General features: G+C 39.7%; 3 protein-coding genes and 2 long non-coding RNA genes across 9 annotated transcripts in view; 3 read left to right on the top strand and 2 right to left on the bottom strand.

Annotated features, from left to right (window-relative positions):
• gatad2b (GATA zinc finger domain containing 2B) overlaps positions 1-46,173 on the bottom strand; it is a 74,583-nt gene extending 28,410 nt beyond the window's left edge. Inside the window, exons 1-5 of one of the 2 annotated variants that reach the window (XM_008421573.3) lie at positions 45,964-46,173; positions 17,659-18,039; positions 13,773-13,902; positions 9,782-9,913; positions 3,209-3,337 (exon numbers count right to left, since the gene is read on the bottom strand). In XM_008421573.3, coding sequence (XP_008419795.1) covers positions 3,209-3,337; positions 9,782-9,913; positions 13,773-13,902; positions 17,659-18,038 — 771 coding nt within the window. In that variant the 5' untranslated portion in view covers position 18,039; positions 45,964-46,173. The remainder of the gene's footprint in view (positions 1-3,208; positions 3,338-9,781; positions 9,914-13,772; positions 13,903-17,658; positions 18,040-45,963) is intronic. The other variant, XM_008421572.3, reaches the window with a different exon arrangement.
• A 7,477-nt stretch (positions 46,174-53,650) lies between these two features.
• LOC103472149 (immunoglobulin superfamily DCC subclass member 3) lies at positions 53,651-141,104 on the bottom strand. 2 transcript variants are annotated; one of them, XM_081612409.1, is made up of 14 exons: positions 140,904-141,104; positions 126,023-126,328; positions 123,191-123,335; positions 122,369-122,499; positions 121,714-121,851; positions 121,442-121,600; positions 110,671-110,836; positions 107,934-108,184; positions 107,686-107,850; positions 101,792-101,980; positions 75,712-75,825; positions 75,479-75,605; positions 59,271-59,382; positions 53,651-54,935 (listed from the first exon to the last, which is right to left on the bottom strand). In XM_081612409.1, exons 2-14 carry the CDS (start codon positions 126,252-126,254, stop codon positions 54,861-54,863), a joined length of 2,004 nt encoding a protein of 667 aa, XP_081468535.1. In that variant the 5' UTR covers positions 126,255-126,328; positions 140,904-141,104; the 3' UTR covers positions 53,651-54,860. The 2 variants fall into 2 exon arrangements, with proteins under 2 accessions (XP_081468535.1, XP_017162922.1); XM_017307433.2 differs by lacking the exon at positions 140,904-141,104 and adding an exon at positions 131,888-132,133.
• On the top strand, positions 97,148-100,547 carry LOC145553650 (uncharacterized). Its single transcript, XR_014089707.1, has 3 exons — positions 97,148-99,714; positions 99,823-99,874; positions 100,213-100,547. It is a non-coding gene; the product is annotated as an uncharacterized LOC145553650 (long non-coding RNA).
• On the top strand, positions 119,017-120,176 carry LOC145553651 (uncharacterized). Its single transcript, XR_014089708.1, has 3 exons — positions 119,017-119,610; positions 119,688-120,024; positions 120,097-120,176. It is a non-coding gene; the product is annotated as an uncharacterized LOC145553651 (long non-coding RNA).
• Positions 141,105-143,700: 2,596 nt separating the features above from the next.
• Positions 143,701-144,179, top strand: part of stx12 (syntaxin 12) — a 62,101-nt gene continuing 61,622 nt past the window's right edge. For 2 of the 3 annotated variants that reach the window (XM_081612351.1, XM_081612349.1), the window contains exon 1: positions 143,792-143,937. The gene's annotated coding sequence lies outside the window, so the exon portion shown is untranslated. The other variant, XM_081612350.1, reaches the window with a different exon arrangement.

Genomic DNA, 144,179 nt, shown 5'->3' with positions numbered 1-144,179 from the left:
TGAAGCAAAGAAACACCTAAAATATGCAGGGCAGTGTGCCTTGAGGACCAGGGTTGGGAAACACTGCACTATCTCTTTGCCCACTACAATACATTGCAAGAAGCAGGGCCTAACATACTGTCATATCTTACTATATGACAGATGTATGGTGGGCATAAAATTAGATATAATCAATATAATTAATTTACATGGCAAATTGGTGATGTCACCAATTTACCAGGTACATATGATGATACTTGGTCTACACAAAGAAAGTTTGATGCAACTGAGTGTGTGGAAGTTATTCCACCTTGATGCTTTACGGCTAATGGTCAGATTTTGAAGTTGGCCACATCCAAATGCTTTGATGTAGGAAAAAGATATTGATAACTATTAACCTCCAAAGCCTCAAAAGACTATGCTGAGTGATTATGAACTCTGTATGTCAAAAGCTGTAGGAGGAGTTCGCTCACATACAACTGTGCATTAAAGGTGTCATGATTTACCGAATGACACTTTATGACAACAGTCAAATATTCATGAAGATTTATTCATATTCATGACAGGTGTCAGCCACCGGTCATGATCCAAAGCCAAAATAGTGGTTTTGATCCACTATTTTGGATCAAACCCACAAAATAGCGGCTTTGATCCAAAATGGCCAACTTCATGGCTCCAACAGACTTTTTTTTTAAGGTTCTGTCAAAATACACATGCTGAATTTCATGATAGTCAATCAAAGTTTGGTTGGGGGTGATTATTTAAAGTATTCTAGGGGGTGCTGTGGGGGAATTAGGCCACGGCTACCAAATCTTGGACTGCATTCCTGTTGTGGGTGGATTAAGACCGATCACTGAGTTTTGTACAACTCGGCTGAAATATGTGGAATTTAGAGCCAACGTATGGCAACGGGCGTGACCTGTGACTTCGCCATGCCCACGGCCTCCAGCAAAAACTCTTTGTACTGTACTTTAAAGCAAGTAAGACCAACTTGTTATCTGCAGAGGTGGGACTCAAGTCACATGACTTGGGCTTGAGTCATTAATATTAAGACTTGAAAAAATTTTCAGTCTTGAAATTAACTTCTGAACAGGTTCAACACTTGGACTTGAACCTGTTTACTTGAAAAGACTTGATATTCTACCAAAAATCTATAGCTTAAAACACATATTTAAAAAGTGAGCCCCATTAATTTGTTTCACTCATCCCGTGTAAACAGACCGTCCCTCTATTTTTCCACACTCCACCAGAATGTGTGTGTAAGATGCAGCACAACCAATAAAAAAATTTAAAAAAAAATTTAAACGGGAGGGAAAAAAAAACAAGAGATGAAAAAACACTAAAAGCAGATGTGCTCCCGGAAATAATTTCTTTTAGGTACATTAATTCTGAAGTATGCATCAAAAACAGCGTGCAACATGCAAAACCTGCAAGAAGATCTCAGATGGAGTTGCAACAACTTCCAACTTTGTTCGACATTTGAAGTTGCACAAAGAACGGTAGGTGGTACTTTTCTTTTGCTATGAGATAGTTGACTTCAGCTAACTTCCTGTTATTAGCAAGTGTACTCCAGACTACGTTGCTGATGCAGCTTAGCTTTCATTGTATGCAATGTTTTGTCATGCTATATAAATCCGGTCTTTCAAACACATCGACTTTTGCCTGTCATGACTTGAGACTTGACTTGACCGTCTTTACTTGAGACTTGACTCGGGACATAAGGATAAAGATTTGAGACTTACTTGAGACTCGCAAAACACTGACTTGGTCCGACCTTTGGTTATTCGTCTTCCGACAAGATTATCTTGTGTCAGAAGATGACACAAGCTCCATTTCTTGGAAAGCTCCATCTCTGGAACTTTCCAAGTAAAAAAAAAGTCATTTCATGTTTTGAAGGGGTGGGGCTTAGATGACATCAGAATATGCCAACATCCAACATGCATCACTCATACCAAGTTTGGTGCCAATTGAACATTTTATGTGAAAGCTATAGCGCTTTCTTTGCTTTGGTGAGTTTGCCACTTGTCACCTAAACATGCTCTAAAACTCACGATTTTGATAACTTTTAACGCCCCATCCCTTAAACTGCATCCCTTAACCAAAAATAAAGTTGATAGCTCAAAATTCCTAGGAAGAGTTTGTTAAAGTTCAAGGTGTGTAAATGTCCAAATGGCCAAAATTTGTCCTTTGACACAAAATGGCTGCCTCCCTGTCCATTTTACGGCAAACCTCCAGGAGACTTTTTCTTCACTTGAGGTGAGCGACCTACGTACCGAATTTCAGATCTTCACAATGTACAGTTTGCCCTATCTCCCGTTAGGGGGCGATGTTGAGCAGTTTGGCCGCACCCACTTTTGATTGAACTGGAATCCAAAAATTTCACAATGGGGACAATATTGGGCAAAGTTTGGTGAGTTTTTGAATACGTTAAGGCCTACAAAAAGACATGTAAAAAGATGGAAAAATAATAATGTCTACAACAAAAAAAAAAATCTTGGGATTATAATAGGCTTTTGCAGCGTTTCACTGCTCGGGTCTAATTGTATCAAACCAAAATATCATACCAGCATTCTATTCTCTAAAAAATTATTTCTGCAGTCTGGTTGACTGTTTCACATCGTAGAGCTGCACAATTTGGCCTACTAGTACTGTCAATCTTATGTTAATTGACTGCTAGCAATATCAAACTATTCATTTTACAATTTCTAAAATTTTTACAATAAATTTGTGTTTTCTACATTTTATAACAGAAATGTAGAAAACATTATGTCAAATGTATGTTTGAGTTATAGTAATTCAATGCATTTTCAAAATGATGTTTAGGATGTTATAGTTTAGTATTTTACAAAGTTTACAAAATGCTATAACCAGCCCAGAGAAGGCTGTCATCTGGTTTGGTTATGTTGCATATTATTGATACACAAACCATATGGTTTAAAATATTCTTAAAATCTCAATGCATATTTTATACCTTTTAAAAATTCTAAAAGCTTCCAGTAGTGCGTCTCATCCGTGGGGGTCAGGGGGTTCATTGAGCTTACATTGAGATTTGTAAGAGATTGGAGGAAATAGGAACAGGGGATTGACATTTTCAGGGCTGTAAATGTATGTGACAATAAGTCTAAATGAAGAGATAGAGATATTCTGTAAAATGTACTTCAACCCAAATCCTCAACACTGGACACAATTTTCTTAACTTTGTCCATTATATAAAAACACATTGAAATACCTGTGCAGTTCGGAGATTTTGAGGCTCAGTGTTGTGCAAGCCTGGCCTCACAGGCAACTTTCCGATACCTGAAGAGCTGTGAATGGGAGGAGGCTGAATAGAGGACGCAGAGCTCTGGACCGCTGGGACCTGCACACAAATAGCAATCTACATTCAGGTTGTAATAAGTGAGCTGTAAGTCTTTTTATACACATGAAATTTATACAATATGTTTTTCTTCCTACATGGCTTCATAGAATGCATGCATTTACTACAAGCTGAAAAGAATGTCGTAGGTTTTTTGCACTGTGGGGCCCGGCCTGGCCCTATTGTATTCTGGCCCTGGCCGTGTGTGCATTGAGCAGAGTGACGCCTATAAACAGTTAGAGGACCATTGCATCAAGAAAATTCCTGTTAAAGCTGCCTATGCCTACCCCCTGGAGACTGCGGAACACTTTCATTCCTTGATGTCACATCCAGGTTTTTCCATATGCCCTCATCAGCGAGGAAGCTGAGAAAAAACTACCTCAGCTTTACCTTTATAACTACTTCACTAAAAAAAATTCTCAGCCGAGTATTATCTCTAAATTGGACTCATGTTTGGTGCAGCTGAACTACTGCTGAGCCTCTAAAGAAAGTTATTGAATCCAATGAATTGTGTATAAATAATGTGTTTGATGGGAACAATTGACTTTTGTTTAGGAGGAGGTGAGTGAGGGATGGAGTCAACTTAGGGGGGAGGATAGAGTATATGTTTTAAGCTATGTGGCTCAGTTTACCCCACACCTTACTCCTACTCCATACATGGGGTAAGTTGTGCCATGAGAACTTTTTTTGGACATGATACATTATCATGTCAGTTATGTTTACACTGTTACAAGTAGTATTAAAATACTATTGGTATCTGCAGGAAGAGAAGACCGGAAATCTTTTGGCATGGTACATAAAATTGCTATTGAATGTGAGGACAATAAATAAACTGCAGATGAAAGCTATTAAAGCTGCAGTATGTAACTTTTATAAAATATCTTTTCATATTTGTTGAAACTATGATTATGTCGGGACAGCACAACACCAATGGAAAAAAATATATATATATATATATATATATCGAGCTCCTCTGTCTTTTCCAGTGATATTCAGAACCAAGAGTCTGAGCGGTCCTAGAACACAATCCGTCTTGGACCATGGACCAGAGGACCAAAGCGGCCTTTGTTTGGATGTCCACATTAGACACCTACTCACCTCTGGGTCTGAACGAGCAGTGACCGCTCTGGTTTTGGATTCTGTGGGGCGGTATGGCCTGAGCAGATGGTCTTTGGACCGCTTTTCACATTTCTACCAATCATTCCCCCTCGCAATACTCCTCCTTGCTTTATGCTAAGCTGTAACTAGCACAGCCCTTCATAAAGCACCCTTCTTAAAGGGGCACAGCCCACCTGATGGTGGCTGTCATCGCTATCATGGCCACCGATGACGGCAGACAAATGGTTTTCCTGTATCGGTGAGTTGTTTATGTGCCGTTTGCTCAGCAAGTACATGAGCTTGATTGACAGTGCTAAGACACTCCTTCTGGCTCTCACTGGCTGTGCATTTCTTGAAACCTAAATAGCAGCACAGGGATGAGGTAGAGAATATTGATCTTTTCACAGATTATCTGTCTCATAAGATTGCTGTCACAACATGGTGAGATTGCCTTTTGCCAGCCCCATAGAAATTACATCAATGCCATGACTGAATGTATGACTGACTACATAAACTTTTGTGTGGACAGCACAATCCCCACCAAAACAGCGAGATGCTTCCAGAATAACAAACACTGGGTCACCAGTGAACTAACGGAACTGTTAAGCAAGAAAAAAAGAGCCTTTAGGGAATGAGACAGGGAGTTATTGAGGAGTATACAGAAGCAGCTCAAAGTCAAAATTACAGACAGAAAGGAGAAGTACAAGTACAAGAAGAAGCTGGAGAATAAACTGTAGAGGAACAATATCCGTCTTCAACCAAATCGGGAGATGCTGTTCATCCCTCAGCCTCTGCCTCCCACTTTTCTGTATCTAGAAGTCAGGTGAAAAGGCACCGGAACAAGGCTGCAGGTCCAGATGGTGTCAGTCCCAGAGTCCTCAAGGCCTCAAGCTCCAAAGCAGCTCTGTGAGATTCTGCAACATCTCTTCAACCTTAGCTTGACTGCAGAGAGGGTTCCATAGTTGTTGAAGACACCCTGCTTGGTTTCCATACCGAAGAAAACTCACCCATCAGTCATCAATGACTATACCTGTTGCCCTGACATCTCACCTCATAAAGGTTGTGGACATTGTTAGCTCACCTGATTAAGCAGATAAACACATATGACCGGTGGGAAGCTGGAGTTGAAGACGCCATCATACACCTGCTTCAACAAACCTACATCTGGACAAAGTAGGAAGCAATGTGAGGATCATGTTCTTTTGATTTCTCCAGTGCAGTTAGCACAATTCAGCTTGATTTGCTTTGTCAGAAACTCCAGAAGACACAGGTGAAGGCCTCAATCACCTGGATCTATTGCCCCTTTTCCACTAGCTCAGATCTACTGCAGCAGCCCTGCTCTACTTGGCCCAGCTCGGCTCTACTACGAAGAGTCACGTTTCCACAGACCTGGCTTGGTTTGTAGAGAGGCAACGCCTCCTGGCGGTGGGTGTTATAGAGCCCCACCTCCAGGCACCATGTGCTGTGCTACATTAATGTGCGACCAAACGCAAGTTATTTTTCCTAGACAGAGAGAGCTGAGGTATTTTTTATAGGCTGATTGTGATTTTTTTGGAGATTTATAAAAAAAAAGGCACAGTGTGAGGAATGCTGCGAATGTGAAGGACAGCTGAAATCCGCCTTGCAGCTGGAAGAAATCAGGTGGCCCAGACGTTGCAGAAAAGGCTAACGTCAATTTTTGTATTACAACTGCTATAAAACTTGTAGTGCTGAATATACATGCACTATTTTTAGACAGGGTTTTGCAAATAACTTAAGTATCAAAATTGTCATATGTTGGCACCACACATTCATAATATATTCCAATGGGCTTTCAGATGTTTGTAAACTGTCACCGCAGACCATCAGTGTAATTATCCTTGCAGTCCTCTGAGTTGTAAGATGTCTCATCTCATCATGTCCATCTTCCTGACTGCCAGTCGGTTTTTACCTTCAGGACATCCAGAGACCTCCACCTTTCTGAAGCAGGGATCACGTGTCCAATGCGCTAAAACATTTACTACTAAAAAAAATTTAGCTGATGTTCTTAGAGTTGAACTGATCTATTGATTTCAACGACTCATCTGATGTTCAAGTTATATTGAAAATGAATAAAGTATTCTTTCTAATCCAAGTAGCTCTAGTTTCGATCAAACCTTCAATGTTTTCACATATCTGGTCTCTAAGAATTTATTAATTTTAAACTTTTAAACCTCCAACATTCAAAGAACAACAAAACAGAATCCAGTAATGGATACACATTTTGGACACATTTTCTCACTTTCTTACATTGAAGATCTTCCAAGAAGACGGCTAAATAGTGAGTGGATAGAATTATGTTGTACAAAGTATTAATCAACAAACATGACTTGTATTTTGGGTTCTTGCTAATGGCAACCCTAATAGTAATGTAGTAATGTCAAAATGTTGGGTTTGCTGAATAATGTATGTGTTAACTTCTGGATGCCTAATCTACAATGGCAAGTGTCAATGAAATACACATACAATATATTATTATTTTCACTGTGTCTAAAGCTCCTCCTTTCCTCACATTTTTGGGAGGATTGTAGTAGAACCTCAAAGCCATTCAAACTACAGTATGTACAATGCATTGTATATTTTATCAGGATTTCCCCAATGTGTTATAAGAATGGCGGGCCGCCAGGCTAAGCATTTGTTTTTGGTTTTTTGAAAAACAACATTAATAAAAATTTATATATTTTCTAAATAAGCCGGACTGCAAGCATCTGTTTCACAGAGCGCTTCACTGATGGAGCAGAATTATTCCTAAAAGATAGGTTTATATACCGTGTTCCAAATTATTATGCAAGTGATGTTTTCTCTGATGGTCACAGCCTTTTTGACAAATAATAGTTAGCATAATTTTCAAGTTATGAACTATTGGGGTATACTCCAATATAACATTAATATAATATAATATAGCATCTGATCCAATTTGATCAGATCAAATTTTACTTAAACCTCTCAATGAGAACAGTATTTAAAATTTTTTAACTCAAAATGGGCTGTTCCAAATTATTATTAACAGCAGATTTTCAAAACATTTTATGGGTTATAAAGAACTACAAATGGTAATTCTTCAAATGGGCAGCATTAAGTAGTGACCTTTTCTAAAATCAAAAAATATTTCAATCAAAAACATGTTAACAGACCAAGTTACATGTTAATATACAAAAACGTTCACAATTCTTGCATCTATTGAACTTGTGCGTTGGTGGGTAGTTTCTACTAGAATTTCTTTGCGAGATGTCAGAATAGCTTCCCACCCTCATAGATCTTTTGCTTGAGGATACTCCAATGATTCTCAGAAGGGTTGAGGTCAGGGGAGGCAGGTGGTCACACCATGACTTTCTCTCTTTTATGCCCATAGCAGCCAATGACACAGAGGTATTCCTTGCATCATGAGATGGTGCATTGTCATGCATGGAATTGATTTTGCTATGGAAGGTACGGTTCTTCTTTTTGTACCATGAAAGAAAGTGATCAGTCAGAAAGTCTGTAGACTTTGATGAGGTCATTTTCACACCTTCTCTTCCCATGATTCTGGCCCAAAGCATGACTCCACCACCTCCTTGCTGACATCACAGCCTTTTTGGGTCGTTATGGCTATCCACCATAACGACCCATCCACTACTCCATCCATCTGGACCATCCAGGGTTGCACAGCATTCATCAGTGAATAAGACTGTTTGAAAATTAGTCTTCATTTATGTCTGGGCCCACTGGAATGGTTTCTGCTTGTGAGCACTGGTTAGGGGTGGCCAAATAGTGGGTTCATGCACCGTTCATGCACTCTGTCGCTGCTTGGTGTCTGAAGTTTACCTCAGCACAGATGGCTTCCTTTCACTCAAACTGGACACAGGCTGACCTGTATGGATATTTACATCAACCCCTGTGAGGACTTCTGTTTCTTTAATCAAGGTAAGAGTCAAGTTTAAAACCCACAGCGGCAGCTCTGCTTGTGCAGCTGTATGATATAACCTGTAGTTGAACAAAGAATTACATGCAGCGTGTGCATTTACATCTCAACACGCTGCCCAGCATGTGGCTCTGTGTCTGCCCCAGTGCTGATAAAATGTATGTATGTTGTCCTGGTCGGCCGGTGCATCAGTGGTTCAGCCTGTGTAGGAGCTTTTGCGCTCGCCTCGTAGTCATGCATCACACTGGAAATATTGAATAAAATTATATATGTATATATTTTTTTCCTTTTTTACAATTTTTCCGGTTACACTAAGCATCAAACCCTATCAAATGATCAAATGCTTTGTCTGCGTAGTCAGCCAGAATTAATGTGAGCGGCCACGCGGAGATCTTAAAAACTCTTTCCACAAAGCTCATGCAACCAAAACAGTTTCTGTGGTGCTTTTTAAAAATTCAGACACAAAATGAAAGCTCTACTAAAGGCACATAAATTAAATCTCCCATTTATCCCTCTGTATCCAGCACAGATGCTCAGTGCAGCGGATGTAGCTCTTCATACAGGCCCAGTCCACGGTCGTATGAGGCCTTGAGCAGAAATCGACTTAGAGGCCTGCTAAGAACATCAACACCACTAACAGCATTTCACCTTGGATTTAGTAAATGTTCTCCCTGTCCTAGTAAATGGGAGAAGGGGGTAGTTTTAGAGTTACGGCCCTGGGCCTTATGGGCTGGGCTGCAGGTGTCTTGTTGTCCGTCTTTGTGCTCCTCCCCTTTACAGGTGCTGCTGACTCATTAATTTGCAGCACAGAGCATTTAAACCTGGCCGTCTCCACCTTCTGGGTCGCCTTTGGCATCCACTCTGCTCTTGACGCTTGTGGTGCTCTGCGTTCAGCCTCAGCTTCCCTCCTTTTGCACATTTGAGTTTGTTTTTGCATCCCAACACTTCCAGATGCACTCATACAACACATCCAAGCATTTGCATTGCACTACTGATACTGACATCCACAATCCATTGTTGTTTTTGTTAATAAATATTCCCTTTTATGCACTTTTAACCACTGCATAGTCTCCCGTTTTGTTATGACTTTGAGCCAGTCGTAACAGCCAACTTAAAAAGCAATCAGTTATAATTGCAGGTTACTAATTTGTATTTGTGAACAAACAGAGCTCAAACTCAAAGATTAAACTCAGAGCATCAGATTGTCGGTGTGGTAACAAAACAATTTAACTATGTAAAAGTTCAAAGAACAATCTTCAAAGTAAACTTGCCAGCTCCTTAAAATCTTAAATTTAAATGTTAAACAATTTCAAATGTTTGATTTATGTATGCCGACACCGTTAAATCAAATTTAGCAGCATTGATATTTTCAATAAACAAATTGTTTTAACACAAATATGGTCTGTAAAAAATTAGTAAAAAATACTAACCTTTTGCACAACGTTCTCCTTCTGCATCTGGCTTTGTCTAAGCTTCTTGAGCAAGACGAGACGGGCTTCTTCCAGGCGCAGCTCTTCCCTCAGAGCTTTGATCATCTGCTGTCGCTCCTCTCCCGTTTTTCCCTGGAGAAAACGCACACATACACAGTAACTACTTTTATACAGTGACTTTTACGGTCATGGATTTTTAACTAAAACCATTAACTTTTGTAATGATACTTGTTGAATTGGCTCACCAAGGTCCAACCATGTTTCAGAGCAACATGTAAGTGGTGAAAGAAGAATGTTTATATGCAGTTTATGGAAAAACAGATTCAGAACAAAAAGAAGCAATTTCACTGAATATTTTATACACTCAAAAGTTTTAAAGCTACAGTGTCCAAAGTGCAATTCTGGGACCATTTGCGGTCTTCAGAATGATTTTGTGCTGCATATGGGCCCCATTTCAAGAGTGGCCCAATTGTGATTCATCAGCCAATCTAGTTGATGCAGACATATGGTTTTAATGATTTTATTTATCAAGACTAAGATATTAGAAAACAATCAGCACCCAAACTTATTGACTATTATTGACTTATTGATTATTAAATTCTTTTGGTAATTTTTCAAACTGGGAAAACATGCAGGTTCATTTTGTGCTTCAAATATACCATGAGTTACAGATCCCTACCAGAACATTTTGTTTCATTAAAATATAATGTACTTAGTTCATTTCTGGCTTGATGAAAACCAACTACTCTACTACATATAGTTTTTGCTTTTTTCATAATAATTGTAACAACAGTTATGATAATAAATCTAGTTTTTGTGTTGTTCACTTGCTTGTCTGTCTGTCGCCTCAGCGCACAAACTCCATAGAAATGAATGGAGATGGAGCAGCAGTGTCTCCTGTCACCATGTTACCATTATCTCAGTTACCTGCTGGGCTCCTGGTCTGCTACCACAGAGTCCAGTGAGGAGGAGTGAGCTGGAGAAACGCAGGTTTAAAAGTCAAACGCAACAGCTGCAGTCTTGGAGGCTTTGGATCCAAACTGAATGACTGTGATGAACCACTGAACCTGTGGAGCCACTGTGTTGTAAAACAGTAGCAACTAAATCTGCACCTAAAATGTACAGATGCCGTTTGCTTGCTTGGGGACCATCCTATTGTCACGGAGGTGCAGTGGTGGTTTCTGGAATGAGCAACATCGGCAACCGCCCAGGGCGGCATCTTGTGGGTGGCGACCGCTTTTCCCCTCTCCCATGAACTGGAGGATCTGAATGTGAACAATGACTAATGCAAACCTCCCAAATTCCCTCCGAATTTTTTTTATAATTAAAAGGTCCAGTGCTAAATGTTCTTTTGAAATTTGTTTATTGACCCATGAGAAGGTGTATTTGCATTGTTAGACAATTTTTATGCTATTAGTTAACAATGGTCTCAAATTGACAATATTACCGTTTATCACAATCATTTCTGGGACAATCAATAGCCTGGCAAAATAAGTTATTGTGACAGTCCTTTGTATATATTCTACCACTAAAATGTGCATTGAGTTCATTCTTTTTTGTTCAGTAATCACATGACAGAATGCATCAATTAGAGATTGCTACTGAATCTGAAGTGTTTCAGTTAAATGTTGAAATTTCAATTGATACTCACTAAATAAAATTGTATTCCCAGCTGTCACTATTCTAACAATCTTATTTTTGGAGTTATACTTGGGAACAAAAGCTGTAAAAAGATTAATTTTGGGGGATTATATGACCAGTGGTTTGCAGATGAAGAAACTAAAAATATGTTTTATTATTTTAGAAAAATAACCAAATTTCAAGGAAATTAGTGAAGACCAACTACTGCAGCCATCAATATGTAACTGCAGAAAAGCACAATAAGCTCAGTCAAACATAATACATAAACACAAATAAATACATAATAAAAAAACATCTCGTCAGGAAACTGGATTATGGAATTACAGAAGCAAACAGTCATTACATTTTAGACTTCAACTAAAACATTTTTTTAAATGAATTTTTTTTTTACCATGGCTCTTTTAAATTCGACTTTACCATCAATAATAAAGTGATTAACTAAATAAATACTGATTGGCATACTAAAACTTCTAGAAGTAAAAAAAAAATTCTATTCTAGGGGTTGTTTATGTTTCTCTAAATAAACATTAGTGATGATGATATAATGAATAAGGCAATGTTTTGTGATGTACATCAAATGAACTTTGTGTTGACATCCCCACTAGGCATGTGTGATGTGGCATAAAATTCAAATCACATTATATATTGTGATGGATGGCAGTAACAATATGCATCACAATATAATTTATATATAACTCAATAGAAACAAAAAAATTTATTTACTAATCGAGTGGAATGTATGCATAAAAACTTGTTTAACACTGGTTTTTGTGGATGCTGTTCGCATGCAACATACGGTTTTATGTAACAGCAACATAAAACCGTTTTGTTTTATGTTGTTGCCTATCATTGCCAGGTCTCCCTTAAAAAATCATTTTAAGGGAGACCTGGCAATAATAGGCAGGAGCATAATCTCAATGGTGACTACCTGGTTAAATCAAAGTTAAAAAAATAAATGAAAAATATATTTCTAGCTAAAAACACAATAACTTTAATGTAATGATGTCTGCGTCAAATCCTTCTTTGTCTTCTCAGTGTAGTTACTGGAGCTTGTAGTCAGCTGTATTTCTGGTATTCAAGCACAAGGTGGTAAAACAAATTGCTTGAATGTCCTCTCTTCCACACACTTTGCATACAATTTTCTGCTCCTGATCTGAGTGTTTTACTCTGTGCATGGTCCGGTGGGGTCATCACATTTGCACTCCCCCCCCCCCGCTTCCCCCACCACTACAAGGTTTTTCTGCGTGGTTTTAGAAAAACTGTCAGACCGTCACACCGCCCCATGGCTCTTCCACAATGTCCAACCCTGAAGCCTGCCATGCTCCTCCTGAGCATTGCGCCAAGACAGTGGGAGGATTCGAATGGGGGTCCATTGGACTCAGCGAACTTTATCCCGTGCGCGTCATGGAGGGATTCGCACCGATCCCTCATGCGCTTTTACCCCTTGCTTTTCCGCTGTGCAACTGTTCCAACTGCTGTGTTCCCCCTGAGCATCGCGTCAAGACCACAGGAAAATAAACCTGAACTAAGTCCAGATAAGTTGCGTTTTTGCACCTGCCTTCTTAGCAAGCTCTTCCCTTGTGCTCTCAGCCACTCTGCTTTCCGCTTGCTCTGTTTTGATACCGGATGATTGTGTCATAAACAAGCATTACTGCAGTTATCTGGTAGACTCTATTGTAGGCCGAATTTCTATTATAGCAATTTGGTCTACGTGTACGTAGAAACATATACGGTATACGTTTCTACTATATGCCATATATATTGCACATTTCTACTCTCCACTTTGACATTTAGCACTATTTTAACAACACAATGTTTCCCCTAAGTATGTGAAAGTGGTGGAAATCTCCTGGGCCCAATGTTACACAACGAGAGCACAAACTCTACATTATGTTTGGTACCCCACTATCAGGAATCATACTTTCCTGGTTGAATATTTACAATCAGGAAAGTATTCCTTTTCCTGATTATCTTCATTCACAGAGAATCTACTGCAAACCAGGTGTGCTCATATCGGCTTGACTTTCCTTTTTTTTTTGCATGATTGTTGGCTATAAAAGAATCAATACTTCCAAGTGGTACCTAAATTAAAAAACTCATCAAAAAAATTGCGTCAAAAATAGTAAAATACAAATGGTAAATTCAAAGCCACCAACCATATGAAATATGAAACTAAATTTTAAAAACTGAATTTCTAAAACTAATTTAAATTCTGTCAGAGATAGCTTTTTAGTCCTCTGTTAAAATGAATCTCCAAAGGTATACTAAATACTTGTCATAACCACATTAAGACAGAGATAATACTGAATCATGGTGTACAAAGAAGAAGTGGGAGCTGTTCCAAATGAACCTTAAAAATCTCCAAGTTAGCCTGGTGCATGCGCTCTTCGGGTCGAGGTGTTGTCCTGGGACTGGACGCCTCATTGTCTGAAAGTATGATGACATCTGGAGAAGGAGTTTGTCTGTCACGATCAACCTCACTAAAAATAAGAACAAAAACAAAAAGTTAGAACATCTAAAGACTGAGGTCAATCCAAGACAAATCAATTAGATGTATTTTTTTTCACTGCACTAAAAACAACTAAAGATGCTTTTCCACTGGCAAGTCTAACCGGTTTATGTGCAGTTCAGTTCTACCCCAGGTAGTGAGCTTTTCCACTGTTCCTCACTATTGTGGGTGGGGCGTGTGCATGCAGCAGCTGTGGTCAACTCTCCACTGATGTTTGCAGCAACACTCAGCAATGGAGAACTTCAAGGTTATGGTTGTGATTTTGATCAACTCAAATAAACTCATTTAATTTTGTCTTCTATCAATTCACTACTGGTCCAAACCTAATGATAAAAACTGAGATCTGCTGATTATGTCACTATGCATATGAATATTCTGGGATTTTTTTTAATGTGCAATCTTTAGGATTTAAGTAATGTAAAAAGATGTAAACCAATAGACACGCTTGAACGTTATTTTTTTTAAAAAGAAAAATTATTTAATTCACATCACACCAAGTTAATACTATGCAGTTCCACAGTTTGAAAAACTGTAAAAACTGTAGTCCAGTCAGAAAACTGACCACAGCTGCACCGTTTCTCTCTTTATTGCTGCCAGTTCTTCAAAGCAAAATTCTGCTGGCAGCATTGCTATATCACAGTCATTCCACTGCAAAACTTACACGCATACGTTCCTAGCACTGCTCCTGATTAAACTCAAAATAGCTTCTTTGTACTGAGCAGCTCTCGGTCCACAGGTAAACCAGAGTATTGCTTTTGCTGTCAGGTAATAATTAGCCAGTCAATCAATGCCGTCAGCTGTCAATCAAATCACTTTGGTGGCATACCTGGCTCGGTATAGCTAGTACTATCCTTGAATAGGTATGGAAATCTGAGAACGGCCGGGCAGAGTGATGCTGAATTTGCTAATGGAAAATTAATCTGGTCAGGGCGGAGCGGACCGGACCGGACTGGACCGGAACAGAACGAACTGGTTAGAGGCAGCTAGTGGAAAAACGTTTTAAAGGAACTGGTTTGAGACAAGCACTATGATTGTTACTAGAAAATCTGAATATTCAGACAATTAGGAAGATAAAACATGGTAAGATAAAATTTAGATTTTTCTTCTCTGCAACTTTGACATCAATGGAAAAAAAAAAGTACTTGATGCATTTTGCTAAACCAAAACAGGTAAATCATAGAGATTAAAGATATTAAAACGGGATTGAATAGCTGTGATTTAATTTCTTATAAAGATCATGCCGCATTTATCTCAATACATAATTAAAACACATATGGGCTTTCATACAGTATTTGCTGACCCATCCAAATGATGAGAATCAGGTGTTCCAATCATTTTCCATGGCCACAGGTGAGGAAAATTAAGCACCTGGGTATGAAGATTGTTTTTACAAACATTATTGAAAGAATGTGTTCCTCTAAGGAGCTTGGTAAAACTGTGATAGGATGCCACCTGTGCAACAAATCCACTTGTGAAATTTTCTCACTCCTAAATATTCCACAGTCAACTGTACTATAAAAAGATGGAAGTCTTTGGGAAAGTCAGCCACTCAGCCATGAAGTGATAGGCCACGTAAACAGATGGAGCGGGGTCAGTGGCGCTGCAGCGCGTAATGCAAACAGGTCACAACTTTCTGCAGAGTCAATCACTACAGACCTCCAAACTTCATGTGGCCTTCAGATTAGTTCAAAAATAGTGATTAGAGAGCTTCATGGAATGGGTTTCCATGGTGACCAGCTGCATCCAAGCCATACATCACCAAGTATAATGCAAAGTGTGAGATGAGATGGTGTAAACCACGCCATCACTGGACTCTAGAGCAGTGGAAGCGCATTCGATGAGTGACGAATCACGCTTCTCCATCTGGAAACCTGATAGATAAGTCTGGGTTTGGCGGTTGCTAGGAGAACGATACTTGACTGACTGCATTGTGCCAAGTGTGAAGTCTGGTGGAGGGGGGGTCTGGTGTGGGGTTGCTTTTCAGGAGCTGGACTTGGCCCCTTAGTTCCAGTTAAAGGAACTCTGAATACTTCAACATACGAAGACATTTTGGATAATTCCATGTTCTCAACTTTAACAGTTTGGAGCTGACCCCTTTTTCTTTCTACATGACTGAGCACCAGAGCACAAAGCAAGGTCCATAAAGACATGGATGGCAGAGTCTGGTGTAGATGAACTTGACTGGCCTGCACAGAGTCCTGACCTCATCCTGATAGAACACCTTTGGGATGAATTACAGCGGAGACTGAGAGCCAGGCCTTCTCTTCCAACATCACTATGTGACCTCACAAACGCACTTCTAGAATGGACAAAAATCCCCATAAATACTCCTATACCTTGTGGATAGCCTTCCCAGAAGAGTTGAAGCTGTTCTAGCTGCAAATGGTGGACCAACGTCATATTGATTAGGGATTAAGCTCATATGCGAGTCAAGGCAGATGAGCAAATTACTTTTGGTAATATAGTGTATTATAAAAGCTGAAAAGTAAATTACAAAACTATATTTGTGTTTGTCAAACAAGGCCAAGAGAAAGGCCTTGTTTGACTTGGGCAATTAGTTCATTCTGTTCTTGAAATTAATTTAATAAAATCAAAGAACCACGTTCAGAGTAGGACACTAGGCAGTGATATAAAGGGAGCCATATTGTTTGGGTTACACAGCATCCAAGCAGTTGCTGGATTTTTAGGAAATCCAATTAGGAAACAACAGGATCACAGTTGAGGTTTATTTGTGAATGCGGGTTCTGAACGCTGTTCAATTCTCTTGCTCCCATCTTTTAAGATAGTTGCTTGAACTCATTTAGATGTAAACTGACATTGTCAAAGTCAAGTCTACCTCAGATTGGATGCACCAACATATTGTTCAATGTTCTTTTTGTGTGTGGCAATTTTAAACTTTCAGTGCATTAGTAAACTATCACACAAATCAAAGCAATCATCTTAATTTTGTAGTCTGTAATTTTACAGGATACATGAATACTTTTGAGGAACGAATGTAACACAATGGGAAATTATATTCATTTGTACAATTCTTCACTAAATACCATAATAAGACTGTCAAATGGTTAACTCCTCAAGGGAAATTGAAAAGTTATGAAAGGAGAAGGCTGTCTCCGTGTGGCTAGCTCCGTGTCAGTTTCCTAAAAGCAAAGCAAAAGATGCAGGGAGGAAGGGGGAACCCCCACTGGGAGGAGCATGACAAACACTGAAGCAGGAGATGTGTCCCACAGCTGGTCTGTGCTATTGTATGAAAGTTGCGTGCAAATACCAATCGTCTGAAGCCACGTGACTGCATCGATTATTTGGCTTCAGACGAAGTATGTTGGAAAGAACAAAACTTTGTATTGTGCATTCTTGTTTGCCTTTCTCTCCGCTGTATGCTGTTTAATAAGTCTGTATTGCAGACTTATTAAACACGACACAGAAGTTTAAACCTGATTCTCCCCCAACTATAAAATCAATATTTGGGTTTGGGTTCAGGTCATAAATATAAACTAGTAAACCATATCCACTACTTTACTCACCACTACCTCAGGAATGCAGGTAGTGGTGTATAGCTGAGGTAATGCATAATATTTTGTGGATTACACCCTGAAAATTTTATACTATGAAGAAGTGCGAGAAAAAAAAACCTAAACATGCTAGTTAAATAAAAGGTGTGACCCTATTTAGAATACCAGATTACTTTATTCACCATAATCTTTTAGGAAGTAAATATTTGACTCACCATCTTCTTCCAGCACTCATATCCACTGGCTCATCCATAATGTTTTCCTTTCCATTCTTACTTTGACCGACATGAACACTGTGGCTGCCAAGCCTTAAACTTCCATTCAGCTTCTCTTCATATGCCGCACCCATTAGACTCTGGTGGTGGATGGAGCTGGCACTGGGGCCTTTTCCATCTCCAAGCGTCCCTGGAACCTCTAGGGCAGCCAGATCAGCTAAGTCCTTGCGTTTGAGAAGAGCAAGCATCTTCAGGCGCTCCATGGCCTCGTGACCCTCCATTTTTAGGCGCTTTGACAGAGCCTCCTCCCTCTCACTGGATGACTCCAGACCTCGCTTTAACAGGTTGAGCCTCAGTGTATCATCAGACATCCGCTCCATCCTAAGATTAACACAAGAAAAAAAGAGAGAAAAATAAAAGCATTAAAGTCAGATTAGACAAACTAGCCATGCCTCCAGTCACAAATTTAAGACAAAAGGGTCCGAAACTAATATTTGTTGGTCTTACAGTCATCATACTTCAGTTTTTAACAGGAGATGGACAATATGACCAAAATATTTAATTGCACAGTGTCTGTCCCCTTCACACACACAGTGAGCTTTGGCATCTCACCACTAAAATGAAACATCACGTTTTGACATTAAGGGTAGTTAGTGTTCAACTAACTGACCAAACAAAATATCAACATTCACAGATCAATGAATCGTTATAGTCTGCCAAATAATCTAAGCAGTCTTTTGCAATTATGATATTGCATTCAGGTCTAGTTGTGCAGGTGTATTTCGACAAAAACGTTGTTGTTCATCCTCGAAAGTGACATCCTCTTAAGGTCAGTTCAAGTGAAAAGAGACAAAGCAAATTGATACATGATACAAACAAAATATTTGAAACAGCAGCTGCTCAAAACTACAAAATCAGAGTCCTCTCCTCTCTGGTGGTCCTCTCACAGACCAGCTGTAGGACACCTCTCCAAAATCACTCAAACATTGAATTTTAAATGTCCAGTCACTGAATATCGAAGTCAAACAATGAACCACTTTGATAAGCAGTATTTTTTTCTCCCACATAATATGGTAGTAATGTGTTCCTTAAAACACAACCACAAGGTGGCGACACCCCGCCTCTCGCCCGGAACATTAGCTTGAGATCGGCACCAGCAACCCTCCCGACCCCACTAAGGGACAAGGGTGTAAAGAAAGCCTGACCAAAAGGTCAGGCAGAATATGTATGTTCTCCCTGTGATTCATTTATATATTTATTTTTAAATCATGTCACACCCTGGGTTCCATGGCTTCTTTTCACCAGGTTGTCAATTGTCCCACCAGGAGAAACAAGATAATTGATTTACTGTATACTAATGTAAAGGGTGCATACAGGGCTGTTTCCTTTCCCCCACTGCGCAAGTCAGTCCCAGTACATCCACATGGTCCAAAGGCAGGGTGTCTCCACTCACTCTATCAGAAGATGGACTCCTGAAGCAAAGGAGGCCTTTTTAAAATAATCTGATATCCAAGGGTATTGAGGGAATGACTTGGTGTCTAACAAATTATTTAAATTTCTGTGTAATCAAAATTCACAGACATATCTTAATATTATTCTCTTCCACCAAAATTCAATGCTACTTAAACAACAAACTATTGGTAACACAGGGAGTCCTGACTGTACTCAACCAGAAGAAGAAGGCCTTTAGGACTAAAGACAATGTGGAGACAAAGGCACCACAGAGGGAAGTGAAATGTTGCCTGAGGGAGGAACAAGATTGCTACACGAGGAAGGTGGAGCAAAAGCTTTGAGAAAACTGCTAGAGGGATGTCTGGGATGGTTTCAGAACAAAACCTCAACCAGTACATAGGGGGTAGGTAAAGAGAGAGATACAGTGCCTTGCAAAAGTATTCGGTCCCCTTGATCTTTTCAACCTTTTGCCGCTTTTCAGACTTCAAACATAAAGATCTAAAATTGTTATTATTTTGTGAAGAATCAACAACAACTGGGACACAATAGTGAAGTGGAACGAAATTTATTGGATATTTTAAACTACTACTTACTTGATATTGTAAGTAGTGCGTATGTGGCATCGTGTTTGCAGCCTGTTGCGGTTACTCCTCTCCTCGTTTTACTTTTTCAAATGTTTTTGATTAAAATTCAAACTTTTTTGATTGATTATTTGACAAGATTAATTATCTTTGCACCTTACTAGAAGCTTATCTTCAACAATGCTGACAGAGAGGAATAATCTTTTTCTTTGGTGCTGAGATACTTTTTTTTTTTTTTACTCTGCTGAGCATAACAACTTGGCCGCATTGTTTTCACCAGGGATCAGCTGATTGTGCTGAAACCAGCCGGCCTTCACCCAGTATGTGAGTGGTACCACCAGAGAGGAGAGGACTCTGGACTTGCTGGACCATTTCAGCCTGATGTTCACCCCTCGTCTATTTTGTTACCCTACGGGACAGAGATTAAGCAATAATTTTATGCCTTGGGTAGTTCATTCTTCACATCATACACAACTATCTATGTTGCATTTAGGGAACCTAATATTTCAGCCATCTGAAATAGCTAAGCCATCAATGCTGTGCACACTGTGGGATTCCCACCTTAATGACTGCAGCGTGTGCTTCTGTCATGGGAAAAAAAGTTTGCTCCAGATGTTAAAAAACAAACAAAATCAAATGAGGTCTAGGGAAATTTCACAAATGTTTGATTTTTGATGTGATGATTAAATTGAAAATACAAAAAACATCTATATTGTATTCTTTGAATCTCATGTGAAAATGATTACGGTGTTTAATTTTTACATTTCTGATTATCATTTAAAATAAGTGAACAAAAGTTAAACGGACCTACACTACCAGTGGTTGTATTCACCAAAAAATTTCAGTCTGAAGTTCAAACAGTGATGGAAAAATCTGATGGCCATCTGCCATTTTAACAAATTTCACAGACCTGATCACTTGGTGCTGCCGTGCAGACATTTTTAACTTCATGCACAGAGAATAAGTTACATTGTGGAGCTAACTTGAATGGATCAATAAAAGAAAAATTTCCTCCAAATATCATCTCTGATCTGGACACAAAACAACTCTGTGGGAGTTGACAGTGTCATGTTGAAGAGTGATGAACTTTGAAGAGTGTGTGATCCTGCTGTCCCACTCCAGCTGGATTTTTCTGCTGAGAAGAGTTGCTTTGGACTCAGGTGACAGAGACTCTTGCCAACTTCTGATCACTTCAACTGGAGAAATATTTCTTGATTTCAAAACTTTGTCAATGCAGAGAAAAAGTTACATCTATTCATCTGCTTGATGTGTGATCACACAATGTAGATAATCTGTTCAGCTTGTTGAGTATTACACCGAATGACAATTAAATGCTAATTACATACTAATAAGTATGTAATTATCAATTTAAAAAATTGATGGGTAAAAATGGGTTATGACTGGATTTTTTACCCCGTCAGTCAAAATGACAGACAACGAAGAAGTGTAGCATGACCTCTACACTGACCACTTATAAATTAAATAATTTGGTTTTGACATTTGGGGGCAGGTGTTTCCGCATTATTCCCAGTGCTCCTTTTTCCAAATAAACATGCAGAGGAAATCTGGCCTCCAACTGCTAGAAGGAAAACGCACACCACCTTTACGTTGAATGAGCCAGAAAGTATTTTTTCTGTCTCCTTTTTTGCCCTCTCTCTCCCTCTCATGAAAAATAAACCAAAGTCAAACTTGACGTAGCATTTGGAGGAATGTGTGGTGAAAGCGTCTACAAACGTTGCAGTCTTCTGAACTAAACTAACTGACAGCTTCCCAGCAGCATTTTTTTTTCAAAACTTTCTTTCTGCTGTACGCTACCCCAAATAAACCCTTCTCTACCCTCCCCCAATTTTTCAAACTTTCATCTTTTCTCCTCCTTTTCAATGCAAGAACAAACATGACTATTCTCAGGGGCCATTTAAATGTAGTAAAAGCTACGTAGTTTCATTTGTTCATATTATACTGTCCAATCAGGTGAAGAGATGCCCATGTCGGTAGTAGGATGGTTAAGATAAAAAAAGGGACACTTGATTGTTTATCACCTATAGCCATCTTTCCAAATGTCTGTTCTTCCACTGAGTGGGAATATGTGTGTGTGAGACAGAGAAATGCTGTTTATCATACCTTACCTGCACACTAATGAGAAACTGCTCTTAGGAGTGTTGGACTGAGAAGTAGTTTGGGTGATGAGCATAGCAGACTCGCAATTTCACAAGGTGTTTGCTAATTGCTGCTGCTAGACTGGAAGCGCTGTGTGGGGAATGCGTGGATAGCTATGTGGGGCAATAGCTGTGCTGTGGACTGCAGCTCCAAGGAGGAGCTTTGTGGAAATCGGTGACGCTTTGTATGAGCAAGCATTTAGGCACCCTGAAAGGCTGCCACCAGAGGAGGTGGCCTAGCTCTTTTCGTCTCCATATTCCTCAAACAAAGTTGACATCAATGGGAGACAGGTTGCTCCTTGTGGAATGAGCTTCCAAACCACCTGATGGCACTGCGGACCATGGAGTCTTTCAAAAAAAATAAAAAATAGCCGAGGACTTCTGGGGTGGCGCTATGCTATAAAAGGCAGGAGAAAAGGCTGCTCTGAAGAACAAGAAAACTAGCATTAAAATAAGGTAAAAACAACAGAACATAAGGAAAATTCATTCTTGAAGTGATTAAAAAACCCATGGAAAATATGGTTAAAAAAGGAAAGAGTAAGGAAGAGAAAGGCACAAGAGAAAAGAGTACCAGAATGGCGGCAGTACAAAGCCATGAAGCGGAACACTTGGAGCCACCGAACAAAGACCAGGACTCGGCTATACTTCAAGAGCTACGGGTCTACAAAAAGAACACGTGGTAGCGGTAGGAGACAACAAGAGAGCACTGGCTAGGATCAAAATGAGCATAAAGGAGCTCCTGGACAGGACAACATCCCTGGAAAAGAAAGTAGCTCACATGGAGGAAAGATTGGAAAGTCGAGATGACACAGATGGAGTGGGCTGCGACATTTCTACTCTGGGAAACAAAACTTTCAGAGTAATGCAGCGACTTAGAGTTGAGAATGAGGCACAACAATAATTTTAATAAATTGCTTCATAGCGCAATTTATTAAATTCCAGATTCAAATCACAGATGAGATGGACTTGTGCATTGAATGAGCACACCACTCACTGGTGAATAAACCAAAGGTTGAACCAAAATGTAACAGAAAATATTTTGTTAACTTTAAAACATAGTTAATGAACCTTGTTTCAGATATTGGAGAATGAATGTATCAATCATATCTAATGAAAATATTGTCAAAGAAATCAACGAGTCATTTAAGGAATATTTTGAAATGATAATGAGGAAGTTTCACCAGCAACATACAAAGGACGATAAGAGGGAAAATAATAGAAATATCATCCAGACTCAAAAAGGCTAGAATGAAAGAACAAAAGGAGTTGGAAAATGAGATCAAAGAATTGGAAAGGGAACACAATATAGGGGATAAAAACATAATGGGCGAGTTTAAAAAGGCAAGAGATAAATTAGAGGAAATACTGTCAAAGCAGAAGATCTTCTACGCTTTACAAGTCAAAGATATTATGAAATAGGCAATAGGGTGAGCTGTCTGTTGGCATTTCAACTTAGGAAAGCCCAAGCAAAAAGGCACGTCTCCAAAATAAAACATCCCTCAAATATGGCGACTAAAACATCACCTAAAGAAATAGCTGAAGCGTTTGCAGACCATTATAAAAAAAACTATATGATTATTTGGACAGAAATACTCAAGACAAAACATCCTCTTTTCGCAAAAGAATTAATATCCCAACTTTGTCAGAAGAAGAGTTGCTGGAAATGACCCGACCTATAACTTCACAGGAAATTCTGAATGTTATTAAAAACCTCAAAAACAACAAATCCTTGGGGACAGACGGAATGCCACAGGAGTTTTACAAAACATTTAAAGAACTAACGCCAGTGTTATGTAAGGTATTTAACTGCGCACTAACAGTGGGGGACCCCCCTAAAACATGGTCTCAAGTCATTATATCTGTAACACATAAAGATGGTAAAGACTCAACTATGTGTGAAGGCTATAGACCCGTGAGCTTGCTATGCAATGACTTAAACATACCAACATATTGGCAAAAAAAAATGCAAAAATATATAGCTAAATTTATTAAACCAGACCAAACAGGCTTTATTCCTGGCAGGCAGAGAGCAAACAACATTAGAAGAACACTGAATGTAATGTCACATACCAAACTTAAATCACAACCTTCCCTCTCGATTAGATTAGTAGATGCCCAAAAGGCTTTTAACAGGGCTTATAAAATGTTTTTTTTATATCAAACATTACTAGCCCTTGGGTTTTCACAGCAATTTGTTGAATGGGTGAAAATAATTTATAAAAATCCCAAATCCTGATTTGAATTAATGGGGATTGCTCATTAATTCGAGCAATACCCAACTAACTAAACTAACTAACTAACTAACTCCTCTCTTGATCTCATGAGAGGAGTTAGACAGGGGGATTGTCTGAGTCCATTACTATTATATTAAACCGGTGGCAGAACCAATAAGACAAAATAAACAAATTCAGGGAATAGGAGATGAGGGAGAGGTGGAACATAAAATATAATTGTTTGCAGATGATTTATTAGTAGTATTAACAGAACCACTCTGGTCAGTACCAGCTCTACTAGAAAGTCTTAAAGAGTACAGGAATATGTCTGGATATACGACTAATGAAAGTAAATCGGTAGCAATGTTATCTGGTGAATGCCTAAAAGAAAAAGTAAAATTCAAATGGACCAATAAAGGGTTCAGATACCTGGGCATCACACCTCAAATTTCAGTTATTCAAAGCAAACTATGAAAAGCTGATTAAGGAAATGATAAAAGACCTAGAAAGATAGGAGATTCTACCACTGACCCTAGGTGGAAGGGTAGAATTAATTAGAATGAATGTCTTGCCAAGATTATTTGTATTCCAATCACTCCCAGTTTCCATTCCCAACTCCTTTTTAACAGAGCTGGATAACAGAATATCAAGGTTTGTATGGTAAAATAAAAAGACAAGAATTAAACTCAAAAACTCAAAGAATAATGGAGGGCTAGGTTTACCTGAATTAAGGAACTATTACTGGGCTGTTCAACTGAGAGCCCTAATCCTAAGGTTAGCAAAGAATCAGGAGACAATATGGGTAGATATGGAGCAAAGGGCCTACCCAACTCTGTCTCTGGATCAGTGGTTCTTAACCTTTTTTGAGGTACTGAACCCCCCAGTTACATATGCGCATTCACCGGACCCTTCTTATTCCAACAACACACAAAATACTTTGCAGTATTCTGATTTAGCAATGTAATTATATTAGCTGTGTAACCACCCCCACACCACTAGAGGCAGTACCAACCCCGAAAAGATGCGACTAAGGAGCAGATTTAGACTATAGAATTTGGTAAAAACGGTGAGTTTTGCTGAAGTAATTAAAGACAAAAGTTCAAATCCATGCTGAGAGTGAAACTCCTTCAATCAGTGCTCCTCCGCAGCTTTGATTGGCTAAGCAATGTAACGTGATCCTCTGCAGCAAGTGATGGCAAAGCGGGGCGTCATCACGACTTTACACAAGTGTGTCTTTACCTCCGCGGCAGAGGCTCCGCCGAACCCCTAAGACCGACTCATCGAACCCCTGGGGTTCGATCGAACCCAGGTTAAGAACCACTGCTCTAGATACATTACAGTTTACAACAAAGATGGTAAAAAAAAAATCTCAGGATTCCAAATAACAGGATTTAGGAACAATATTTGGTCAAGATTAAAAAAGAAATTAAATTTACCTGACTCTATATCAAAAATTGCTAAAAATTCAGATTTTAGCCCAGCTACTATGGATGCAGAGTTTGAGAGATGAACAATCAGAGGGCTGGTATTTATAGTACAGCTTTTTAAAGGGTCAACAATTAAATCTTTTAACAAATTCAACGGGAATTTAATCTACAAAAACTGATTTTTATAGATATCTGCAACTTAGACATTATCTCCAGAATCATAGTGAATGGCAGAAAATTTCAACAGATATGACAAAGACTGAAAAAATTCTATTATCAGTAGCAAAGGTGAACCAAAAAAAGGCCTGATCTCAAAACAAAAGCCTACAAAATGAATCAAATGTTAACAATAGGGAGATTAAGGAGAAGTGGGAACTGGAAGCTAATATAATAATAGCAGATAAGGATCGGAAGAAACATTTAGCTCTGGACACAAATTAACAGCCCGTCATGGAGGGAGTTCGACTGGAAAGTTAAGATGCGTTATTTTAATTCTCCAATTACCACATCTAAAAATATCTCGGCTTTGTTGGAAAAATTGTGGAAAGGCAGGAGACTTTACTCATATTTTGAGATTGTCCAAGTTGGCCGAGTTTTGGAAAAATGTGCAGATATAAAAAGTATTTTAGGCATTTATTTAGATTTGGACCCATCTGTATATTTCAGGAATAATTTCCTTGGATATGATCGACAAAGACAATAAATACTTGATTAGAGTCTTGCTTCTGATTCTGAAGAAGTGTATTACATGTGCTTGGTTAAGACCACAACATTCCAGTATTAAACAGTGGAGAGACAGAATTAAAAAGGTCTACATTATGGAGAACAAAACATCAAAACTACAACTTAAAATGGAGACGTTTGAATCCAAGTGGAAACTTGCAACTAGATTCATATTGTAACCTTGACACCTTTATTTACTTACGTCCATACATTTTCAGTTTATTTTGTATTATTATTATTATGTACTTTTATTACTTTAGTCTTTATTTTGATTACGCTTACTTTTCTCCCTTTCACTGTAATTATTGTGGATTTATATATTTATGGATGTTAATGAATATTTGCTTCGCTTAATGAGGCTAATGTTTATCTGAGGCAAATGTATTTGTTTGCTTTTTTCCTCCATCAATAAATAAATAAGATGCGAAATGTGAGATGTAACAAACGTGTACATGTGTATACATTTGTATAAGTTACTGAAAATAAAGTTAAAAAAAACCTGAAAATATTCTTGTTCCTAAGAAAAATGATTTGCCTAAAGATTTATGAGTAATATTTAATAAGTTTTACTGTAATTCTGTAGAACTTTGAGCTTTACATAGGGTTATAAACAACATTTTATTACATTATTTCTCAAACATGCGTGAAAGAATCAAAGTCACATGAATGTTTTTGATGAGAGAATAACATAACATGACCGAAGATTAAAACAGTTTAACAAAATTTTCTCTCCTCATACCTCTTTAAGAATGAGAATTTTATTTGCACAAACTTGTGCAAAGAAAGAAGACTGGAAAATGTTTTGATTTTTGTAAGACATTTCAAAGTCCCTCTTTTGAATGAGCATAATTTGAGTTAACAGGTTTTGTTGTCAGCCAAGATAAAACATGAGTTAAGTATAGACTAACATACATTTACTTGTCTTTAAACTGCCACTTTATAAGGCAATACACACTTTCCACAAAACGGGCAAAGTGAGAGTCGCAGCTTTATTATTACATTAGACAACAGATCATTGTGAATGTCGTTATGACAACCAGTCGTCTATTTTAAGCCATACCACTAATCAATTCCTGTTCTGTTGTTGCCTGAGATATGGGGAGTTTAAGTTAAGGTAAATGGTACTGATAAGAGAGTAGGACGATATTTATAATAAGACACCTATTTTTGGGTAGATGAGTGAATGTGCAGTTTGAGACAAAGAGCAGAATAATTGCACTAAGGACTTCATGTCAACATACATCAAAGGTCTCTCCACACAAACTCCTAAAAACTAATTTGTCTGTTGTGGTGTTAATGTCAAGTATGGTTAAAAACTACAAATGGCCACCTGTGATGACATCATAAAGGAGCATTGGGCTCAGGTAGTACAGGTGACGCTGATTGTTATGATGATGCCCATGCTGGAAGTTTGTTGATACTGAATAAACTAATCACAAACAGTTCGACTCAGCGCACTCTTTTCAATAATACGTCATGGTGTCAGGAGTGCTGTAACATATCATGAGGCTGCAACTCTATTTGGCTACCGGAGACATGGCTGATGACAACGCAGAGAGAGTCGTTTCTGCTGGTCCATGTGTAACGTTCAGCATCCAGCCGCGGCTTGCAGGAGTGGGCCAAGTGAATACGACGATTCGAACGGTTTTGTGTGGCAAGTAACCTGAACTCTAGTTCTGAGGAAAACTCCAGGTCAACACGCTCATTTATTGTATGGAAGATGAGGCAGATGACGTTCTGCGGGGTCTGGCATTACCAGATGGGCAAAGAAACACATACCAAGGTGATGGTTTCCAAGTTTTCTTCGTTGTCAAGAAAAATGTCATTTATGAGCGAGCCAGGTTTAACATGCGCTAACAAGAGGAGTATGAAACCGTAGATGCCTTTGTTACTTCACTGTATCCGTTAGCAGAACATTACAGTTATGGAGCGCTACATGATAAATTGATTCAGATTGGTGGTGGGAATGCAGGATAAAAGGTTATCTGAACGCATGCAGCAAACCACAGACTGAATTTGTAGCTAAAGGAAATAAAATAACTTGTGTTAATATTATGCTAAAAGTTTAAGAAGGATTAAATATAAATAGATTAAATAGAGTTCTACTTATCCATCCATCCATTATCCCTAGTGGGGTCGGGAGAGATGCCGGTGCCTTTCTCCAGCGAACGTTTTGGGCGAGACGCGGGGTACACCCTGGACAGGTCGCCAGTCTGTCGCAATTTCACTGCATTGTTTTTAGATCCGCTAACTGATCATTTGGATTTAGGAGAAGTGCAAATAATTGTTTATTTTAATTGTATTTTTTTATTTGTTGCTTTTAAGATTCTATAGTTGTGGGTTTAAGTATTGTCTGCAATGTCTTCCAGTGACATGTAGTTACCCAGTAATATTTTACATTTCTCGTCAACTTAACATCTTTTAATACAAAAGCACATTGGACGGCAGTTAACCACTGGTGCAGCGCTGTTGCATGCCTCAGGGCGCATGCAACAGCGCTGTTGCGCCTCAGCAAGTCTGGAGGACTTGCTAAATTCTCTGGAGGAAACCCTGATTGCCTAAACGTGCTCCTCTGCAAGTTTTTTACTCAGTGATCACCAAAGCTACATTCTGCTTGGACTCTGTTGAACTTGTTCTGCCACATTCTTATCTGTCCACCTATCTGCTGTTCCCACATATTTTAATCAAGCTGTTTAATAAGTGCATAATGACACTGCTGAAACAAGCATTGCTTCCCCTATCATGTCATTGAGGCAACACACCCCATACCACCAGCACATAGAGAGCACACAGAAAATCATCCAACAATAACGCTGCATGGATATCTGCTTTTTTTTTTTTAAATGGATCTTTTTTTGATGGCAGCCCTTACTGTTCTGCCAGCAGCAGCTGTAGTCCTGGTGCATATATGGCAACGGTAAAAATATACAAAAAAGCCTAAGTGCTTCATGCCCTGCCACTGACGCACAACAAAAATCAAGTCATCACATCTTATGAAAATTGACAAATCTGTAGGTTTGCCTACAAAAAAAAGCACATTTTTGCAGCAACCATTGATTCACAGCGTTACAGTTTGGTTATTTCTAGAAACACTTGAAAATGTTCTTACGGCTTATGAAGTGATCAAAGCAAATCTGCGGGATATTAGACAGCATAAATGGTCCCATGTATACAGTGGTGGGAACTGTACTTAAGTACAATTTCCGTGTATCTGTACTTAAGTAGATTTAATAATGGATACTTTATACTTTTACTCCACTACATTTTACAGTAAGTATCTGTACTTTCTACTTCACTACATTTCTACAAAAGTGTCGCGTTACTCGTTACATCCAAGTCGCGTTGCTCTTTTTTTCCGTTAAAATGTGAAGTTCAGGGACTGAAGGTGGCGCCGTAAAATCCAAGCAATAACGTGACGTAGTGTCTGTTGTCACCCATCAGCTCCACCTTTACTCGCACGCGGAGCTCCAAGACATGCGCAGTGGTTTCCTCTGAGCGTCAGTAATATAATAGCTGCATAAATCATAAGATATGGCAACATGTAAAATCAGCAGCGCTTCGCTTTCACAGACGGTGGGGACTTTGTCCAATTTTTAACGTCACCTGGAAGGAAAGCTTAAAGAAAGGTAAGCTCCCTGGACGTGATGCTAGCAAAGCTAGCTGTATTTACTGAAACACATATTGCATCTGATGAAAAAAAGTTGTCACTCATGCGCTGAATTACTGTGTGGAGATGTTGACTGAGGTGTTGCATATATGGGACAACGCTGTGACCAAAGTGCAATATAGTGATATGACATTCATGGACGATCCGATTCTTCTGGACGGATCTTGACTAAGTCCTATAGGACTGAAGCCTCACTGAGAGCCGTTCTTTGTTCTTGTAATGCTCTGCGTACTGCAGTAGCCATTTCATTAAAATATCTTTAATCTTTATATTTAATTGGCGAATAAATAAAACAAGAACGTAGGAACGCAGAGCATGCTCATTGCTCTTTGTTTTCGTCACCTGTCATGGTGGCAGACGTTGCAGCAGGAGGGAGGATGAGAACAGTCATGGTACTCCTTCTGCTTGGTTATTTCTTGCTTATTGGGCCTTGGACAGTGTTCATAGTTGAGCGTTGTTAATTGCTATGTTTAATGGTGCAGACAATTATTATTTCTGACATGGGCAGTATGGGCAACCGCCCAGGGTGTTATTTCTTTTAGGGATGGCAGGAGACCTCTGTGTATTGTGGCACATAGATGAAAGCAAAACAGAATGAAGAAGAGTTTGAATCGTCACTGGTTAAATTTATTTCAGCTATAAGTATTTAATATCTAGGTGTTTTTATGGGAAAGTGAATCTTTCAGATCAATTTGAGAAGCAGTTTTGATAGGTGCACTAAATTTTATTGTCATGTAGCATGGGGTGCTGGTTTTGATTTGGTCTTGGGTTCGGTGGTCTAGACTACAACTCTGCTACGAGGCTCCTTGGTTCCATGTCCTCCTCTGCCAGTTGGATTTCTTTCAAAATAAATGTGTGGCAAAAAAAGTGAAGTTCATGTTATGTTAGGACAGGAGACAAGATGTTTCCATCCCTGAAATTATGATGCATAGAATCACATATCTAAGTCTAAATTATGTTACAGAGTAAACTCAATAAAACATGCTTTATCTGTGGCATTGTTCATTAAAATGGCACATTTCTGATGTATTAAAATTAAATACGATTGGTTCACTTAATGATATTGCTGAATGCATTGCCTAATCACTAAGTACTTTTACTTTTAATACTCAAGTATTTTTAAAAGCCAGTACCTTTTTACTTTTACTTAAGTAAAATGTTAATGTGGTACTTTGACTTTTACTTAAGTACATTTTTGTCTGTGTATTTGTACTTTTACTTAAGTAATTTTTTTGAGTACTTTCTCCACCACTGCATGTATACTATATTTTAAAAAAAAAAAGAAAAAAGAATAAATGAGTGTTGCTGAGATCCGGCACAGATGACGTCTGGAATTGTCTGCGTAAAAAAGGAGATAAACAAAACAAATTGTGTGGGGTACCTGTGAACAATAATATACAAATGGTAACAGCATGTTCATATGTGACTAATAAATTTGATGTCTCTCACATCAGCTCCCCAAAATACCAACGTTCAACATTAACCCAGTGAAGTGGTTATCTTGTTCTAGACACCCAATTTCAAGGTTTGTGTCTTTGTTATTGGTTCCCCCTTCTTAAGTTTTCATGAAAGCAAATTTTGGCAAGACAGGCAGAACTTCAATTATAGCTGCAAGTAACCTCATACGGCCCTCACAGCTCAGCGCTGCTCCCGCCTTGTGGCGACCAGGGCACCAGCGGCATCACCACCCAGTCACCATCATTATCGCTCTCATGCCATTCTTTTGCCTGTCCCCTGAGCGCATTTGGCAAATATTCCAAATAGCCTTCAATCCAGTGCAGTAAGAGTCCAGTAGCATGTCTTAAAAGTTTGGCTGAAACTCAACCTTTCAGAAGGGAGTTATTGTCACTTCCTCTTTTGTGGCAAAGGATTGGCGAGGACTTCCTGTAGGGTTTGATACATCTCAGCTGTGTCTGAATTCAGGGTATGCATCCCCCGAAGGCAAGGGTGTAACTTTGTGTTGCAAGTTGGTGGGAACGAGGAGGAGGTGGGGGATATACGTCCTGATCAGGGTTGTCTTATTAATAGTACCTTTAGTAAATAACCTTTTAGCAGGTATTAAACATACTACAAAATATAAATGTTAAAACGGATCTAATTAATCTATACGTCTTTCACTTGGTGATGGAATTACTGACAAAGGAACTTTTCAGTCATATTCTAATTTATGCTTGTATTTGCTCAATGCTTGCCTACAGATGAAAACAGTTTCACAATTCAGTAATACTTTTTGTCTGATTTTATCAAGTGCTAAAAACATCAACAACATGACATTCTGTAACAATCAAAATGTTATTAAACATTTCAAAAGCAGAATAAGCAACTTCTGTGTAAATCAAATAAATCCTTGTCAGTGCAAACTTTGTATTTTTCAATTATGTGATTCTGACTCCACAGCTGACCCTCAGTTGGTTGGCAAAACCTTTGTCCTGCTGAATTACACATAGCAGATGAGATATCATGTGTCTTTAATACATTAAAGACACAAAACCTTTTTAAGGTCTGGTTGGAGAAGTTGGTGAGTAGAGTGACCATCGGTGTCACTGGATTCTATAAAGCTGAGATGCTGATGTTTTTTATATGTAAAAATATATTTTCTCTCTGCAAATAAATCTGTTGTTTGGTTTCTCTGTAAAGATACAAGAAATGACTAAGCAAATTTCTGTTTTATATTGGCCAATTAAATTTTACTTAATTGTCACTGTAGGAGCCACAGTTTAAAATTTAACTAGCTTTGGCTCCCATGTTTTCTGAAATGGGTGATTCTTCTTTTGCGCCAACATTCCATGTCCCCATGTTTTGCTTACAATTATTTTTGTAAAATGTGCCAAATATTTACAACAAAGTATTTTAATTATACATTTAGATGTTTGCCATTATTCAAATTTAAATTAAATGCCTTTTAAATATTATTTGGTTCTTCACACACCTTTTTGATGACCGACATGCTCAATTTCATTGTGTCCGCAGTGCAATGGAATAGACTTCCTCATGAAGTTTAAACTATAATATATATATGTTTTTTATGTTTTTCTTCAATAAGTTGAATGACTGGACTAAACCTTATTTTAATATGCAATTGAATCTGTTTAAACCATTTTTCTTATTTGATATTTTCTTCATATTATACATGTAAAATGTTTATTCAGTAGAATTTAAAAGAACATTACATTAGATTTAGTCATTAAAGGTTTGTTATTCAGTTGAAGGTAGGCTAGCTAAATGTTGACCACATAAAGAGCTACAGGTAGATTAGTTCGAAAACAAGGTGGAAATTAGGGTGAAAAGTAATCATTTTAAGTAAAATAAAAAAATTTCAGATGATGGAATAGAGCTGCAGAGTAATCTGAGGTATTAACAGATGTCTTTGCCATTTGTCTGTTTCCATTTCACTAATTGCCCCCATTGACTCCTGTGAAGGGAACACCGAGTTCCTATCATGGGAAAATCCACTACAGGGATATCACCTGTTTTTCCCAAATAGAGCCAGGACAAACACTCTGCCTATACTTTGACTTGTAAGAGGCAATCCTGCAACCAATGATGAAAATCGTCAGATTTTGGAATCGAAGACATTGATTTTCCACCCTGTTATGGGACAATCCACCATGTGATTTTACATTCCACACATGTTTTTATTAAATTTGTTGCAGAAACATTAAGTACTGTGAATCTTTCTGTGGCATGTTGGGAATTGAAGACCAATAAATGCACATATTGGTATAAGTTTTTAAAATTACCAATATTTTCTATGCTGTCAGTAATGAGTAAAAAAAGTTTTTTTTTTGTTTTTTTTTTTACAATAAAGACATAAATGATTCGCAACTACATCATGCGTTACAATTTCAAAAATAAAACATTATATAGTAAAAGGGACACACTCTTTTTAAGAAAAAGACATTTTTTTCAAAATTTACATGTTTAACCATTTGTGGTTTATATGTCACTAACAGGGTGGAACACATTCAGAGATAATGGTGAAAAAAAAACACCTGTAATTATTAATTTATCCAATCCTGAGCTTGCCCATTATTAATTTCTTATTGTTAAACATATCAGTGTTGTAACACAATATTTAAAAATTAAATAATTTTTTTTTTTTTCCAAAAGCAAAATGTTGCCGCAAAAAAGGAATCACCCAAATATTTCATTCTACTTGATGATTGCTCGAAATATTGCCACGCTCTATAAACAAATGATGCAATTTGTCCAGGGGAAAATGTATAAAAACGGGTGGTTATGTTGTGGAAGTCAGCAGAAAAAGACGAAAAAGATTTGAGTCTTGTTTAATTCTCAATGTCTTCCAACATAAAACCAAAAATGGAATGAACCACAACCGTTGGTCACTTCACACCTCACCTTCTCTCCTTCAAAATAAAAGCATACATTCTGGTGTGAAATATATACATTGTATCCGCCACACAGGCCCCCCCTGAACACACAGAATGTCACAAACACAAAAACCCATAACATGCAAAACAACATTACAAGTATATAAAGAAAACAGACACACAACGGAAAAACCAAACAGCAGTGACAAACAAAACAATTGAACTACCTAACGGTAACGGCTAGGGAGCTTAATAAGTCGGTCACCACGGCTTCTCTTCACCGGAACAGGGGTTGAAAGTGAAAAAGACTCTCCAGATCGTCTGTTACTGAACTGTCCACCTGAGGGGAACAAATCAGCTGTTAGGGAAGGACCTGGAAGAGTGGGTAAAGACACTGGGGGACGACCACGGCGCGGTGGTTGAGCCAACTCAATTGGGTCACCTGGTAACATGTGAGCTGGCTTCAGACGGTCCACAGAAATACTCTCCTGATTACCCCCCCAACTCCACCAAAAAATCTTTAGGTCCCCTCTCCAAAACATGGAATGGACCATCGTAAGGAGGCTGAAGTGGTGAGCGGTGTGAGTCATGGCGGATAAATACATACTCAGCAGACATTAGGTCCTTTGGCACAAACACCTGTGGAAGGCAGTGATGGGCTGCTAATGGGGCAAAAGATCTAGATTCCCCATTTAGAACCGTTTTATTTCCCTGGGAATCAACCGAACCCGACGGACCCGGAAGAAATTCCCCTGGTACCCGCAAGGGCTGGCCCAGGACCAACTCAGCTGAAGAAAACCGCAGGTCCTCTTTTGGGACCGAACGCAGGCCCAACAAAACCCAAGGCATGCGATCTATCCAACTATTATCTACCAATGAGGCCCGCAATGCAGCCTTCATTGTGCGATGGAACCTCTCACAAAGACCATTGGCCTGCGGATGGTAGGCAGCAGTACGGTGGAGTTTAACCCCAAGGCTCTCTGCAACTGTAGTCCACAACTCTGAAGTGAACTGGGGACCTCTGTCAGAGGTCAAATCCAATGGCACACCAAACCGGGACACCCAGGAGGAGATAAATGCTCGAGCCACATCAGCTGAAGTGGTTGATGACAGCGGAACTGCTTCCGGCTATCGAGTAGTTCTGTCCACCATCGTCAGGAGATACGTAAAACCTCTGGAAGGTGGAAGCGGCCCCACTAAGTCCACATGCACATGTTCAAACTTCCGTTGCGGAACAGGAAAGTGCTCCAGTGGAGCCTTAGTATGCCGTTGGACCTTGGCACGCTGGCAAGCCAAACAGGAAACCGCCCATGTCCGTACATCTTTACGGAGTCCCGGCACACAAACTTTGCCCTACCAGTTTAACAGAAGCTTTGACGCCTGGGTGTGAAAGGGAATGAACTGCCTCAAAAACCCGCCGACGCCAACTAGAAGGGACCAAAGGCCGAGGTTTGCCAGTCGAGACATCGCAAAGAAGGGTTGTGCCACACTCATGAAAGGAGACCTCCTCTAAATGCAAACTGGATTCAGCTGCTTTAAAGGCCAGAATATCTGGGTCGGTCAGTTGGTCTGTGGCCATGGCGAGGTAGTCCACACCTAAATGCACAGAAGCAACCCTTGGTCTGGACAGACAGTCAGCCACCAGATTATTCTTGCCAGCTACATGCTGAATGTCAGTAGTGAACTCTGAAATGGCAGATAAATGCCGCTGTTGCCGAGCCGACCACGGTTCAGAAACTTTTGCCATAGCAAAAGTGAGAGGCTTGTGGTCAACAAAAGCAGTAAAGTCCCTGCCCTCCAACATGAAGCGGAAATGGCGTGTTGCCAGAAAAAGGGCAAGCAGTTCCCTGTCAAAGGTGCTATATTTTTTTCAGCATCCCGGAGTTTCCTGCTAAAAAAAGCGAGGGTTGCCAGGCACCATCTACCCATTGCTCACAAACTGCCCAACTGCATAATCAGAGGCGTCAGTTGTTAGAGCCACAGGAGCAACTGGAGATGGATGGGCCAAAGCGCAGCATTAGCCAAGGCCTTCTTGGCATCATCGAATGCCTGCACTCTCTCGGGGTCCACTCAATCTGCTGGTCCCTTTTTTGCCTCTAAGTGCCTCATACAAGGGGTGCATGAGGTGAGCTGCCCGTGGGATGAAACGGTTATAAAAGTTAATCATACCCAAAAACTCCTGCAGGGGCTTCACTGAGGGAGGGCGGGGAAAATCGGAAACTGCTTCAACCTTTGCAGGCAGGGGAACAGCCCCTTGAGAAGACACTTTGTGTCCCAGAAACTCAACAGCAGGCAGTCCAAATTGGCATTTAGCTGGGTTCACGATCAGGCCATGTTCACTGAGCCCAACAAACAGCTGCCGAAGGTGCACCATGTGTTCTTCCGCAGAGGGACTAGCCACCAATATGTCGTCCAAATAGACGAACAAAAACGGCATACCCTGCAGGACCGAATCCATAAGCCGCTGGAAAGTCTGCGCTGCGCCTTTAAGACCGAAGGGCATCTGTAAAAACTCAAAAAGACCAAAAGGCGTGATAACTGCAGTTTTGGGTACATCTAAAGGATGGACTGGAACCTGATGGTAGCCTCGCACCAAGTCCACCTGAGAGAACACGGTTGCTCCAGCCAGGCGGGCAAAAAAGTCCTGAATGTGAGGAATTGGGTACCTGTCATTACTGGTTGCGTTGTTAAGGCGCCGAAAATCCCCACAGGGTCGCCAACCCCCGTCTGCTTTGGGAACCATGTGCAATGGAGATGCCCATGGACTTTTGGAGCGCCGTACAATGCCAAGACGCTCCATGTTTGCAAACTCCTCCTTTGCTATCGCTAACTTAGCGGTGTCTAGGCGGCGCGCTGCGCAAAAACCGGTGGACCGACTGTAGTTATACAATGCTCCACTCCATGCTTAGCCACGGTAGCAGAAAATGTGGGAACCGTTAAAGATGCGAACTCTGCTAACAGACGCTGATACTCATCACCTGTGGCAAGCATGTTGGCGAGAGGTCGTTGGCTGGGACCGCCAAGTTTACAGGGGTATGTATCAAAAGACACAGCATCTATTAAGCAGCTATTAGCAAAATGCACCAATAACCTAAAAGCACACAAAAAATCTGCACCCAAAATAGGTAAAGACACAGAAGCTATCACAAAGTCCCACTGAAACTGACGTCCGTTGAAACACACAGTCACCAACCTCGAGCCAAAAGTGCGAATCGGGGTGCCGTTAGCCGCGTCCAGTGGCGGTCCGTTACTTTTGCACAAAACGTCCGCTGACGAAACTGGCATGATGCTCCGCTGTGCACCCGAGTCCACCAGGAAACGCCGTCCCGAGACGGCGTCTCGGGACGCCGAGCTGAAAAGCTTGTCCGAGCTGCCGGCACACACAGCTGCTAGCGAGCGCCGACTCTGTCGTTTCCCTGACGCACGAACGAACACGGAGGAATGCAGCACTTCGCCTTCACTCCGAACCGGCGATGGTAGAAACAGAGAACGTCGTCCTTCCGTCGCTCTGTCACCGCAGCCACGGCATCAAAAGGCTCCGACTCTCCATGTGTCACAACTGGTAGAAGTGCATTCACACTGTAGTGCCTGGAAGCCAACAAAATCCGGTCCGCTTCTTCAGCCAGGGAGCGATAATCCTTGGTCCGGATCAGCGGGGAGCTGGCCAGCGCAGTGCGAACAAGTGGGGGAAGCTGGCGCAGAAACAGATGTGTAAAAAGGAAAGAAACATCTCCCAAGCCAAGTAATGCCAGCATGTTCTCCATCAGCTCGGAGGGTTTGCGATCCCCCAAGCCATTCAGAGAGAGCAAGCGATCGGCCCGCTCCGCGTCTGACAGTTGGTAGAGCCGAAGCAGATTCTCCTTGAGAGCGCCGCATTTGTTAGCGGTTGGTGGGTTCCTCAGCAGACCCATCAGACGACGTGTTGAAACGGAATCCAACGCAGCAACTACATGGAAGTACTTGGTCTCATCTGTAGTTATCCCACGGAGATGGAACTGGGCTTCCACATGTTGGAAACATGGTTCTGGATCGTGTTGCCAGAACTCTGGGAGCTTGATAACGGCAGCAAAAACAGAAGCGGCGGTTGGAGCAATGTCCGCCTGGCAAGAAACTGGGTCCGAAACCACAGCTGGCGGAGAAGCGGCGGCAGCATCTGGTGAGATTCCGTTAAAAAACATGTCAGATGTTCGGGGTCACCAATGTGGAAGTCAGCAGAAAAAGACTAAAAAGATTTGAGTCTTGTTTAATTCTCAATGTCTTCCAACATAAAACCAAAAATCGAATGAACCACAACCGTTGGTCACTTCACACCTCACCTTCTCTCCTTCAAAATAAAAGCATACATTCTGGTGTGAAATATATACATTGTATCCGCCGTCTTGTTTAATTCTCAATGTCTTCCAACATAAAACCAAAAATCGAATGAACCACAACCGTTGGTCACTTCACACCTCACCTTCTCTCCTTCAAAATAAAAGCATACATTCTGGTGTGAAATATATACATTGTATCCGCCACAATGTTATTTTTTTCTCCAGTCTGGCAGCTTAAAGTCGCGCAGACTCGTTGCCATGACAACCAATAAGCAGCCCCGGAACGCAGAGCAAAGATTACTTCAAGTGCATCAGGAATTAACACTACAAAACCTCAAAAACATTTACCACAAAAAAGTACGTAAAAACACTAGGGCTTTATAATTATATCGATTCTACAATATGCATCGATACTTCCCACCCTCGGAAGGTATAGATTTTTCATCAGCGAGTATCAATATGGGGTCCATAGGCTTATAGCCTCTTTTTAACATGTCTGGTTTGTGACGGCGTAGCAGCAAGACTCCGACTCTCCCAGTCTCACTTTCAACGTGTGCTTAAAGTGCACATTATAAACTACCCACCAGTTTTTAAATTGTGTTAATAGGCCAAGTAAAACCGGAGTTATGCTAAAATTAGTAAACCATATTTTTCTGGCTTTTCTGGCATATTATGTGGAAGGGAATGAGCTTCCAAACGTAAAGAACGAAACACAATATTAGATTCTTTTGTTTTTAGAAATCTCAAATCTTCACTCAATAACGATGGGCTGTATTTTGTTGCTGAGAAACGAAGTTGCGCAAGTAACCGTGAAAGAAGCGGAACGGAGCAGCGGCAAAAGCAGTGAGATCGCGAAATTAATGCAAAGTTCGACTGCTGCCATCCACTTCATAATTTGTTGTTAACTTAGTGGTTTCTGTTCTATTTAAAAAGGATTAGGCCTACCTTTAGAATGAATAAGCAGCACATGGGTTAATAACATCCGAAGCGGGTGCGCAGCATGCAGCGGTGCTGTGTTTTGAGCTGGAAAACGAAGAGGGGAAACCCGCAGCCGGAATCCGCGGCGCAGTGAGGATTTCTATGATGACGATGGCGGATCGATCATTCTTTTTATCAACTGACAAAGAGTATCAGAGACTGAGAGTACGATGAGATCTTTGCAGTCAGAGGCAGATACTCATCCAAGGAGGGGAATGGCGGCGCTGCGCAGCTGCACGAAGTCGATCACTACTGGGGTGAGGCAGAGCCACTACCCCAGCAGCTAGTAGTAAACAGCTTACAGCCACGGCCAACTCCGGGAGCCAAGGTAGAAAATCCTTTTCCCTATAGTCCAAAAGACTTTTTACTCCAAAATGCAGACACAGTGTCCAAAAGAAAAACATGAGTGCAATCATTTGCATATTGAGAGTCTACAAAGGCTGATAATCTCCTCACTCAGCTCCTGGATCACTGTTTAAACTCTGAGTTTCATGTCAAATCCACATGAAGTAATTGACAGAAACTAATTTTCTCACTGCACCTTTGATTTATTTTGTCCAGCTGTAGACTGTTAGACTCTGTCCAATCAGTTAGGTATTGTATAGTTGGTGCTTTCAATCAGTTTTTAGTTAATTAAATCCAAGTCTATAGAACACAAAATGTCACTAAAATCACTCTGTCCTTCTAAAATTTTTCAGAAAATCGTAAAAGTGCATTGAATCGTAGAAAATTGTATTGTTTGCCAAATATTGTGATACATATTATATCGTGGTCAGAATATTGTATTGTATCGGAAGATTATTGTATCGCTACACCCCTAAAAAACACCAAACAGAACATTTTGTCAGTTGCAGATTTACGTTTTTGAATTTTTATTTTGGATCATTAGGAAGTGATCCCCTGAACATTTTTGGTGGTTCAAACATGTATTGCACATCCCTACAATGATTGAATAGAAACAAATTTTTACGTTTGAAGGCTTAACTTTAATCAGTCAAACCGATTTGCTCAGGAATAAATTAGATACTTTAGTAAACCAAACACTTTACAACTAGATACTACCTGATGAATAATATCGGTGTTTAACTTCCACTCATTGGGGAAAGCTAGCAGGAGTTTTTAAAAACTGTATGCCTCGAGTCAGGCGTTCTCTCCTGATAAACTGAACCTGGAACGTCTGGCCAGCTAATAGCTGGCGAGGAGAGCTTGGCTGTTAATGCAGCGGGAGATCTCTGAAAATGTCGGCACAATATTGCAATTAGGTGATGCATGATGCATGCTTGATGAATGGAGCAGATAAGTGTAATATAGCAAAATAATTTGTCACTCATCACCGCCGCTTTGCCTGAACACTCAATTTAAACCCGCAATGAATTGCGGGATATAGTGGGCTGTGAAGAATACACCAGACCCATTCTTCAAATCTGGATAAAAGAAGGACACATTTGGAGGCCACAATTGAAGGAGTCTTTGAATTAGGACAAGCCTTGTCGCCGCACTGTAACGCAAGCCGTCTATAAATCCAGCCTTCGAAGGATGCAGCCCTCGAACTTGGACACGACTCTCATGTGTCGTTATCAATCGTTAGTGGATACAGCTTCAATTTTATGTCACATTCAGGATGAAGGATGAGTAGTCCATTAATGTTTAGGATTTTCTCTGAGAGGGTGGGCTTTGGTCATGTCATTAATGTACCACAACATGAAGCTGTGCTCCATGATGATGCATAAAAAATTTGGAGCAGACCGGATGACACATCAGGGAGAAATAGCTGTTAGAATAACCTAGGGGGCGTCATGGAGTCAAATTTCAATATAAAACACTTGAGCTCTACATAGGTTAACAAAGGTTATTCATAAACAGTTTGGTGCAAATTGGATGATGCATATATGCTTTAGAGTGCTTTAACATTCAACATTAACCCAGTGAAGTGGTCATCTTGTTCTAGACACCCAGTTTCAAGGATCTTTCATCATTTGCAATCTCTGCAAATGGCGAAAGACTGAAATTCCCATTCTGCCACACCCACACGTTTCAGCCAACAGCCAGTGTTGAGTGTTCATCATCATGTATTTTTATGTCACTTGGCACAGGTTTACACTTATATGAATCAAAGAGTAAAAGTAAGACATCCAGTAGAAAAAGGCTGAGGTGATATCACCAATTGACCATGTCAATGTACTGAGGGCTGATCTGTAATGAGACATAGAAAATCACGTTTGATAACTACTATTCAGCCATGCCTTATGAACAAATTGACTAAGTTTGAAACTGATTGATTGAAATCTCTAGGAGGAGTTCTATCAAATGCAGAGGCTGTAAACGGCGAAAATCCAAAATTCAATCCAAAATGGCCGATTTCCTGTTGGATGTAGAGCATGGGTACAAGAGACTTTTCTTTAGTGTGTCAAATTCCATGCCTCTATGATAAAGTGAGGTCAATGCACTGGGTGTTTTGAAAGTTGCCTGGTGGAGCTGTTGAGCCATTTTGTTGTGATTTTTGCAATGACATTAAAATACATCATTTTCATGCAGGCCTGATTGTGTCCACAAAGTTTCGTGAGCTTTCAGATATGTTAACGCTAGGTGTTGTGGCAATTTATGTAATTTCTACTAATTTAGTTTTCTATTTTGGGAAGTTAGAATTTAAGTTAAGTTTAGATCCAAAATCTGTAGTTAATTTGTATATTTGAATTGATTAGATTATGTTGGAAATTGGTTAGAACCTCCCATTAATTTGAGTAATTAAAAACACACCGGGTGCTTGGTGGAGCCATTGTTTGGTGTGTGGACAGGAGGTCTTTGGTAAATTATTTTTTTGACCACTTACACTTTCCATTTTTTGTACTTGAAACATATTAAGTTTACTATCGTTTTTGACTAAGTTATAGGACATTTTTGGTAATTATTTTGTCGCTACTTTTTACAAGAAATAAAGAATATATTTTTTCAAACAAGTTTAGTCGGAAGTGCGTTCAAATCAGAAACCACCTGTTAACACCCACGGCCTTTGTTGGAACCTTGTTTTTGAAAACTAGAAGGCCGCGACACTAGGGATGCACGATATTGGATCTTTGGTCGACATCCAATATGCCAATATACTAAAACTACTTTGGCTGATAACTGATAACAATACCGATATTTTTTACTATACATACTTACTGAAACTATATGGCTTTCTCTGATGTGGAATTAAAATATTGCATCATCTTTGTCAATTTAGCCTGCTGCCAAATGCAAAAGCTAAAAAAGAGGTTGAAAATGATGCAACACTTTCAAATTGCATTATGTTTAATGCCAAATTTAATCATGACGTATGCTCTATGTATCCTCAGTACATTGACATGGTCGAGACAATGACTCTCAAACAGTGCAACTTGTCAGTGGCTTGTCATATAAAAACTACACCTTTTAAAAATAAATAAATCACTGACATCAATGATTTATTTTGATGGAATGGTACATTAAATTTTAACGCTAATATCTGCCGATACCATGTCAATAATATTATGCATCCCTAGTTAAGGCCTTCAAAAAGCCAATTCATTTGACGGAAGAATTGTCATCAAAGCAGCAAGCAGCCTTATGTGGCCCTCGCAGCTCACTGCCGCTGCAGCAGCAGCCTAGCGGCGACTGTGTGAGTTCCAGTACCGCCATCCCATTGCTGTGGCCAACACTCTTGACCACTGTTGAAACCAGCATCAACATGTCTTCAGTTACTGGACACTCTTTCATGTTGTTTAGGTCAAAGGGGTCAGACAGAGACCGATCAGTGTAAAACATTACACTTCCTGTTCTCAGTGGGCATGGCTGAAGTGATGTCATCATTTGCCCATTGGGTATTGTAGGGAACCTTATGGCGATCAATCACCAAAGGTTTGGTGTCACTATAAGTTTTTGTGTAGTAGATAATTTCGTGTTTCATGGCAAAATGTGAAACTTTGAGGCCTGGCCTTCAACATGCAAGAAAACTCACCGATTTGATGACTTTGGATGATGTCAGTTGGTCAGTTTGTTCATAAGGGATGGCTGAATAGTCATCCCTAATGAACAAACTGACCCAAGTTTGAACCCAATCAATCAAAATCCCAAGGAGGAGTTTGATCAAATCTTAAGTACAACAGGTTTGATCGTATCTTGTGTGGTGTCCAGCCACATGGCAGGAGCAACACACCACACATGAACTCATTTCCCTCACAAACATTGATTCCAGACACAAAATTCTGTAAAACCCCACCACACATGAATTTACAGTAAACAAACATGGCCGACGATGTAGAAACAATAGCAATAGTTTGTGAACTTATTTTTAGCAATAAAAGACGTAACAAAAATAAAAGGCATTGAATAAAAGAGTGGAGACAGCACGAGCAGAAGCTGCAAATATATGGAGGCGAGTTGTTTTTTACATCATTAACATTTGTTACACTGTGATAGTTTTTGTTCTGTCGTTTCATTTAGCAAACGATTACGTTTTCACTGTTTTGATGTCCACAAAACAATGGATAAGTCTACTAATTTTAAAATCTTACCGTGTGAACCAGTCATTAGTAAATGTTTTACTACTCAAAACTACAATCTACCTGCAATGCATGTAGATTGTAGTTGCAAGCCGTGGCTCAATTAATAAACTTATCCTTATAACCAACTTATGTCAACAGATCATAATTAATAGTAATCTGTCTTTTGGACATGGTTGAAAAGCAACAAGTAAATGGCAGATGAGGGCAGTCAGCATCAAAATCGGATCATTGTCCAATTTTGATGAGGTGAAACATATTGACATGCGTTTTTTACAATTGCATTTTTTAAAAACTGTTTTAAACACAAAACTGTTTTATCTCAGAAACTTCACAAATCATTATATTTGGATGTCCTCCAAAGCAGAGCTTGATGTATTAAAATATTTAGTCTGAGTGTTTACATCCATCTGAAATAAGTTTGATTAGGGTCAATTTATGTGTGTAAATACTTTTTAATCACCTGTATCAAATAGTCAAAACTTATGAGTGAATATGCCATTTAAAAGAGCTGTTTTCATGAAGGAGAATAAAGATACAGGGAAAAGTCCACAAGGCAAAAATTTGAACACAAAGAACTGGAGAATGCTCAATAAGATTTTAAGGATGCTTCATTCATGCTCTTCCACCAGTTCATTCATACAGACCCACCAATTACTCCGGGAAGTGGGGTGGGGGGTGGGGGGGTGTACAGGGACCTGACTGTACGTACCATGGTCAGCACAGAATTAGGATTTGTGATTATTTCTGATGACAAGCGCCTAGTGGCATATAGTCCTAAAGAGGTGACAAGAAATCTTAAAAGAAAAACAACAAAAAAACAGCAAGATCAGAAAAGATAAAAATGTACATGTTTAAAATGATGAGATTTAGTATTTTACATTCAGCAGCTTTGAGCAAGATCAGATTTCTCATGAAAATATGGCAAGCATGAAAAATATATCTACATAATAAGAGCAAGTCTGGAGATTGGTCAAACGGATAACCTTTTTAGAAATATAACTTTTATAAGCTGCATATCAACAATGGCTCATACCAGAAAAATCAGAGTGACATTCAAATTGCTATAGACACATGCATGCAAATCCAGTGGAGCAGAGCAGCAGGACAACACAATATCTACACTAAATGAGCCACTATGAATAGCAGAATAATAACAGAAAGCATCAAAAATGGGTTTCACTTCGGAAATCACCTACTGCTCTTAATCCGCCGATTAGGATGCAAACGTTCGCTCGGTCTCAGTAATGCTTTGTCCCTACTGTAAAATGCTGGTTATGCCGTCAGGCGCCAGGCAGCCATTTAGGTGCATATGGAGCTAGTTGAGTCTCCACGTAAATGGCTGATGCATTTAGAATTTTTTCTTCCTAATTGCCGAGGGCCATCAGGACTCGGGGCCTCCTGACGCGTTTAAAACCGCCTCTCCCTGCAGTACAGCTGGATGAACCATGTAAAACATCTCGATTCATTACTGTGCGCTTTTAAACGGCAGTGTTAAGTAGGCTTTTTAGATGAGTACAGCTCTTTCTCCAGTCTTCGGTCAACCCCTTGAGACTCTGGATCAAACAATGAAAAGAACTGGAAGCTTTCCAAAAAAAAATGATTCCATCACAACGTCATAAAATCTCTGGCAATGCTATTATAAAAGAAAACAAACGCACAACACCGAAGCCGTCAAAGCAACAATACCCATTTTCCTATGACTCGATACCTTTAAAGGTAAATGAACAGTTCGAGGCGGCGGAGCTGGTCGCAAAAATGTCAGCCTGCATCAATAAATAGCAAAGCCAATGCTCTCTATTGTCTGATAGCATATCAGCAAATCCACCGGCAGAAAACCGACACAGCAACTAACTAGCCGTTCTACTGCAATTCGAACTCCACAGTCGAGATTTTAAAACATCTCTGCCCAAAGCCAGGCCTTGCGCAAGTCCTCGGACTCACCTGTGTGTCGTTTCGCTCGGTGTGTACCGTCTCCGGGTTCACGGTCCGGTCCCCCTGACGCGCTGCAGCGGATTTTCACCACCAGTCCCCGGCACCGGCAGGCGGCACTGACCCGCTGATTGGGCCTCGACAGACTCTCATCCCTTCGTTGCAAACAGTAGGAACGCTCATTGGTGAGACAGTTACTCATGAAAACCAGACAAACAAACGAGTGGCTGCTCGTTTCTAAAGCAGACTCAGGCGGATATTTGATTGGTCAGTAATTTCCGCGGTGAAGAGGAGAGAAATTTGATTGGTCAGGGGGACTCCTGTTGTTTGTGTGTGGACAGAGAGCGGCGTTACTTCGACAGGAGCTAAAATCAATGTGTTTTTGATTTTAGGAGGGATTTCAGGAACTTTCACGACTCTCTATAATATGTTACTATACAACTATTTGAAGAATTTCCTGGATTAGGCGAAGCTGAATTTATTTGCTCTCAGTTTAAAGCCGGAAAATAATATTTTATTAAACCACCTTATTTCTTTTTTTGTATTAGTCAATGCAAGAATCATTTCCAGAGATGTTGCTTTTGCACCACCCATGCCTTGGAGAAATTCAAGGCTTTATTGCACATTGAATGCTTCAAGAAAGAACGTGGAAAGTAAGGAGGGGATGAAATAACCCAAAATTGAAGAATGAAGGAGCCATACAACTCTCCTTTGATTCCAGGCCTTGGGGTCCGGTATCCTGTAACTTTCAGGTGTGTTCCTGGTCCAACACACCTGAATTAAATGGGACACTGGCCCTCAATCCCTGGAGTTGGAGATCCCTGGACTAAGATTATTGAGTCTTACTGTATGACAGTGAGGCAAATGTTCATAATTTTCAGAAATATAAATGAAAGCCTCTACTGTAGATGTTTTCTTTATGATCTATGTTATTGTGAGGCACTATAACTGACTAAAGTTCAATATAATTATACACTCAAGCACTCAAATTTACCTTGGCTTAGAGTATACAGATAGTCAAATTTGTACTTTACAGAGCAAATGTTGCACTAAAGTAATGCTGTGGCAAGATATATTCCAATAAAGAAACAATGTTCACATATTATGATCATGTCTATTTTGGAAAAAGCACTTTTAGCTCATCTTAGTATAAGAATACCATATTATCCCACCGGTCACAATTGTGACCGAACATAAAACACACTTTCTCACATATTTTTCCACAATTTTTAAAATTATTTTCCCTTGATTAGTTCAAAGGGCTATCAATGACATCTGATTTTAATATTTTCATGTCTGGGAAAAATTTGGGATGAAATGGGTTAAAGTACAAAAGATTGAAGGCAGATCAAACATTACTGTCAACTCAGAAGACGTGGTTTTAGTAATGTCATTACTTAGGAAAATCCAATCATTAAAAAGCCATGAGCACTGCAGAAAGCTCCCGAGGGATCTTTATCATGCATTTTAACATAAAACAAGGTTCTTTTTTAACCAGGAAATCTATATAATTTTCTGTAAACATGCTAATCATTTCTTAGTGACAATCAGTGTAAGCACATATATATATATATATATATATATATATATATATATATATATATATATATATATATATATATATATATATATATATATATAGTACAGACAGGGGCGCAACTACACATTTTTCAGGTGGATGCGAAACATAAATATCCCCTCGCCCCCCAAGGAAGGTGCATCAGTCAGGTCAGCCCCCCAAGAGGTCGTCACCTGAAATGGTTTTCACTTCACAGGTTGTGCCCTGTCAGGTTAATAAGTGGGATTTCTTGCCTTATAAATGGGGTTGGGACAATCAGTTGTGTTGTGCAGAAGTCAGGTGGACACACAGCTGATAGTCCTACTGAATAGAGTGTTAGAATTTGTATTATGGCAAGACAAAAGCAGCTAAGTAAAGAAAAACGAGTGGCCATCATTACGTTAAGAAATGAAGGTCAGTCAGTCCGAAAAATTGGGAAAACTTTGAAAGTGTCCCCAAGTGCAGTCGCAAAAACCATCAAGTGCTACAAAGAAACTGGCTCACATGAGGACCACGCCAGGAAAGGAAGACCAAGAGTCACCTCTGCTGTGGAGGATAAGTTCATCCGAGTCACCAGCCTCAGAAATCGCAGGTTAACAGCAGCTCAGATTAGAGACCAGGTCAATGCCACACAGAGTTCTAGCAGCAGACACATCTCTGCATCAACTGTTAAGAGGAGACTGTGTGAATCAGGCCTTCATGGTAGAATAGCTGCTAGAAAACCACTGGTAAGGACAGGAAACAAGCAGTAGAGACTTGTTTGGGCTAAAGAACACAAGGAATTGACATTAGACCAGTGAAAATCTGTGCTTTGGTCTGATGAGTCCAAATGTGAGATCTTTGGTTAAAACCACTGTGTCTTTGTGCGACACAGAAAAGGTGAACGGATGGACTCTACATGCCTGGTTCCCACCGTGAAGCTCGCTCTCTCTCTCTCTCTCTCTCTCTCTCTCTCTCTCTCTCTCTCTCTCTCTCTCTCTCTCTCTCTCTCTCTCTCTGTCTACCAGAGGCCTGGGAGCTTGAGGTTCTCCTCCAGTATCTTCTCTGTGCCTAGAACTGCACATTTCTGGACTGAGATGTCTGATGTTGTTTCTGGGATCTGTTTTAGCCACTGCTCCAGTTTGGGGGTGACTGCCCCGAGGGCCCCGATGACCACAGGCACCACTGTGGTCTTCACCTTCCATGTCTTTCCCAGTTCCTCTCTGAGGTCCTGGTATTTCTCCAGTTTCTCGTGCTCCTTTTTCCTGATGTTGCAATCACTTGGTATTGCTACATCCACCCTTTATTTTAACTGGTTTCCTGATGTCCTGACTGTGCTCTGTATGTGAGCTGATATTATGCCACTGCAAAGTTTCCTTGGCATGGAAAATTAACTTGCCAAGTTCAGCAACATTACAGCCCCCATAAGGAAATTGGCCCACAAGGACACTGCATGATGCTGGTTTCCCCAAAATCAAACAGCTTTCGACCGTCTCAAGTCATGCCTCACCAGGCCACCTGTTCTTACTTATTACAATGTTGCTGAGCCTGTCACCTTGACATGCAGTGCATCTTGTTTAAGATTTAAAGGGATCTCACAGAGAAGGGAGCAGAGTGTACCAACCTCCTAGCTTGGGTATGATGGTCATATTGATACACCAAAGACAAATCATGAGAATATTTAGGGATGTCTTATTCACGAAAAAAAAAATAAAAAAAATCTTCTCAACTTTTAAACTTAAGACTTGAGGGCCACTTTTTTCCCTAGTTGAGGTAATCATTTACATTCTTTAACAAACAAATAAATCAAAAACGCATATTGATGAATCTAAATATCTTTATTTGGTTTTAGATTTTGCTCCATAGAACAAAATCAAAAGGTAAACCAGACATCCAAACACAGCATGTTTTCATACAGAGATCAACAAGTAAAGAAGGAATTAAATGTTTGAACGTCACTTTCTGCCGCCTCTTGACTAAAACCACATGGGTTTATTTCTTCTTTTAAAAACCCACAATAAAACTCAAAACAATAAACCTGCCACTTTTAACAGCTTCAGTGTAAACTTAAAAAGAGGATATTTAACCACAATGAGCTCTTAAAAGCAAACACTGGAGAAAATGTTTGCCACACTGAATTTTATTCAGCAATATTTGCATTTTTTATGATCTATATTTTTTTTTATTCAGTGCTTATGGGTACTCTTCGGTCTAGGTTCTGAATTTATTTTATTGATCATAAATGCATTATGATTATGAAATTAAAGCTAAACATGAAATAGAGACTCAACAACATTTTAGCTGTAAATATGTTGTTGCATAAAGCGATGTTGTTTAGATGTTTTAAATTACATGTTGTCTTTTTATTTTTACAATAAGTTCCGGGACTTCTGTGGGTGTTATTTACTTATTTTTTAGTTACTTGAATTTATGCACCAAAATCCCTTTTAAAGAGCTAAAACTTGAGCATTGCGGGGGGAAAAAGAAGACAAAAACAAGAAAAATATAGTCATTGTATCATAAAGGTTCTTTAAATACACATAATGTGTACAAATGTATAAACTGTATAAACAAAAATGAAAAATGGCCAGTTCTTTGAGAGTCTATACTCTTGTGAATCAGTGATTCTTCAGAATAGGGACAAAATGGGTTTTAATTTTCCCAAATTATTTTTTTATTAGTTTTCAACCTGATGTATGCATATATGACACATAATGCTTTGGAAATGTAAGGATGCTAAGGTACAGGCTCCCAGTTGCAACATTTTTTTTAAATAACATTTTTAATCGACCTGACCCAGAACTTTATCACCATCTGACAAAAATAAATATAAAATAATTTTTTAATGACCCTATTAGTGATGTTTTACTCATTTTACAGACAAATGCTTCTCAAGAAAAAAAAAATATTTAAAACAAAAAACAACAAAAAGTCCATCTGACAGAGTTGACACAGAACTGAAGGTGGCGACAAACTAGTGAGTAAAAAGAAACACTTGATACATGTGAATAATGGAATTTATGTAAAATAAATTAAAATGAAGTAACTGCACATTTAAGTGAGATTTCACTGAAAGAGTCACAAAAACTGATGGAGTTGACGAAATGCCAAACTACCTCAATTTATATGATGTTATTCTGAAGGAGGCCATATTGTAGTTCATCAGGTCCATGAAATCTTTACATTATACCAAAATTAAGCAATTATTTCACAAAATTTCATTAAAGTTTTGTAAATTGTCAGTTATGGAGTTGACACATCATGGTTGTGACGAGCAACTTAGGAATAAAACAGAAGAAAGAACTAAGGAATAACATAAGCTAACCAGAGCTAACTAGCCCTCTTAGCAAATGAAGAGAAAGGAAGTGGTCATGGGGTCCTCAGAAGTTCTAGTGCCCCCAATAATGCCTGATTTTTTACATTCTTTTCATTTCTGACAGTGTTGACAAAAACTAGGGACAAATTTCAATGGAGTTGGAAAATATATAAAAATGATATTTAATTCAATTTATTGACACTTTTATAATTATTTATATGACTACTTATACTTAATTGTCATAATATATTATCTTAGTATTCCTTTAATTGTTTTAAGCTATTATAATGTATTGAGTTCTGCTCCTGGACAAGGGATTTTACAGACATCATCCACCTACTACAATGTTTAAAATAAATAAATATTCAGCAAACACCTGGAAAACATACATTGTTGAGCTCACATGACCCAGGTTAGTTTATTCAGATATTTTAAAAAATCATATTTTGTGTATATTTTATTCAAATTGTGTGCTTTATCCATAGGACCTATTTTGTCCCTATTCTCAAGAATCACTGTTATATGTAATATGTATGCAAAATGTGCAGCAAATGAAAACTGAGATCTTGAATAATTACAGTTTCTATGCAAACCATTATCAAGACAATCCACGCAGAAGATTTGATAAATGTATCTGTTAATTGAATGTACAAAATGAATGACCCAGTTCTTATTGTAAATTAAAATATAATCACTAGACCATCAATATTCTAGGATGCAGTGTTTTGAGTTAAATTCCATCTTAAAAATATGCTATCGAAAGTTTCTATTCAAAGTGAACATAATGATCAAATTAAAAGTTAAATAAATGTCCAAATCTGAAAACGACCTATCTCTGGCTTCGGGCTTTTTGTAGTTTTGTATTTGTCAAATTTTTGTATATTACTAAAAATTGAAATTGGTCTAAATTAAAACAGCATTTGTATTTTTTCAAAATTTTTTGTGTCATAGGCCACAAATGAATTTGGGCAGAACTAATTTACAATTTAAAAGCTTTAATGAACAAAACTTACATGAGTGTTTGAAAACATGCAGCAGGAGAATTAAAGCTTTATTTCCTACTAACACCACCTGCCACTTTCTACTTTTCTGCAATTTAACTTTTTAAGATATGTTACTCTTTTTCTTCCCCTTTCTGGTTCTTTCTGACAAAAATGTGAATTTAACTTAAGAAAAAGGCAATGTAATACTACCAGTCTTATTAAAGCTAATTTACACACAAAACATTTAGAATTCCAAGTATACATTTGAAAGTCACAAATCATTGAAAGAAAACATCTGTGCAAAGATATTCTGTGCACAACTAAGGAAACGGAAGGATCAATTGAAATGAAGTGTACATGGAAAGAACCTTTTCTTAAACAAGCAACATGTTTTCATTTTAACCACTAGTTTAAAAGCTACACTTCTTCATACTACATAAATTCACCTTTTTGGTTTCACACTTGGTTTAACAGTTATTCAAAAAGTGAACAGATGAAAGGCCTTTAATTTAATGCTTAACCTCAAACAGACATAAAAGGCAAGATGGTCTTAGAGTTATATTAAGGCCCTGTGGCCGAGTCCCTAAACTATGGTTCATTTGAGATGCTGAATATGAAGTTTTCTAAAGCAATAAGGCATCTCTTAAGCAATAGTACATACATATAGTTAAAACTAGATATTTACATACGCAGAATAAAACACACATTTTTTCACTAACTGAAGTTAAATTTGACCAAATCGCTCTTGCAGTTATAATTACCTAAATTATTTCTATTTACTAAGGCCAAAACACTTAGTAAGAACACTTTTTTAGAGATTTTTGTAATTTTTCTTTAATTAAAAAGTTTACAAACATTTGGTCAGTATCCAGGATAATTGTCTTATACTTCAAAAGATGAACTGACTCCTTCTTGAGATTGATTTAGTAAGGAGAATCAGTCTCTTTCCTGAGTGGTATGATGGTTGAACATTCCCATCATGTCTATTCTTGCGTAATTGTTTTAACATGTGGAACGGAAGTTTGTGAAAGTATCCCCAGAAGGTTTGACCCAAGTCATACTTTTTAAAAGACATTTATCCCTGATGCCGACCAAATGTATATGAACTTCTAAATTCAAGGAAAGTAAAAAAAAAAACCTCTAAAAAAATACTTTTTAGAGTTTCCTGGCATTTAGGATGGATAAATAATTTGAGTAATTCTAAGTGACGTAAAACAAAAGAGTTTTGGTAAGATTTAAGTTCACACAGTGAGAAGAAAATGTGTTTGTATCTTTTTATTTGGTGTATGTAAAGATCTGGAGTGTAGACAGACAGATGGACAGACAGAGAGTTAGATAGAGGAATTTATTTCTTGGGAAACTGCTGAACTTACCAACTACCTCTGTTCTTTGAAACACCTCCTTCTGCAATTTTTTTTGCCCTTCAGAGGTATCTGTTTGACCCATTCATCTATGCATTGTTCTGTGCTTTGGTTAGGCAAATGTGTCAAACTAAAGGCTCTGAATGAATAAAATACTTTTTAAGTTGCATGTTTCTTTACAACAGACAAATATTTGGCAATAATTCAACAACTTTAAACATATTTTTTCCTTTGTGTGCTATAAAGTAGGTTTTTAGAAAGATGCAATATCTTAACATCTGGTCACTTTTATAAACGTTAAATGTTTGAATCAAGAAAACAGTTTCATGTCTGATATTCAACTTTAAAACAGTTTTGAAAATATTTCATTAGACATAAAATGTAGATAAATCAAAATCAGATCTTTTGGTTTAGTTTCTGTTAAAGCAATCACATGGACATTATGTAACACCAATCAAACATAAACAACCTAAAACTGAAGGCAAAATGCATATATATATATATATATATATATATATATAAAACAAATGGAAAACGAACCTAATGTTTACATCTTTGGATACAATTCAACTTTTCATAGTTCTTTTTGGAAAGGCTTTCCTGGTGACAGTCTTTGTTCATGCATTCTGGTAGATTTCACCTTAAAACTTCTTGAGGTGCACACTCTGTCTCTGAAGTTTGTAGTAGGTTGCGTGATGTCAGGAAAAATAATTTGCCAGTGGTGCCTCAAACTTGCCTTTCTGGCACAGATAAAAACATTAATGGAAAACTATTGTTGTTTCCAAAGTATCTCAGAGCACTATTGGTAATCCATGTTTTCCATGACATGGAACAGCTTCTTTTTCTGCATTCTGCAGAAAAAGAACAAGTTGAAGTAAATATTAAGCATCCAAGAGGTTCCAAACGTGAGTGTGTGGTGCAATAAGGCCTTTGGCGTTTTTGAAAAGTACTCCAACAGATAAATCCCATGGTATTCATCCTCTCTGGACAGGATAGGTCAGTGGCACAAAACTGGCATTGGTTAAAAAGAAATGCTAATTACTAGCTTTATTTGGTAGGATAGCTAATAGATTTAGCATTGCTGAAATACATACAGTGTGTCAGAATTACGTTGTTTTCTTTGGACAAAATCTTAAAATACTTTTAACCCTCCCTATTTTTGGGTCAAACAAATCAGGAAACACTTTCTAGTAAGATTTTTTTTTCTTTTTTACTAAAGGGTTTTTAAACTGATGAGACTATTTTCAAATCAATCATACCTCACAACAAAATGTTTCCAGAGGCCACTGTTTTTCTTGATTAGAAGGTAAAGTTGTCACAACATACATCATATCGTCTCAGTCATATAATAAAATTTGGTTTCAAATTTGAAGCAGACTCCTAGTGAAAAAGTGACATGTCTTTGGTATAAACATAAAATTAATTCTGTCATAAGTCATTATCAGGAGAAACAGTAATTTCTCAGCACACAGGCAAATAATAGAGAATGAAGCTCATGTGCAATCGCACAAGCAGGATAAAGGCAATAAACTTTGGTCTGAGGTAGGGGTAGAGATTAGCTTCAGGCTTATAAATGACCAGAATACATCCTAGCCTACAAATGAACACATAACTAGTCGAAGGGTTTGGAGAATATGCCCATTTTCAACTGGACTTTGAAAGAAGTGCAGGGGAGGAAATGAATGAGGGTGAAGTGGTGATATTGACTAATGTCAGCCAGTTCCCATGTCAGACACACCCGTTGGATTCTGCTCGATTATAACTTGGCAACGTGCAGGACGGACCATCTGCTGACATAGAAAGACATAACACCACAAGAGTCAAAAGAGCACAACGTGTTATACACTGTAATTATCTGAATTTTACATGTCCTATAACCATTTGCATTCAAGAACTAAAACAATGACATGTCTATCAGACATGTTTGCCCCTTAAATTCAGATCTTTTTTTGTTAAACACCAAAAACAATAAAGGACAGCTCTGAAACAAACACTTGTTTATGTTGATCTCTATAATAAAGCAGTTTTCAGTTACTTATTGCACTAGGGAGCTGTTTTATGAAATGAGCTTACTAAATGAAAGATATTCACATGCTAGAGGACTTGTTGCCATGTTTCTGTATTCTGGACCAAGTAATATCTGTTTTACTACACAAAGCTCCATTTGCTGCAGCTGCTTGTTATAACAGTTCACCAGATCATATGACATTCCAGCTAGATAACTGTAAAGCTGTCATGGGGCGTGGTTGGTGGTGGTGAGAATGAACGTGGAGACCCAGGTAGGATGATGATGAATTTAATGAAAATGCTCAAAACAGTCCAGATCAGGCGGCACGGCAGGAAAAGTACCACACAGCTAATACCGGTAGCAACTGAAAACAGATGACTGAATACGCGAGCTAAACCAACACAGGACTAGGCAATTTGACTATGAAGACAAATGACATACAAGGAGGATCTGACAAGAGACAGAGACAATAGGTGGACTTAAATACACATGGGGGTAATCAAGGGAACAAGACACACCTGGGAACAATCAATGAATTGTAATGAAGCCTGCCACCTTATCGTGGTGGAGGGGTTTGAGTGTCCCAATGATCCTAGGAGCTATGCTGTCTGGGGCTTTATGCCCCTGGTAGGGTCACCCAAGGCAGACAGGTCCTAGGTGAGGAACCAGACAAAGTGCAGCCCGAAGACCCCTATGATGAATACGAACTTTGGACTGCGTTTTCCCTCGCCCGGACGCGGGTCACCGGGGCCCCACTCTGGAGCCAGGCCTGGAGGTGGGGCACGATGGCGAGCGCCTGGTGGCCGGGCTTTTACCCACGGAGCCCGGCCGGGCTCAGCCCGAAGAGGAGACGTGGGTCCCCCTTCCAATGGGCTCACCACCTGTCCGAGGGGCCAAAGGGGTCGGGTGCATTGTGCTATGGGCGGCAGCCAAGGGAGGGGACCCTGGCGGTCTGATCCTCGGCTACAGAAGCTGGCTCTTGGGACGTGGAACGTCACCTCTCTGGTGGGGAAGTAGCCGGAGCTAGTGTGCGAGGCTGAGAGGTTCCGGCTAGAAATAGTTGGCCTCACCTCGACACATGGCTCTGGTTCTGGAACCAGTCTCCTTGAGAGGGGCTGGACGTACTTCCACTCTGGAGTTGCCCACGGTGAGAGGCGCCGGGCTGGAGTGGGCATACGTGTTGCTCCCCATTTGGGCGCCTGTACGTTGGGGTTCACCCCGGTGAACGAGAGGGTAGCCTCCCTCCGCCTACGGGTGGGGGGACGGGTTCTGACTGTTGTTTGTGCTTACGGGCCGAACGGCAGTTCAGATTACCCACCCTTCTTGGAGTCCTTAGAGGGGGTACTGGAGAGTGCCCCTCCTGGGGACTCCCTTGTTCTACTGGGAGACTTCAACGCTCACGTGGGCAATGACAGTGAGACCTGGAGAGGCGTGGTTGGGAGGAACGGCCCCCCCGATCTGAACCCAAGCGGTGTTCTGTTGTTGGACTTCTGTGCTCGTCACGGATTGTCCATCACGAACACCATGTTCAGGCGTCCATATGTGCACTTGGCACCAGGACGCCCTAGGCCACAGTTCGATGATTGACTTTGTCATCGTCTCATCGGATTTGCGGCCGTATGTCTTGGACACTCGGGTGAATAGAGGTGCGGAGCTGTCCACTGACCACTACCTGGTGACGAGTTGGCTCCGGTGGTGGGGGAGGAAGCCGGTAAGACCTGGCAGGCCCAAACGTGTAGTGAGGGTCTGCTGGGAACGTCTGGCGGAGTCCCCTGTGAGACGGAGCTTCAACTCTCATCTCCGGCAGAACTTCGAACACGTTCCGGGGGAGGTGGGGGACATTGAGTCTGAGTGGACCATGTTCCGTACCTCCATTGCCGAGGCGGCCTATCGGAGCTGCGGCTGCAATGTTGTTGGTGCCTGTCGCGGCGGCAACCCTCGAACCCGTTGGTGGACACCTTCGGTGAGGGATGCTGTCAAGCTGAAGAAGAAGTCCTACCGGTCCTTTTTGGCCTGTGGGACTCCAGAAGCAGCTGATAGGTACCGGCGGGCGAAACGGCATGCAGCTCGGGTTGTCGCTGAGGCAAAAACTCGGGCGTGGGAGGAGTTTGGAGAGGCCATGGAGACAGACTTCCGTACGGCTTCAAGGCGATTCTGGTCCACCATCCGGCGTCTCAGGAGGGGGAAGCAGTGCAGCACCAACACTGTTTATAGTGGGGATGGTGCGCTGCTGACCTCAACTCGGGACGTTGTGGGCCGGTGGGCGGAATACTTCGAAAACCTCCTCAATCCCACCAACATGCCTTCTGTTGAGGAAGCTGAGCATGGGGACTCTGGGCTGGGCTCTCCAATCTCTGGGGACGAGGTCGCCGAGGTGGTCAAAAAGCTCCTCGGTGGCAGGGCCCCGGGGGTGGATGAGATCCGCCCGGAGTTCCTTAAGGCTCTGGATGTTGCGGGGTTGTGTTGGCTAACGCGACTCTGCAATATCGCATGGACATCGGGGGCAGTTCCCCTGGACTGGCAGACTGGGGTGGTGGTCCCCCTGTTTAAAAAGGGGGACCGGAGGGTGTGCTCCAATTACAGGGGGATCACACTCTTAAGCCTCCCTGGTAAGGTCTATTCAGGGGTCCTGGAGAGGAGGGTCCGTCGGATAGTCGAACCTCGGATTCAGGAAGAGCAGTGTGGTTTTCGTCCTGGTCGTGGAACACTGGACCAGCTCTACACCCCCAGCGGGGTCCTGGAGGGTGCATGGGAGTTCGCCCAACCAGTCTACATGTGTTTTGTGGACTTGGAGAAGGCGTTCGACCGTGTCCCTCGGAGGGCCCTGTGGGGGGTACTCCGGGAGTATGGGGTACTGGGCCCTTTGATACGGGCTGTCAGGTCCCTGTATGACCGGTGTCAGAGTCTGGTCCGCATTGCCGGCAGCAAGTCGGCCTCGTTTCCGGTGAGAGTTGGACTCCACCAAGGCTGCCCTTTGTCACCGATTCTGTCAAAGATTCATTACTTTTATGGACAGAATTTCTAGGCGCAGCCGAGGTGTTGAGGGGATCCGTTTTGGTGGCCTTAGGATCGCATCTCTGCTTTTTGCGGATGATGTGGTCCTGTTGGCTTCATCGGAACGTGATCTGCAGCTCTCACTGGAGCGGTTCGCAGCCGAGTGTGAAGCGGCCTGGATGAGGCTCAGTGCCTCCAAATCTGAGGCCATGGTCTTGAGCCGGAAAAGGGTAGAGTGCCTTCTCCGGGTCAGGGGGGTCGTCCTGCCTCAAGTGGAGGAGTTTAAGTATCTGGGGATCTTGTTCACGAATGAGGGAAGAAGGGAACAGGAGATCGACAGGCGGATTGGGGCAGCGTCTACTGTGAAGCGGGCGCTGTACCGGTCCGTCGTGGTGAAGAGAGAGCTGAGCCAAAAAGCGAAGCTCTCGATTTACCGGTCGATCTACGTTCCCACCCTCATCTATGGTCATGAGCTTTGGGTCATGGCCGAAAGAACGAGATCACGGGTACAAGCGGCCGAAATGGCTGGGCTCTCCCTTAGCGATAGGGTGAGAAGCTCGGTCATCCGGGAGGGACTCAGAGTAGAGCCGCTGCTCCTCCACGTCGAGAGGAGCCAGTTGAGGTGGCTCTGGCATCTGGTAAGGATGCCTCCTGGACGCCTCCCTGGTGAGGTGTTCCGGGCACGTCCCACCGGGAGGAGGCCTCGGGGAAGACCCAGGACACGCTGGAGGGATTACGTCTCTCGGCTGGCCTGGGAACGCCTTGGGATTCCCCCGGAGGAGCTGGAAGAAGTGGCTGGGGAGAGGGAAGTCTGGGCCTCCCTTCTGAAGCTGCTGCCCCCGCGACCCGACCCCGGATAAGCGGAAGAAAATGGATGGATGGATGGATGGATGAATTACAAGTAAACATTGTAATTCATTACAAGTAAACATTACAAGTAAACTGTAACGTTTACTTACTTGCAGTTGCAGTTGGCTCACAATGCTTGTAATGCTTTTTCAAACGTTGTCTACTATTTAGGGGCCTTGGTTTAAAAGACAACATTGGTATATATACTTCGACATGCAATGTGGACAATCTAACATAATATGCATTCTCTCTTAAAGTTTAAAGAAATCACCTGAGCTTCAGACTCCATCTGGGGGTAGTATGTTCCCTCTTTAGGGATGTTTTGTCCTGCATGGAATCTAGGTATAGACCAGTTGACCTGAGTCCCTTCACTGCAGAACAGGCTGTAAATAATAAAAGAAATGTGAATAAATAACCATAAATGAGGAAATTATACTTACTGTTACCTTGTGCATATTAGTGAGCAATACATTGAGTACACAATTATTAGGAAGGTTTTAATTTTGATGACATCACCATTTTTTTCTGCATATTTTCCAACTCCAAGCTGGACAAACTTGAATGCTTATTGGATATACACATATCAGCTGATGTGTATTTGTTTAATAAGGGAGGGTGGGGCCTAAGGAGATCAACACCTATATCAAGGTGTGAATAATTATTAGGCAGCTTCTTTTCCTCAGTCAAAATGAGAAAAATGAAAAAAGAATGTAAAAAGAGATTTACGTCACTCTGACAAGTCCAAAATTGTAAAAACATCTTTCAGAGGGAAACAGCACTTTTGAAATTGCAAAGATATTGGGGCGTAATCACAGAACCATCAAAGGTTTTGCTGCAAATAGTCAACAGTGTCACAGGAAACGCGTTGAGAAAAAAAGATGCAAGTTAACTGCCAAAGATTTGAGAAGAATCAAACGTGAACCTGATCTCCCAGTGCTGTTATATCCTAGAACTGCAACCTACCTGGAGTTTCAGAAGTACAAGATATTCAGAGACATGGCCAAGGTAAGGAAGGCTAAAACCTGACTACCGCTGAACAAGACACATAAGTTGAAACATCTAGACTGGGCCAAGACAGATCTGAAGACAGATTTGTCAAAGGTTTTTTTTTAGGATGAGATAAGAATGACTCTTGATGGACCAGATGGATGTGCCTGTGGCTGCATCAGAAATGGGCACAAAACTCCACTTCGCATCAGACACCATCAAGGTGGAGGCAAGGTATTGGTATGGGCTGGTATTATTAAAGATGAGCTAGTTGGACCCAGCAACACCGGATTCATTTTTGATATGGGGTGCCTGGGGTGTTTCGCCACCTCTGTTACACACTTTGAATGTCCCAAAGTAAACGCCTCATACCTGGAGGACAAAGTTGTCCGGTGTTCTGACTATCAGTGCTACCTCATCAGATTTTCCTACCATAGCACGGATAGATAGCTTAGTCTATCTGTCAGTGCTACGCGTCCAAATCTGCTACCGTCATGTTTACAAACAGAAAACTATAGGGGGTTGTGTTAATGTTAAATTCATTGGATAACATTATTTGAGCGACAAGACTAAGGTGGTTTTTAAGAGAAATGTTTTAAAGAAATTGTCTAATAAAATATTGTGCACTGTTACGTCTGTGTTCGGGTGCATCTTGTCACTTTTAAAAAGATCTCCACCTGCTGGTTACATTTGGCATTGTTGGCAGGATGCACCATTGAATACAGATTTTTTTTTGTGTGTTTGTGTTTCGGATCTTAACTATCTGTGTTTTTATTTATGGTGTAGTAAGACAAGACAGCAGTAGCTATCCAAATGAAAACTTACCTGTGGGTTCAGGATTTATTTTTTGTTTTTTTTCTTCTGGTAGTCTTCCCCTGCAGGCATGGAGGAGGTGATGCAGCGGCCGGTGGATGGAGTGGGTCAGCAGAATGTGATGGCTGGGGTTTGCCGGGCGCCACTGCTTTCCCGGCTGTGGCTGGTGGTGTCATGCCTGCTGGCGCTGTAGTTGCTGGGTGGTTGGTGGTTGTGCCCAGGGACCGACGGTGTCCCATGTTCGGTGGTAGAACTGGCATTGGGATTGGTGAGTGGATTGAGGGGGCCCAATCGTGTATTCGGGCCCGCCATTTGTAAGCGGCAGACGAGGCTTTCTTTCTTCATTTAGAAGGAGAAGCCAGGGAGGAAATAAAGTACCGCACCAGTGCTGGGAGGAATGACTCGGCTAATGTTTACCAAGGGACAACTAGCACCCACTGAGCTGTTGAGTCACAACTCGGGTGGGGGAATAGCCGGCTTGCAACTAGCAGCCGCGTCAAAATTGTTGGCATCTTGTCCAGTTGTTGATGTTATGGGCGGTTTCTCTGCGATTTGTTTAGTAGACACGGGGTCCATGGTGTCGACAATCACTGAGAGCTGTTTTTAGGGATATTTTGCATCATTGGGGCGTGATCGCCTTAAGTCATGTCATTGGTTGCGGCTCCGGGCAGCCAGTGGTCTTTCCCTCCCATACATTGGCTACTTAGAGTTGGATGTCAATCTTTGTGATAAAGTGATTCCACATTATGGGATCCTGGTGGGTGAAGGATCCCACTAATGCGGGTTCTTCTGTTTCTGGCATTTTGGGAATGAATATAATTCAGCGTATATACCAAGGACTTTTTGGAGCACATGGTGGTTCGTTCTTTGACTTACCTTCAGTGACAGTTTGCCATCTTTCGTCCTTGGTGTTGAAGTGTGCAGGTCCATCGTCGGGGCGACAATGCAATACCGGGGGGTAGAATGTGGTGGGATGGTGTTTGCACCGGGCACCATTGATTGGTGGGCGGGGTGAATGCCTTTATAGTTGGGCGGGCCGCTGCAGGGTGCGTGCATCTTTGTTTCTCCCACTGTTGCTACGGTTGGCAGCTACATGTCGGCTTGTGTGTTTGGTTGACTCGTCTGCAATCGTAAGTGGCAGTTTTGCTATCCATGGCTGAGATCATGGTTGGTTTTTGGATGCTACACCTAATGTGCGTTTCTGCAGTGTTGCTCTGCTGGCGTTGCTGGCTGCAGCTGGGGATTGCTGTGGCGTGCGGCTTCCATCTGGTTCTCACCTGCTGACCCGCTTCCTCCCGGGTTAGGCTGTGTTTCCACCCCTGGGTAAGCTATCTGCTATTTAGCTTTTGATTTCTGTTATCAGGATCCACCGTTAATGGGTTTTTCTGTTTCAGGCAACTGATTGTGTTTGGAGCAGCAGCGCTTTGGACGCTCTGCTGTCTTGTCTTATCTTCCCGTTGTTTGGTTGGGCCGCCCTCAACTAAACCTGTTACGGATTGGGTAGGCTGTGTGGGCGGGGCGTTACTCTTCTGGCCCCATAGAAGGGCATTTGGAAGCGGATGACAACGATTTGTTCCATTGTTTGAAGTGGTTTTTTTTACCGTTTTGTCATATTTGTTTGTTATTGAAGTTACTCATTTGTTTTCTTTTTGGTTGGATTTACTAATTTCTTTTGCATGTTTTTTATTTCTTTTGGAATAATTGATCTTGTCTGTCCTTTTTCCTTTTGGAAAAAGGAAAAAGGACTGGAACTACTCGGTTCCAGGGACCGAGTAGTAGGCCTGAAGCCTCGTTTTTAAGAGAAATGTTTTAAAGAAATTGTCTAATAAAATATTGTGCACTGTTAAGTCTGTGTTGACTGCCCAACTATAAAGGCATTCGCCCCGCCCACCAATCAACGGTGCCCGGTGCACAGAGTGGGGGAGGGTGGAACACCATCCCACCACATTATGTAATGAAATAAAAATAATTTACTCTGTTAGAATTATTTTCACTCTTTGCTGTCAATAGCAGAGTTGATGTATACTGTAAAAAAATTTCTCTGGAAAAAAGAAAAATATGTAGTTAAATGTTTAACAATGACTGATTTATAAATCAAAAGTCATTTCTCAATGTATAAAAATAAATACAAGAAAATGATTTGTTTCTTGTCTTGAAATGTTAAATGTACATTAAATTATGGAATTATGTAAATATATTCTTTAATAAAACACTGTAAAAGTGTGTCTGTTCATCAATGTCAATATAAAAATGATCAGAATCATTTCTATCAAATAACATTGTGCTCTTTATTCAGAAATGCCTCAAAACAATTAAATAACCACATCAAAAGTTAGAAACTCCGTCTTTAGTCATTTCTTTGATAACCAAATATATTAGTGTGTGAGAAAATGTGTCAATGACAGGTATTAACTTAAAATACTTTGTAGAACGGCAATTTCTGAAGTTCGGTCCATTTACCTGTATTAGCTTACTGGCACATATTCCACATTCATTATGGCGGACGCTGTTACGTATCGCAACAACGGGCCGACCCGCTCCATGAGGCGTCTACGTGTTCATGTCTATGGTTTTGACAAGTAGAAACGGTAATGACATCATGCGTTGAGACGTTCTTCATACGTTGCTAGAAGTGAACCTCGAGCTCTTGAGGAGTGAGCTAGAGAACGGCTGGCCGAAATTAGCGTTCATAAATCGGAGCTAAACGCCGCTTGCTCGGCGGATATTGGAAAATCTAATATCCAACTCGAAACTAACTTCACTGCAGTCGGTAACACAACAAAACCACCGAGATGAAGTTTGTTTTGGTGTGTGACCTGCAAAGATGGTACCGAGCGACTGCACCTAAGCGCCCCACAACGTCTGATGCAGTGACGTGACATTGGTTCCAAAGCTCTATTGACCAATAGTAGACATAGAAGGCAGACATAGAAGACACCAAACAGAGAAAACCGCAAGCAGAAATACAGCGAGCAGAAAGGGCAGTGGTGGAGAAAGTACTCAAAAAATGTACTTAAGTAAAAGTACAAATACACAGCCAAAAATGTACTCAAGTAAAAGTAAAACTACCACATTAACATTTGTACTTAAGTAAAAGTAAAAAAGTACTGGCTTTTAAAAATACTTAAGTATTAAAAGTAAAAGTACTTGCTGAATGGATTACCTAATCGCTAATATCATTAAGTGTACTGATTGTATTTAATTTTAATACATTAGAAATGTGCCATTTTAATGAACAATGCCACTGATAAAGCATGTTTTTATTGTGTTTACTCTGTAACATAGTTAAGACTTAGATATGTGATTCTATGCATCATAATTTCAGGGATGGAAACATCTTGTCTCCTGTCCTGTCCTCATAGCATGAACTTCACTTTTTTGCCACTAGTGTCGCCATATCGATTTATGCAGCTTTATTATATAACTGACGATTAGACAGTCATCGCCTCCCGCTCAGAGGAAACCACTGCCCATGTCTGGAGCTCCGCGTGCGAGTAAAGGTGGAGCCGATGGGTGACAACAGACACTAAGTCACGTTATTGCTTGGATTTTACGGCGCCACCTTAAGTCCCTGAACTTCACATTTTAACGGAAAAAAAGCGCAACGCGACTTGGATGTAACGAGTAACGCGACACTTTTGTAGAAATGTAGTGAAGTAGAAAGTACAGATACTTACTGTAAAATGTAGTGGAGTAAAAGTAGAAAGTATCCATTATTAAATCTACTTAAGTAAAGTACAGATACACGAAAATTGTACTTAAGTACAGTAAAGAAGTACTTGTACTTCGTTACATCCCACCACTGGAAAAGGGAGAAGCAAAAAAAGACAAAGGAAAATATCTATTTTTCTTGACAAAAACGCATGTTTAGGGGAAATGAAAAAGAAAATATATACATTACTTGGGAAACTCATGTGTAAGGAAAAGGAAAAACTAAATATATATTTCTGCTTTATTTCTTATTAAAACATATATTTATGCTTTTATTTCTTATTATGTCGGTTTAGGTCATGTATACAGTTCATGTATTGGAAAAATAATTACATATTGATGACATTTGAGAATATTTTTTTAAATGTTTTTTGTGGAATCCTTTATGCGGCCCAGCCTCACCCAGAGTCTGCCTCCAGCGGCCCCCGGGTAAATTGAGTTTGAGACCCCTGCAGTAGAGTACAACAAACACACCTAGTACAACACCCAGTATAACACTTTCATTCTATTGGTTGAGTGACTGTTTGCAAGCAGAAAATGATTTACAAGTGAGCTAAGAGTTTGCAAACAGATTTGATCTGAGCAGAGACAAAGTGTGAAAGCGAGAAGAAAGGTTTGAGAAAGCACAGTTAAGAGTAGAAGTTTTTAGTACAAGCATTACATAAGCATTATGTTGTACAAAATAATAATAATAATAATTTTAGTACATATTTTTATGTGTCAGAAGAGGGCTTAGAAAATAATAAATAAATAAATAAATAAATAAATAAATAAATAAAATTTGACCAAAAGGGCACTTGGGGGCAAGGAGCAAAAGGGGCAGGTGTCAAGCACCCCCAGATCCCCCCTCTGCACATGGCTGCTAAAGCTATTAAAACATGTTCTTTCTGTTCTCTCTTTAATGTATTTATGTAATGGTGATGTATTGTCTCAATGTTTGTAACTCCATGGCGGACATTATACCACAATGTATGCTATGTTGTGCGTTGTGCGTCTGGCAGCTGAAGGAGGAACAGCTTATCCTGCTCTCTCCCGTCCTTACTGATAACTTTGCTTGTGAATTATTTTTAAAGTCACAATTTTTATGGTTTTATTCACATTATCGACATCATAACTGGATTACTTCAAACCTAAAGACCAGGAGATTTTCTCACTTTTAATTTTACCTCACTTTTCTTCACCTCCAAGTTGAACAAGGGCAAAATGCCCCCGTCCGACCCCAAGGACATTAGCAGTATTCTACAACGACTTCAGTTTTTAGAAACAAAGATTCAACGGCTGGAGGTGAACTTTGAGATCAACGCTACCTGTGGATATGAAACAACTCTTCCTCAAATCAGCGGAGAGGTCGTACACCCCGCACCAAACAGCTCACTCTGGATCGCTCAGGGAGCCAAGCCAAAACAAAAGTCTCACACTGCAGATCCCATGAGACGACTAACGGGGAGAACCCCTCACCTGGATGAATCAGCGTGGCCGGCTCTGAGCAGAAACCCACCTTCAACCTCAACACCTGCTCCGTTAAAGAATAGCAAACAAGCAGCTGGAACCAAAACGACTACACTGAGCCCACTCCCAAGGACAAAGCGACCAGCCCGAGTCTCAAAACATCCTGACTCACAGATTTTCTGCACTTCAGCCTGAGCCTCTGAGTGAAAACCCACCTTCAAACATCAGCAATGAGGCTAAACCAACACATCCACCGCACAAAGCTCCGAAGGACAAAGTGACCACCAGGAAAACGAAAGGTATGCCAAGAGTACTTATTGTTGGAGATGAGGCAATAAATGGAATCAGTCATGTTTGCAATCCCAAGAAAACGAGAGTGGTTTCTTTTCTTGGTGACACTGTATCTGATTTGACCCGCAAAGTGCTCTCTCTAACCACTGATCAGCCAAACATGGAGACTTTAGTTGTGCATGTTGGAGCCAACGATCTAGCAAAGCAAAAATCCGAGATTCTGAAAAAGGACTTTAATATTCTTCTGGACACTATGGGAAAATTAAAAATGAAGTTATTTCTCAGTGGTTCAATTCCATCGCCTCAATGGGGAGACGAAAAACATTCCAGGCTGCTTATGATAAACAAATGGCTGATTAAAACCTGCTCTGCCAGCTCAGTGACCTTCATCGATAACCTCTGGATCTATTGGCATCACTTTCACCTCTTTGGAAGAGGAGGACGCAATCTTAACAAACACGGAATAAGGCTGCTCACTGCAAACATTTTTCATTTTATCAACAAGAACAACAATGTGACCATCGCTTCAGAAGAACAGGCTCAAGGATGTCTGACTAGGATGGAGCCCTCCGCATATCAAGAACAAACTATTCCAAATCAAACTGATAAAACATCGACTGTGAACAGAATGACTGGTTCCCCTCCTCCTTCCCCCCTCCCTTCTCCTTCCACCCTCCCTTCTCCTTCCCCCCTCCCTCTCTGCTCATACACTCACTCACAAGATCAGAGTTTCTCAGAAAGTGAACCACTAAAGAGAGTCGGGCTGCACCTGAGCCGCCTGAAAATGCTGGTGGAGAATTCAGGTCAGAGAGAAAGACGGACGGACTCTTTCTCGTCCCAGCTGGATAGTATGGATCAACAGGTTCGCCTCGGCACAACTCTCACTTTTTCTAAGCCACCTGCCTCTGACCTCCCTGAAGATCCAGCACTCCGCATTTCTGAGGTCTGAGACCGGGGTCCAGATATTATCCTTACACCCGTCTTCCTCCAGAATGTGTCTGGCCCCCCAACATTGCGTAGCAGGACAATACCTGTCCGGATCACTACAAGAACAGTTACAAAAAACAGAAATACAAAAAACAGTGGTCTTAATTCAAACCTCAGACTGATCCCCTGTCTAAAGGAACCTCAGACTGAAGAACTTTCAGCCTCCGAGTCACTTAAACTGGCTCTTTTAAACACCAGATCTCTCTGTTCTAAAGCTCTATTAATTAATGATTTCATCACTGAGCATAATATTGATGTTTTATTTCTGACAGAAACATGGCTGAATGACAATAATGAAGCAATCGTACTAATTGAATCAACGCCTCCTACATACAATTTTTTAAGTGAAAATAGAAAACACAAAAAAGGAGGAGGCGTGGCTTCAATATTTAAGAATACCATAAACTGTAGTAAAATCTCTTTGGGTAATTTTATGTCTTTTGAATATCTTGGAATCGAGGTAAAAGGCCACAAACGAACTTTGACACTAACTCTATACAAAACACCAACATATGTGGAAAATTTCTTTGCGGACTTGAATGAGCTTCTATCTCTCATATTCATTGATTACGATTGTTTGATAATTGTCGGTGATTTCAACATTCATGTTGACAACCTGAAGACCGAGGGGCTAAAAAGCTCTGTAATATATTAGAGAGTTTTGGTTTAACACAACATGTCAAACAAGCAACACACACTCAGGGACACACACTGGACCTGGTTTTCAGTAAGGGAGTGAATGTTTCCAAAGTCTCTGTAACTGATATTGCCCTGTCGGATCACTTTGCTGTTTTCTTTGACAGTTCTTTATCCGTTAACCCACTTGGACAAAAAGCTACTTTCACAAAACGTACTTTCACAGAAAACACAGCAGAAACATTTAATCAAATCTACTCTTCTTCCTCACTCTTAAGTTATAGTGACGTAGATAAGTTGGTGGATGATTTTCAGTGCAAACTTTCAGATATCATTGATTACATTGCCCCCACTAAAGTGAAGGTTGTGACTGGTAGGAAGAAATCTCCATGGAGAAATGCACAAGTAGTTCAATCTGCAAGACAACTCTGCCGCAGGGCCGAACGGAGATGGCGTAAAGGTCAACTGCACGTTTATTATGACATCTACAAGGAAAGACTACGTAACTATCACACAACACCAAAACATGCCAGAGAGGCTTTCTTTGCAGATGTCATAAACAAAACCATCAACAACGCTCGAGCTTTATTTCCTACTGTTGACAGGCTCACAAATCCTCCGATGATGTTGCCACCTGAACTTCAATCTATTGCCGCCTGCAACAAGTTTTCAAGTTTCTTTTCAGAGAAAATTCAAAAGACCAGAGGATTAATCTGCACATCCACTCCAAAGACATTACCAATGCTGGGCCCAAACAAAACAAATACAGGAAAAATGACCCATTTTCAACTACTTCATTATAAAATCCTAGAAGAAATTATAAGTAAATTAAGCTCCAGTTCCTGCTGTCTGGATGTCCTACCCACACATTTCTTAAAGAAAGTCCTGCCTGTTGTTGCTAATGATCTGATCCAAATAGTAACTCATCGCTCTCTTCAGGTGTTTTCCCCCAGGCTTTGAAAACAGCAGTTATCAAACCACTGATAAAAAAGAACAATCTTGACAAATCCCTACTGCAGAATTTCAGGCCAATCTCCAACCTCCCATTCATCAGCAAAATTATTGAAAAAGCTGTTTTTAAACAATTAAATAACTTCCTAACAATAACAAACTGCTTTGACTCCTTCCAGTCTGGTTTTCGTGCTCACCACAGCACAGAGATGGCCCTTGTAAAAGTGTTCAATGATATCCATATAAATACAGACTGTAGGAGAACCACAGTGCTGGTTCTGTTGGACCTCAGTGCAGCTTTCAACACTGTTGACCACGACATTTTACTGAATCGACTGGAGAGTTGGGTCGGACTCTCCGGTCCAGTGCTCAACTGGTTTGAATCTTACATAAAGAAAAGGGATATCTTTGTTTCAATCGGAAACTTCTCATCAGAGAGGTCAAAGGTCACATGTGGGGTTCCCCAAGGTTCAATCCTAGGACCCCTTCTTTTCAATATTTATATGCTCCCACTGGCTCAGGTTATAACAGGAAATAAGATCAGCTACCATAACTATGCGGATGACACTCAGCTCTACATCACGATGTCACCAGGTGACTCTGAACCCATCCAATCACTGAATAGATGCTTAGAACAGATCAATGTGTGGATGTGTCAAAACTTTCTCCAGCTAAACAGAAACAAAACTGAAGTTATTATCTTTGGACCTAAAGATGAGTGATCTACAGTCAGCACACAGCTTCAGTTATTACAACTAAAACCAGCGATCAGGCCCGAAACCTGGGAGTAGTGATGGACTCTGACCTGAACCTTCAGAACCACATTAAGACAGTCACAAAGTTGGCCTTCTATCACCTGAAGAACATCTCCAGGATTAGAGGACTTATGTCTCAGCACAATCCAGGGAAACTCATCCATGCGTTTATCTTTAGCCACATTGATTACTGCAACAGCGTCTTCACAGGTCTGACTGACAAATCAATCAAACAGCTGCAGCTGATCCAGAATGCTGCTTCTCGAGTTCTCACTGAAACCAGAAAGTTAGAGCACATAACACCAGTTTTAAAGTCCCTACACTGGCTCCCTGTAGCTCAAAGAATAGACTTTAAAATACTGTTGTTAGTTTATAAATCACTGAACGGTTTAGCACCACAAGACATTAAAGATCTGTTATTGCTGTACCAACCGTCTAGACCCCTCAGATCTTCTGGTTCTGGTTCTGCTCTGCATCCCCAGAACCAGAACCAGACGAGGAGAAGCAGCATTCAGTTTCTATGCACCACAGATTTGGAACAAACTTCCAGAAAACTGTAAAACAGCTGAAACACTGAGTGCCTTTAACTCTCAACTTAAAACCCACCTGTTTAGAGTTGCTTATGGCTAAATTAGGGTTAGAGTGTGGGTTTTGATGTCTTCCATGTTTTTATGTCTTTAATGTTTTTAATTTTTTCTTCTTTCTTTTCGACGTTTTAATGATGTAATGTTATTTGTTTTTTTTGTTTTTATTTTTGTTTTTATTTTATTTTTTTATTTTTTTTAAATCTCTCTTTCTCACTGTTTATTTCTGTTTTTATTTTAATTATGTAAAGCACTGAAATGCCTTGCTGCTGAAATGTGCTATACAAATAAAATTTGATTGATTGATTGATTGATATGTTTATACTGTTATGTATTCTGTATCTCAATAAAAATCTATTTTAAAAAAACAACCAAAAAAAAGAACAAGGTAGTTCCATGCTAAGACCATCATGTTTTTGATTTTGATTATTTTTCATGAATGCATTAACTTTCTGTTTGCGCAATAGTATCAACTTATGCTTAACTAAGTTTATTTGTTTGGATATCACGGTACAACTGTTCAGTACAGGGGTGCTTAAGTTCAGTCCCTGAGAGCTACTATCCTGCAACTTTCAGATGCTTCCCTGCTCCAATTAACACACCTGAATCAAATGAATGGCTGGTTAGCAGGTCTGTTCAGGAAGCACAGCTGGTTTGGTGACGGAAGATCTTTGCTGGCGAGAAGACACGGGTTTTGTTGAAACGTGATGATCTAATGATCCTACTTCTTTGTAGAAGCACTTTCTCATTGGCTTTGCTTGCTATCTGAATGTAGCTGTGCTGCTAAATGTATTTAATAATTTTTATTATTATTCGTCTTCTTATCATTATGTCAAAGATGCAAGCCAGTGTTGAAGCCCCCCTCATTGCCGTGCAACCAGGACAGCCCTTCCTCCTGCATATTGGTGAAAACAAGAGCAGCACCAAAGACACTTCCCCATCAGTGATCACAAGATCATACAAGGTAGCTTCTGATGAACTTTCAAAGCACACTTCACCTTCAGTGCAAAGTACCTCTACAACTTCCGTAAATTAATCCAGCCTTCAGTTTTCAACATTGATGTGACTTGCACGACAATTGAGGAGTTTAAGATCCTTACTTTTACTTTACCTGGCAGAGTGGACACTCTTTATTATGATGATAATTTAAATACATGCTGTATCCATGAGATGATTTGTTTTATGTTCTTCCAATTAAGGACTTGGTTTATTACAGTCCCTGTGGCAAGCAGTTTTCTGCATGGTCAGCATTGAAGGCCATATTGTCTTTGAGAGGGTCCAGCCAACATTCCAGACAAGACAGTGTTGTTCATCTACTACATCTTCAACCTCCAATATCAAAATGAAGCAGCCAAGACTTTGACTGCCTCAACGGTAAAACCATTTCTATATTTTTCTTTACAATGACATGGTTTTAAAGTTTTAAAGCAAGTTATGATTAACATTTGACAAAGGTGGTGATGTTTTCTCTTTACGTAATTAAAAGCAGCTTTATTTATATATTGTACCAGCTGTATTCAGAATGCCACACTATTTATATTCTCAGGAATTTTCCCATTTTTGATCTTGTTTTTTAGTTGTTTCATTGGGATTAACCCAGAAAGGGGCACAAAAGCTGGTCATGGAAAGATGGTATCCAAAAAGACAGGAAAGAACATTAAAAAGAAAAAGTGACAGTCAATGTTCAGACTTCCACCCTCATCAAAAACCTGATGGACTTTGAGTGGCATCTCATTCAGGTTAGTTGTTGTCCTTTTCTTTTGTTTGAAATATTTCTGTTTCCATATCATTTAGGATCTAAATTGTATTGTCTTTTCTTTTTCCATGTTGGATGGTGCCTTCCAATAAAGTAAGTGCCACTTGGACTCTTGAAAACCATTAATAGTTCACATTTTAAAACATTGTTTATACTAGAATTCCACATTATTTCAGCCATGTTGAATTTTAGATTTTGGAAGTCATTTTTCTTTGATTTGTTTAGTGATACCCAAAGCATGGATATTTCTTTAAGAACTGTGTTTTTATGTTCATAAGATTGTAGAAATTAATGAGTTAAACCCAGTTTATGTCGCTGTAAACTGAAAGTCTTCAATTTTTATTTCAGTGTTAGTGAAACTATATATTGACTTTCAAGGCCTATTTTTTTACCAGTTCTCTGAGGAATGGTTATGTGTTATTTGTTTTGAATGTTTGAATATACTGCAAATATATGTGGTTTGAGGCATAGTGACTGGGGTGGTGGTCCCCCTGTTTAAAAAGGGGGACCAGAGGATGCATGGGAGTTCGCCCAACCAGTCTACATGTGTTTTGTGGACTTGGAGAAGGCGTTCGACCGTGTCCCTCAGGGGGCCCTGTGGGGGGTACTCCGGGAGTATGGGGTACCGGGCCCTTTGATACGGGCTGTCAGGTCCCTGTATGACCGGTGTCAGAGTCTGGTCCGCATTGCCGGCAGTAAGTCGGGCTCGTTTCCGGTGAGAGTTGGACTCCGCCAAGGCTGCCCTTTGTCACCGATTCTGTTCATTACTGTCATGGACAGAATTTCTAGGCGCAGCCGAGGTGTTGAAGGAATCCGTTTTGGTGGCCTTATAATCGCATCTCTGCTTTTTGCGGATGATGTGGTCCTGTTGGCTTCATCAGATCATGATCTGCAGCTCCCGCTGGAGTGGTTTGTGGCCAAGTGTGAAGCAGCCAGGATGAGGCTCAGTGCCTCCAAATCTGAGGCCATGGTCTTGAGCCGGAAAAGGGTAGAGTGCCTTCTCGGAGTCAGGGTGATCGCCCTGGCTCAAGTGGAGGAGTTTAAGTTTAAGATCTGGGGATCTTGTTCACGAATGAGGGAAGAAGGGAGCGGGAGATTGACAGGCGGATTGGGGCAGCGTCTGCCATGAAACGGGCGTTGTTACCGGTCCGTCGTGGTGAAGAGAGAGCTGAGTCAAAAAGCGAAGCTCTCGATTTACCGGTCGATCTACGTCCCCACCCTCATATATGGTCATGAGCTTTGGGTCATGACAGACAGAATGAGATCACGGATACAAGCGGCCGAAATGGGTTTCCTTCATAGGGTGGCTGGGCTCTCCCTTAGAGATGGGGTGAGAAGCTCGGTCCTCCGGGAGGGACTCAGAGTAGAGCCGCTGCTCCTCCACGTCGAGAGGAGCCAGTTGATGAGGTGGCTCGGGCATCTGGTAAGGATGCCTCCTGGACGCCTCCCTGGTGAGATGTTCCGGGCACGTCCCACCGGGAGGAGGCCTCGGGGAAGACCCAGGATACGACTATGTCTCTTGGCTGGCCTGGGAACACCTTGGGGTTCCCCCGGAGGAGCTGGAAGAAGTGGCTGGGGAGAGGGAAGTCTGGGCCTCCCTTCTGAAGCTGCTGCCCCCTCAACCCGACCCCGGATAAGCGGAAGTAAATGGATGGATGGGCGCCAAGCTTTACATGCCCCCCAGCCAGGTTAAGCGTTATTTGTATTTATTTTTCTAAAAATACACACATATATATATATATATATATAATAATAAAAAATTTTTTTTTTAAATACGCCGGACTGCAAGCCTCTCTTCTGCAGTGAGCATTTTACTGACAGGGCAGAATTATTCCTGAAAGAAAGATGGGTATATAGTTTTTATAGTAGATGCATTGAACGGGGAGCACACACCAATCAAACCCCTTTACTCCGTCTGTGGGGCGATTCACACACGCTTTCGTCGCTTGATCTCTAAAGTTTACCTTGGCGCGGAATTGCTGATATAAGTTTACCTATATTTACATCATTTATGATCCATGTTTCATTCTAGAATTCATCAAGGTTATGAGTCACGTTTAAATCCACCGCATTTCCTCTGCTCACACAGTTCAATGTGAACCACAAATGTTCACATTGAGCTGCTCAATATTCACAGGTGCTCATTTATGAGTCCGCGTTGAGCATACGGTGAGAATATTTCTTTGTGAACAAAGCATTATGTTACTCTGTCTGCGAAGATAAAGTTTGAGTCCCCAGTTAGTGGACCGGTGGTTCAGGCCATGGAGGAGCAATTTAAAATCTTTTGATTTATCTATGCTGAAAACATTAAATCAAATTTAACAGCATTGGTATTCTCTTAGGTCATTTATGCCTTGGGCCGGTACTAAATGAGATCAGCATTGCATTTTTTTATTGCCACTAACGGATTACTTAAATTTATTTGGATTTAACAGAAGTGCAACTAATTGATACTTATTTTAATTTTTTTTATTTTTTTATTTGCTGTTTTTAAGATTCTATAGTTGTGGGTTTAAGCATTGTCAGCAATGTCTTCCAGTAATGTAATTACCCAGTAATATTTTACATTTCCTGTAATACAAAACCCCGGAAGACCACCTCGGTGGCCCAACTACCGGGCTTTAATTTTCTGGGGGAAATCCTGCAACGTTTATGTTATACTTTACTAATCTAGAATAAACTTAGCAAATACCATTTACTTAGAAATCCAGAACAACTGGAACATTTTAAAGTGTAGTTTTTCTTTTGCTGTGCTTGTGTTGTTTTTGTGTTTCTTCTAATTCATTGAAAACACTTCGAACTGCCTTGTTGCTGAAAAAGTACTATATAAATGAAACGTCTTCTCATTGCATTTCACTTAACAGAGTGCCTAGCTTTTCTGTTAGAATCAGTGCTCCACATATTTAAAAATCTTTGACTTACTTATATTTAATCTAAATTTAAGTAACGTTCCTTGTTTGTGTACACAAACTTGACCAGTAAAGCTTATTCTGATTCTGTCAGGACCCTGGATTGTTTTGCTTTTTTTCCCCCATGTTTACTTTTCTTTTTTTGTTTTGTTGTGATTCACCTTTGTTCTATCTTTTATTTTAATAATTTTTTCTTTGTTGTTTTGTATTTGTTTTGGTTTGACCTGCTGTGTTTAGTATTTCTTTATTCCTTTTAAATTGGTTCTCCCTTTTTTCCCCACTTTGTTTACTTCTCTTTGCTATCTCTCTCCGTCTCCCTCAGCCTGCCTTCTGCTCTCTCCTCATAGCTACACCTGGCTTGTAATTAGTACCAGTCCATTGTTCTACTAATCAAGCTCTCAGCATTTAGCCTTCTCTCTTCACTGGTTGCTTCCAGTCTCTGTGTGTTCCTCCATGTTTTTTAAAGTTGCTTTTGGAATTTTTCATTATTTACCTCCTGGATTCCTGCTTGCATTTTGGTCCAATTTCAAACACACGTTATGACAGATTCTGAATATACAAGTTAATATAAGAACTAGGGGTTTGAATTATGCAGAGCATTATAGCCGCTACATAATGGAGGAAAGGATGGCATGCATGTTGGCTCTTACCTGTGACGGTATCCAAATATAAGAAAGAGGACGCAAAAGATTATGCAGGCCGTGCCAATATGAATCCCAATGACGACGCTGCTCAGAGAGGCTTCAGCATCCCTGCACTGACATAACCTGTTTCCACCTTTTGCAATTACAAATAAAAGAGAACAGATGTATTTTATATCTTGATTGATAAATCTGTTAAAAATGGTATTGAAAGGGGTTGTATTCTTGTGTTGAACACTCACCATTGATTTGGTCACTTATGCCTTGCCCTGCTACCGACACCAGCCTCTTGGAGGAGTCACTCTCTCCGTTTCCATTGTAGGCCACCAGTTTAATTTCATACACAGCTCTAGGTTCTGAAAGGAAGAGGGTCACATGGAGTTCTTAAGAGTGAGTGATTGTTAATGAAAGGAAAGAGCCTACTCTGAGTTTATGCATTATTAATTAATCTTAATCAATTCCACGTCCTAGAAAAATATGCCAGTATTTTGTTAATATCCTACTTTTATTGGTTTCTGTTGTGTTTTGTTTTGGTTCCATGGTTTCTGTAATTCTTACCACTATTTAAATTTTTCATGTCATTGCTTTTCATATTTTTCTTCAATTGTGTAAGTTTTCAGCTATGCAAACAGATCACCATCCTGTCATTACGGTGCATTTCCTGTTGATTACAGGCAGATTTTCTCTGAATCTACCTCTAAACGTCTTGACTCCTTCCTGCACAGTAAATGTAAACATGGTATTTATGGGGGATTTTTTTTTTTCTTTGCCATAATCCAGACTGAACACATGTTCAGTCTGAAAGCAAGATTTCATGTCTTTCTTCTCAAAACTTGTAATGATTGCACTCAAAACGTCTCCTCGTTCTCACACTTAGGCCCCGTTTACACGATAACGATTTCGGGGGAAAACGGAAGAGTTTTGTTGCGTTTGTAGTGTGCATTTACACGAAACCACCGAATGTTTTCTCTAACAACGGCACAGATTGAAAACGGGTTCCAGACCAGCTCATGCATAGTATGACGCAAAACATAGCTGCTTCCTACAATCCACAGAAGAAGAAGAAACTACTCACAATGCTGGTGTTACTGTTTCCCCATCAGATTCGGTTCCCTCAGCGTCTCTGCACCGCTCCGCACCGCCCAGGTGGCAAAATACACGGCTGCTTGTTCAGCGCTCTTATCTAGAGAACTACGGACCAGGACCAGCCCGGCTCCAGACGAGTTTAACAGGAGGGGCACCGACTTATTTTGGGGGGCAAAATGAGTCTACGTAGCTGAACATAGACAACAACACCAGCAGCCTACAGGCTACTTGTTAACAAGCTTAACGTGCTGTGTTGATATTAGCCAGTCATCTTTTAGCTAACATCACCTGCATCCAGCAGCTTTACTCAACTCAGTCGGTTAGTTCGGGGGCAAAACTGTGCAGTTATTTACGTTTTGCTGGGTTGCTGCCATGATTCTAACACACCTGCGCAGCAGCATCAGGTCTCCTTCGCTGCCTCACAGGTGTAAACCCAGCGCAAGCGTCTCAGCGTTCATGTTGCGTTTGAAGGCGGCTCGGAAAAACAGGTTACGACTTGTTAGCGACGGATAAAACTGTTTTAACTGCTGAAAAAGGTAACAGAGGACACGGATATGGGACGTGCGGGAACTCCTATTTTATCAAATTGATATAGGAATAACAGACTGTTGGCCATTCCAAGGTAAAAACAATAAACAGCTTCCAGTCCGGGCCGCTACAGACACCGTGAAAGCTCAAACAAGGTTTTTCGGCAAAGTTATCCCACTTTTTCCAACTGCATGCGCCCTAATCAGACGCACACAATGCGTGTTCTCTCACGGAAATCCACATGCCTTCAAGTACAACTTTTTTTTAAACACATGCCACTTTCAAAGTTTCAAAGAACCTAGCTCCAACTAGGCGCAGCAAGAGCATTACACGTTTTCGATGTGCACCGTTACTGTGTAAACACAGATCGTAATCAGAACATTATCGTGTAAACGATCCAGCAAAAACGGAACAAAAGTGCCGTTTTTGTTGGATCGTTGTCGTGTAAACGCCCCCTTAGTCTCTGTACGGAGCAAATTTTCGCTTGCGAAACTAAAGAAATTTGTAAAGTAAGACGATGTGTAATTTTTCATTTATACTGTTTTCTTAACAAAAAGTGCCAGATATATATTCAGATACATATAATAAAAGGTATATTACAGCAAAAGATAAATAAAAGTAAAAACTACAGAGGGATCTGAGTGGAGCGGTCAACCGCTCCAAGATGGCTGCCCTAAATCTCGTCAGGCGACAGTAGGCAAGAGAGATTCATTAGGTGTCTATTCTTTCTATGCTACTGATTTTAAGCATTGTTTTGTTCATTTTACTAATTTATGTATATATTTAACTTTTACTTTATTCATTCTACTTTGAAGATTGCAAAACGTTCCCAACACCGTCAATGTCTGTGATTATTCCTTATTTTTTATATTATGATATTTATCTTTGTGTTAAAGATCCTCGATGTATGTTAATGTTATTTGTTTGAGATAAAAAAGTGAAAAAAAAAGGTTTGACAGGCGCAATGACATATTGGCGCATTTAATCAATTATAATTTGCTAAAATAGATTTTCAAGATTTATTTTTGCTCTAGTGCAGTGTTTCTCAACCTTTTTTGGGCCAGCGACCCCCTAGCTTTTATCCAGGTCCCTCACCCCCACCCCCACCCACCAAAGAATTTGTAGGCTACTTTGCACTGACTATTATTTTTTTTATTTTTTTGGCTGCACAGTGGCACAGTTGGTAGAGCTGTTGCCTTGCAGCAAGAAGGTTCTGGGTTCGATTCCCGGCCCCAGTCTTTCTGCATGGAGTTTGCATGTTCTCCCTGTGCATACGTGGGTTTTTTCCAGGTACTCCGGTTTCCTCCCACAGTCCAAAAACATGACTGTTAGGTTAATTGGTCTCTCCAAATTGCCCCTAGGTGTGAGTGTGTGTGTGCATGGTTGTGTGTTCTGTGTGTCTCTGTGTTGCCCTGCGACAGACTGGCGACCTGTCCAGGGTGACCCCGCCTCTCGCCCGGTATGCATTGGAGATAGGCACCAGCAACCCTCTCAACCCCACTGAGGGACAAGGGTGTAAGAAAATGGATGGATGGATATTATTTTATTATTGATATTACTATCACTATTGTAGATGTTTTGATTTTTATGCTTGTTTCTGTATTTATCATCAAAAATAATTTCCCAGAGAACAAAAAAGCCATGTGAATAGAAATTATTTTCACAGGCGTCTACGAAAATTGAACATTCAACTTAAACTTGGTAGGCCTAACAGCAGCCAATCAGTGGAAAAAATATTCTTATTTTGTGCCATTTTCTAGTTGTTAAATATTCCACAAAATGACCAGATAAAAGATGAACAACATGCCAGTTTAAACTTTGAACTATTTGCCAAATGACAGTCCTCTGCAACATTAAAACATGGATAGAACTGTAACTACATTAATCATAACTCTTCTTCTCTTCAGTGTCTGTCAGTTTCTGGTGGTGCAGCTCTGTGCTGCCTTCAGGAGAATGGGACATCAGAGTATCATCCATAAAACTTCACCCTCATGGTATTTATTGTGCAAACCAGAGCTTTCAGTGGAAAAACTAAAGTTCCAGGTCCTTTTAATGCTATACAAATATGATACAGAAACATGGATTATATCTTTATATCAACCTGTCTATTGATTATAGATTAATAGTTTTACTGGACAGAAATTACAAAGAACAAATCTGGTTCTTAATCAAATCCTAATGAGTCAAATTCAAAGTGTCATGGAGTCATCAGCCTCATGACATTTACACTGACATGAAAAATAATATTGAAGAAATATATTAAACCTAATTAAAAACATAAGTGATAAGTTATTTACTGTTAAGATATATTTATTCTCAGTATTAGATATGGTCTTAACAAACCCATGACACTTCAACAATATTATTTTACCTTTTATCTGGAAATAGTGTCTGTTCATTCTTGCCATACAGTCCTCTGTTTTAAGTATTGCTCAGAAGGTCTTGCCATACCAGTTTATTCCTCTATATTTATTTTAGTTTCTTACGTTGATTTCTTCTTTTAACATTGTGAAGCTCTACTTAGAACCTTCCTAAGATCCAATAGTGCAAAATGCAAATTCTTGCAGTTTTTTAACTGGTATTAAGATTTTGATCAGGAGTGTATATGTAACGGGTAATGGTTGGAAATTCATGCTAAAATATATATTTTTTTGGTAATTGTCCTCTGATGAGTGGTTTTTGGTGTCCCCGACTGGTTGCCTATAAATACGAAGGGAAACCGAAAATTCCACATTCTGTTCAGCATTCTGCTGCGGGAAGCCATCAAATCAGGTTCTCTATGCGTAGTGTTGGCGGTTACGTTCAAAGGCTAACTTGAATCTTTGTTACAGTACCAGTAAGCTCACGGCGCCATTTGTGTTTTGTTGACCACTCATTTCAGGTAACTATGTTCCATTAAATGTCAGTAATTTATTTTGTCAGTTATGTTTGCATGTTTGTACTTTTTATATAAGTATTTGCGCTTTTGTGCAAATTTTTTGCCCCATTGAAATACATTGAAATTCTACAAAAATCCACAAAATTCCTCTAAAATCTTCTGTTTTTCACTGCTTACTACTTCTGCGTACTTCAACCTGGAAACTACATTCAACTTTTTTTTTCCAAAGATCTGGAGAAACAGCAAGCGAAAATTGTGACACCGCGCCTACTAATGCCACTTCTGGTGGCAGGTGTTATTGGGTGCCACAAGTGCCACTGTTTTCAGGGCTAGCTGTCAGTGTTGTCACTGACTTCGGCACCTTCCAAGGGTTGCCGCTACCTCATACTGGTACCTTCCACGCCTCACGGACGACCGCTCTCGCCTATTTTCGCTGATGAGATTTAGGGCGGCCATCTTAGAGCAGTCGACCGCTCCACTCAGCGTTATACGTTTGTCAGGCACAATGACGTATTTGCGCATTTAACCTTTCATAACACGCTGTTTTGTTACTGGAAACAAACAGCTACATTTATAAACAATTGTATTTTTTAAGTATTTTTTAATTGTATTATACATAGTTCAGCATATATAAATGTGCTTAGTGGGAAAAACAGTAGAATAGGAATAGAATATTCTTTGGTGACTGCTTCTGTGTCAGATTTAATATCAATTAATTTATAATTAAAGAAAACACCGGTGGATCTGGCACAAAGTATTGCATTTCCTCTTAAGTGTTGTGTTCCCTCAAAAAAGCAAATACGCCCTGGTCTATTTTGGATACAGTCTCAAATTTCAGTTTACAATAAAGAGCCTCAGTGAAAACATGTTGACAGCTGCCATAAGGTGCCACGAGCTTCTGGGTAAGGTGCCACTTGTGCCACCTTGCTTGGTGGCAAGGTGGCACAAGTGTCCACCTTACCACCGGGTAAGGTGGCACAAGTAAGATGGCCATGGGTGCCATGGGCTGCTGTGACCTCATTCTATCTGTTTCAGACAGAATGTAGCATATGAATAACTTTAGTTCAAACAAATAGAAATAAAATATATCTTAATTAAAACATAATTCTCATACATATTTAAATATACAGCCGGTGTTCCGACTGAGCATAGAAAGACAACACCTGCACTGACTGCATGTCAGATGGGACCTCTTCTGCGACAGCTGATAATAGCTGCCACTAAGGTGCCACTTCAACTGACACTAGGTGGCCATGGTATATCAGTGCTGACAAGCTCCTGTCAGTTCCGGATAATAATAATTTTTATACAATTACCTTAATATAATGCTATTGATTATTAAACCAGGTAAGTTAACTAATATTGACTTATTAGTTAATATTAGTGACAGAGGCAACATGAAATATTGACAATTCCAGAGTGACAGTATGTTCAGCATGGTTCCATGACAGTGCACAGAATGTCATAATTTCCCAAGAAAGTAATAGACCAGACAGCCACTATAACTTTCAGAGTTTTTTTTTAGGATAATGCAAACTTTATGAAAAACATGCTACAATTTTCTAAAAATGCCTGTTAACCAGTTTTAAAGAGTTATTACTTGTTATTATTTAATAAATTTAATATCTGCTATTTTTCATTAATTGTGAAGTTCATTCCAGATTTGTGCGGCATAAATGAAGGTTGCTTCTCCATGTTTGTTTCTGGTTCTGGACATTGTCTTTAAAGTTTTCTTATTCAAAGATGAGACAATGAATACAATCTGAACTACAAAATGCATTTCAATAGCATTTTCAAGGCAGCAGGAGGACTTTCACTTTCAAGTTAAACCACCTTCCAATTTTTTTACACTAATATTGAATATTGATAAGTCAAAACAGAAAGTATGTACACCTCAAAAACTTTGACAATGTGTGAATCCTAAGCAGTATTAAGAATAAGATTGTTACATATTTTTGGAAATAAAAATTACTTTGGGTTATACTTAAGATGCAAATGCTTTTTTAAATGAAAATTGTGCTGTTTACATATAATTTTAATTGGCAGATGTTTCAACATGTTTTAAAGGTTGTCACAAAATATATGCAAAGTAATTGATTTGTCAATATTTATTAGCCATTGTATGTAAATACTTTAAACAGCAATAACATATAATTAAAATTTTCAATAGCCAAGAACTAAAATCTTTGAGTATTATAAAATCCCTCTCTGAAATAATTTGAAGTCTTCTGTAAAATTCATGTTTAGTCAACGTGTGAATTTACTACATCAGGATCAAATAACATATTATTCCTCCATGAGAAATTATATTTTTCAAACTTTATTAATTTCTACAATATACGTATTACACAACTACTATGTATTTCCATCTTGGCCAAATCCCTATCTGCCAACCCTACGGGGTTCAACAGGTTCCATTGTAATAGTGACACTTAGTGGCAGATTCAATTACTTTGGCCATCTTCCTTCAATTAAATTAAGTCAAAAATATTCAAGGTGTTAAACGGATAATTAACCAATACAATTACCATTGAAAAAAAAAAAATTTAAACAGGCAATATAAGTAACACGTTTTCCAAAAACTGGCATTGCCATCCCCCAAAATATCGGCACCAGTTGTGACAGCTCTGAAACATTCTAGACACCTAAAGGTCGCAGAAAGACCCATGTTAGTTGTAACATGGGTCTTTCTGCGATAAAACCCCCACAAAATTCTTTCTTCTTCGTCTGTTAGTTATAAAGCATCATGGGATATGTAGTCCTTTTGCCGAAGCCAGTGACAACACTGACAGCTAGCCCCAAAAACATTGGCACTTGTGGCGCCTAATGACACCTGCCACCAGAAGTGCCATTAGTAGGTGCGGTGTCACGATTTGAGCTCGGCCCTGCTGAAGATCTGTTTATTGTCTTTTACATTTCAAAATAGACAAGTAACTCAAAAATGCACAAAACACTAAAACCAAACACTAAAACCAAACCCAAAAAACCCATGAACAACTAAACATTCAAAGTGATAAACATAAGCTGATTGTAGTGAGACAGAGTATTTTCAGTACGTTGTCTCAGGGGTGCACAGCAAGATTAATGTGAGGTGAAGCCACAGTTCTCCTTAGATTTAGATATCCATTCATCAGTCATTCAGTTTCATACAATGTTCAAGTGAGTACATTTGAAACTGATGAGAAGATCACAGATTTACAACCATTACAAGAATAAAAACATGAGCAAAATTAGATTACATTCGATCTTTCCTCATTATGAGTATATTTTCCAAGACTAGCAGAAACGTTTCCCAAATCTTTTTGAACATACAATATTTACCCTTAATCATAAAGGTAAGTTTCTCCAAGGCAAGAGAGTTCGATAGAGTAGACATCCAGGTATTTAGTTGGGGCCTGTTTATAGATTTCCAGGATCTGGCTATACTATATTTGGCCTGCACCAGACAGTAGATTATGGATTTTTGATCAACCTTACTTAATTGTGTTTGGGTGCAAAAAATTCCTAGTATACACAACCTTGGACAGGGATTAAGTTTAGTACCGACGATAAGTGAAATTTTATCCTAAACCTCCTTCCAAAAATTCTGAATCTCAGGACATTCCCAAAGACAGTGGATCAAATTGCCTCTATCTCCACATTTAGCACATGTATCCGGAATGTTGGAATTAAATTGATTTAGTAAAGTTGGGGAAAGTATTGGATTAACTTAAATTGAGTATTGATAGATTGTGTCTGTGCCTTCAGACATGCCGTCTGCCATTCCTCTACTGATATATTACATTTCAGTTCTTCACACCATGCTTTTCTTTTGTGTTCCAAGGATATCTGGGAGCTGTCTTTGATGCTATTATAAAAGTGTGATATTAGGCCCTTCTTCAAATGATAATTCTTTGACAGTTCTTCTATAGAAGTAAGAGTAGGTAATGTTAGAGATTTTTGAATACTCAAGACAAAACTTCTGATTTGCAGAAATTAAAAAAAAAATGTATTTGGGATGTCGAATTTCTGTTTCAAATCTTCAAAGCTGATCATAAGCCCTTTATCAAATAAGTCTGCGATTTTGCATAAGACTTTAATGCCATGTTTTAAAACCCATATCTTTCCTGCCTGGTTCAAATGACATATTGCCCCAGATCAAGGAAAATTGGGATAATTTTGGTTTTTCATTTTTGAATTTATGTACATAGTACCATACTCGGATAGTGTTTTTAACAAATGGGTTCGAAGTGTTTTTTAGTAACTCTTTGTATTTCCTTGAGTATAGATATAAGTTTAGGGGAAAGGGAGTGGTGTTTATATTTTCTATATTTACCCATGACAGAACAGTTGGTGAAAACCAACAGGATGCACTAGAGAGCTGAGCAGCCCAATAATACCATTTGAAATTTGGCACACCGTACGAACCGGGTCAACTATTTTTGGAGTAATTTTAATGCCCAAGTAAGTAAGGTTGTCTTTTGCCACTTGAAATGCAGTGTGAATTGGCGGATTGCTTCTTTCAGCCTGATTTAAAAATAGGATGGCGAATTTAGCTTTGTTAAGTTTATAACCGGAAATATAACCAATCTCATTGATAGTTTTAAGTAGTTGAGGGATTGAGCACTTCAGATTAAACAACATTAAAATGTCATCTGCAAATAGTCCAATTTTAGATTCAATATTTTTTTATTCTGACACCCTGTATGTTTTGATTGTTCTTTATGGCAATAGCCAATGATTCAATTGCCAGAATAAAGAGGAGGGGTTAGAGGGGACACCCTTGATGTGTTCCCCTAGCTAGATTAAATGAATCAGATATAATATTATTCGTTATAACTGAGGCTGTGGGTTTATTATAAATTATTTTAATCCAGGTTATGAAATAACTACCCAAGCCAAATTGAGATAAAACATTGTATAGATAATTATGTTCCACTCTATCGAATGCTTTTTCTGCATCAAGTGAAAGTAAAGTAAAGTAAAGATGTTCATATTTAGCATGGATTATATTCAGTACACAACGGATACCATGATGGGCTTGCCGCCCCTTTATAAATCCATTCTGATCAGGTTCAGAAAGAAATGGTAAAAATTTCTCAAGCCGAAGTGCTAGTACTTTAGATATTATTTTGGCATCAGAATTTATAAGAGATTGGTCGAAAAGGTTTGAATCTGGTGGGAGGTTTTCCAGGTTTAGGTAGTACTGTTATGATTGCATTTCGTAGAGGAGGTAATTCCTAAGGGTATAACTTTCCACAAGTTATATTATAGAGGGGCTGTAGTAGTTTGTTTTTAAATATTTTATATAGGTCCAAAGGGATCCCATCCGGACCCGGTGTTTTTCCTGATTTTAATTTATCTATTGCATTTGAAAGTTCATCTATAGATATTGGGATATCCAGCTCTGATTTAGCTGTTTCACTAAGTGTGGGGATATTTATAGAGTTAAAAATCAAGTTATATTTGTGATATGTGTCCTTGATATGCCTTGTGGCATATCATTTTGAGTAATAATCTTTAAAAAGATTGTACTTTTTTTGAGGATCAGAAGTATTTTCATTTTCAGTTGTAATTTCATTTATTGCCATTTCATTCTACATAGCTTTAATGCGCCAGGCGAGAAGCTTTCCTGCCTTTTCTCCTTGATCATAGTAGGATTGTTTCAGCTTGAATATCTCTGATGAAGCTTTGTTAGTAGATAGTTTGTTATATTTTGCCCTTAATATTAGCAGGTTTGTTGCTTTTCTTTAGAATCCTTAAAATGTATCTCTAGCTCTGTCTCTTTAATTTGTTCTTCAAGTTTTACCATCTCCATGAAGCTTCTATTAGTCTTATTTGTTGCGTGATAAGTTTATCATTTGACCTCATATAGAAGCCTTGAAGGCTTCCCATCTAATAGATGATGTAGTCTCAAATTTATTAAGGCTGAAATAATCATGAATATATTTCAGAAAGTTGGGCATTTGCAGCCAATGGGGTTTTAACCGCCACATAGGATTGCATCTAAACACAATTAGGGGTGAAAATTTAATCAAGCATAGTGAGTGGTCAGAGATTAATATGCTTTCATAGGTACAACTTTTAATTCTGGCAACCAAACAATTTGAGATTAGGAAGTAATCTATACGGCTATAGCTATTATAGGTAGTTGAGTGACAATAATATTCTTTCTTTGTTGGATTCAGAATTCTCCAAATATCTTTAAATTTAGTTCAGACATAAAATATACACAACATCGTCTACTTTTAGAGTGGGATAAATCTAATTCTGATGATCGGTCAAGATTAGGATCTAAAGTAAAGTTAAAGTCTCCACCAAAGATAACATCACCATGGAACGCTGTAATGGAAAGAAACATTATTGTAAAATTCAGAGTCGTCTATATTAGAACCATACAGATTAACCAAAGCAAGGTTTTGGTTCATCAGTGAGGTATGGATTATTATGAATCTCCCAGCAGGATCAGTAATAACTTTTTTATACAGATAGGCAAAGATTTATGAATCAAAATTGCCACCCCCCTAGCATGTGGAGAAAATGAGCTTGAAAATACTTGACCTGGCCATCTTTTCCTTAGTCTTGTAATTTTGTTTGTAAGTAGATGTGTTTCTTGAATAAAAACCACTTTTGGCTGGTATTGTTTAAGTCTATTCATTACTTTATTGAGTTTGATCAATTTTCTAAGACTTCTTACATTCCAGGAGATCACATCAATGATGGACTCAGTACTCATTCGCTTAATGTCCATATATCAGTTCTTTAGTTTTTTTTGTCTCAGCTGTAGGAACTTGCATTTTGCAACTTGCTGAACATTGCACCTTGAGAACACTAAACATTTACAAACATAAAAAACTTTCTTGAGATTCCCCACCAGTGGAGATCTCCGACTCCACTTCCCCTCTATATTGTGACTTGGTTTTGCTACTGATCCTAGAAAAAAACAGGAGCAGAGAAATGTCCACTTAATCAACTCGCACCACCATTTTAAACTATGAACCCCGATCATGCTATCAAGAAATTACACCCCACTGCTGTGATAGGGAAACTTAGTCAAGATGTACATTATCCAGAAACACCGATCAAATGTAATGTTAATCCTTATCAAACCTTGCTAACCCTATTTAGCGTGTTAGTGTGGTTATTCGTCAGTTTGTTGTCCTATTTTCCATGTGAATTCCTCCACCTCCATCGGAGTGTGAAAGAGGAAATGATTCCCACGGTGAAAGATCCTCATCTTTGCTGGGAATATAAGTCCAAAGTTTATATTCAGCTTACGGAGTTGTTGTTGTTTCACTCGCTTGTATTGTTTCCTTTGTTTTACCACCTCCGCGGACAGGTCAGGGAAAAACATCACATGGCAGCCATTGTACATCACCTTTGCTTTCAGACGGGCTGCTGTCATCACTCTCATCTTGTCTTGGTAGTTTAGGAATTTTATGATGATCATGCGTGGCGGGGCGCCTGGAGCGCTCTGCCCTTGCAGCCTGTGAGCCCATTCGATAATGGGGGTAGATGGAAATGCATCCCATCCATCCCTCCATCAACCAGTTCTGGAGAAAAATTGCGATGTCCCCTTGCTCTGTTTTCTCGGGGAATCCCACAAGTCTTAGATTAGGTCTCCGGTAGTCATTTTCGAGCACATCCATCTTCAAAGTGAGCTCTTGGGTTTTCTTCTTTAAGGACGCTTCTTTGTTTGTTAGCGAGGCAACGCCATCCTCCAGGTCACCAATGCAGGTTTCTGCAGAGGTAAGCCTCTCGAGTAACACTCCAATTGTCTTTAATTTCTTGGTTCGAAGCTATAATCTCACATAGCTGCGGGGAGAAATGAGATTTTAAGGCTTGGATTACTTCCATGAGGTTAGTTTCAGAAATCTGGGAGCTGGCGCTAGCCCCCTCCATGTGCTCAGTTTCCACTTCGCTGCTAACGTCATCTTCGGCTCCCTCTTTAGTGGTTGTTTTCACTTTTAACTTGTTTTTAATCGGCATCTTAGAATATTGAATTGAGTCTTTTACTTATATTCTTAAAAAAAATAACTTAGCAGTGGTGTAAATATCCAAAGAAAGGATGTGTTGATCAGAGCTCAGATACCAGCAACTGCTCAGCAAGACGCCTTAACCAGAAGTCTCAGCTGGCTGTATCCCATTCAACTTTTATACAAGGTAAGGTAATGTGGTGGGATGGTGTCCCACCCTCCCCCACCATGTGCACCGTTGATTGGTGGGCGGGGCAGATGCCTTTATAGTTGGGCGGGCCGCTGCAGGGTGCGTGCGTCTTTGTTTCTCCCACGGTCGGCGGCTACATGTTGGCTTGTGGGTTTGGTCAATTCGTCTGCGATCGTAAGTGGCAGTTTTGCTATCCGTGGCTGAGATCATGGTTGGTTTTTGGGTGCTACACCTGTCGTGCGTTTCTGCAGTGTTGCTCTGATGGCATTGCTGGCTGCAGCTGGGGGTTGCTGTGGCGTGCGGCTTCCGTCTCATACTCACTTGCTGACCCTCTTCCTCCCGGGTTAGGCTGTATTTCCACCCCTGGGTAAGCTATCTGCTATTTAGCTTTTGATTTCTTTTATGTGGATCCACCGTTAATGGGTTTTCCGTTTCAGGCACCTGATTTTGGAGCTGCAGCACTTTGGACACTCTGCTGTCTTGTCCTGTCTTCCCGTTGTTTGTTTGGGCCGCTCTTGGCTGAACCTGTTGCGGATTGGGCAGGCTATATGGGCGGGGCGTTACTCCTCTGGCCCCATCGAAGGGAATTTGGAACTTGATGACTACAACGATTTGTTCCATTGTTTGAATTGTTATCTCTTATAGTTTTGTTTTGTGATTGAAGTACTAATTGTTTTCTTGTTTTTACACATTTCTTTTTGCGTTTCATGGTTTCTTTTTGTTTGACTCATTTCTTTTGCATTGCATGTTTTGTTTTATTTCTTTTGGAATAATTGATCTTGTCTGTCCTTTTTCCTTTTGTGTTCCTTTTGTTCGCGGAACCGAGTAGTAGGCCTGAAGCCTCATTTTTAAAGAATTGTTTTAAGAAATTGTTAAATAAAATATTGTGCACTGCTAAGTCTGTGTTTGGGTGCATCTTGTTACTTTTAAAAAAATCTCCACCGGCTGGTCACAGTAAGGTAAAAACTTTATTAATCCCATAGGGAAATTAAGGTTGTCTGTTGCTCACAAGACTGTTGTCTGTGCTTACGGGCCAAATAACAGTTCAGATTACCCACCCTTCTTGGAGTCCTTAGAGGGGGTACTGGAGAGTGCCCCTCCTGGGGACTCCCTTGTTCTACTGGGGGACTTCAACGCTCACGTGGGCAATGACAGTGAGACCTGGAGAGGCATGGTTGGGAGGAACAGCCCCCCCGATCTGAACCCAAGTGGTGTTCTGTTGTTGGACTTCTGTGCTCGTCACCGATTGTCCATCACGAACACCATGTTCAGGCATAAGGGTGTCTTTATGGAGGTGGGGCACGTTGGCGAGCGCCTGGTGGCCAGGCTTTTACCCACGGAGCCCAGTCGGGCTCAGCCCGAAGAGGAGACATGGGTCCCCGTTCGAATGGGCTCACCACATGTCAGAGGGGCAAAAGGGGTCGGGTGCATTGCAAAATGGGCAGCAGCCGAGGGAGGGGACCCTGGCGGTCTGATCCTGCAGAAGCTGGCTCTTGGGACGTGGAACGTCACCTCTCTGGTGGGGAAGGAACAGGAGCTAGTGTGCGAGGCTGAGAGGTTCCAGCTAGAAAGAGTCGGCCTCACCTCGACGCATGGCTCTGGTTCTGGAACCAGTTTCCTTGAGAGTGGTTGAACGTACTTCCACTCTGGAATTGCCCACGTGACAGGAGCCCGGCAGGAGTGGGCATACTTGTTGCCCCCTGTACATTGGGGTTTACCCCGGTGAATGAGAGGGTAGCCTCCCTCCGCCTACAGGTGGGGGGACGGGTTCTGACTGTTGTCTGTGCTTACGGGCCGAACAACAGTTCGGTTTACCCACCCTTCTTAGAGTCCTTAGAGGGGTTACTGGATTGTGCCCCTCCTGGGGACTCTCTTGTTCTGCTGGGGGACTTCAATGCTCACGTGGGCAATGACGGTGAGACCTGGAGGGGCGTGGTTGGGAGGAACGCCCCCCCCGATCTGAACTCGAGTGGTTTTCTGTTGTTGGACGTCTGTCCTCGTCACGGATTGCCCATCACGAACACCATGTTCAAGCATTAGGGTGTCCATATGTGCACCTGTCACCAGGATGCCCTAGGCCGCAGTTAGGTGATCGATTTTGTCATCGTTTCATCGGATTTGCGGCCGTATGTCTTGGACACTCGGGTGAAGAGAGGTGCGGAGCTGTCCACTGACCACCACCTGGTGGTGAGTTGGCTCCGGTGGTGGGGGAGGAAGCCGGTCAGACCTGGCAGGCCCAAACGTGTAGTGAGGGTCTGCTGGGAACGTCTGGTGCCTCCATTGAAGAGGCGGCTTTCGGAGCTGTGGCCGCAAGGTTGTTGGTGCCTGTCGCGGCGGCAACCCTCGAACCCGTTGGTGGACACCTTTGGTGAGGAATGCTGTCAAGCTGAAGAAGGAGTCCTATCTGGCCTTTTTGGCCTGTGGGACTTCAGAAGCAGTTGATGGGTACTGGCGGGCGAAGCGGCATGCGGCTCGGGTTGTTGCTGAAGCAAAAACTTGGGCATGGGAGGAGTTTGGAGAGGCCTTCCGTACGGCTTCGAGGCGATTCTGGTCCACCATCCAGCGTCTCAGGAGGGGGAAGCAATGCAGCACCAACACTGTTTGTACTGGGGATGGTGTGCTGCTGACCTCAACTCAGGACGTTGTGAGCCGGTGGGCGGAATACTTCGAAGACCTCCTCAATTCCACCAACATGCCTTCTGTTCAGGAAGCTGAGCCTGGGGACTCTGGGTTGGGCTCTCCAATCTCTGGGGAAGAGGTCGCCGAGATGGTCAAAAAGCTCCTCGGTGGCAGGTCCTTGGGGGTGGATGAGATCCGCCGGAGTTCCTTAAGACTCTGGATGTTGTAGGGTTGTGTTGGGTCATGCGACTCTGCAATACCGCATGGACATCGGGGCCAGTTCCCCTGAATTGGCAGACTGGGGTGGTGGTCCCCCTGTTTAAAAAGGGGGACCGGAGGGTGTGCTCCAATTACAGGGGGGTCACACTCTTAAGCCTCCCTGGTAAGGTCTATTCAGGGGTCCTGGAGAGGAGGGTTCCTATCATACACATCAACACTAATTGTAACAATAATGACCTAAATAAAACACAGGAAATATTAAGGTCAGCTAAATAGTCGTGGCGAGTGCTTAAGAACCCCAGAACGCTACAGACTGATGCTGTTGTCATGGTTGCCTAGAGACGGATACTACACAACCGCGGTGAGCTGCTGTCAACCCACGTCTTTTTAAAACCTCTATCCAATACTCCTCTGTGTTTAGAAGCAAAACCTCTCATAAAGATACAGAGAGGGAAGACGCAAATCCCAGGATGAATAATGTTAGGATGAATAAAGGCGATTTTAAAAGATTGTGTCCGTCGTTGCGCGGTTTGCTGGTGTATCATAACATAACCTATACCTCAGAACCTAAAGAAGCTGACACCAGCGACTCTTCATCCCTCAATCATCTTCTGAGGTTTTAATGGTACAGAGCATTTATTACTGATTCAGTTTCTTCTTGTGCTCTTAGTCGAGAATATTAGTTTGATTATTTGGTTATTTAATGAATAATAATATCAGCCAAAATAATTTTAAGTGGTCATTTAAATGACAAATCATACAGATAGATTAACTGTAAATACCAAACAGTTTAATACATTTTGAGACGCCTGTAGGTTTTGTTCAGTTATAGAAGTATGCTATGATTCTTCATTCTCCTTCTGTCATACTTCTGTATGACTGGAGAAATAATATTAAAACAATAATCTATCTTATCCATTAAAATATATATTACATGTGTGTTAGGAGCACTGAAAAACTTAGTTTTGGTTGAATTGATGATATAAAAGAAGAATATGCATGATTACATACAATAGACTTTTGTTAAACATGGTCTTACTTTGACATTCCTCCTATCTGAAGATTTATCTTGTGATGGGAGGAATTGCACAACTTAATCAAATATAATAATAAAAACCATGTTCCAGAGTGGTAGATTGTACATAAAGTATTTTTGTCAATAATATTCAAACTAATGTTAATGTTCACTGATTGCTTTAAAGACCCAGAGTCATGCTATATTGGAGTGGTAGTGGTCATTCCCAGTGGTGGGAAGTAACGAAGTACAAGTACTTCGTTACTGTACTTAAGTACAATTTTCGTGTATCTGTACTTTACTTAAGTAGATTTAATAATGGATACTTTCTCTTAAGCTCTTAAGTATTTAATAACTAGTTTTTTATGGGAATGTTGATCTTTCAGATCAATTTGAGAAGCAATTTTGATAAGTAAAAGTTAATTTTTTTGTGTCACGTAGCGCGGGGTGCTGGTCTTGACTTGGTCTTGGGTCGGTGACCTTGACTACAACTCTGCTACTGGCTCCTTGGTTGCCTGTCCTCTCCCACCCACCTTCTTTCCATCCACTTTCTGTTGGATTTCTTTAAAAATAAAAGCCACTAGTAGCAAAAAAAAAAGTGAAGTTCATGTTATGATGTTATGCATCATACTTTCAGGGACGTTTCCATCCCTGAAAGTATGATGCATAGAATCACATAGTAAGTAATCACATACTGTAAACATAATAAAAACATGCTTTATCTGTGGCATTGTTCATCAAAATGGCACATTTCTAATGTATTAAAATTAAATACGATCGGGACACTTAATGATATTAGTGATTAGGTAATCCATTCAGCAAGTACTTTTACTTTTAATACTTAAGTATTTTTAAAAGCCAGTACTTTTTTTACTTTTACTTAAGTACAAATGCTAATGTGGTAGTTTTACTTTTACTTGAGTACATTTTTGTCTGTGTATTTGTACTTTTACGTAAGTACATTTTTTGAGTACTTTCTCCACCACTGGTTAAAATAAACTTGAGGGTTATTCTCACCTCAAGTAAATTAGCACACGGGAGACGCAGTCTGTTACTCCAATTTCTCTCAGCTTATGAGAAACTGCAGAGCAACTGGCAGCTCAGAGTTTCCATGCACCACATACCGGTGAAACACCGTTACTGCACCCATCATCTTTAACCCCTGTTAACAAGTAAAATATTATTATTATTATTATTATTATTATTATTATTATTATTATAACCCCATAAACATTTAAATGCTCCTTTTTTTACTTTTTTTTCACACACCAGTGGGCATCACAAGAGGTTTGTTTGACTCATAGACCGGCCCAGGTTATGTTGTGGTTCCCCTGACATTTGCTCTATGCCTGTTAGGAGATGGAACCCAAATAACAAATAAAAATGGGTGGGCGGTAAGTGGAGGGGCCAATGGTTCCCTGGCCCCTCCTGTTAAGCTGCGCAAATTACTGCCAGTTCAGACTTGCGGGAATAATGCATTTAGTGGCCACAGATTTTTTTTTTCAGAGCGCATGCTCACTGCGTGCTATTTTTACCCTTAGCAACAGTTGCCATGCTGCTGACAATGATGTCATTAGCATGACGTCAAATGATGTATGTGTCATGAGGCCCTTCTGAGGATGACTTTATGATGTCATAGAGTCCATGACATCACCAACTGATCAGTTAATTCTCTGATCAGTTACCACAAATCAGTTAACAAGTCAGTCAACTCGAGATTCATTTGGACGTTTTAGCTCAGCACAATAAAGATGAACGACGAAAGCCCACAGAGAGAAATGGATGTGAAACCTAAGGTTTCTTTTTGGACGAAAGTGAAAAAGACATTGTCCAGCAAAGTTCATCCTGGTCAAAGAAGCCCAGATTACAAAAAGAGAAACTTTCTCAGTGAACTTTTGTGGGAAGTGATTGAAAAGGCTGCAGATGGACCAACTCTGCATCTTGTCCGACAAGTCTTTGAGGAACAACATAGCAAAATTTTGATCTTACTTTTGAGAAAAACTGGAGATATAAATGTGAATGTACTCTCTGAGGTTTCAGAAGAACTTGGTGAAAGGATTTTCCAGAGTCTTGCGAGAGATGCATTCCACTTTGCCAGTGGACTGCATTTAATCGCACTACTGGAACACCCAGAAGGACACCAAGTCATCGTGGAAAAATTCAAAAAGCACCTGGAGAATCCTGTTCCTCCAAAGAAAATGTTAGCGTCTACCAAAAGAAAGATTCGAAAGACTTTTTTTCCAACTGAAGACTTGTACGCAGATGAAAACTGCCTGAGTGAAGATTATACTCAGGAAACCATGGACCCTGAACAATTTTTGAGGGACGCAAACAGGATGGGATTCAGACATGGAACAGAAGAAGAAAGGAGAGTTATGGTTCAAAATATTCTTTGGAGATTGATTTACAAGTCCAGTTACAGATCTAGCTATGGGCATTACAAAAGGAAGGACACCGAACCGGTCCAGAGAAAGCTTGCTCCAAAAATATGGAAAGAAGTCAAGGATATAGATTTTGTCTTTTATGACAAAATGGAAAAAAAAGCCTGCCGAGACATCCTGCAACTTCTCTGGGGCAATGAAGACGCAGTTAGAGAACTGCTCTTCAAAATGATCAAAAGCAACAACCCACTAGTGATTTACAAGGTTGTGGAATGCTTTAAAAGAACCCTTGCACGACCACGAAAAATCAATCTCAAAGACACCTTTCTTCAAAAGGCATGGGGTCTCATCAAAAAGGCTGCGGGTTGTGGAGACAATCCAGACGAAGAAGAGAAACAAGAGCCCACCAAGAGTGGATCAAATGTGTTTAGTCCACACTTAGCTGGGCCTCTAAATTTGGTCAACTCAGAGGTTGGTACTGACTTGGAGGAGTCAGGGCCGAACTCAGAGTCAGGGCCCGCCTCAGAGTTAGGACCCGTCTCCGAGTCAGGACCCGTCCCCGAGTCAGGACCCGTCTCCGAGTCTGGATCCGCCTCAGAGTCTGGACCCGCCTCAGCGTTAGGACCCGCCTCAGCGTCAGGACCCGCCTCAGAGTCAGGACCCGTCCCCGAGTCAGGAACCGTCTCCGAGTCAGGATCTGCCTCAGCGTCAGGACCCGCCTCAGCGTCAGGACCAGCCTCAGTGTCAGGACCTGCCTCAGAGTCAGGGCCTGTCACCGAGTCAGGACAGAACTCTGAGACGGGACTGACCTCTGAGACGGGACCTGCCTCTGAGATGGGACCTGCCTCTGAGATGGGACCTGCCTCTGAGATGGGACCCGTCTCCGAGATGGGACCCGTCCCTGAGTCAGGACCCGTCCCCGAGTCAGGACCCGTCTCCGAGTCAGGATCTGCCTCAGAGTCAGGACCCGCCTCAGAGTCAGGACCGACCTCTGAGATGGGACCGACCTCTGAGATGGGACCGACCTCTGAGACGGGACCGGCCTCTGAGACGGGACCTGCCTCTGAGACGGGACCTGCCTCTGAGTCGGGACCCGTCCCCGAGACGGGACCCACCTCTGAGACGGGACCGGCCTCAGCGTCTGGACCCGCCTCAGCGTCGGGACCGACCTCTGAGATGGGACCGGCCTCTGAGATGGGACCGGCCTCTGAGACAGGACCTGCCTCTGAGACGGGACCTGCCTCTGAGTCGGGACCCGTCCCCGAGACGGGACCGACCTCTGAGACGGGACCTGCCTCAGAGTTATGACCTGTCTCTGAGTCAGGACCTGTCTCCGACTCACGACAGACCTCTGAGTCCTCATGCCTAATCTCACCAACGTAGTGACACCTTGTCAGAAGTGTCAAAACTGTTCCTCAGCAGAACTTCGCAACTTACCAGAGCGGATGATTATGGCCTTAAAGATTGCTTGCAAGTTTTCAATCTGAGAATACCGGAAACCTTTAGTCATCCGTTGTTACAGTGAGAGCAAGACGGGTAGATTGACCCGAAGAATCAGAATTGGAGGCCGAGGGAACGATGGCCCACTGGGAGGCTAGAAGGGGTTCGAAGAAGGAGAGAAGGTGGGGGGCTGACGTATCGTTAGAGAGGTGGGGGGCGGGGGAAGCAAAGGATTGAACGAAGGAGAGACATTGAGGAGGGGCTAGTGTACCATGAGAGGAACACTAGCCCACCGTCAATGTAGAGATAGATGTGAGGGGTCAAAGAGGGTGGGGCCGGTCTAGCGTACCGTTGAGTGCTGGGGAGGCGGACGGACAGCAAATTGCAAGAAGGGGGAGGAGGTTTGGCTGTAGAAGGAGGGGGCAAAGGAGAGACATTGGGGGGGTTAGTGTACCATGAAGGTACACTAGCCCCCCCTCAATGTAGAGATAGATGTGAGGGGTCAAAGAGGGTGGGGCCGGTCTAGCGTACCGTTGAGTGCTGGCGGGCGGATGAACGGCAAATTGCAAGAAGGGGAGGAGGTTTGGCTGTAGAAGGAGGGGGCGAAGGAGAGACATTGGGGGGGGGATGGGTTAGTGTACCATGAAGGTACACTAGCCCCCCCTCAATGTAGAGGTAGATGTGAGGGGTCGAAAAGGGTGGGGCCAGTCTAGCGAACCATTAAGTGCTGGGGGGGGCAGACGGACTGCGAATTGCAAGAAGGGGGAGGAGGTCTGGCTGTATGTAGAAAGAGGGGGGCGAAGGAGAGACATTCGGGGGGCTAGTGTACCAGGAGAGGTACACTAGCCCCCCCTCAATGTAGAGGTATATGTGAGGGGTCAAAGAGGGTGGGGCCGGTCTAGCGTACCGTTGGGTGCTGGGTGGGGGGGGGGGGCGGCCGGACAGCGAATTGCAAGAAGGGGGAGGAGGTCTGGGTGTAGAAGGAGGGGGCGAAGGAGAGACATTGGGGGGGGGTAGTGTACCATGAAGGTACACTAGCCCCCCCTCAATGTAGAGGTAGATGTGAGGGGTCGAAAAGGGTGGGGCCAGTCTAGCGAACCATTAAGTGCTGGGGGGGGCAGACGGACTGCGAATTGCAAGAAGGGGGAGGAGGTCTGGCTGTATGTAGAAAGAGGGGGCGAAGGAGAGACATTCGGGGGGCTAGTGTACCAGGAGAGGTACACTAGTCCCCCCTCAATGTAGAGGTATATGTGAGGGGTCAAAGAGGGTGGGGCCGGTCTAGCGTACCGTTGAATGCTGGGTGGGGGGGGGGGCGGCCGGACAGCGAATTGCAAGAAGGGGGAGGAGGTCTGGGTGTAGAAGGAGGGGGGTGAAGGAGAGAATTAATCCCCCCGATCCACCTATAAATCCTATTTTATTTATATAATTAGGGCTATTGTAAGCAAAAATTTTAGTAATCGCGTAATCTATCGATTATTCTTACTATTAATCGAGTAATCATATAAAAAAAACTGACAAAATAACGAATTGGTAAATCTGGCATAACAGCAGTGTTACTATTGGATATCAATATCAGTCCAATTTTTCATTTTTGAGCTTCCCTAACAGATACTTTTTTGTTGTTTAGAAAACTAACCTGTAATAATAACTTGTTTTCTAAGTTAATCTGAGAAAAAGTCATACAAAAATCTAAAATTTATTTCAATTTAATAAAAAGAGGCAGGCTCACAAATACGCTTATTAAAAATATCTATGATCCAGCTTTTAGTTTATGTAGTCAGTCAGTAGATGAGCTCTCACGTTGCCCCATACATGTCAAGCTTTGATTTTGAGAATATGGGAAATGTCACCTGAAGTGGTGGTGGGCCATAATTTAACAGTTTATGTTAAATTATGGGGAAAAAAACTTAAATTACGGAAAAATTCTGCTGAAATTCCATAAAAAACGAGAAAGTGTACTGACAGAAATTACCAGGACATTTCCCTGTTTTTTTATGGAAAACTTTGAAATGAAATACTGTTAAATTACGGGAAACTTCTGATGGAAATTCTATAAAAAACACTGAAAATATCATGGCAGAGAATTACCAGGACATTTTCTGTATTTTTTATTTTTATTTATTTTTTTCAGAATTTCCATCAAAAAAATTTCCATAATTTAACAGTTTTTATGTCAAATTTACCAATATTTAGTTAACCCAAAACTGAAATTCTCTTTTTACTCTGTCTTTTGTGATGCATTCACAAACTTTTTTTTAAAAAAACCTTGGACATTTCCAAATACTTTTGTCCTCCAAACCATTGAAGTCTGTATTCTATACCATATGTTAATTATAGTGTAAAATATATTAAAGTTAATGTATTTAATATATTCTTAACATAATTTTGAAACAAAATTAAATTCTAAGTCCACAGGAAATGTAGTTGTAGAACACAAAACACTTAGTTTGAAAGTAGCTCATGCAAAGTGATGTAAAAATGAAACCATTCTGCAATCAATTTGCAGACTTTATTTTGCAATTTAAGACCATAAATTGACGTCATCTAGTCTTTATAACTAACCTTTACTATTATATATTAAGAGCTAAACATATTCTTGAGCTTGCTATTGTTTATCTTCTGTACATCACAACTAATTTATTGTATTTTACTATACAAATTTTCAACGTATAAATTAAATGTAAAGCAATTTTGACTCTAGTCTTTGAAGTCAAATAAACAGTTTTGTTAAGTTATTACTATAAGATGGAACATAAAAAATTGCTTTTGAACATGAAAATCAAAGTTGTAAACAGGATCAACATACTTCAAAATAAATGCCGAAAGTCTACCATTATTTTTATGAAATACAGGTATAAATATTTTGTTAAAATCAAATGCTACATAAACCCAGCCGGTAACACTTTATTTGAAGGCAGGTGAATAAGACTGACATGACACCGTCATAAACATCTGTCATGGACATGAATAAGTCTTCATAAATATTTATGACTGTCGTCATAAAGCGTCATTCAGTAAATCATGACACTTTTAATACAAAGTTGACATTATTGAAAATGTCTTTGTTTTGACAACTTGACATTAATCTAGACAAAATGATTAATGATTGATTAATAGTATTCAGCAGGTTGTTTTCTAATGTATTAAAATTAAATATGATCGGGACACTTAATGATATTAGCGATTAGGTAATCCATTCAGCAAGCACTTTTACTATTAATACTTAAGTATTTTTAAAAGCCAGTACTTTTTTACTTTTACTTAAGTACAAATGCTAATGTGGTAGTTTTACTTTTACTTGAGTACATTTGTGTCTGTGTATTTGTACTTTTACTTAAGTACATTTTTTGAGTACTTTCTCCTGGTCATTCCACATCACAATACTGGACTTAAGACACTACAGATTTTTCAGTATTCAGTTGCTTAACTCTCAAGTTTAAATAGAAGAACAAAATGGTTGAAAGTATGTGATACCTTCTGATAGAGTATAAACATTTTTTTAAAGTTTTGTTAGTTAAGCACTAAATATAACTCACGGATGATGAATCATATTCTGTATAAACTAAAAAGGAGACAGCTCAAAGTAGAATTGAGTAAATAAACATCTACACATTTAAAAACATTTTAGCAATTAATTATAATAAAAATAAACTATACTGTCACGTAACTTTTGAAAAAATAACTTTTTAGAATGTATTTTTTTTCTGTCAACTTTCATTTAACACTCCAGTCCAGTTAATGAGCTTTCATAGTCGGTCAAGCAACCGCCATTAAACTCCAGAGGAAGATTTGCACTGGTGGTAACGAGAGCTAACTGCTACACCCAACATGAACGAAAATACCCGTGCGTTGTGTGAAATGGTGGAAAAAGTCCTATTTCACGGAGTTACCTTTTCAATAGATGTCCGTGATGAGGACAGAGATGCAACTGTGTGTGAGTATCTACTATTTTAGAATGTTGATGATATTTTATGCTTCAACATTGTTTATGTACATAATGTAATTATGCTATGTATTGACGATGCACAAAAATGTTTTCCAGCTGCATCAAGGCTCTACTGCCAGTCATCCAGATGTAGCTCAAGAAAGAAGAGGTAAGATCTAGAGATGTCACAATTCCTTGAATGATTAAAGTACTGTGATTTATTAAAAACCATCAAAGCAAATTATCTGCCTCACAGTTTGTTGAACTATGTTTTACTATTTATTACCAACTGCTTTTAATGATTTTTTTCTTCCAATTGTTTCCAAGTGTTTTCTCTTTTTCATTAAAGTTTTTTATTTTCTGTAAGAATGTATTAATATAATGTGTTTTGTTTTAACGTCTTATGTGTGCATACTAAGCTGGAAGTTGCCAAACAATTTAATTGTAGTTTCATAATGACTAAAATATGCCTGTAGCTCATAATGATTGTCTGTTCTGTGTTATCAGCTGATGGAGGAAGACAGAGAGTACTGGCAGCAGAGGAGGTGGCATTCTGGGAGGATGGCAGCAGCTATGAGGGGGTGTCAGGATGAACTGTGGTGAGGTTGAGACCCCAAGTTCCTCCAACCAGGAGCTCAGTGACATCAGGACTACACTACAGGAAGAAACGTCAGGTCTACGCTACAGGAGAGACGTTGGGCCTGTCCTGAACGCAGCATAATGTTTGATCATGTTTGGACAAAAAAACACTGCCAGATGGTCCAGAAATGGACAAGCATTTATGTCTTATTTTGTGTGCAAACAGTAAAAAACATAAAATGAAATAAAGAAAAAAAAACTTGTCTTTTTTATGAACATGTTGCATATAAGCAATATCAAATGAATATATTTTAATACAGCATTTATTTTTTATATAGATTTTTTAAAATACAGCATTAAAATTTTTAATGATTGGGCTGGGGTTTATTTATAAAGACAATCCAATGGGCACACATCAACCAACCAATCACATGTCAATGATGAACTGTGATGTCATTGTTTTTCATCCAATGACTGAGAATCCACGTGGGTCTGCTGAAGCGCCTTTGCATATGCTAGCGTATGCTAAGTAGAGTCGTTAACACCTCCACTCCCCCCTCCTGGGATTCCGCAATCGACAGATTTCGACTCCCGTGAGTGAAAATGTAGACTGTCGATATCTGTCGCTAACTAGCTGCGTTCGCGTCAGAATACAGGGTCAAAAATCCCACTTTTCGTCCTGTGGGCACTGTTGGGATGGGTTAATGTGATTGTCTGAAGTGGGAGTCCGTTCATATGATTAGGTGAAACAAGGAAGCTATCTGACTAGTTGCTGATCATTCAATCAGATAGACCATTTATTAAAAAAAGACATTTGTGGATTGAGACGTGAGGGGAGTCTCAAAATTCACACACAAATGCAGCATAACTCACTGGCCAGAAACAGCTTGTAAATCAAGATATATTTGTGTTTGCATCGAAAATACAAGTGTGGATTTTGTCCTGTGCATTTGTGAATCTTGGTATGTGCTTGTGTGAATTATGAGACTGTTTTAGCTCCATAGAAGTACTTTTAAGTACTTACTAAAAAGTGAGTGTTGATAGCAATTTCATGAAAACTGATTCAAGTAAAAAAGGTGACATGTATAAATCCGCTGACAGATCCTTAAGAAGATCAAGGTGTTTTTTTATCTGACATGAATATTTGAAAAGTCTGCTTCCACAAAATACTTCTTAATATTGTAGCTATCTCTACTGTTTCAAAAGTTACATGTTGTACAACTCTGATTGCAAGTCGTCCTATACACACAAAGCGGTAGTACTGTTGGTCCTGGAATGAAAAGTCCACACTGCATTCCTCATGCAAGCTCTCAAAAGGGTTGACATAGTTTTAAATTTGACTGTTGCTTCTTAAAATACTCTTTGCAGCAACATATGCTTACCACAAGATCCTATCCTTAAACACACACACACCCACACACGCACACACACACGCACACACCCACACACGCACACACACACACACACACACACACAAGTATGAGTACATATCGTCACAAAGTCTTACCAAGGTTTGATATGGTGTGAGCACTGGCATGAAAAGGCAGTTCAATTGGCTCTTGGTAGTCAGTGAGGGGGATTCTGCGAAATGTCAATTTGAAGCCCTCAACTTTCCCCGGCTTAGCAGGTGGCTCCCAGCGGACTTGCACAGAGGTGGAGTTAAGTACCTTGGTAAAGCAGATGGGTGGGGTTGGGACTGGATCAAGGTGAAATGGAGGTAAACAGAACAGCATTTGAAAGTTTGAGAAGAACCAAAATCACAAATTGTACTTGATAACATGTTTATTGCAACAGTGGAAAAAACATGCAAATATATTCAGATTTTAAAATGAACACAAACCTTAAAAGACATATTTAGAAACTAAATATTATTTATAATATTTATCTTTTATTTTTTATTTATTCATTTTTTATCAAGCAGATCCTTTCTCTAACAGGTTTTATATGACAATAGATAAAAGTATGAAAAAGAAGACTAATAAGTTGAAAATCTCACTTGCTGCTTCAAAATTGTGGAATGGTTTACCTTGACATATCAGACAGACTGAAGCTGCGTCCACACTGCAGCCTCAAGTGACCCAATTTGTTTGTCAAATTAGATTTTTTTTGTAGTGGCCATTCACATTTCTAAATATGCAACTTGCATGCACAATAGAGGGCGCAATGAGGTCAATGAGGTCAGCGTTCTCAAGTTTTGCCAACCGCCATAAAAAGAAGAAATGCTCAGTGTTTGAGGTAAACATGGATACTAACGGTGGAGCATAGCTTACGCATTTAAAGTTGTTGTCCGGCCAGTATATTAACAACTTAATCCTCATTATAGTCCGTCAGGTTAATGTTTTTCTTCCCACTTGCGCGTATCAGGACACAGAATAGTGACATTTGTAGAGTATGAATGACATTCAGGTAGGATGAATGCGACCTGGACGTTAGGTCACATTTGAATTGGATACGTATCGGATGGCCTGGATCGCATTCGAAAAGAGTCTGACCTGTGTTGTTCAAACTGTCATGAAAAAATCAGATACAGGTCCCATTATGTCAGTACTTCTCAAATAGTGGGGCACACCCCCTCAGGGGGGCGTGGAAAAGTGTCGGATTGGGGGAGAAGTAGGACTTTATAATTGTCTTAATTCATGTTAACTGATCAACAAGCCTCCAGGCACTAGGTTCAAACTAATTCAAACTAATTCTAAGCAGTGTTCAAACTAATCAACAGACTGCCTGCTCCAGCCAGTAGAAGAATTCCCCCAGTAGAACAAGGGAGTCCCCAGGAGGGGCACTTTCCAGTACCCCCTCTAAGGACTCCAAGAAGGGTGGGTAATCTGAACTGTTGTTCGGCCCGTAACCACAGACAACAGTCAGAACCCGTCCCCCCACCCGTAGGCGGAGGGAGCTCATCATATTACAAATTATTATTTATTTAATAATTTATTTAGTAAGATCAATACATATTTATATAACTATACAAGCACAAATAAATAATGATTAATAATGACAAATAAATAATGATTAATACTGAATAATATATATTGGATACATGTATGCATGCATGCATGTGTGCATGTATGTATGTATGTATGTATGTATATTAGAGATGTGCCGATCAGGTTTTTTTCTGCCGATACAGATTCCGATCACCGATACTGATCACATAATTATTATTATTATTTTTTTTAATCATAAACACTACCGGTTACATTATGTGGGAAAAGGAACCATGAATTCACCTTAATTCAGACAAAAACTTGTTTTTAAAAACTTTTTCCAAGAAAAAAACAAAACAGGCTTTGTGCAAATTGTACTGCTATTGATAATACTATCTTTAACAGACTGATAACATCTGAAGGCTCTGAAGAGGCTAAATAATGCAAAGAGCCAAAAATAAAACCTCTCAACATAGCCAAAAAATTCAAGTATAAAACTTAACATTCAAAGGCAAATACAGGATCCATTACAATAAACAATCCTGAGTTACTGAATGAAAACTTCCTGATAGCATGGTGGCTAGCTGATTACTGCTAGTTCTGACTGGCTGTTTCTGACTGAGTGGAGTAATTATGCAGAACAGGGAGGAGATCGATTATTTTGACCAGGTCCCCTCGGGCGACTGGATGCCCACCGGCACCATGTTGGTGACGCCTGCCTGGGGCTGAAAATTTGCTTCTGATGTGCTAAAACATTTAGTATTTACTAATTTGTTAAACCAATACCAACTATAACCTTACAAGACCCTCAGTACTCCGCAATGTAGCGAACTATGGTGAATAACTATCATAAAATTAGTCTTTATTCTCGTCCAACTTTACTTGAATTTAAAACTAATAAAAAACCCAGAGTGGCACTTATACTCAATCATAAGCAAGTGACTGCAGCTCGCAGAAAAATGCCAGGAAATAGACGAAACCTATCTTTTTATTGTCACTGCAAGCTGAAATATAAGGAATATTGCTGCAAATTTTTCGACAATAAATGTTAAGAACTATATACCTTGTGGAAAATGAAATCGAAGAAGCTGACAAGTAAAAGGTTTTACTGTATTAAGTTTTACTGGATGTCTAGACATGCACATCCCAGTGAATTTCCACTTTTTCTCTTTCAAACTGAGTAGTCTTGATTAAATGTTACTGATTCACTTGAACTAAATTTGGAAATTATTTTGAGAGTTAGAACAATAAAACAGAGGTTTTGTTAATAAGGTTGTACAATGCCGGAGCCAGTGGTTTGTACGAAAAATTATTAAATATGAACAGATTTGCAATAGTATTTCAATTCTGGGGAGGGAAGGTCACCGGGGGTGTGTGAAAAAAATGATAATCCCTCGGGGGTAGGGGGTGGGGGGGGCATGACAGAAAGTAATTGAGAAACACTGCATTACGTAAAAAAAATTGGAATTGGGTCACTTCAGGCCGCAGTGTGAACATAGTCTGAGTGTCTGCGTCTTTTTTAAGTCTTCTCTTAAGCTTATTTTTTTCTCACAGGCTTTTCACTTAGCTTGAAGGATTGGCTTTTACTTACATTCTATTTGTATTTTGTTGTTCATAATTGAATTTCAGGTTATAGCACACTTTGGTCAACTGTCTTATTTTTAAATTGCTTTTTTAAAAAAGGTGGAATGGAATGGATATAGCACAGGGTTCATATGTATTATTTCAAAAGAAAAGTTAGTTTCCATAGTTCTATACAAAGTTGGACTGTTCTCGATGTCTTCTTCAGTCATTTGAGAAAAAAACCTACAGATTTGTCTTTGCTGATCTATGCCAACTCTGTAAATGCAAAATGGTGTTCAGATGTAAATAGTATGTTGACAGTTTTTATTAAATTTATCGAAAGTTAATATTTTTAATAAGTTAGAATTTACTAAAATTCCAAAGAAGAGGTAAACACACGTAGACACACAGGTTTAGTCCTTGATGAAGCTGTCACAGGTTTGAATCTAGGCCTGGTGACCTTTGCTACATGTCTTCCTCTTCTCTTATTACTCACTTTCATGTCTGACTACTCTCAAATAAAGGCCACTAGAGCCAATAAACCTTGATAAAAAAAAAGAAGTGTGAAGGGTAAGAACTCATTCAAGAAAATGGGTTTGTTTAGTTTAAGTGAACTTGAAAAGTGAGTAAGTGGTAAGGAGTAGTTATTTAGCAATTCTAAGCAGGGTTAATTTTGTATTGAGCAGTCCACACAAATTAAAAAAATTAAGTTAACATGAAGCATGACAAATGAGTTACATGAACTGTTCATTGTACTACTTGATTTAGTTCTTACTTAAAATAGTTTTTTTACACACTAATTTTGAACTTACATTGCTTAATTTTTTGAGGCAGTGGTTTTCAATAATTTTTGAAAGAAAGGTGAACAAATTAGATTTTACAGCGAGGTGTGGATTAGACCTTTGTGCTTATTTGTACAATTTTGAATATCTTAGAGATCATATAAAGTACTAAAGCATATAACTGATCAAAATATAATTTTGATGGATATTCAAAATTTTTGACAAATACTTTCTTATAGGACAGACTTCTAAAAGAAACTGCTTCAGTTTCTTTTATCTGTATGGCTGCCAATAGGCTGCTTTCCTATATCATGGAAATGCATGGTCCCTGCCAGGTTTCCAAATATGTTAAGATGAAACAAGATGAGCACCAGACAAACAATAATTTCTTCATAGTCTAATTATGGCATCAAGGGAAATCTCTCAACATTAAAGCAACATTAAAGCTATTCATTTTATAAACTTTTCTCAAGTTTCTCTCAGTAATTTTTTTCCACCCTCATTTTTCCATCATTCACTGATAAAAATATTCTGCTATATCTACTTAAAAATTAATGCTTAACGTTCAGGAAATCTCCAGATGTTACTCCATTTCTGGTCAACTAAACCTGCAAACTGAAGAGAAAGTTTTGAACGTTAGTACAACTGATTTCTGTGTTGAAAAACCAAATGCCCTAATTGACCATAGGTAGGGACTCAAGTCACATGACTTGGAGTCAAACTCGAGTCATTAATATTAAGACTTTAGACTTGACTTGAAAAATGTTCAGAGAGACTTGAACTTAACTTTGACACCAATAACTTGGGACTTGAATAGGACTTGAACCCGTTTAAAAGACTTGATATTTTACCTTAAATCACATTACTTATGAAGTGGGCCCCATTAATTCATTTCACTAATTAATTATTAACCGATGTTGACCGTTCCTCTGTTTTTCTACACTCCAGGAGTGTGTGTAAGCTGCAGGACAAACAATAAAATTAACAATATTTTAAAAAACTAAACAAAACACTTTGTAGGTGGGGTCTGGGAAACGCTCAAAGCAGATACGCTCCCACAAGTAATTTCTTTTGGGTGCATCAATTATGAATTATGCAACAAAAACAGAGTGCAACGTGCAAAACCTGCAAGAAGATCTCAGATGGAGTTGCAACAACTTCCAACTTTGTTCGACATTTGAAGTTACACAAATGTCGAACAAAGAACGGTAGATGGTACTTTTCTTTTGCAATGAGATAGTTGACTTCAGCTAACTTCATGTTACTAGCAACACGAGTTGTTTAAGCTAACACTTAAACAACTTGTTTAATTTGCTAGCTTTTTGTTTAAATTGTTTATCTTAACTCGATAAGTTAACTTATCCAGTTATTTTAGGTTGCACAGCATAACTTAATTTGTTTTCATATCTTGCAATACTTTTTTTAGCAGATAGGTTTATATGTGACAGTAGGGATTGGTCATCAAGGTATCCCACAATGCATTGTGCAACCATCAGCAGGAACTGATTAAACCACTTTTTAATTTGTCACAAATATTTGCTTTATGTTTTTGCCTTAAACATCTTAGACTGCAAAACTTCTACTATGCGGTCTACTTTCAGAGCAGTAGATTGGTTGTTGTGTAGTTTCATGAATTTGAATTTGCATACAATGAAACTTCACCATGAGTTGTATGCTTATTTTCATGGCATAGCCTCGGGAAAAAAAAGAACAAACTATTACTGCTTTTCATGTTTTCTGTCAAAATTTGAGCAAACATAAAAAGCAGGCAGGAGCCAGGAACTGTTTCAATCAAGTAGTATGTTAAAAACATGATTTTTTTGTGAAGCAATGATTTTGCAAATATTTTTTAAGTGAAATGAGCTAATTAGATTTTATAGTATACTTGCAAACTTAATTAATCAAAGTTTAGTTTTGCTTCATCTAATTAACAAAATTGTGTTCACTTGGATTTTATATCATGTAAAGAAATAAGTAAGTACTATAACAAAGAACAGTCTTTCTTAATCAACATAGATAAATTATGCAAGTAGATTAGTTATTTTTTTAAGTAGATAGAGCAGATTTTTTTATAGGTGTACAATCAGTATGACTTACAATATAACTTCATCAAAGCTCCTTGTTCTTACCACTGCCAAGTGTTGTTTTAATTACACTGTTGGACTGCTGGCTTGCCCCCAAGGAAGAGTAGGCTTTCAGGTAGAGAGAGTAGGTTGTGCTAGGTTCCAGGTTGGTTACATCATGCTGAAAAGTGTCCTTACTTATGGCCTCCTGCAGTTCCATATGATCAGGTTCTAAATAAAAATGATAAAGTTGTAGATTTGTAAACATGCTCCTACTTAGACTCAGGCTTCACAAATTTCACGTTTGCACTCACCGCCCAGTTTGCGGATGTGTAAGACATATCCGATGATGCCATCAGCAATGCTGATGGGCGGATTACTCCATGTTATTTGCAGGGTGTTGATGGACAAAGCACTTGCCATGAGGTCTTGGGGGGCAGCAGGCAGGTCTTTAGCTTGGGCCACAGCTAGACGGGCACTTGCCTGGTTAGTACCAGCACTATTCTCTGCGATGCACTGGTAGATAGCCTCATCATCTGAGCTTATATGGGTCAGAGCTAAAGTGCTGCAAAACAACATACATGCATTTATTTCTGTACAGCATAGTACATAATGCTGTACTATGCATTATGTACTATAGCAACAATATTTGACATATATATATATATATATGGTGCTGTATGTATGTGATACTACATATTTTAAGATGCCCTCTTTGGGCTGGCACCTTATCGTGGTGGAGGGGTTTGAGTGTTCCAATGATCCTAGGAGCTATGCTGTCTGGGGCTTCATGCCCCTGGTAGGGTCACCCAAAGCAGACAGGTCCTAGGTGAGGAACCAGACAAAGCACAGCCCAAAGACCCCTTATGATGAGTAATAACTTTGGATCTGGTGGGAAGGAACAGGAGCTAGTGTGCGAGGCTGAGAGGTTCGACGCATGGCTCTGGTTCTGGAACCAGTCTCCTTGAGAGGGGCTGGACGTACTTCCACTCTGGAGTTGCCCAAGGTGAGATGCGCCGGGCAGAAGTGGGCATACTTGTTGCCCCCCATCTTGGCGCCTGTACGTTGGGGTTTAACCCGGTGAATGAGATGGTAGTCTCCCTCCGCCTACGGGTGGCCCTTGAGGGGCGTGGTTAGGAGGAACGGTCCCCCCGATCTGAACTCGAGTGGTTTTCTGTTGTTGGACTTCTGTGCTCGTTACGGATTGTCCATCACGAACACCATGTTCAAGCATAAGAGTGTCCATATGTGCACTTAGCACCAGGACACCCTAGGCCGCAGTTCGATGATCGATTTTGTCCTCGTTTCATCGGATCTGCGGCGGTATGTCTTGGACACTCGGGTGAAGAGCGGTGCAGAGCTGTCCACTGACCACTACCTGGTGACGAGTTGGCTCCGGTGGTGGGGGAGGAAGCCGGTCAGACCTGGCAGGCCCAAACGTGTAGTGAGGGTCTGCTGGGAACGTCTGGCGGAGTCCCCTGTGAGACGGAGCTTCAACTCTCATCTCCGGCAGAACTTCGAACACGTTCCACGGGAGGTGGGGGACATTGAGTCTGAGTGGACCATGTTCTGTGCCTCTATTGCCAAGGCGGCTTATCAGAGCTGCGATAAGTAAGCCACCTGTCGCAGCAGCAACCCTCGAACCTATTGGTGGACACCTTCGGTGAGGGATGTTGTCAAGCTGAAGAAGGAGTCCTACTGGGCCTTTTTGGCCTGTGGGACTCCAGAAGCAGCTGATGGGTACCGGCAGACAAAGCGACATGCGGCTCGGGTTGTCGCTGAGGCAAAAACTCGGGCGTGGGAGGAGTTTGGAGAGGCCATGGAGACAGACTTCCGTACGGCTTTGAGGCGATTTTGGTCCACCATCCGGCATCTCAGGAGGGCGAAGCGGTGCAGCATCAACACCGTTTATAGTGGGGATGGTGCGCTGCTGACCTCAATTCGGGACATTGTGGGCCGGTGGGCGGAATACTTCGAAGACCTCCTCAATCCCACCAACATGCCTTCTGTTGAGGAAGCTGAGCATGGGGACTCTGGGTTGGGCTCTCCAATCTCTGGGGACGAGGTCGCCGAGGTGGTCAAAAAGCTCCTCGGTGGCAGGGCCCCGGGGGTGGATGAGATCCATCCGGAGTTTCTTAAGGCTCTGGATGTTGTAGGGTTGCGTTGGCTCACACGACTCTGCAATATCGCATGGACATCGGGGGCAGTTCCCCTGAATTGGCAGACTGGGGTGGTGGTCCCCCTGTTTAAAAAGGGGGACTGGAGAGTGTGCTCCATTTACAGGGGGGTCACACTCTTAAGCCTCCCTGGTAAGGTCTATTCAGGGGACCTGGAGAGGAGGGTCCGTCAGATAGTCGAACCTCGGATTCAGGAAGAGTAGTGTGGTTTTCGTCCTGGTCGTGGAACACTGGACCAGCTCTACACCCTCAGCAGGGTCCTGGAGGGTGCATGGGAGTTCACCCAACCAGTCTACATGTGTTTTGTGGACTTGTGACATGTGTTTTTTGACAGTGTCACAAGTTTGTGACCCCTCCCACTGCGTCTTTTACTACTACCTCATTTTTTATTTTCTTTCTCAGAAGACTTAATTATTAATAATAATAATAATAATAATAATAATAATAATAATAATAATAGATAGCGAAGATGTTAGCAGGAACTTTTATGAGTCAAAAAAGAATGTATCTCATTGCAGTTATGTATGCATAAGAAAGAATAAAAAAAACCTGAAACAGGCAGTTATTCAAAAGCAATGTTGTCCATTAAGACATAATAACATACTCTGGAAAATTTAAAAATGATATATGACTCTGTCTTCATACATTTCTTTAAACGATAGGCTTATATGTCATGGTATTTAAAAACCTATATTCGGCTAACTTGAAAAACATTTATTATTGTGAAAATGCTTTTTCTATTTGATTTTGCCAGGTCTTTGAATGCTGGATTTGCCTCTCGGTTGAGAACTGATCCAATGCAAAGATCCATAAAACTACTGAAACTTGAATAAAACAGTAAATAATGTACACACATCAGCCACCATCTCCTTACCTGTTCTTATTTGTCAGCTTGACAGTTTGTCCTGACATCAAGACTTTGCCATTCTTCAGCCAAATTAGGTGGGGATCAGGGACACCCTGAGCAACACAGGTGAATACAGCACTGCCCCCTGCTGGTCTGGACACTGACTGTGGCCATTGCAAGAACTCAGGTGGAGCTTAAGAGGAATAGTGGAGAGAAAGGGAGACAGCTTTCACCAGATACAGACAATAAAAATAAAGTAAATATCAGCACTATGTGAGTAAGGTGGCATTCATTAGTTGACTAATTACAAAGAGTAATGGTACAGAATGTGTATGGATTGTGAATTTTATGAGAAGGCCTATCGCTATACTGTTGAACCTCTTCTTTTGCTTGCAGTGTTTGTAAATTCTAAACAGTGAGAAGAGAATTAAAGCAAAAGAATCAGAGGAAAAAATGCAGTCTGAATAAACCGCTAAACATGTGAATTTGGTGCTTGTGTTGGAAATATGCGTCTGTCTACTCATACTCATATTTCATATATCAGTAGGCATGTTGCAAAGAGCGGTAAAGGAAATAAGTCCTTACACACTCAAGTTTGACAGTGGTTTTATTTGTATTTATTTATTTAACATAAATGTCTTTACCACTAAATGTAGAAGGTAACTTTAGTTTCACATTGATCTTATTATGATGTGTTTTTCTCAGTTCTTTAACTAAAAAACAGAAGCAGAGCCGGCCCAAGGCATAAGCAAACTAAGCAGCCGCTTCGGGCCCCAGGGCCACTAAGATTCCCCTTCAGTAAAGCTAATTTTTAGTTTAAATTTTTAGTAATATTTTTTAGTAATAAGTTCTATGTAATTATAATATCAAAAACACACTATTTCACTATGGAGTGATTTGTTTTTACAATGATTTATAGTTGATAATGTATGTAGAAATCATTATTTTACATACATTTTATGGATAAAAAGAAAAAAAATTAATTGCTCTAGGGGGCCCCTGGTGGCCGCGGTAGGTACTGCATGCTTCACCGGTATCATGAGCTGCTGTGCAATGTGCAGAGCATCCAAATATCCAAAGCTCCTTTCAGAAGTTAAGTAAGCAAAACAATGTCTCAAAAAAGGACTTATCCTTCAGAGAGGGAGAAAAGAAAGAAGAAGAATAGAAAAACACCAAGATAAAGGTTTGTTTTAATGTGCCTTGGTAATGTAAAAGATTAGTAAAGCTGCTAGCTTGATAGCAACCTGGAACGGTCCAGTTCAACAGCCAAACATTTATGCTAGGGTCTTTGTGTTTGTGTGAAACTGAGTTTAAACTTTAAATGGTATGTTTGCAGTACTGTGCCATGTATGAAGCATGTAATGCACAAAATGGCAAAGCAGAATAATAAAACATTGATAAGTAGCTAAAAACTGTAAATTCTGTCCTAGTGATGCAAGCCCAGCTGTCCTTATTTCACCACTGGGATGTGATCCATCTTCCTGTTGTAAACCAGACCTCCTTTGTCCTACTACCTTTCTATCTGGCTGTCTTGACTGCGCAACCTCCTCCCTTCCTGCATAATTCCTCTCTCAGGGTCAAGAGTCAGAGGTTATGGGTCAATTTAACCCATATTCTTTTCTCTCTGCTACCCCCAGCTGTGCCTTGCTTTGAACATCTAGATATTGGCCTCCTTTTCTTCTGTCCATCTGTTGTTTGGCCCTTCCTCCGGCCCATGACTCAGTGACTGAATAAAAACTGAGACTGTGGTGAACTTTGTAAACACAACATTCTCCCTAAACTTCACTATCTGAATAAAAACAAACATTTCCCCTGACTATGTCATATCTATATATATGCACATTTTAGTCTCAAACTACTGTGTATATTACAAACAGAATATAAAAGGAATTTAAAAAGTTCAATGAATAGAGAGTGAACATGTTCAATAGTTAGAACCTCTTGCTGTGTGGTCAAAGCAGAATATTTATAATAATTATCATAAAGTTACCTGTAGTATGTGACATTATTCCTCAATCCAGTTATCCACAGTGTCACCTCCAATATGTTGTATTTAGCATGTTCTTATGTGTGATAGAAATACATTACATTGCTAAGAAATCTAATTAAATGAGATTGATGATTAAATTGTTTCATGAAGTTTGAACTAGGGCATATAGTGTATATTCAAGTATTCAAGTATATATTCAAGTAACATTGAAACACACACACGCACACCCCCACACGCTCTCATACACACACACACACGCACACCCCCACACGCTCTCATACACACACACACACGCACACCCCCACACGCACGCACACACACACACACACACACACACACACACACACACACACACACACACACACATATATATATAAAATTCCCTTCTCACCCTCCACAGGTGGTCTCTCTCTCTCTCTCTCTCTCTCTCTCTCTCTCTCTCTCTCTCTCTCTCTCTCTCTCTCTCTCTCTCTACCAGAGGCCTGGGAGCTTGAGGTTCTCCTCCAGTGTCTTCTCTGTGCCTAGAACTGCACATTTCTGGACTGAGATGTCTGATGTTGTTCCTGGGATCTGTTTTAGCCACTGCTCCAGTTTGGGGGTGACTGCCCCGAGGGCCCCGATGACCACAGGCACCCAGGGGTGCAGTATAGGGGGCGAAAGTGATGACAATTCTAGGGGCCCTGACCAGCAGGGGGCCCTCCACAATTAATTTATTTATTGTTCATAGAAATAAAAAAAATTGGGGCCCTGTCAATTACAAAATTAGTCATATTGTATTTTCGAAGATTGTTTTAAGCAGTAAAAATTTAATGTTCCCACTCCCAGACCAAATAACACACATCCATATTTTCCCTGAAACCCCTTATCTGCATTAAATGGTTCGTTCTTGCTTGGAGCGCTTCAGAGTGACGCTGTTAGCAGCAGTCAGTGGAAGACACAAACGACTGTGGCAGTTAGTATGCTGCTAAGAAAAGTTATAAAATCAAGTTTATAAAAAAATAAAAAAATAAAAAATAGAGAGAGGGAGAGAGAAAAAGGCAAGAGTGTCAATTTATAGCTCAGTTTTTCTCCAAGAGGTGGGTAGAGTGTATGAGATTATCAACCATTTAGCTTAGGTAGCTTAGCTACAGACTACTGATTACCTCCATTTCACTAGCTTTTAATGAATTAAGGAAAAAAAAAATTACCAACATATTCATATATTTAACTTGTACCTTTTACCACTTAACAGATGAGTCAGTCAGCAGCAGTCACTTTTATATAAATATTTTTTTCATATATTTTTTTTAAACTCATTGTGTTGTGACAGTATGGTATGAGAGGTAATCTGTGAAAAATCTATTTCCTCTGCTTTCTCTAGAAACAACCAGTCAGTGGCAGGAGAGGTTTAGTGCTGTCAATCACAATCTCATGTGGCTCATCCTTCCTCTGCCTCGCTCTGTGCTATTCTGCAGCTAGCATAGCCTATTGTAAATGCTTAGTAGTAAGCATAGCTACCAGTGATAGCAGATTAACGATTTTCCTGTAACAATAAATTGTTTCTCCACCATTAGCACATTTAGCAGTTAGTGAATGAGGCTAATGACAGTGCTAAAACCCTCCTACTCGTTCTGATTGGTTGGTTTGGTCAGGACGGTGCATTAATAGTAATTGTAATTCAGGAAGGAGGTGGAGGAGATTGATTGTTTTCACAGATTATCTGTCTCATAACAAACTGCTATGACATGGTGACAGCTTTAAGAATTATGGAGAAAACATATTTTTATTAAAGTTATGTACTGCAGCTTGAATAAAATGCAACTACATAGCATTTTTGAGAAGTCTGGATTGCTTCATGTATATTTTGCATGTTGATATGACTGTTGCTCATGGGGAGAGACATTTCAGTAATCTATAACTAATAGAAAAAATTTAAACAACTTACTTGCATACTGTATGCATACTGAATTTTACTCTTGCATGTAAAATTCATGAGCAGTAAATATTGTACTAGTTATCAGTATTGGACCAAAGAAAGCAAGGCAGTTGCAAGCCTTTGAAATTGTGACGCTTTTGATATGTCAGATATACTCAAGAAATTGTAAGAGCAGCTGCGTGAGGGGGGCCCAATTAAATTTTTTGTCAGGGGGCCCAAGATTCCTGGCAGCGCCCCTGCAGGCACCACTGTGGTCTTCACCTTCCAGGCCTTTCCCAGTTCCTCTCTGAGGCCCTGGTATTTCTCCAGTTTCTTGTGCTGCTTTTTCCTGATGTTGTAATCACTTGGTATTGCTACATCCACCACAACAGCTTTCCTTTATTGTTAATCCACCACCACAATGGACACCATTTTGTCTGTCTGGATCCCACCGGGAGGAGGCCTCGGGGAAGACCCAGGACACGCTGGAGGGACTATGTCTCTCGGCTGGCCTGGGAACGCCTTGGGATTCCTCCGGAGGAGCTGGAAAAAGTAGCTGGGGAGAGGGAAGTCTGGGCCTCCCTTCTGAAGCTGCTGCCCCTGCGACCCGACCCCGGATAAGCGGAAGAAGATGGATGGATGGATGGATGGATGGATGGATGGCTGGATGGATGGATGGATGGATGGATGGATGGATGGATGGATGGATGGATGGATGGATGGATGGATGGATGGATGGATGGATGGATGGATGGATGGATGGATGGATGGATGGATGGATGGATGGATGGATGGATGGATGGATGGATGGATGGATGGATGGATCTGGAAGTCCCACAGAATCTTAGCTCGGTCATTCTCCACCACCTTTGGGGGTTTTTCCCCACTTTGATCTCGGGGCTTCCAGTCCATATTCTGCACAGATGTTCCTGTACACTATGCCCGCCACTTGGTTATGTCGTTCCATGTATGCTTTCCCTGCCAGCATCTTGCACCCTGCTGTTATGTGCTGGACTGTCTCAGGGGCCTCCTTGCACAACCTATCAAGGTATAGGTCTTGTCTGGTGTGGTAGATCTGAGCCTCTATTGCTCTGGTGTTTAGGGCCTGTTCCTGTGCAGCCAGGATGAGAGCCTCTGTGCTGTCTTTGAGTTCAGCTTTTTCCAGTTATTGGTAGTATTTTCTGATATCAGCCACTTCAGTTATATGTCGGTGGTACATCCCATGTAGGGGCTTGTCCTCCCATGACGGTACCTCCAGCACCTCGTCCTCTGTTCCCCATTGTCTGAGACATTCGCTGAGCACATCATCTGTTGAGGCTTTGTCCTTGATGTATTTATGGATGTTTCATTTTGGACAGTGGCTCTCACACTCACTAATCCTTTGCCTCCTTCCTTACGGCTTGTGTACAGCCCCTGGGTGCTGGATTTGGGGTGGAATCCTCCATGCATGGTTAGTAGCTTCCGAGTCTTAACATCCGTGATCTTTATCTCCTCCTTTGGCCAGCTAATTATTCCTGCAGGGTATCTGATTACTGGTAATTCATAGCTGTTTATCACACAGATCTTGTTCTTGCCATTGAGCTGGCTTCTCAGGACTTGCCTTATTCGTTAGAGGTATTTGGCTTCCTTGTTACCTCATCGAGGTTGCTATTTGCTTGTGGTATTCCCAGGTACTTGTAGCTGTGCTCTATGTCTGCTATTGTTCCTTCTGGGAGTGAGACCCCTTCTGTGTGGGCGACCTTCCCTCTCTTTGTAACCATCCGACCACACTTCTCTAGTCCGAATGACATCCCAATGCTGTAGATCCTGGTGGTGTGGATCAGTGAGTCGATGTCTTGCTCGCTCTTGGTGTACAGCTTGATGTCATCCATGTAGAGGAGGTGACTGATTGTGGCCCCATTCTTGAGTCGGTATCCGTAGCCAGTCTTGTTGATGATTTGGCTGAGGGGTTTCAGGCCTATGCAGAACAGCAGTGGGGACAGAGCATCTCCTTGGTATATGCCACATTTGATGGACAATTGTGCAAGTGGTTTGCAGTTGGCTTCAAGGGTGGTTTTCCACAGCCCCATCGAGTTTGCAATGAAGGCTCTTAGAATCTTTTTGATGTTGTACATCTCTAAGCATTCAATGATCCAAGTGTGTGGCATTGAGTCATAGGCTTTCTTGTAGTCAATCCAAGCCGTGCACAGGTTGGTGTGTCAGGTTTTGCAGTCTCGGGCGACTGTGTGGTCTACCAGGAGTTGGTGTTTGGCTCCTCTGCTATTTATGCCGATGCCCTTCTGTGCCTTGCTCATGTATTTATCCATGTGCCTGTTTATCTTAGCTGCTATGATGCCAGACATGAGCTTCCATGTTGTAGAGAGACAGGTAATTGGCCGATAGTTGGATGGGACTGAACCCTTCGAGGGTTCCTTCTGGATCTGGATTGTACGCCCTTCAGTTAACCATTCAGGGTGAGTCCCATTTTGTAGCAGCTGGTTCATTTGAGCTGCCAGTCGCTCATGGAGGGCAGTGAGTTTCTTTAGCCAGTAGGCATGGATCATGTCAGGTCCTCGTGCTGTCCAGTTTTTCATACCTGAGACTCTTTCTTAGACATCTGTCATTGTGATAGGCTTGCTCAGGGAGGTTGCTGTGGTCCTCTCGTAGAGAGATTAGCCACTGTGCATTGCAGTTGTGGGATGCCTCCCTTTCCCATATGCCTTTCCCAGCCTTGGTGGGTCTGCTTTGTTGTTATTACCCTGCCATTGAGAGTACACTTTAGCTGGTTGGGTGGAGAAGAGCAGGTTAATCCTCCTGGCTTCATTCTCTCTTGTGTATCTCTTTAGGCAGCTGGCCAAGGCTTGGAACCTTTTTTTGGCAGTTTCGAGTGCTTCAGGTGTGGGCATATGGCTGTACTTATTGGGTACTGATCTTTTCATCACACCTCTTTGGAGTTCTGACAGCTGGCTCACTTTCCTCCTTGTCACCTTGATTTTAGCCTCTAACCGTATTTTCCATGGTGGGTATTGAATCTATTGAATCTCATGGCTCTCATGGTTGCTCTTATAGCCAAGCATCTCCAGGATCACTGATGCTGAGTTGTATATCAGCTCATGGGTTTCCGTTGTAGTGTTGGTAGGGATCGTTCTTAATGCTTCATTCACATCTTCAATGAGACTTTCTGATGGTACTTCACTCAGCTGTTGTAATTGGCGTCGGGGTCGTCTGGTGCTCATTTGGGCCACGATTTTATCTCTGTTGCGAGTGTGTGTGTGTGTGTGTGTATATATATATATATATATGTGTGTGCGTGCGTGTGCGTGTGCGTGTGTGTGTGTGTGTGTGTGTGTGTGTGTGTGTGTGTGTGGTGGTGGTGAAGACCACAGTGTTGCCTGTGGTCATTGGGGCCCTCGGGGCAGTCACCCCCAAACTGGAGCAGTGGCTAAAACAGATCCCAAGAACAACATCAGACATCTCAGTCCAGAAATGTGCAGTTCTAGGCACAGCCTTGGTGGGTCACCAGGGCTGGAGACCCACCAACCTGGAGGTTCTACTGCGCAGAACCTTCAAGCTCTTCTGGTAGAGGACCCAAGCTCAGAGGATGAGAGAGAGACCACCCGCAGAGGGTGAGAAGGGAATTATCATATAAATATACACACAACAATATTGAAACTATTAATCATCTTTGGGAGAATTTAAAATAGACTATGTGGAGAGTCCTACAGTAGTAATTTCTCCTTGTTGGATGACCCAGTGTTAAGAAAATAAATTTAAAATATATGCTAGTTCTAAAACTTAACATGTCTTGATTGAAATAGCCTAATTATAGTTTTCAGATTAATAACTTATTCTGCCCTATTGGCCTTTATGTTACCTGTAGTTACAGCAGATTGTTTGCTAAGATTTTTTGAACTGCCCTTTGTCTGTGTGGGAAAGAATCAGGAGAAATTCCAGCTTCACACTGATCTGTGAAAAGCCATAAAACAGCAGGAGTTCAGGCCAGTGGAGGAGAAGCTCTGCTTCCACTTTATTTAGATAAAGGAGACAACTGGTGTTAGATTTTGTAAACAAATTGCAGGGAGTTTCTAACTTTAAAGAGGGTCCTAGACAGCTCCTGGTTGGATGAGCAAAGATATGCCTTATTTGAATAAATTAAAGACAAGAATACCCCTTTACTATCAAAAGTTTGTACACAGGAGTAACAAATCAGATTTTGCTCTTTGCAATTTCTCCAGACGTCTTTGCTTTTTGTTTGTCGTTTCCATCTTTTGTCTTTTTCTCTGTCTCAGGTAAATTCATGTGTTGTTTGTGCTCTGAGTTTTGTGATGTTTTGTGATGTGCTTTTCTGGTGATAGTATGCATCTGTCTTGAATAAATGCTGATTATTGTGACGCTGTAATCTCTGTGTGATCTCCGTCTTTGCGCACAGCATTTTCTGAATCCGGGCATAAGAGAGGATATAACGAGTCAAAAGGTTTTAAAAAAGGTTAATAAGTTTTAGAATTTTTCCTCTCTTAATACCAGTTAGGAGACATCACATTCATCTTCATTTTCTACTGACGATATCACTGCCAAAAAGCCATCACTGGAATAAAACTCAGAGGTGATCAGATAAGAACTGACCCCACTACAAAAGTAAGACCTGAGACTGAATCCCAAAGCCTTGTTTTTGGAGTCAACCTCCAACTGAAACACGAGGTCGCTGGACCTTTTTCTTCTAATCTGCTGGCCAGGAAGAAGATTTGTCTTAAAACCTTCAAAGTGTTCATTGGAGGATTTCTAGAAATCGTTTTGCTTACCCCACGATTCTGCATTCCCATAGAGACATGCAAGTCTCTTGACGCATCTACCTGCAGATGTCAGGGTCTGTGTTTTCCCTGTTTTATTTTGTCAGTTTATTCTCTTTGTTTTTGGGTTTGAGTTTTTATTTTGTTGGAACACCTTCATGCCTCATGGCATCCACCAGATGTCACCAGATGCAGAGCCCCTGGGAAGCTGCTCGGTTCAACCCGTGTACACACCTGCAGCTCGTTTGGAGGGCGTGGACTATGGATATAAGCAGCAGCTCCTCTTCTTCTCATCGCCTGAGTGTTTGCTTACCTCGGTAACTAATCGTTCCAGAGAAAGGCCCTCTGTGATCTGATCTGCTCTGCTCTAACTCCTTGTTGTCTTCCTTGTCAGATGTTCCTGCCGTCTCCTCGTTGCTCCCGTGTGATCAGTCCTTCCCGGGTTCTGAGTGAGTCTGTTTCCCCGCTGTTGTGGATCACCTACCTCCTGTGTCCTCCCTCGGCAGCGTGAGCACACGAGCCACTCCTCGTGTGCTCACCTTTCCCCTTCCCCGATCCCTCTCCGGTGGATTCTCCTTCGGGACATTCCGGGTCAGGAGACCCCAACCGGAGAAAAAGTATCACTGAACCAAAGCCAAAGCCGCTCCTCCTGCCGTTAACAAACCTGTCCGCCCTCCAACGAAACCTAACCACCCAACGCTCTGCTCAAGCTTTCCTCCCCTTCCAACCAAGTAAGCTGTCATCGGAATTATTTCTGGAAAAGACTCATCTGCCTATTCTAACCCCATCTCTCCTGTTGACAGTAAGACGACCTGGTCATCCGTTCCAGTATTCATCCCCCTATTCCTTCCCTGACTTCAATAAAACTTATCATTGTACATTTTATCGGTCTCTTCTGGTTGTGTTCTTGCATGTGGGTTTGAAAACTGAATACCACCATGACAGCAGACATTCTTTGATAAGAAGGTTTCTTGGCATTTTCCAACCCAAAATACCAGAGGTTCTTTCTGAGAAACTCCATCTGGGATGCCAGTCCTGACATCTGCCTGAATAGAATGAGGTTTTTTTTGTTGTTCATCAAGTTTTGGACATTGGTTTGACCCGACTGACAATTGACTCAAAGTGAGCCCGTTCCATTTTTTTAAACTAAGACTATTGTAAATTGCTTTTCTGTTGCATGCTTGCTTAATGTTTCACTGATTATGTTATGTTGTATTGCTCTGGCATTTTAAGTCTGCCATGTTGGAGATTGTCAGGTTCTAGAACAACTGAATTCAGTGCTGCTAGAATGTATTGGCTCTGTCGGCCAATCTCTTCTCCATTTCTCCCTTGTGTTTTCTTCTTTTCTTTCCTTGATTTCCAGTTCATATCTATTTTGCAGTTGTACAGTGCTTGGACCCAGATTTCTTTTGAAGACTAGCCTGAGCACATGGTTGAATTTTACAACTTTGTTTCAAAGTGAGTTTGTACAGTGACCTAACTTCCTACCCTTTTGGTTTGACCTTCCTCCTCCTTTGGCAGAGTAAGGAGGATACTGTTCTACAACATTGTTGTACTGCATTTGTGGTTCTGCAAATCTGATTTTTCCCTTTGAAATTAGTTAGTTTTTAAGTTATTTTTCAATATTCCATGTTTTTAATATTCCATTTCATTTTGTCAGTTTGTTCATTAATATGATTTGATTCTCATTTTATTATTCAAAATATATATTAATTTGTCTTTTTATTAGTAGCTAGATTGCATGCCAGTAGTTAAACAATATGTTATTCACAGAATATTTCAACTGTAAAGTTGGGCTATTTTATTAATAAATTCTCAGACTTGATCAGACATCAGTGTGTCAATGATCCTTCCTTGTTGGTGAAGAGTTTCTTCTGCCGGTGGCCTGAATTCATTCCTTCAGGAGAGACTGAGTTTGGCTTATGACTCCAGAGTTGCTGAAACTGGTGCCCTGATTAAACTAAAAAAAAACTTTATTTTTTAATAATAATTTGATCAATAATAGATTATTGATTGCAATTATTAATAATTACATGAGACAAACACTGATCCAAGTTCTGATTCCCAACAATTTTGATGCCACGTTGTAACACCGGTATAACAGTTTGGTTTCCAGAATTCTGATTCCCAACATCTTCATGATCTCACCTTGTACCACCAGGCGTCCCAGTGCTGTGCGTCTCATTCTGGTACCAGGCCGATTGGCAGCACACACATAAACACCAGAGTGCTGCAGGGTGACATCTGAGATCATCAGGTTGCCTGTCCCGAGGACCTGTATACCCTCCACTCCAATAGAACGTCCATCTGACGGATACATACACACAGAGCGAAAGAAATGCTGTGTGAAACTGCATTAAAAAATGTGTTACTTAGCAGAATTCCTTCTTATGAATTCTGCCTGAGAAATCCTGAGGTACCTAGCCTGCTCCAAGAAACAATGGGCCGAGGGTTTCCTGTGGCAATGCACTCCAAAATGGCAGTCTGATGGATAGTGATGGTAAGATTCTGGGGCCCAGACAGGATGACTGGCTCCTTATAGATTCTAGGAGCTCCACCTTATTTGATTAGTTAGCACAATAAACAAACATATAAGTTAAGATAAAACACTGACACACAGTTGTATAATATGTAGTGTATATGAATCAGCTGGCAGTATTGCGGTTATAGAACTGATAAGTTATCAATGGATTGTGAATGATGCACTCCAGTAAGGTTGTAATCCAGAATGTCAAACAAGTTTAATGTTCTAAATTGGATGAATTTCCTGGTCAAAAGTTTCAAGAAAGAAATCATTCACAAAACCTTAAAACATTCAATATAAAATCGGAACCCCTGGCTTTCCTGATCTGCAAATGAGTAAAACATCAATCAGTAGATATGTCAGAAAAAAAGAGTAAATAGAAAAAATAAGTGCTTTTTCTTCAAGTTAATAACTCATCTGCATAATTATTGTCTCAACATCAAGGTAAGAACCAACAGGAATACTTTCACAAGCATTATTGCATTATTCCTTTCGCCATGATGCCTTGATCCACTCTGCCAGCCAGCCAGCCACAAGCGTTGTGTACGTACCTGTAACATTGAGTGTGGCCTCATGACTGTAACGAGTGTTTGCGATATTGGTGGCCACACAGCGAAAAATCCCTGTGTCTGCCTTCCTTACACCTGTTACTTGTAGGATACCCATTGGAAGAAGAGTGTACCTGGACAGGAAGCCAAAAGATATAACAAGCTGTTAATATCACTACCTCCCATTCAGAAATGTGAAAATAAAACTCTTGTGAGTTAATGCTGTTCTTTTTAAAAACATTTGATGAGAATATGCCTATTCACATGTGAATCAAATCAGATATACAGTTGAAGTCAGACATTTACATACACTCAATAAAAAGACGCATACACACTTTTATCTCAATGTATGATGGCCCCCTGCTGTCGCATTATGGCTGGTTAACTGTTCTTCAATTAAGGTCTTTGATATAGGAGGCACTTATTGTCATGTGTATTCATAAGCGTTTTCCAACATTTAGCACATAGAATCAGGTGTTTCCCCCCACAGGCTTTAAAAACAACAGTTATCAAACCACTGATAAAAAAGAGCAACTTGATAGAAATAATATTGGTAATTATGACTCACCTGAAATTATTTTAAAAAATGTCTTTTTATTTGCTGAAAGTACATACATTTGTTTTCAACTGTATATATAGTTGTTTAATTGATTTTTTAACCTTTTGAAATAAATATAAAAGTAGTACAATAATTTGCTTTTAAGTAATACGTTAATGGAACTCATTACTTATTTCATTTTTTTCTGAAGGTACAAGACACTGTCCTATAAACCTGTCCTATAGAAGATTTAATGCAAATGGCTCCATACTTCTGATTGATTTTACCTGCTGTCAGAAGTGTTCAATGGTCCTTTATCTTTTTCCCATGTAATGGTAGCCTCAGGAATACCATTTATTTGACACTGGAAGCGAGCAACTCCTCCCTCATTCACAGACATGGATACTGGATGAGTGTGGAACTTTGGAAGAGCTGCATAAATAAATACAGAAATAATAAAATAAACTGGCTTGCAGTAAGTTTCTGCTTCCCAATCAGCAGTTGTTTAACATTATTGGTAATCTTCCAACAACTGACGAACTGACAAGGTTACAGACAATTTCACTTATTTATTTGAGCTAGCATACATACATTTTGTGTGCAAATTTATGACTGTGATTCCTAGACTTTCTTACACTTACACAAATGTACCTGCTCACATGTAAGCAAAGTTTCTAATACACACACACACGCACGCAGACGCACACACACACACACACACACACACTCATATCTATGAAGAATTTGGTAATTTAGAGTGATCAATTAACGTAACAATCAGGCTTTGGGGCTGTAAGAGGAAGCTGGAGTACCAGGAGAGAACCCAAAAATGCATGTAGACAAATCTCAAGGCAGGATTCAAAGCCAGGACATTCTTGCTGCAAGTCAGCAGTACTATCAACTGTGACACTGCAGAGTGACAACTCTGCAGTCCCGACTTAATTAAGACAAACCCTGGTCATTGCAAATCTGTACAATTTTAAGAGCTGACAAGATAAACAAGTACACAGTAAGCGTAGCCAGTTTACACAAATATGGTTTTAATATATTTAAAATAATTCAGATTTTTTTATTTTTGTTCTAGAATAGCTGTTCTCAACGTGGGCGGTACCGCCCCCCAGGGGGCATTCAGAGGATGGCAGGGGGCGCTGGCGGACATTTTTACAAAAGGGGGGCTCTGGGATGCCTTTGGGGGGCGTTTGGTCGAAGGTAAACTTTACACCTTAAATGCACAACAATATCAGTTTAGACTTTGAGAAACTTGGTAAAACTGTATCGTGTAACATTAAATCATGCTGCTTGGCTGCAACTGTATCGATGGCAGCTCTTCTTCTATTCAGTGTTTGTTAGCTTCTGTTAGCTTCTTGGCGCAGCTCCGTTCTCTTGCTACTGGTAGCTAAAATCACAACACCCTCACTGTGTATCCCTCTGAAAAATGAACCCATTTAAATAAAGAAATCAAGAAATCCCTCCATGGGTGATACCACAATAGAGAGCGTTCATTTTATAGCGTTAACACGGTGCTGTAAGTGGTCCAGTATGAAACGGGGGTGATAGAACAACACAGCACTTTTAAATTTCAATAACCAGAATGCAGAAATTGTTTCCGTTGTTTTAAAAGGTTTATGTCAGTCTGCCTTTTCCACATCGATACGCTTCCCGACCGCCCTGCACCTTAGGGGGTTAAAAAAATAAAGACGTTCACATTGCGCAAAACTCTGAAACAGGAGAAGCGGGACATAAAACGGAGCGACGAACTAGATGTGAATTATGGCATAAAAACAGAGAATCTGATGCTGAACAGTGAAAAATCAACACATGATGTGAAACACATGACGATTAGCCAGCGCAGCAGGTGATGAGTGAAGATTACTGAGCGTCAATAAACGATAAAATAAATCTAGCAACAGGAAAGAAACTAAAGTGAACATAGCAATAAACAAAGGGAGGATCATATTAATCAAATGAAACTAAATGGAAATGAATGAAGAACAAAATGCAAGAATAAACTAAGAAACTAAAGTAAATACAGAGGAAAAAATTGCAGTTTGGTATGGCAAGACCTTTCGAGCAATAGTTAATACAGAGACTGTATGGCAAGAATAAACAGACACTATTTCCAGATAAAAGGTAAAATAATATTGTTGAAATGTTATGGGTTTGTTGAGACCACATCTAGTACTGAGAATAAATATATCTTACAGACCATAACAGTAAAGAACTGATCACTTATTTATGTTTTTAATTAGATTTGATATATTTATTTCTTCAATATTATTTTTCATGTCAGTGTTAATGTCATGATGGTGTTCTGTGACTCCATGACACTTTCAATTTGACTCATTAGGATTTGATTAAGAACCAGATTTGTTCTTGGTAATTTCTGTCCAGTAAAACTATTAATCTATAAATCAATAGACAGGTTGATATAAAGATATAATCCATGTTTCTGTCTCATATTTGTATGGCATTAAAAGGACCTGGAACTTTAGTTTTTCCACTGAAAGCTCTGGTTTGCACAATAAATGCCATGTGGGTGAAGTTTTATGGATGATACTCTGATGTCCCATTCTCCTGAAGGCAGCACAGAGCTGCACCACCAGAAACTGACAGACACTGAAGAGAAGAAGAGTTATGATTAATGTAGTTACAGTTCTATCCATGTTTTAATGTTGCAGAGCTCAGTCGTTTTGCAAATAGTTCAAAGTTTAAACTGGCATGTTTTACATCTTTTATCTGGTCATTTTGTGGAATATTTAACAACTAGAAAATGGCACAAAATAAGAATATTTTTTCCACTCTGATTGGTTGCTGTTAGGTCTACTGATATTAACTTGAATGTTCATTGCATTTTTCTTAGATGCCTGTGAAAATAATTTCTATTCACATGGCTTTTTTGTTCTCTGGGACATAATTTTTGATGATAAATACAGAAACAAGCGTAAAACTCAAAACATCTACAATAGTGATAATAATATTAATGATAAAATAATAGTCAGCGCAAAGTAACCTACAAAGTCTTTGGTGGGGGGCAGTGAGGGACCTGAATAAAGGCTAGGGGCGCACTGGGCCAAAAAAGGTTGAGAAACACTGATGTAGAGAGATAGTTGAATACTTACACGCCAAATGAACTTTGGCCTTGCGGCTCATCAGCAAGCCATAACGATTCTGTGCAGCACAGTCATACTCGCCCATGTCTGCATCACTCCCCTCTCTGCGTTTCTGGAATCTTTGAATTAACAGTGTTCCATTTTCCAGTACCTGGACTCGTGGGCTGAAGGGTAAGGTCATCCCATTTTTACGCCATGTGATTGTAATTGGTCGCTCGCCCTGCACCTGGCAATCCAGCATGAGTGGTTGATCCCTTACTGCGATCACATCGCTGGGTTCCAAAATGAAAGACAGTTCTGATGCCAAGCAACAACCTGCAGACAAAAAGAGAAAGGCAGGTAATACGTAACAGATATTTCATTTATCTGTTTAAAAATGTTTCCTTATTTATTCAGTTAAGCATAGTTAAACTTAATAAATAAATGTAACTATTTGTTCAGTTTAACAAATTATGTATTTGCCCATTTTGGGCAAAATGATGTATTTTTCAAAAATGGCCAATGAACAACTAACTAGCTTGCAGACTGATGGATGTTTGGGCTGACTTAGAATATATGCGCAGAAGAAAACCTGCCTTAAATAAGGATTAAGGTAAATGCTGGTAAATCTAACTTAGTTTTCAGTGGCAAGCAAGCCATGCATCCGGTGAGGAAAATGTTAACATCATGTTCAGCCTCCAGAAGAGAAAAAACGACGGAAAGTGTTGCCAGGTCAAGATCATAGACCCTCTATTGAAGCAGGGGCTACTGATGACAATAGCACTGTGACTGTGAATATTTGCACCCAACCCCCAGTAATCTTAGTTAAAAGTTCCCATCATCCACCACACACCCAGGGCACCATCTGCCCCTTCTTTATAATTCCAGTCAACCCCTCCCGACTCTTCTCGTCCTTTCAGATCCATCTCTGAGGTGACTTTCCCATGCTACCAAATCTCTCATCCTCACCCTTGTCCTCTTTTCTCCATGACCATGGTGACACCCCCAGTCTTTTTTGGTGCTAATGTCCTCAAATGCAAAGAACCCCAAAGCTTAACAAAAGATTCTCAGCTTCCCAGCTGTGAAGCACTAACAATCATCTTTGAACGTGAACTAGTGAAGGACATTCTCAATGTCACTGTGGAGGTTTGAATTGTGCTCGTCTAAAATACTCTGCAGTTTCTGGTTGTTTAGTTGACATCAGGTATCTGGATCCTTGCTAATGCTTGGACTGTGGGGCCACTGCTCATATTGATCATGTTAATGTTCATTGTTAATGTAGTAAATAATGTGTTATATATCAGTATAACATGAAAATATCACTGGGTCCAAGTTTCGGTAATTTTCATAATGACATCAATTCATTTACTTTAACTAAATTCTACCTAATACATATACACAATTCACAGAAAGGTTTTTGCACTGCAACGGGCTAGTTGGGGATATGAAAAGTAGCCCTGAAAAAAATACAGTTGTGTCCAAAATTTCTAATAAATTATTTCTATTCTGATAGAAAATAAGACAGGCATCTCTAACAACATGATTAAACACTGTAAAATGATCATCAATGCTAAAAATTATTTTTTATTTCCCTTTTATTCAGCTCTGGAGGAAGCTAAATATTAGGGTTATGGCAAGGAGGGCTTTAACCTCAAGGAATTGTAATTTATTGTCAAAAATCAATCATGTATCTTGACTTTCTTCTGACTTTTAGTCAGCAAAAACACCAGAGGAATGAATTTGTACCAAGTTTTGAGCAGGGTTTTGTTTATCAAGCTTCTGGCAGTTTATTTTAATAAAAATGAGAATTTGTTAAAAATAGTAGTGCAATACAATACAGTACCCTATTTTCTCAACCTATGAAATAACTCTGAGGTCAGTGTCAACCTCAGCAGTTTCTCCTTTTCCCTGTCATCCTTTAGGGACACTTGCATGTAAACATAATGATGTTCTAGGTTTTTTTGCTTCTAAGATCTGCATACATATGACTGTGATCAAATGTAATCACAGTCACGGATTTGTTTCACAGCCCATTGACCTTTGTTGAAAGTCTTCCCCCTCTCACAACCCACCTTCCTGTAAGATCACTATCAATAAAAGCCACGAGTAGAAAAACCTTTTTTAACAAAGAAAAAGACCAAAAACTGATTAATTTTAATTGATCTTCATTTTGTTTTATTTTTAAAGAATGCTGATTTCTCAGCTACTTTCCTGCTTGACTTAATCCTGTCAATAAGTAAGCATCTGCCTTTAATGAGTAGCCTCCCAATCTGCTGATACTGTTTGACCTGGTCACTCTGGGGAAGCAGAGTCCCAGCCCTCATCCCTAGGAATAATTTCAGGTCTCTTTTAGCAGATGGGGGTAGGGGATCAGATATAGTCAGAATTCATTTTTTATTGCTGTTTGAAAATGTTTCCCACTGCTAGTATTAGGCTGGGTTTCAGAAAGCACTACGTTCTGAATAAGTCACATAAAGGAAGCCATAACAACACCCTACACATGTTTTTTTTCTTCAGGTTTACAGTTTTTACCACAGGAATTTGTGTCAGAATACATATTTTAATTGATATCTGCGTTTTTCACATACATTACAGTTCCTGACTAATCCAAACACTTTAAATATACAAGATTTATTGTAAAACTTCGAGATAACTGTCTTTGTTATCTTCCTGCCACCAACCCCTTAGTCCCTGCCCCACCACCTTTGTCACTGGTATGAATAAAAGCATGTCTAAAGTGCATTAAAATTGGGGCTGGAGATGTTGGTTCAGAAAACACACTCCTTGCTGACAGAAGAGTCTTCCCCAACTCAGTCCAAAAAGGGTTGAAACTAAAGTGCAGAATCTCCCCCAAGTAAAACCAGATACTTCCCTCATGCTAGCCAGGTTCATTGTTCCAGATCCCAAGAACCTACCATTGTGCAGTGTTGCATATGAAGGGTAGGAGAGGATGGGCACCAAGGCAGTAGAGAGTAGGGTCTACAAGAAGGTACAGAGCAGCCTGTGGTTCTTGAGGAAGCTAAGATCATTCAAGGTTAGCAGCAAGATCCTGCAGATCTTCTATAAGTCTGTTGTTCAGAATGACATCCATCCATCCATCCATCCATCCATCCATCCATCCATCCATCCATCCATCCATCCATCCATCCATCCATCCATCCATCCATCCATCCATCCATCCATCCATCCATCCATCCATCCATCCATCCATCCATCCATCCATCCATCCATCCATCCATCCAATCTGGCTCCTCTGGATATGGAGGAGCAGCAACTATAGCCCATATATGAGGGTTGAATCTGTATATTGAGAACTTTACCTTTTTGCTTGGCTCTTTCTTCACTTAAAAATGTGCACCCATTCTGTTGGGTTTGGAATGAGTATATTCTATAGATACATGAGGTTTTCTCTTAGACATCAGAGTGGATATTAAATCCTTCAAAAAGTTACCCAAAGTTTGGATAAAGAAAAATTACTTTTTCAGTTTAAAATACTCTCTAAAGCTTGTAGTCAAATGCAAAAGTTTCTTATCAAGGCATTCAATTAATTTCCTCAGCTCTTGGTTTCTGTTACAGATCGGGTCTTCAAATAGATCCATGATGTTTTTAATATAAGATGTAATACAGTTAAAAATTAGTGATGCTAACATTTAAAATATTCAAGTGCACCTATGAATATCTAAGCATATGTGATTTAAAATTTACTGAGCACATCGTCTTCCAAGACCGGACTATTACTATAATGAAGTTTTATTAAGGGATGGAAATGCCAAGAACCTCATCAATAGTATCTAGTGATTGGGACTACAGGACCCCTAGAGGTCATGAGGACATCATAGGTCAAGGCTAGACATGTAGATTGGGGAGAAGGGGTGCATTTATGTATTCTCCCCATCTTCTGCTGCCATTTGGAATCTGCTGGCACTGAACTTTACATATCTACAATCCCCTCCTCCCAATAATGGGACTAAGAAAGAAAATGGGGGAGTTGGGGTCCCCTTTATGTCATGCTAATGCTTTCTTTTCCTTCATTGAATCCATTTCTGTATGATATTGAACTTTTAGAGTACTTTAAAGATTTGAGCTTGCAATGACAAACAAATGTAATCTTTCCTATTGGAAATGTCTCTTTCAAAGGTTTAGGCTGCAGAAAGAAAGGGTTGCTTAATCTAACTTGCAACCCAGGATATACAAGTTCAAGTTATATATCCTGAATTTATTTTCAAAAGGAAAGTTCTACAACAACTGAGATGAGTGCAGTACTCATATGGTTTAATCAGTCTTAAGATATAAAGCCATTCAAATAATGAATGTCTTATGAATTTGCAGGACAATAAAGGTTGTTTATATTCTTCCAACCTCATTTTATAATTGCTATGTGTGTGAATTATAGGAAATATGTTTTCTATTCCAATTTGTTTTCCCATATTTCCAAAATCACCATGATTATTCTTCTTAAGTTTGCTTTTCTTAGTCTGTGTGAGCTGAGTTTTGATGCAGTAGATAAAACAGGAATTTGTCCAGATTAATATCAAGGTATCCAAATGACAGCAGCATTCTGCATCATAAATGTCCACTAATAGCAAACCTTAAACTTTTACACACTTTCCACATTTTTATACACTCTTATTGAACACTCCACAGTGTTCTTATTGAACAGGTTTTTAGCATAAAACCACACAATCAGAGCAAGTGCAGAACTTCATTCTGCATATTTATGAAACAAGCACCAGTCATTGGCACAAAAACAGGTATGTACAGGAAACAACTGTCGGATACTCACTGTGAACATACAGTTCACTTTTTTAAGGTTCTACCTGAAATAGACTGGAGTCAAAATAATTATTTAAATAATTATTTTATATATTGTAATAAAATAAATCAAACTTAAAAAATCAATAAATTAAAAGCAACAACTTTCCATGACAGTTTAAACTTGATAAGGTGTCATTTCATTTTGCATTGAAAAATCCAAGTACAGCACTAGGATCTTCATAATGATACCTTTACTTGGGTTAAATCTCCTTCATATTAACAAACCTACTCCAGATTGAGATGCTTGTCTTCTTTCTATTTCTCTGCAGGAAACATTAGCCACCACAGACCATTTGTCTCTCTATGACCAAAGGAGGTTTCTGCTGGGTTAACCAACAATAGACCAAAAGCCTGATAGAGAGGGGTAGGACGCAGCAATGGACAGCTGTAGGGGGATTACCCCATAAACACATATCCTTATTAAGGTCTCAGTATGAGCACAGTCAGGGGGCAGTGTTATGGAAATGATGGTGTCAAGGTCAAGTCACTGGGGTCCGAGGGCTTTTAGGGTTACTATTTTGTCCATAGCCCCTGAAGACCCAGACTGCTCTGTTGACCCAACAAAAAATGCAAAGGTCAGAGTTGAAGACAGACCATCTAACATCTGCACTTCTTCTCTCATACAAAAACTGTCTTTTAATTTTTTGTTATTTTCTTCATCTATATGTAGAAACAAACTGCTTAAAAGTAAAAGGATAACATTTTCACTGCAGACTTTAAATGTGAAAAATATTTCAGAATCAGGGTAATTCAGGAAAATTGCAACACAGAATATCACTCTTAAAGATTGATACTACTTATTTGATGCTATCAAATTAGACAAGAAGTCTTACTTGTTAGATATTTTTAAAACTTGTGCAGTTTGGATTAATGCTTTGAACGTTAAGATTGCACTTCGTGATTTAGCAGAGCTGATCCCACCATTTTTTTATTTTACCCCTGAAAATGATAGATGTAACCAATAATCTAACAGGATTCTATTTCTGTTAGATTTGGCTAAATTCATAATTGCATTCATGTTTGTAACATATACCATGGTATGCAACAGCATAGATAGCACAAACATTGATCTGTACTTACTTAAGGCTGACAAACATGTGGCAAGGAGAAGTTGTTTCATTTTGGTCCTTGTCCCTCCAGTCTCCTTGGCATTAAAGTTTATTGCCCATAAAACCACCAAAACTCAAAATTGAAAAAGTAATCCAAGTGGAAAGCAAACTAATTATGCATTTACCAGTATATTATTCTGTTTTAAAGCTATAGTTACTGTTCTTTCCATGAAAGCATCACTGTTATGCTGGAGTTCAGCATTTAGTCCTGAAGGCTGCTGACCATTTTCAAAGCTAATCTGAGAGTAGAACAACGAAGACACCTAAGTCAGGCCAGAGCTCATTATGTATTCAGCTTCATTGTTGTCAATGAAGAAGCTCACTGGCCAATTGTAGGTCTGTTGGTTTATATGGATAAACCAATCCCAGAGCTGTAGTAATCAAGGGGTGGTCCTTCAGAGACACAGAGGAAAAATTGATGTTAATTTAAACAGGGAACTGTGGTCTGAGCTAGGAGCATCACTGAAATTCTAGTGTGATCCAGAGGCACAAAAGTGGCATATTCGACCTTTATTGAAGTTTCACAAATCAGAAAACTTTCACAAATCCCAAACATGGTTCTAAATATTCTGATTCTGATATTCTATTAGAGCAGAATAATCCAGTCCAGGTCTAGGTAAACTATTAAGACAATTATGAAAAATAGAAACAGTTTTTTAATGTCAGACATGTTTTAATTCACAAAGTGTATGTTGAAAAAAATATTCTTGCTCGTAATTTGATAGAGGGCAACTCTCCACATCATGGTCCTAATTGAGACGTAAGAGCTATAGGTCTATAATTTGACGGGTCTGTTGCATTTTTACCAGGTTTTAACATGGGAATTAAAACTGACTGTTTCCATTCTGCAGGAATACTCCCAGTCATCCAAATCAAATTAAACAATTTTAATATAACAGTAAGAGATGAATATTCGAAATGTTTGAGTATTGTATAACATACTCCATCCTTCCCCGGAGTTCATTGTTTAGCATTATTAATAGCTTTTTCTAACTCATACATAGTAAAAGGCATATCTAAATCCTGATTTGAAACTACTCACTTAAAAGTAACTTCTGGATTTTCATCCAATAATTTTTCTTTGTTACTTTTTATATCTTCAGATAAATTTTCTGAACTATGCACCTTAATCAACGTTTCTGCTAATAACTCTTTCTCTTTATTACTAATCGCTATTTTCCCATTTAATTCTAAAACAGATAAGGAAAAACTCTTTTTAACACCATTCATTTTCTTAACTCTCCATAATTCTGACAATTTAGTCTCTCTTCCAATGGAATTACCATACTGTCTCCAACATGACTTCTTAGCTGCTCTAATAGTTTACCTAACTATAGCTTGTGCTTTCTTATATTGAATTAATGCCTCAAAGGTATGGCATCTTCTTACTAATTTAAAAGCTTTATTTCTTCCCCTTATAGCAATACTACATTGTTCATTCCACCATGGAATTTCGATGCATCTTTACTCCAAAAGACCAGGATCATCTCTGAACAGACCTTCTTCTTCTTCTTCTTTTCTTTTTATGGTGGTTGGCAAACAACTTTTAGGTGCATTACCGCCACCTTCCAGGTTGGAGTTTGGATCAGATGCTTATAATCTTCCCATAATAACCGTTCTCCTAAGATAAATAAAAATACTACAAAAAACTGCATCCCCTGACGATCTCTGAAACAATTCTCTAATATCAGGCTTATTTTTATTCCTACTCAACTCTCTGAGTAATACCTCTCTTTCCCGTACATATTTGTTGCATTCTAGGAAGACATGTTGCACTGTTTCTAATTCTCCACAATAATTACAAGAACCTGTACTATGTTTATTAATTATTTTAAGAGTACTATTTAATCCTGTATGTCCAAATCTTATTCTAGATCAGTGTTTCTCAACCTTTTTTGGCCCAGTGCGCCCCCAGCCTTTATTCAGGTCCCTCACTGCCCCCCACCAAAGACTTTGTAGGTTACTTTGCGCTGACTATTATTTTATCATTAATATTATTATCACTATTGTAGATGTTTTTATTTTATGCTTGTTTCTGTATTTATCATCAAAATTATTTCCCAGAGAACAAAAAAGCCATGTGAATAGAAATTATTTTTCACAGGCATCTAAGAAAAATGCAATAAACATTCAAGTTAATATCAGTAGACCTAACAGCAACCAATCAGAGTGGAAAAAATATTCTTATTTTGTGCCATTTTCTAGTTGTTAAATATTCCACAAAATAACCAGATAAAAGATGTTCAACATGCCAGTTTAAACTTTGATTTATTTGATCTATAATGACTGAGCTCTGCAACATTAAAACATGGATAGAACTGTAACTACATTAATCATAACTCCTCTTCAGTGTTTGTCAGTTTCTGGTGGTGCAGCTCTGTGCTGCCTTCAGGAGAATGGGACATCAGAGTATCATCCATAAAACTTCACCCACATGGCATTTATTGTGCAAACCAGAGCTTTCAGTGGAAAAACTAAAGTTCCAGGTCCTTTTAATGCCATACAAATATGAGACAGAAACATGGATTATATCTTTATATCAACCTGTCTATTGATTATAGATTAATAGTTTTACTGGACAGAAATTACCAAGAACAAATCTGGTTCTTAATCAAATCCTAATGAGTCAATTTGAAAGTGTCATGGAGTCACAGAACACCATCATGACATTAACACTGACATGAAAAATAATATTGAAGAAATAAATATATCAAATCTAATTAAAAACATAAATAAGTGATCAGTTCTTTACTGTTATGGTCTGTAAGATATATTTATTCTCAGTACTAGATGTGGTCTCAACAAACCCATTTCATTTCAACAATATTATTTTACCTTTTATGTGGAAATAGTGTCTGTTTATTCTTGCCATACAGTCTCTGTATTAACTATTGCTCGAAAGGTCTTGCCATACCTGTTTATTCCTCTGTATTTACTTTAGTTTCTTAGTTTATTATTTCATTTTGTTCTTCATTCATTTCCATTTAGTTTCATTTGATTAGTATTATCTTCTCTTGGTTTTTTGCTATGTCCACTTTAGTTTCTTTCCTGTTGCTACATTTATTTTATCATTTATTGACGCTCACCATCAGTAATCTTCACTCATCACCTGCTGCACTGCCTAATCAACACATGATGTGATTTTTTCACTGTTCAGTGTCGGATTCTCTGTTTTTATGCCGTAATTCACATCTAGTTCATCGCTCCGTTTTATGTCCAGCTTCTCCTGTTTCAGAGTTTTGCGCAATGTAAATGTCTTTTTTTAGGCCCCTAAGGTGCAGGGCGGTCGGGAAGCGTATCGATGTGGAAAAGGCAGACTGACATAAACCTTTTAAAACAACGGAAACAATTTCTGCATTCTGGTTATTGAAATTTAAAAGTGCTGTGTTGTTCTATCACCCCCGTTTCATACTGGACCACTTACAGCACCGTGTTAACGCTATAAAATGAACGCTCTCTATTGTGGTATCACCCATGGAGGGATTTCTTGATTTCTTTATTTAAATGGGTTCATTTTTCAGAGGGATACACAGTGAGGGTGTTGTGATTTTAGCTACCAGTAGCAGGAGAACGGAGCTGCGCCAAGAAGCTAACAGAAGCTAACAAACACTGAATAGAAGAAGAGCTGCCATCGATACAGTTGCAGCCAACTGTACCGCCCACGTTGAGAACAGCTATTCTAGAAATAATGTCTTCTTCCTTCTTATTTCTATTACACTTCCCCCAACTTTTTTTTGGATACTATAATAAAACCTTGCCTTGTCTCCTCTACCCCACTCCTTTTGCCATTTTCCTTTGATATACTCTTTTATAATATTCTTTAATCTCATTTTTACTTATCTTAATATTCAAATCAACAGTATTCTATTTTGAAGCACTCTTAGAAAAACTATCCGCTAACTCATTTCCTACCACACCAATGTGGGCTGGAATCCAAACTAGTTTAACATGAGAACCACAATTTTTAATCCTATAAATTGAGTGAATAATTTCCAATACAATATCTTGTCTTGCTTCTGAATTTTCCTCTTTAATACTAATTAATGCGCTACTTGAATCGGAACAAATTACAACCTCTCTTCTTTCCATTTCCTCAACCCAGTATACACTGTCAGTTTATCAGTTATTCTTTTATTTTTCATAAAATTTAAATCCGGAACTATAAATGAATATATCTACTTGGTTGTTTAACATTTTAGAGGCATTTTATATTTGAATATATTCTGAACAGGGCCGTGCAGAGGCCACTAAAGGGGCAGGTGCTCAAAAATAAAAAAGGGCCCATCTAACTGCAATCTGACAGAATATTAACAAAGCCTCTCAGCTTTCAGAGTTTAATAAACAATGATAAACTTTTTTCAGTAATTTTAAATCAACATCAGCCTGACCAAGAATCTATGATGGAATAACAGGAGTAAAAGCCACAGGACTAATTAGAAAATTATCTATTCCAATATCTTTTACTTTATTTAAAATTATCCATCAAAACTACTAATTTGCTTTTTTCCTTTTTCTTGACAAGGTAGTGTCATACGTGGGGGATGGGTTTCATCATGTCCTTTAATATTTGCCCAGTAAGTCAAGGCTAGTTGTTCCCTCCTGAGCTCCATCTCCATCTCACCATCTCAACCTGTAGAGCTGAACCTGGAGCTGTTTTCATCGCTCCGCAGCAGAGTCTTAATGCCTGATATTGTATTTTATCTATTTTTGCTAATGAACTACTTGAAGCTGAATTATATAAAATACAACCATAGTCAAAGACTGACCTAATTAGTCCGATGTAAACCGTCTTTAATGCTTTCCTATCTGCTCCCCATTCTCTGCCTCTCAGACGTCTCATAATATTAAATTTCTTTTTACTTTTTTCCAATATTTTATCTATATGTATTTTCCATGTGAGTTTTTTTTATCAAACCACATACCCAAATATTTAATTTGATCTTCCCTTTCTATGGCATTCTCATATAATTTAAGATCCACATTAGTATTCACCTTCCTATAAAAACAACAAATTTAGATTTGGATGTTGAGAATCTAAAGCCCAAACTTCTACGTTATTTAATGCTTTCTGTATTTTCCTGTTTATAAATTCAGTGTTTTTTCCCCTTTTCCAAATGATGCCATCATCTGCAAATAATGAAACGCCAAAAGATTTATCTAAACTACTAAAAATATCATTAATCATTATAATAAATAGCATAAGACTTTTAATACTGCCTTGCGGAGCTCCATTTTCAACTTGATATTTTGAACTTATTTCCCCTCCTATTTTTACTCTAATATTTCTTTCAGTTAAGAAATTTTTAATCCACCTATAAATTTTACCCTTTATACCTATTTGTTTTAATTTAATAAGCAGTCCTTCTTTCCACAGCATGTCATCAGCCTTTTCCACATCCAAGAAGACTGGTATCACACTCTCTTTATTAATCTGGGCCCGTCTAATTTCATGATCCAGACATAATGCTGGATCGATTGTACTTCTGCCTTTTCTAAATCCAAATTGATAAGTTTTAATCTTCTTCTTAAACTCTAAAAAATAAATTAATCTGTTATTTACCATTTTTTCCATAATTTTACCCAGACATGACAGACTTTGTAATAGTCTGTAACTTTACCAGGTGTAATAGTAAACCTGGTAAAGTTTCCTATTTGTAAACTTTACCAGGTTTACAAATAGGAATAATTATGGCTTCTTTCCATTTATCAGGTAATGTCCCTTCCTCCCAAGTTTTATCATACAATTCCAATAATATTTCTTTACTCACATCACTAAGATTGCTTAGCATATTATAAGTAACTTGGTCATTACCAGGAGTTGATTTATTAGAATTCCTCAGAGCTTTATTTATTTCTACCAAGGAAAATGTTATATTAATAAAATCATCATATTCTTCATCATTGTGAAATAATCCAATATTTTGCTGTAGAGTAGTTTCACGTCCTATTTTTTCTTTATTATTTAGATTTTCTGTACTATGTATTTTTGCAAATACTTTTGCTAATACCTCAGCTTTATTTTCATTATTTATTATAATATTTCCATTATCTTTTATTATTGGGAAAAAATACTCTTTGGAATTTCCAGACATTTTTTTAATAGTATTTCAAACTCTGTCTAATGCAGTTTTTCCTCAAAGATTCACAATATTTCCTCCAATAATCTCTTTTAGCATTTCTTATCATTTTCCTGACTTCCGCCTGTTTTCTTTTATAATTTATTAGATTTTGGAAACAAATTATTTTCTTAAGTGTTTTAAAAGCCTTATTTCTCTGTTTAATTACTATTGAACATTCTGGTGTCCACTAGGGAACTATCTTCTTTTTTTTAATACCACTACTTCTAGGAATAGATGTTTTGGCTGAATTAATAATACATTTGGTAATTTCTGAGTCTAATTCATTTATTGGTTTGTTTATATCTACATTTTTTCAAGCTAACCTCACTCATTATTTCAAATTTACCCCAATCTGCTCTCTCAAATTTCCACCTGGTTGGCATTTATAGCACCTGAGCGGTGGTGGGATATACTGCCTTACATTAAAGCTCATGTATCCAATCATCACTTTATCAGGCAGAATGTTATCTTTGCAGACCAGTAGTACAGATGTACTGTCCATTTTCTCTCCATTCCTAAAAGCCTGCAGTCGTTTGATGCCTGTAATTTCTCCTCCTTTGATTATTTTCTTTAGCTCCTCCAAATTTTCTCCTACAGGAATTCCTGATATTACTCCTTTTACCCCCTTTTCTTCCCCAACAACCTTCCTTTCCAGCACTTCTTTTTTACACACCATTTGTAATTTTAGATCTTTATTCTTTTGTTTGGCATTTTTACAAATGATGAGCAGACTTCCATCTCTTAACACTTTAGGTAGTTCTACATCCCCTATAGCTTTTTTTAATCCATTTGACAAACTAATCAGGCTCATTCCAAGCATATCCTGTCCAGTCTTAAATTTTAGTATAACTTTAAAATCTTCCATCATTGCTTTCTTCCTTATTTCAATTCTTTCTTCTTCATCCTCAAGAGATCTTTTTCCAGTATTTATTCCCTTTTTAGCCTCATCTCTCCCCCCTCCCCCTCTTCTATTTTCTACCATAGACCAGCCTGTATCCATATTCTCATCCTCCGAAAGCCGCCCACTACTACTTGCCATCTTGATCCACTCACAACCCGGATTATGCCAAAAACCACCTTTGGATTAATTTATTAAACGCCAATAGACGTTTCAACAAAACCCGCGTCTTCTCGCCAGCAAAGATCTTCCGTCACCAAACCAGCTGTGCTTCCTGAACAGACCTGCTAACCAGCCATTCATTTGATTCAGGTGTGTTAATTGGAGCAGGGAAGCATCTGAAAGTTGCAGGATAGTAGCTCTCAAGGACTGAACTTCAGCATCTCTGTACTGAACAGTCGTATCGTGATATCCAAACAAATAAACTTACGATAAGCATAAGTTGATACTCTTGCGCAAACAGAAAGTTAATGCATTCATAAAAAATAATCAAAAATCAAAAACGTGATTTTGGTTTTGATTATTTACCTTGTTTGTTTTTTTTAAATAGATTTGGATTGAGATACAGAATACATAACAGTATAAACACAGCATACATTGTGGTATAATGTCCGCCATGGAGTTACAAACATTGAGACAATACATCACCATTACATTACATAAATCAGTGATTCTTGAGAATAGGGACAAAATGGGTTTTAATTTTCTAATATTTTTTTTAAATTATTTTTCAACCTTATGTATGCAAATATGACAAATAATGTTTTGGAAATGTAAAGATGCTAAAGTGCAGGCTCCCAGTTGCAACATTTTTTTTTAAATTACATTTTTTAATCGATCTAACCTAGAACGCTGTCATCACCATCTGACAAAATAAATATAAAACAATTTTTTTAATGACCCTATTAATGACATTTTTACTCAGTTTTACAGACTGAGTAAAAATCTCAAAAAACAACAAAAAAATTATTTAAAACAAAAAACAAGAAGTCCATCTGACGGAGTTGACACAGAACTGAAAACTAATGAGTAAAAACAAAAACTTGATACATGTGAAGTAATGCAATTTATGTAAAATACATTAAAATTAATTAATTGCACATTTAAGTGAGATTTGACAACAATTTCACTGAAAGAGTCACAAAACCTGATGGAGTTGACATCTGACGGAGTTGACAAAAAGCCAAACTACCTCAATTTATATGATATTATTCTGAAGGAGGCCATGTTGTAGTTCATCAGGTACATGAAATCTTTACATTGTACTAAAATTAAGCTTTTATTTCACAAAATTTCATCAGTTTTGTAAATTGTCAGTTATGGTGTTGACACATCATGGTTGTGACAAACAACTTAGGAATAAAAAGAAAAAAAAACTAAAGAATAACATAAGCTAACCAGAGCTAACTAGCCCTCTTAGCAAATGAAGAGAAAGGAAGAAATCATGGGGTCCTCAGAAGTTCTGGTGTCCCCCAAAAATGCCTGATTTTATTTTATTTTTTACATTCTTTTCATTTCTGACGGTGTTGACAAAAACTAGGGACAAATTTCAATGGAGTTGGAAAATATATAAAAATTATTTTTAATTTTATTGATACTTTTATAATTATTTATATGACTACTTATACTTAATTGTCATAATATATAATTTTAGTATTTATTTAATTGTTTTAAACTATTATAATGTATTGAGTTCTGCTCCTGGACAAGGGATTTTAAAGACGCCATCCATCGACTACAATGTTTAAAATAAAAAAATATTCAGCAAATACCTGGAAAACATACATTGTTGTGCTCACATGACCCAGGTTAGTTTAGTTAGGAATATGAAAAAATTATATTTTGTGTATATTTCATTCAAATTTTGTGCTTTATCCATAGAACATGTTTTGTCCCTATTCTCAAGAATCACTGAAATACATTAAAGAAAGAACAAAAAGGGCATGTTTTAATAGCTTTGGGGAACTTACCTTGTTATGTTAAGCTCCAGACAAGACGCCATCCTGCTGTCTCCCGGGCAACACGTGACGTCACAGATACATTGCGATTGTGGGGGCAACTCTTTATCAAACACCATCTTTTTAGGGAAATTGACAAACCTATCTTTGAATTTGACTAAACAAGTGTTTAATTAACATTGTATTTTTAACATATAACACCAACACTGGTAATCTAACACTTTTGATTATGCTCTGTAGATTTCTATTAATTTCCTAAAATATTTATTATGGAAAGTATTTTTTTCTTTCCGTTTAATATTGTCTTTAAATGCTGGTTCTCTAAGATGCAAATACAAGTAAAATATCTTGCCTATGAAAAAAACTGTATTGTACAATTATTTTACGGTAATTTGCTGCCAGTCATCAGTCTTGATTGTGACAAGAGAAGAAGAAATCAAATTGACAATATCCTACCGTATTTTGGAATAACAGTATGTTACTATTGGAATTTCACCGTAAATTTACAGCCATTTCTAAGAGTGTACATGCAAATATGTTACTTTAAAAATAATCAATAAATGAATGCAGAGAAAATTAGATTTAAGTTACTCAAACATGGGCATTGTAAAGTCTACAGGCAGAAATTATTTCCTTTGTCGCTCTGTGGTGCACTTTGGTTTAATGAGAGTCTGGTTGAAGATGCTCCTGCAGCCGGCCAGCACATCATGGTGGAGGTCCACCATGATGTGCTGTTACCTAACAGGGGTCACTGGTCCCCCTCCTCATATCCACCACCCGTTCCTTGGTCTTTGTCACATTGAGCTGCAGGTGGTTCAGCCCACACCATGTGACAAAGTTGCCTACAGCAGCCCTGTACTCAACCTTATTCCCCTCACTGATACAACCAACTTCAGGTAGGTCATCTGAGAACTTCTGGAGATGACGGGTCTCAGTGCAATAGAGCGTGAAGAGAAAGAGAACAGGAGTTAAAACTATAGAAAATAGGTAAGTAAGTAAAGTTTATAAGCGCTTTTCACAGACATAAAATCACAAAGTGCTGTACGATAGAAATCAACTTTAAAACCATACGAAACAAAGCTAATATAAGAAGCACAATAAAATCAAGAGATTTTATAAATAAATAACTAAACCCCCCCTGGAAAATAAAAATGTTTTTCGCTGCTTTTTAAAAACTTCCATCAAGTCAGCAAAACGGAGCTGCAAGACAAGTTGTTCCACAGCCCTGGGGCCGTCGACTGAAAGGCCCGGTTCCCTTTAGGTTTGAACCGTGTAGGTGAAACATCCATGAGATTCAGAGTTTGAGAACAAAGACCACGAGCAGCAGAATATTTAGTTAAAAGCTGACAAAGATAATCAGGAGCCTTGCCATATAATGCTCCGTAGGTCAGCAGAAGAACTTTAAAACAAATTCTAAAATCAACTGAGCCACTGTAGTGAATATAGAACAGGAGTGATATGACAGAATTTACTGGATTTGGTGAGAAGTCTGGCTGGCGTGAGGAACAATAGACCTGGCCTATAGAACTAACTGATTGTAGGTGTCGATAGTTGGAGCAGGAACGAAGCTGAGGAAGGGGAAAATAGAGAGCGACACTGGAGAGCAAGGAGAAAACACAGGGGAACAGGAATAACACTAAGAAAAACTTGACCAAGGGTAGCAAAATAACTAAGAAATAAATATAACTAGAACCACTACGAGGGACTGAAATAAAGAAAAACAAGAAGGAGACAGATCTAACCAAAATAAGTAACATTAAATAATGAAACTAAAATAACCATGAAGGGCTGAACTAAAGTGAACTAGATCATTACTCATTAAATAAAAGAAGAAAAGAAAAACACAGAAATAAACAAAACCCAATCCAAGACCCAGAGACCTAACATAATGGTGGGGTCCTTTCTTGCTCCTTTGAGTCTGTTTGATTTGCTGTTTGGTGTTTTACACTGGGTGGAGTTCATGTCGTTCAATTATACATGGCAGTTTTGTTTTATCATAGATACACACACCTAGATGTCGCCTGGATTCCCGAAGTTTACATTAATAATATAATCGGGTGCCACAGCTCCGGCCTGTGGGGAAAAAAAATTAAAAAATAATAAATTGTAAATGAAGAAGCCACAGAATAAAGATACCAGAAACTGGTGGTTCTTTCAGGTGTTGTAAGAAGGTGAACAATCTCTGAATAAAATTCCAGAGGTGAAAAGTTTTTCCTGCCGCATTTTACCTCATTTGTTGAGATTTCTGGTGTTCCAGGTGCCAAAATTAGGCTAAAGAAATTGGAAATATGCAAAGGTGTTTGAAAAAGATTATTTTTGTATACGGTAAAATCATCAATCAGACCAGAAATAAAGCATGCATTACACAGATTTTCTCAATAATTAAGTTTGTTCCTTGAAGGGTAAACACCTATTAAAATACCTAGATATAGCATTTGGTAAGCAGTCAGCTGCTTTCGCTATTAAACCACACCACAGTAATGAAATAGTGCATCCTTGAAGTAAATAGGCAAGTCAATTTGTAGCATGTTGTTTTACATAAAGTGTTTAGTTGCAAAACACCGCGACTATATATAAAGCATCGCGACTTTGTAAGCAAAACTCAAGCAAAAAACAGCTTAGCTACTGGTTGAAAATCGCCAGTGATTTTACTTGTAGGCAGATCTTCGCAATAACAAACTGCCACGTTTTAACAAGAAAACCTCCCGTACCAATATGGCGAATGCATTGACGCATTGCTCCAAGGCGACATCTATGTAGACTTTTCTGTTTTCTTTTTATCATGTTACGTAAAATCTAACAGACCAGGAAGTATAACAGTTTGGCAGATTGGATTGGTACCTAGAGTAAAGTGGGTGGGACACTTGATTTTCGTTGGCTGGTATGTTTATTGTGCCTTATGTTATTGGTTGTTAGCGGAAATGGGGTAGTTCTGTTCGGTGACAGTTTATAAGGTTCTGTACGAAACCTGGCAGCAGAACATATTTTTTAATCTCTCCTCATATGTGCTAATTTTCAACAGTCTAATAAGCAAGTATTACATTCGGTATGTTGTTTTTCCTTCCTATTTATGAACAGAGCTTTATATGCCCAATTCGGTCAACTGACTGTAAACAACCGTGCATGACGGGTCTAAAGCGGTTAGCTAAGCAGCTAACAGCTTTATATCTCCTATTACCATTCCGTTAACAGGACGTCAACTCAGCTAACGATGTCATTAGAAACTATATTAATGTGTAAGGTGCTGCATTTAACAATTTCATTCGTAGAACTGATTAAAACAACGGC

The sequence above is a fragment of the Poecilia reticulata genome, chromosome 11 (genome assembly GCF_904066995.2).
Source record: "Poecilia reticulata chromosome 11, P_reticulata-male-v2, whole genome shotgun sequence".
In the NCBI taxonomy this organism is placed as follows: domain Eukaryota; kingdom Metazoa; phylum Chordata; class Actinopteri; order Cyprinodontiformes; family Poeciliidae; genus Poecilia; species Poecilia reticulata.
Note: the sequence above shows the minus strand (reverse complement) of the source record. Positions and strands in the feature narration are given on the sequence as shown.

What these genes read in the sequence shown, in the direction of transcription:
- LOC103472149 (XM_017307433.2), bottom strand. Translation starts at nt 131,927, where the DNA reads ATGAAACAACTTCTCCTTGCCACATGTTTGTCAGCCTTAA. An exon ending in CATAAGTGACCAAATCAATG is followed by an intron (nt 75,606 to 75,711) that starts GTGAGTGTTCAA and finishes TAATTGCAAAAG; the next exon opens with GTGGAAACAGGTTATGTCAG. An exon ending in ATATTTGGATACCGTCACAG is followed by an intron (nt 59,383 to 75,478) that starts GTAAGAGCCAAC and finishes TATTATTTACAG; the next exon opens with CCTGTTCTGCAGTGAAGGGA.